Source organism: Ranitomeya variabilis, chromosome 4 (genome assembly GCF_051348905.1).
Source record: "Ranitomeya variabilis isolate aRanVar5 chromosome 4, aRanVar5.hap1, whole genome shotgun sequence".
Classification (NCBI taxonomy): Eukaryota; Metazoa; Chordata; class Amphibia; order Anura; family Dendrobatidae; genus Ranitomeya; species Ranitomeya variabilis.
Genome location: NC_135235.1, coordinates 236,108,213 through 236,252,391, shown reverse-complemented (window position 1 = coordinate 236,252,391; position 144,179 = coordinate 236,108,213). Strand labels below are relative to the sequence as shown.

The following is a 144,179-nucleotide window of genomic DNA, read 5'->3' as shown; positions in this document are numbered from 1 at the left end:
TAATGGTGTATACGATAGCCATTTTTCTGAAAATGCCGAGGGTAATACTGATGATGAAGACATGCATGTTTTACCTGCTAACCATTTATTTCTGAAGAATGATGTGTTCACAGGTGCAGGAGTGCTCAGCTACGTTGCTCTGCGGGGTGGGATGGCTGAGGAACCCCTAACAAGAGCCAGCGATGGTGCTAAGGGAAATGGGGAGATGCATGGGAACCGTGAGGAAGGTGATGCAGTTCAACTGACCAGTGCCGCAGAGGAAGGTAACTGGCCCATAAGTAGCACTGCTCCTGAAATGTTGGGGGTGGATGAGGAGGTAGTACCCATAGCGCCGGCTGATGGGTCTGTGGAAATCCCCGGGGAGACAGCCTACGTAGCTGCTGTCACCCGCAGTCAGAGTGCTCGGAACACAGATAACGTTCTGCCTTCTGGACCCGCCTCAGTCACAGGGGTGACTGAACCAGAGATGGACCCAGAGCAGGTCCCAGAGGGTCTCTGTGGGGAAGGGACCCTGACGTCGCTTCTGGCTGCCCCTAGCCAGGAGTTCCAGGCCGCTCTCCACTCAGATGTGAGCCTGGAGAATTTGAGACACCTCGCCGAGACGCCCACCTCCGTGACTGATAAGGAGAGGGTGTTCTGGGAACGAGGGAGATTGTATCGGGAGACCGTACCACGAACATCCCAAAAGGAGTGGTTGAGGGAAAGACAGCTGGTCGTCCCATACCAATTCAGGGGTGAGTTGTTGCATATTGCCCATGAGATCCCACTCGCTAGACACTTGGGGATCAGCAAAACTAAGGCCCGGCTGTCTCAACACTTCTATTGGCCCAAGATGGGGACAGACATGAAAACCACTGCTGCTCCTGTATCACCTGCCAAAGAGTGGGGAAGGCGGGGCCTGCTCTTAAGGCTCTCCTGATCCCTTTGCCAGTGATAGAGGAGCCTTTCCAGAGGATCGTGGTGGACATTGTTGGCCTGCTGGCCATCCCTAGCAGCTCTGGAAAGCAATATGTCCTTACTGTGGTAGACTACGCTACTCGGTACCCAGAGGTAGTGGCTCTGTCCTCAACTAGTGCGGATAAGGTGGTGGATGCCCTGTTGACCATCTTTTCATGAGTAGGATTTCCCAGGCAGATGCTTACCGATCAAGGGACCCAATTAATGTCTCGCCTAATTAAGGCTCTCTTTAAGAGAATGCAGGTGACGTGTCTGGTATCGAGTGCATATCACCCACAGACCAATGGCTTGTGTGAGCACTTCAACGGTACCCTCAAACAGATGCTACGCATGCTGGTTGAGACCCAAGGACATGACTGGGAGTGGTACCTCCCACACCTGCTATTTGCTTACCGAGAGGTTCCGCAGGCCTCAAGGGGGTTCTCCCCCTTCGAGCTCCTGTACAGCAGGCGAGTCCGGGGACCCCTTGGGTTGGTAAGGGAATCCTGGGAAGAGGAGCCGAACCCTTCTGAAGTGTCCGTATTGGAGTATGTCATGCGCTTCCGTGACAAAATGCAGACCTTGACGCGGTTGGTGCATGACATCATGACGCAGGCTCAGGCTGATCAGAAGCACTGGTACGACCAGAACGCCCGGGAGCCGACCTACCAGGTGGGTCAAAAGGTGTGGGTGCTGGTCCCCGTACCAAAGGATAAGCTTCAGGCAGCCTGGGAAGGCCCGTACATCTTGCACCATCTTCACGCTTCACCACGCTTAAGGTAGGTGAAAGGTCTTTCAAGTCAATATGATGAAGGCTCATCACGAACGTGAAGCCTACCTCCTACCCATCTGCAGCCTGCCCGAAGACGGGGAGGCAGACCCCCTCCTGGACATGCTGGACCAAGCCAAGGCTGGCGGGTTCATCGAGGACGTGGTGCTAAGTGCCCTGTTAACCGAACTCCAGTGGTCGCAGTTGCGGACCACGCTGGAACCCTTCTGGGCTGTGTTCTCCAACCGACCTGGAAGGACAATTAGCGGTCCACGAGGTGGACACCAGGTATGATGACCCACTACGGTGAACACATTATCGGATCTCCGATGAGGTGCGGCAGGTTATGCACCAGGAGATCCATGAGATGTTACAGCTGGGGGCGATTCAACGGTCAAAGAGCACATGGGCCTCACCTGTAGTTCTCGTGCCAAAAAGGATCGGACCACCCTGTCCTGTGTGGACTACAGGGGGCTCAACGCCATCACAGCCTCTGACTCACCCAATGCCACGCATCGAGGAGCTGCTTGAGCAGTTAGCTGGTGCCGAATATCTGACCATAATGGATCAGAGTCAGGGATACTGGCAGATTCCCCTGAGCCCCGAGGCGCAGGAGAAGTCTGCCTTTATCACACCCTTCGGACTGTACGAGTCCACGGTCGAGCCCTTCGGCATGAAGAATGCCCCTGCCACTTTCCAGGGGATGGTCAACCACCTGCTTCAGGGACTGGAGAAGTACGAGGTGGTGCACTTGGATGATATTGCCATCTTCAGTTCCTCCTGGAACAAACACCTGCAGCGTCTTCAGGAGGTGCTCAGGCAAAAACACCAAGCCGGTCTGACCATCAAGCCAGGGAAGTGCCAGATGGCATATGAGAGGTCAACTACCTGGGGCTTCGGGTAGGTGGGAACTCCATAAGGCCAGAGCCTGGGAAAGTGGACGTGATCGAGTCCTGGCCCACCCCCAGGACCAAGAAGCAGGTGATATCCTTCCTGGGCACTGCAGGATACTAAAGGAGCTTCATACAGAACTATAGTAGCCTGGCAAAACCCTTGACGGACCTCACCAGGAAGAAGCTACCCCAAATAGTTGACTGGACCGATGGCGGTGAGGGGGCCTTCCAGGCGTTGAAAACTGCCCTGTGCAACTCTCCCGTGGTAAAAGCAGTCGACCGTCCCTGGTGCAGACCGGCGCCAGCGAGTTTGGCCTCGGTGCTGTTCTCAGCCAGGTCGACTCTGTGAACCAAGAGCACCCCGTGTTGTACCTGAGCCGGAAGCTTCTGGGAAGTGGCCTATTCCACCATTGAGGAGTGCCTGGCCATGGACTGGGCCCTGCAATGTTTGCAGCCCTACCTATACGGTCACACCTTCACTGTGGTAACCGACCGCAATCCTCTGCGCTGGCTACAAGCCATGTGTGGAACCAACGGAAGGTTGCTACGCTGGAGCCTTGCCCTCCAGCAGTACGACTTTACAGTGAAACGCAAAACGGGCAGGGAGCATGGCAATGCAGACGGGTTGACCCGCGGGGGCAAACCTGCCGAGGTGCGCATGGAGGAGTACCGCGAGGTTGCCTCCTTAGCGCAGTCCAAAAGGGGGAGGTGTCAGGAAATAGAAAGTTCTGATTACTTCCATTACACATACAGAACTCTCAGCTGCAGTTTCCTCTGCCTGCCAACACAGGCTGGAATTCTAAGCCACTTTCTCCCTTCCCCCTGCTATATAGCCGTAGTGTGAAGAATTTATATGGCCCTGTGCTGCGAAAGCCGTCTCTCCCTAAATCCATCATTCCCCCTCCCACCTAATACCAGCCAAAACAGGTAAAGCCTGTTCCAGAAGTTAAAAATTATTTTGAAGTTATGTATACTGGCACTGATCCGGGATAGAGATATAAGGATTATATATTCCAGATGTCCATGGAGATATCTATAGCTCACTGAAATCGCTGGGAAATAAACCCAACGAGTTGCAAGGAGCAGATTTCTACGTGAGCGGGTCATGTATCTATGCCGTGTTTATACTTAAAAGAACACCTCTGACTTGGTGAACATCCTGATCGTTGTGTCGTTCTCATACGAGGTTCATCCAGCGAGTTAGGTATAGAAATGGTTTGTCATAACTCTAAGAAAGGGGAGTATTCAGCCTCTGAGTGAGGTCTCCACAGGGGGAGGGTCTGTTTTGGGCACGGAGATAGCAGAGACCTCAGTTTTCACTAGTCTTTGTCCTAAGTCCAGCTGCGAGACAGATGTGTGATATGCATCTACAGTCATGGCCAAAAGTTTTGAGAATTTGAGAATGACACCAAAATTATATTTTCACATGATCTGCTGCCCTCTGGTTTTTATTAGTGTTTGTCTGATGTTTATATCTCATACAGAAATATAATTGCAATCATATTATGAGTACCAATAGGTTATATTGACAGAATGAGTTAATGCAGCAAGTCAATATTTGCAGTGTTGACCCTTCTTCTTCAAGACCTCTGCAATTCTCCCTGGCACGCTCTCAATCAACTTCTGGACCAAATCCTGACTGATAGCAGTCCATTCTTGCATAATCAATGCTTGCATTTTTCCAGAATTTGTTGGTTTTTGTTTGTCCACCCGTCTCTTGATGATTGACCACAAGTTCTCAATGGGATTAAGATCTGGGGAGTTTCCAGGCCATGGACCCAAAATCTCTATGTTTTGTTCCATGAGCCATTTAGTTATTATCACCTTTGCTTTATGGCAGGGTGCTCCATCATGCTGGAAAAGGCATTGTTGGGCGCCAAACTGCTCTTGGACGGTTGGGAGAAGTTGCTCTTGGAGGTCATTCTGGTACCATTCTTTATTCATGGCTGTGTTTTTAGGCAAGACTGAGTGAGCCGATTCCCTTGGCTGAGAAGCAACCCCACCAATGAATGGTTTCAGGATGCTTTACAGTTGGCATGAGACAAGACTGGTGGTAGCGCTCACCTCTTCTTCTCCGAATAAGCTGTTTTCCAGATGTCCCAAACAATCGAAAAGGGGATTCATCAGAGAAAATGACTTTGCCCCAGTCCTCAGCAGTCCACTCCCTGTACCTTTTGCAGAATATCAGTCGGTCCCTGATGTTTTTTCTGGAGAGAAGTGGCTTCTTTGCTGCCCTCCTTGAAACCAGGCCTTGCTCAAAGTGTCTCCGCCTCACAGTGCGTGCAGAAGCACTCACACCAGCCTGCTGCCATTCCTGAGCAAGCTCGGCACTGCTGGGAGTCCGATCCCGCAGCTGAAACAGTTTTAAGATACGGTCCTGACGCTTGCTGGTCTTTCTTGGGCGCCCTGGAGCCTTTTTGACAACAATGGAAGCTCTCTCCTTGAAGTTCTTGATGATGCGATAGATTGTTGACTGAGGTGCAATCTTTGTAGCTGCGATACTCTTCCCTGTTAAGGTATGTGCACACGTCCGGATTTCTTGCAGAAATTTCCTGAAGAAAACTGGAAATTTTCTGCAAGAAATCCGCATTTTTTTTTTTGCGTTTTTTTCCTTTTTTTAGCATTCTGCAAGCGTAATTAGCTTGCAGAATGCTAAAGTTTTCCAAGCGATCTGTAGCATCGCTTGGAAAACTGACTGACAAGTTGGTCACACTTGTCAAACATACTGTTTGACAAGTGTGACCAATTTGTTACTATAGATGCTGCTTATGCAGCATCTATAGTAAAAGATATAATGTTTAAAAATAACAAAAAAAATAAAAAATGGTTATACTCACCCAGACGATCTCCTCAGCGGCGTCCGTTCCTATAGATGCCGGTGTGGTTCAGGACCTGTGATGACATCGCGGCTTGTGATTGGTCACGTGAGTCACATGAGCGGTCACGCAACCAATCACAAGACAGTGACGTCATCACAGGTCCTGAACCACATCATCTATAGGAACCGAAGAGAGAGCATGCACCGGAGAGGCGGGAACACTTCGGGGTCCATCAAAGGGCGAGTATAGGACTATTTTTTATTTTAATTCTTTTTTTTTGACCAATTATATGGTGCCCAGTCCGTGGAGGAGAGTCTCCTCTCCTCCACCCTGGGTACCAACCGCACATAATCTGCTTACTTCCCGCATGGTGTGCACAGCCCCGTGCAGGAAGTAAGCAGATCAATGCACTCCTAGGTGTGCGGAATCCCCGCAATTCTGCATTTTTAATGAACATGTTGCTTTTTTTTCCGCGATGCGATTTTTTCGCGGAAAAAAAAATCGCAACATTTGCACAAAAAATGCGGAATACCCTGTAAATAATAGGAGGCATATGTAAGCGTTTTTATCACGTTTTTATAGCGAAAAAACGCGGAAAAAACGCGAAAAATCCTGAACGTGTGCACATGGCCTTAGGGTACCGTCTCACAGTGGCACTTTGGTCGCTACGATCCATGATGTTCCAGCGATATCCATACGATATCGCTGTGTCTGACACGCAGCAGCAATCAGGGACCCTGCTGAGAATCGTACGTCGTAGCAGATCGTTTGGAACTTTCTTTCGTCGATGGATCTCCCGCTGTCATCGTTGGATCGGTGTGTGTGACACCGATCCAACGATGTGTTTGCTTGTAACCAGGGTAAACATCGGGTTACTAAGCACAGGGCCGCGCTTAGTAACCCGATGTTTACCCTGGTTACCGTCGTAAATGTAAAAAAAAACAAACAGTACATACTCACATTCCGGTGTCCGTCAGGTCCCTTGCCGTCTGCTTCCCGCACTGACTGACTGCCGGCCGGAAAGTGAAAGCAGAGCACAGCGGTGACGTCACCGCTGTAATCTGCTTTCACTTTACGGCCGGCAGTCAGTCAGTGCGGGAAGCAGACGGCAAGGGACCTGACGGACACCGGAATGTGAGTATGTACTGTTTTTTTTTTTTTACATTTACGACGGTAACCAGGGTAAACATCGGGTTACTAAGCGCGGCCCTGCGCTTAGTAACCCGATGTTTACCCTGGTTACCCGGGGACCTCGGCATCGTTGGTCGCTGGAGAGCTGTCTGTGTGACAGCTCCCTTAGGCCATTTTTGTGCAGTGCAATGATGGCTGCACGTGTTTCTTTAGAGATAACCATGGTTAACTGAAGAGAAACAATGATACCAAGCACCAGCCTCCTTTTAAAGTGTCCAGTGATGTCATTCTTACTTAATCATGACTGATTGATCGCCAGCCCTGTCCTCATCAACACCCACGCCTGTGTTAATGGATCAATCACTAAAACGATGTTAGCTGCTCCTTTTAAGGCAGGACTGCAATGATGTTGAAATGTGTTTTGGGGGTTAAAGTTCATTTTCTGGGCAAATATTGACTTTGCAAGTACAGTAATTGCTGTTAAGCTGATCACTCTGACATTCAGGAGTATATGGCACTGGTGGCAGCGGATTTGTCCTGTGCGTTTGGGAGGCTTTGTAGCGACAGTGGCATTGATAATTATTGTTCCCGCCTGAGTGGGAGTAGTTACATCTCCCTTGCTGCAGTGTTCCCATTAGCCAGTACAAAGTAAGGCAGCCTTTCTGGCGACTAATTATCCTATGTGAAGTACCCGGTCTGATCTGAGAGTAAGGGGGCGCCAGAGAGCTGCAAGTTCCAAACCGGAACTGGTAAGTGGTATATAGATAAATGGCCTTCAGAAAGGAAACAGGGGCAACCTAACAACCCCGGTCCATAACAAATTGGTGTGAGTAGTGGGGAAGGGTATCCTCCCCGTGAATCCTGATATGTATGTACACAGTGACTGCACCAGCAGAATAGTGAGTGCAGCTCTGGAGTAGAATACAGGAAATACAGGATATAACTCAGGATCAGTGATGTAATGTATGTACACAGTGACTGCACCAGCAGAATAGTGAGTGCAGCTCTGGAGTATAATACAGGAGGTAACTCAGGATCAGTAATGTAATGTATGTACACAGTGACTGCACCAATATGGTAATATTGGATGTAGTTCAGGATTGAGTCTAATGTTTAGTGAGATTTAGTAGCAAAAAAAAAAAAAAAAAAATACTATATATATATATATATATATATATATATATATATATATATATATATATATATATATATATATATATATATATACATACATATACACACACACACATACACTCACTTATTGTCTGTATATTCCGACACCTTCATTCCTTTTAGTGCAATAAAGGAGTCCACAATGGCTGAAGAATTTTGGCATTTATTTAAAGTTTTTTTTTTTTTTGTTTGCTTCTGTTAACAAGAGATAAAAAGTACCATATCCTATGAATCAGACGCCTGCCCCGGGGGGGTCTACATGGCATCGCTCAGCAATAGCACACAGCCCCCCCGAGAGAACACACATTATATAACATATATGGTTCTGTGACTGTTGTAGTTTAGAATGAAAAAAAAAATATATAATAATGGAGAGAACATAATACAAAAAGGAAGAAACTCTACAATATCAGAACTGTACAAAACCCGACCCCACAAACCTCAAATGAGCCCGGTCATACGGGATACCATTTCCATTTGGCTTCAGGTGTGGTGCCCTCTGGAATGTGCGGAGACGCCCCCATACAGCCCCTTATTTTCTGCCACTCCACACACCTGGCCGGTACCACCAATACAGAGGACAGAAGGACCTCGGACGCCTATTGCTACAACTTATTTTTAATTGTCTCCGCCACTTTGTAGCAGATGCAAACTCAGAAGACAAATGCATCCGATCAAGACATAAGGGGGAAAACGCTCCACAAATATAGATCAAGTCATTGCTTTCTGCTCTTACATTCTCCAGTGTCAGTCTACACAGATTGGCTTTTACACCCAGATTTTTCACATTTTTTTTTTCCAATTCCACCACATACACTAGGTGGCGCTGGTGCACGGTGAATGTGCTTTTCCTTTTATCTAAAAAGGAACATTCAACCATCTGTAATATTAACCCATGGGGGATTCTCAGCAAATGTCACAGGAGCCGATCGCATCTATCCCCAGCTGTGACGGCGACCCCACAATATCGCCAATAAAAATACTAAATCAGAATTTCCTTTAAGCGAATCTGCAAGTAAGAATTTGCCAAGGAAATGAGATTGAGCAGAGTAAGGAACAGGGAACAATTGATTACCATTTTGCTCACTTGTGCTGAAAGTCTTATTTCAGTCATGTGCACCTTGGGCTTGTGAGTGCATGGTGGGCTTGTTCCGTGCTCTTGGGGTCCGCAGCTCGTCCCAATTCTGTGGCGTCCTGAGCGAGGAGAGGACGTCAGACGGCTCAATCCTCAGTCTCCACGGCCATCAAGAAGAGGAGCCGAGGACCACGCGAGCGCCCATCGATACACCCACAAGAGACCAATGTCAGGGCACAGAGTCACTGGGGAGAGGAATCTATGGAAATGGTTTTTACCCTGCGCCACTTCTGGTCTCCTAGTGACATTCCTGCTGATGACTGAATGGGCCGATCTTTCTCGCCTCGTTTTCATGCATCTTATTGAGATACAACTGGGACGAAAACTGAACAGAGAACAATTTATTTTAATATTTTTTTTTTTCTTTTTAAAAAAGTTTTGTTAATAAAAATAGAATATACAGATTTTGAGTTTATAAATAGATACAATGAATCTCCCCGGACTACAGATACCCATCACATACTCTTCTACCCCCTCTATAGTCAAAGCTCTGCTCGTAGCATGCAAAGTAAGACCCTCCGCCACCCGGACCCTATATACACTTCCCCCCACAGGAGGGGGGAGACCCAACATTAACCTCTGGAAATATTGGGGATTTCTTTAATAGGACAAGTAATGCTCGCAGGAGGACTAAATTTAATGATACTTTCAACCTATTTAGAGGGGCGCCCGTCACTTGCAAGTGGCACAACCCCAAGACCCCATTAGGGCTGGTGTCTATTTCCCCACACCTGTGACTCCTAGAACCACTTTTGGACCCCATTATCACCCTTGTCAGCCTTACTAGTGACTGGTTCCCTTTAAATACATTGAAAACAAAGTTCTGAGTGAAAGTGCAGTAACCAGTGTCCAGGAATGGGTTATTTGCCAGTGTCCAGGAATTGGTTATTTGCCAGTAGCATTTTTCTCTACAATAAATATCCATAAATTGGGATCTTTCCCTTAAGAAAAAAAGTTTAGAAGGTAACTTTAGGGCCTATAATTAGTTTATCAGCTTCACATCCATCTAGCATCCCACTATAATTCTTTTACAGTTGTCAGAGAAGAACCTGTCCTGCCCCTATAAAAAGTGTAATAAAACCGTCCTTACAATAGTCTATAAAATGTGTCAATGTGACACGACTATTCCGATAGGAAATACAAAAGAAGTATGTACAGTCTGCTGATACAGAGAAGTCAAAAAATGACTAGTAACCCAGCAGGTATTTGGTACGACGTAGAAAAGACGACGACCCTGGGGTCTATGTACAGAGGCGGCTCGTCGACAAGCTGTGTATATTGGAGCCTCCAGCAGGGGGCAGCGGAGGCACGTGGAGGAGGAGAAGCTTCTGATTAAGCAGAACACCGATGTGGATTCGAAGTCAGAATCCCAGCAAATAATGTAACGGTGGAGAAAGGCGCAATGCAACAACTCACCACCGGATGGCGCCATCTCTACACGCATTACATGTGGATTAATCCTGGAAGATGACAAGTCTACTCTGTAGGACGACATCTACTGTAGAGACAGAGCGTCGCTCACAGGTCAGATCACTGAACTGCGCCATAACAGAAGTAGCCGAGGACGGGCAGAACACAAAGGTCCGAAACACAAAGCTTCATTCTGTAATACTCGGTTATATAAGCCGCTAACTAAGGCAAAACCACTAGAAATCCTAGAAAAACAAGAAGTCAGAAGGCCACCGAGGTCTGAATAAATTAGAAAATACGACTATATACAGAAATGGCTTCCAAGTCTTACAATATATGAGCGCCGCGGTGCTGGATAGAGGGCCACACAGCGCCTGTGCATGATATGGAGGGAAGCTGGGAGGGGGGGGGGGACGGACAGTCATGGGGCCAAACAGCGGCTCCGGGTGCTGGGATCAGTCTGAACGCTGGCTTATCAACTGTTGTGGGACCACAAGTACCAGAGGGACTGGGAGTCCGATACTACAATAAACAGGGGGGGGGGGGGGGGGGTGTAGGGGAAGTCTGATACAGCAATCAACACAGGGGAGTCTGGATATAAGGAAATACTCCGCTACCTTCTATCCAAATAGATATAATTGTAGCAAACCCTCAGATCTCACAAGACAGTTTGCAGTTTCTGCCTGTAAGCAGGAATGTTCTCGCTCACCGACAAAGATCATTTAAATTATAAGAAAGTGATACAAAAAGTATATTACAAGGCTGCAGAGGTTTTCCTTACACTGACTGGTGATCGACCCTCTATGGTCCATAGCCCCCTGCCCAGTGAGTGATCTGCTCCCCAATGCACCGGCCTTGCCCTGTATGGTCTATAAACCCCTGCCCAGTGAGTGATCTGCTCCCCCGATGCACCGGCCAGATCCTCTATGGTCTATAACCCCCTGCCCAGTGAGTGATCTGCTCCCCAATGCATCGGCCAGGCCCTGTATGGTCTATAAACCCCTGCCCAGCAAGCGATCTGCTTCCTCAATTCACCGGCCAGGCCCTGTATGGCCCATAGCCCCTTGCCCATTAAGTAATCTGCTCCCCCGATGCACTGGCCAGGCCCTGTATGATCTATAAGACCCTGTCCAGTGAGTGATCTTCCCCCCCCGATGCACCGGCCAGGCCCTCTACAGGTCCTTCTCAAAAAATTAGCATATAGTGTTAAATTTCATTATTTACCATAATGTAATGATTACAATTAAACTTTCATATATTATAGATTCATTATCCACCAACTGAAATTTGTCAGGTCATTTATTGTTTTAATACTGATGATTTTGGCATACAACTCCTGATAACCCCAAAAAACCTGTCTCAATAAATTAGCATATTTCACCCGTCCAATCAAATAAAAGTGTTTTTTAATAACAAACAAAAAAACCATCAAATAATAATGTTCAGTTATGCACTCAATACTTTGTCGGGAATCCTTTGGCAGAAATGACTGCTTCAATGCGGCGTGGCATGGAGGCAATCAGCCTGTGACACTGCTGAGATGTTATGGAGGCCCAGGATGCTTCAATAGCGGCCTTAAGCTCATCCAGAGTGTTGGGTCTTGCGTCTCTCAACTTTCTCTTCACAATATCCCACAGATTCTCTATGGGGTTCAGGTCAGGAGAGTTGGCTGGCCAATTGAGCACAGTAATACCATGGTCAGTAAACCATTTACCAGTGGTTTTGGCACTGTGAGCAGGTGCCAGGTCGTGCTGAAAAATGAAATCTTCATCTCCATAAAGCATTTCAGCCGATGGAAGCATGAAGTGCTCCAAAATCTCCTGATAGCTAGCTGCATTGACCCTGCCCTTGATGAAACACAGTGGACCAACACCAGCAGCTGACATGGCACCCCACACCATCACTGACTGTGGGTACTTGACACTGGACTTCAGGCATTTTGGCATTTCCTTCTCCCCAGTCTTCCTCCAGACTCTGGCACCTTGATTTCATCAGAAAAAAGTACTTGGGACCACTTAGCAACAGTCCAGTGCTGCTTCTCTGTAGCCCAGGTCAGGCGCTTCTGCCGCTGTTTATGGTTCAAAAGTGGCTTTACCTGGGGAATGCGGCACCTGTAGCCCATTTCCTGCACACGCCTTTCCACACCAGACTCAGTCCACTGCTTCCTCAGGTTCCCCAAGGTCTTGAATCGGTCCTTCTCCACAATCTTCCTCAGGGTCCGGTCACCTCTTCTCGTTGTACAGCGTTTTCTGCCACATTGTTTCCTTCCAACAGACTTACCATTGAGGTGCCTTGATACAGCACTCTGGGAACAGCCTATTTGTTGAGAAATTTCTTTCTGGGTCTTACCCTCTTGCTTGAGGGTGTCAATGATGGCCTTCTTGACATCTGTCAGGTCGCTTGTCTTACCCATGATGGGGGTTTTGAGTAATGAACCAGGCAGGGAGTTTTTAAAAGCCTCAGGTATCTTTTGCATGTGTTTAGAGTTAATTAGTTGATTCAGAAGATTAGGGTAATAGGTCATTTAGAGAACCTTTTCTTGATATGCTAATTTATTGAGACAGGTTTTTTGGGATATCAGGAGTTGTAGGCCAAAATCATCAGTATTAAAACAATAAAAGACCTGACAAATTTCAGTTGGTGGATAATGAATCTATAATATATGAAAGTTTAATTGTAATCATTACATTATGGTAAATAATGAAATTTAACACTATATGCTAATTTTTTGAGAAGGACCTGTATAGTCTATAACCCCCTGTCCAGTGAATGATCTGCTCCCCCGATGCACCGGCCAGGCCCTCTATAGTCTATAACCCCCTGCCCAGTGAGTGATCTGCCCCCCCGATGCACCGGCCAGGCCCTCTATGGTCTATAACCCCCTGTCCAGTGAGTGATCTGCCCCCCCGATGCACCGGCCAGGCCCTCTATGGTCTATAACCCCCTGTCCAGTGAGTGATCTGCCCCCCCCCCCCCCCCCGATGCACCGGCCAGGCCCTGTATGATCTATAACCCCCTGTCCAGTGAGTGATCTGCTCCCCCGATGCACCGGCCAGGCGCAGGACCATTCATACTAAAATAAGGCAAATGTATTGCATAGTCCATCACACGGTGCCGCGTTCTCCTGCCGCTGTCACCCCGGTGACTGTCCAGCTGCCATCTTCACCAGCATCATGACTAACATGATTATTTTGGTTTGTTGCTCAATTTTAACAAGTGCTTTAAAGGAATCCCTAGAGCCAAATGTGGTAAAGTCCGTGACTGCGGCCCGTGGCCCCGGAAACAGAACCGTGGCCCTACTCATTTATCTGCTGCTATAAGTGCTGTGAATTACAGTGCACCCCAATCTCGACACAAGATGGCGGAGCGCCCGATACCGGCCCTCCGTGTGGGCAATGGGTGCACAGCGGCAAAAATGCTTTATCCGTGGCATCATCCAGGCGGCCCGGAGCGGGGAAGGCACGTTTCATACAGCACGGGGTGTTAGTCTTCATGAGTTTTTTTTCCCTCTTCTATTTACAGGGTTTTCTGTAGAAGAATAGACATTTACAGCACCAAATCATGAGGGAGGGGAGATCTGAAGGGGAGATCTGAAGGGGCCTTGGAAACCCTCCGATCAAGGTCTCTGATTTATCCGAATAAAAAAAAGGTCCATCTGCTGTCACTTATCAGCTGATGGCGCTGTCTCCGTCTGCGTCTTTCTCAAACTCATCCTGCATCTCGTCCGAGTTCCCTGAGTCGCTGCTGGCCACGGAGCTGGTGGACGGAGAGTTCCTGCAAGAAACCGGGAGAGGAGCTTGTGAGGATCAGACGAAGCAGTGCACGGTAAGTGACCGGTTTACAGGCCGGACACCCATCCAAGAGGCAAGTCACGGGCGTCTCAGCTCTTTGGGGGACATGGGGGGGCTACAAACAAAGCATGTACGTAGCAGTGTTTGGCTAGTGCGGACCTGCAGGTTATAACTGTCCGGACACTGTGGGTGCAGGACGCCCTGAAATATACCGAGAGGAACCTCCAGTGACCTACCTGCCAGCCGATCCCTTTATGAGCCTTCGACACGTCTCCATCTGCACGTCCAGACCCCTCTTCATGCTGCACATTTCCATGTACTCGTGGAGGTGCCGGTTCATGTCGCTCTTTGCATTCGCCAATTCCAGCTGTAAAGGATGGAGATCAGGAGACATTACTGCTAGAAGCGCAGGTTACACAATGCGAGGAGACATAAGTGACGTACAGGAGCTACAAATGTGTTTATGCCATTCTCATAATGCAGAAAATAGGAGGCAATAAAAGATAAAAAAAACGACAACCCTCAGCCAAAAAAAAAAAAAAAAAGTAAACCCGGAAATGTTGTAATTACCAGCGCCAGAAGGGGGAGCTGTATACCACGGTGAAATCACCCTCTGCAGGCAGAAAGGGAAGCCGCAGTAGGCCGTATAGTGATATTATGGCAGGAGGAATCTCTGAGCTTTGCATTGGATAATTGGTAAATTACTGCCAACTTCAATATCACACAAAGCGATTACTCCATTATAGAACGATAAAAAAAAAAAAATGGACGATGAATATTCGCTCTCTAGAACTAGTTCTCGTCCTCTGATCTCATTGCTGCGATGAAGTGAATCATCTGCTTGCTCTGAGGTTACCATGGCAACAGCAGTAGGCTACCCTGACGCGTATTTACTTAGATGTCTTTATTAGTGGAAGTGAAGGCCACTTCACAGGTCGCCGATGGGGAGGATCCTATTGATGCTGCTGCGGTAACCCAGACACAGAGGAGACCAATGCCAGCGATGAGCGGCCATTATAGGGCCAGGGTTTTATTTTAGGGTTTGTCTCTTAGGCAACATCCAAAAATCGCTCATTCGGATGATGACTGACATGGACGACCTCGTACCTCGATCTGGTCAATGGTTTCCTGATATTCTTTATCTCTCGTCTTCAGAAAAGTTTCCGTCTCCTGGATTAAACTGCCCAAACTTTCCTCCTGCAAAAGTGACAATGGGGGATCAATTGGGGGGAGAATCAATGAGCGGCGGCAGTGACTGTGCAGAAAGTAACTGTACTTGAAAATGTGATCGGACTCAACAGGGGGGGGGGGGCTGGATCTGCAGAGGCCAGACCCGACGAGGGAGCTGGATCCGCAGACACCGGACCCAACGAGGGAGCTGGATCCGCAGACGCCAGACCCGACGAGGGAGCTGGATCCGCAGACGCCAGACCCGACGAGGGAGCTGGATCCGCAGACGCCAGACCCGACGAGGGAGCTGGATCCGCAGACGCCAGACCCGACGAGGGAGCTGGATCCGCAGACGCCAGACCCGACGAGGGAGCTGGATCCGCAGACGCCAGACCCGACGAGGGAGCTGGATCCGCAGACCCAGACCCGGAGCGGGGGCAGGGGCCCTGGAACTGCAGACACCAAACCCGACAGGGAAGGGCCCTGAAACTGCAGACGCGGGACCCGACGGGGGAGCTGGATCCGCAGGCGCCGGACCCGACGAGGGGTGTCTGGGATGGGGACCCCTGGAACCGCAGGCGCCGGACCCGACGGGGGAGCTGGACCCGCTGACGCCAGACCCGCAGATGCCAGACCCAACAAAGGGCTGGATCCGCAGATGCCAGACCCGGAGGGGGGGGCGGGGGCCCTGGAACTGCAGACGCCAGACCCGACAGGGGGGGGGGGGTTTAGGGCTGGATCCGCAGACGTCGGACCCGACGGGGGAGCTGGATCCGCAGACGTCGGACCCGACGGGGGAGCTGGGTCTGCTGACGCCGGACGAGATGAGGGGGGGGGGGGGGGGCCTGGATCCACAGACGCCGGACCAGGCGGGGGGAGCTGGATCCGCAGACGCCGGACCAGGCGGGGGAGCTGGATCCGCAGACGCCGGACCAGGCGGGGGAGCTGGATCCGCAGACGCCGGACCAGGCGGGGGAGCTGGATCCGCAGACGCCGGACCAGGCGGGGGAGCTGGATCCGCAGACGCCGGACCAGGCGGGGGAGCTGGATCCGCAGACGCCGGACCAGGCGGGGGAGCTGGATCCGCAGACGCCGGACCAGGCGGGGGAGCTGGATCCACCGACGCCGGACCAGGCGGGGGAGCTGGATCCACCGACGCCGGACCAGGCGGGGGAGCTGGATCCGCAGACGCCGGACCAGACGGGGAAGCTGGATCCACAGACGCCGGACCAGACGGGGGAGCTGGATTGGTAATACAGACAGTCGTACTGACCTCTCCTCCTGCTTGATGGACCTCGATGGACGGGTTACAGTTGGTGAAATCTTCCCACAGTAACAATGTGTCCTCGTTTTCTTCCCAGGTCAGACTGTCACAGTCGTCGTCAAAGTCGTACGTCTCCCGCCTGTTGGAGACAACGGAGCAGAATGAAGGAAAAGATCAGTACAAGGATCAATGGATGCAAGGTGAAAAATGCCTGACCTCTGCCTGGTCCAGATCTGGCCAGCGGGTGGCGCTATAACACTAAACCTGTGCAAGAATGGAGGGCGATGTGACCCCAGGAATCTGAATGGGAAATATTGGAGGGATTTTTGTGTCTTCTCAGCAAAAATCAATGTGTCCTGGGTGGGATGCACCATGGAGGAGCCGGGAATGTGATGACTCCAGCGAGGAAATATGCATCCCGGTTTATGCTGCTAACATTACAGTAACCTGCACATTCCTCTTCCCGTTCTCACAGCAGATGGGTCGTGGCAATGTTATCAGACGCCCCTGCTGCGAGTTATCCGCACAACTGACCGGTGACTGACACCCAAGTTATAGCAGTGCCATCACCCAGGACCTGCTGCGTGCGCCGTGCGACCTACGCTGGATGCACAGAACTTCACACCTTGCAGAGGTCAATACTCCGCCATCCTGACCATGGTGCAGACCAGTAATCACTCCGGCAGACCCCCGCACCGCCTTGGCCACAGTCGAGTTGGACCATAAATATGACAGATGTAAGCACGGTGGACGGATTGGGGCGGAGGTACATTACATGGTCTTCCAGCTTTGCTCGGCGTCCTTCATATTCGCCCCCTCCAGACTTGGCCCGGACCTCTAGGACATCCGTCAGTCATATCCTTTTCCCAGGAAAACAATCTGACAGTCTGGAATTGTGCTAAAGGCAGGAAGTGGCGCTGCGTAACGTGGGGGATAAAGGATGTTCACATCGCTCCGTGCCATGGCACATTGCCGAGACTGAGGAGCGTCTTGGGATTCGGGTCCATTTCGGACATCCCGGGTTCTTGCACATTTGCTCTTCAGCAGGTCATGTGTATGGTGCACCCCATTAAGGAGGATTCTCACTACGGGGGTGCAGTCAGACAGCATTACCCGGACTGGCCGCCGGCTCTACTGAGTGTGATTGCTGCATAGAAATATAGGACGCCCAGGTCGGGAGAGTCACCAGCCAGTCCGATTCATACGGCCACCTGACTAGAAGCGATACCCAAGAGAGGTCTCACTGTTGGGACCCCAACGATCCCCAGAATGAAGTTTGTGAGTCCCTAGCACCAATGTTGGTCAGACTGGACTGAGGATTGAAGGGGGGGGGCATTATCACATACATAACCCCCCCCCCCCCCCCCCCGTCGGTGACATCGGACTTACAATTGGTTGAACATTCGCTTCATCTCGTCCGTTATATTGAGAGAGCAGCTGACTTCATCGTCTGAGAAGCGCCCGGCGTCCCCGTCCTGCTCAGAGATGTCGTCCTCTAACGTCAGCTTCCGCTCTTTCTTTTTAGACACCGTTCCCACCTTAAGGGAGAGAGAATTTAGCAGCTCACCGTTAATGAGCGTCCTTGATGTGGAGACCCCCACATGTACCAGTGCAGCAGAATAATGCATGAAGCTGCAGGGTGGGCCACACAGCACATTCAATGGCAGCCTGCAGCCAGGCTATGCATGCAGTGTACAGCAGGATGTATGAGACAGCAAGCCCTGCCTGCCGGGACCACCTGCCTGCCGGGACCACCACTGCCAAAGAGACACCAAGACAAGGTGGACAGACACAGAAGAAGCCCTATAACAGAGGCCACAGAGGGGCCGACAGAGCTCACTGAAGAGGAGCAGAGTCTATCCACCACCACTAGATCTGACACTGACTGGGGTCATGTTATACCAGAAGTATATGGGGGCTGCATGAGAAGATCGGAGGGATAGAGAAGGAGAGCCGAGGCTCAGTCACCTGAAACATCTTGGATACGTCTTCAGAATTGCGCTGCTGTGCTACATCACACAGCTTGGCAGTGATATCAATCCGCCGGCAGATATCCATGTCCACCTTCATAGCCTTTTCCTGGATCTTTGAGTCGAGATCAGTCATCGGCTGCGGGGGACATTGTACATTATCTTCTCCAGTAATAACGGCATCACACACACACACACACACATCTCCCCTCTTACGCTACAGACCCCCGGATCAAACACCCCCGGATACTCCTCTAGAGCTCGGACCATTCATTCACGTCATGATGGTGTATAATTCACATTCAGAGCTGCATTCAGAGTTCTGCTGGGTTCCAGTTACCAGTGCATTGCGGGGTCTTAAAATGGGTTGTCCAGTACTTGAAGCGGGGCATAAGTATCACAGTGGGGGTCCAACACCCGGCACCCCAGCTTACCATCGATATCCAAGTACTAGACAAGCCCTTTAAGGAGGTAGTCCAATAGCTGGAAGGTCCTCATAGAAGGGACCCCTGCCCAGAACCAGAGCCTTGTATTACACAGACAGCTACAAAAGTGGAATGGCCACCATGTAAACACACAAAGCCTGATTGACTGCAGCGAGCAGGACCACAGCAATCCGCTAACTGCCCCAGGGGCTTCTATTTGATAGCGATAAAATGAGCCAGAAAACCCCTTTAAGGGAATTTATCCCAAGTTTTGAATACTGGAAGACTGATAAATACAAATGTCGACCCATCCTGCAGTGATGAGGCCACCAACTCCTCATGTGACCAGTGCAGCCAGTGATCGGCTGCAGCAGTCAGGTGGGTAATTGGTACCATATACCACAGGACGGATTGGCAGGAAGCAATGCCCGATGTATCAAGTCATTTTCCTGATTAGAAATCCCTTAGTGACAGTTCATACTGCGGTGAATGGAGCACGAGACTATAACTCACAGCCCCCTGTATCTATAATACTGGAGGAGGGGTCCGTCCAGTCTTATGTTCAGCGTCGGCCTGATGCGAAGTGTTTCACAGCCGGGGATAAAATGTGAAGTGCCCATGAACACTCCAACCTCGATAGCCGCAGACCGCTCCTGGGATCGGCGCTCACAAGATGAACTGGCGTCTATAGAGGCAGATCCTCTGCCCGGCTCCACCAATAAACTACTGTACTTGGACAGATGGAGGGAGCGCACGAGTCCGTCCTGCGGTGACCCCGTCCCACCGACATCATGGCCGTCACCGGAGAGGGGCAGCGTCACATCTCCCTCCATTTACAGCTCTGCACCTTCCTAAAATACGGATCAAGGGCTCCACTCACTGAGAATTAATGATGACAGACCACAGCTGGTTACAATGGATCCGAGCAAGGTCACCATAATGGAGCAGAATGGACGGTGTACGTGGAGTTACCAACAAGATGAGCCAACAATAATCTGGGAGGATTATTTTGCGTCTCCCCCAGGTAATCCCCCCGCCGGCCGGTGTCTGAGCCTCAGCCTTGGATGACTCCACTAACATTACATAGGCAAGAGGGGACGGGAGAGAAAAGGAGGAACCAACAGGGGAATGGCCGGGATGTGGAGACAATCGCACCTTGTTTGGGATAATCCGACGATTAACTCATTCAATGCTGCGGACTGATGGGAAACCCCGCGGGAGCACCAACACCCCCTATACAGGAAGAATCTGATCTGGCCCCGACCATTTCCCATAATCGGCTTGTAGGGAGATAACGCAGCAGACGGACATTTCCTGCACCAGACTCCGATTACGGCTCAGGAGCCGACGCATTATTCATGGTTTTGTTTCTCTTGGCGAGGACCTAATATGGCTGCAGCCATCATCTGGAGAACGGCGCGGCCCCGTGAGAACTGGTTAACTACATCGTGGCCATGAGAGATTCCAGGAATACGCAGTCGTCACAATCCCTGAGGGATCAACGATCCCAACACTGCAATATCTGCAGATGAGGGGGATTAGAACCCCTGTTATAAGCCACAAGACAGGGGGGCCTCTGTAAGGACCCCGACAAGGAAAGCTGTGGAGCACAATGTGAGGTTTTAAGGTACCGTCACACTCAGCAACTTTGCAAAGAGAACGACAACGATCCGTGACGTTGCAGCGTCCTGGTTAGCGATCTCGTTGTGTTTGACACGCAGCAGCGATCTGGATCCCACTGTGCCATCGCTGGTCGGAGCTAGAAGTCCAGAACTGTATTTTGTCGCCAGGTCGGCGTGTATCGTCATGTTTGACATCAAAAGTAACGACGCCAGCAACGAGCATAGGGGGCGTCGCAGCGTCTCCTTCTAGCCAGTCGGTACACTCCGGCTGTTTGACATGGAGCTAACAACCAGCGAGAACGAGAAGTGAGTCGCCGTTACGTCACTGGATCGCTCCTGCATCGTTCTGGAGCTGCTGTGTTTGACGTCTCTACAGCGACCTAAACAGCGAAAATCTAGTTTAGGTCGGCTCGTTGTCTATATCGCCGCAGCGTCGCTCAGTGTGACGGTACCTTTACAAGAAACAAGTGACAGAGGGGTACACCGACCGTTACCCACCAACCATAGCAGACACTAAGAGGAGCCCGAAGATTAGTAACGGCCTCTAATCTCTCATCATAAAGCACATGTATATTGGGGGTCCGCTGGCATGTACGAGGGGGTAAGACCCAGGGAGATGATCTGCAGCCAGAGGCATTGGACTGTCTTATTCCCCTGTCCCCTTAAGCGGCACATGAAGGCGAGACGGACCCCTGTCTACACAGTATGGTGGGCTTTAGATACCGGTCAGCGGTTCCATAGACTCAGGCCTGTCCTAACTACTGGAAGAGAAAAAAAACAAAAAAAAAACAAAAAACAAACAAAAAAAAAACAACACATTTCTACATAAGCTCTGCAACTTTTTAATGACTATTTCAAGTGCAATTCCATCTTTCTGCGTGTGAAAAACTTCTCACAGCTGAGGGTTTGCAACAATATATCCAGTCCACACAATCCTCTGTAAACTAAGTAAAATATCAGCAGCACAATTCTCTGCTGTCACAGAGGACGGTCTACATGGGACCCAATTATAGCAAAGCCTCAATCTTATGCGCTTCCTGTCTGCAGCTCTGAACGACAAATACCCAATTCACTGACTGCAAACAGAGCGATATGCAGGAAAGTTTCTGAACTGCTCAGAAACTGAAGAAATGCCCAGTTGCACTGTAAGCAGAGATTTCACATATTGCACTTCAAAACAACAAAAGCAAATATCTTTGCAGTGGAGCATCGCAGAGCAAAACGGAAAAAAGTGGCAGAATCTGGGGAGCGCAGATGTTTTTATGAGACGCTTCACTCTTTTTGAGCAAATATAAGTCCTCTTTAATTACTGCAGTTTCTCTTAAAGAGTATTGGATTTAGAAAACATTTTTACGGTGAAGTAGCGACTATAACTGATTCATGGTGATTCTGAAGTGGCAGTGCCAAATAATCCAGAAGACGACATTCAGCTCAAATGCTCCAACCTGTAACCAAACTACATGTCAGTTGGACGTGCAGACCCTTCATGCATGTGCCGTGGGTTAGTCACAGCAAACAATGTTACTTCCCAGGATCTCCCACAGCAAACCTGAAACCAAGGTGCAATCAGCCGATCAGTCAGAAATTTCACAAACAGCCCATTCATGTGCCGCACTGGCTGATGGAGAAGCGGGGAGAGTGGTCTTTGCAACCTCTGCCAGGGAGGGGGTGACCAGTACAGCCGCACGCACGGGTCAGTATCTCACACAGAGGAAGCGGTGAGGGTTGAACATTCCGCAGTGGTCGCATTATGGGAAAAGCTTCGTGTTGGCACTTACATCACTCATCAAACCCTTGAAGACCACCAGCTCTGACTTCAGCCTCTCAATCTTCTCGTTGAGTTCATCGTGGACATTATAAGCCTCTTGTGCCTCCTGGAAAACAGAGGAGCCATAAAGAAGGTGCTTGTCTGTGTGCGGGGGGGGGGGGGGGTAGCGCCTCAGCTGGGACCCCAGATCTTACCTCCTGAAGGGTCTCCACCATCGATTCCAGATTTGTCCTCTTCGCCAGCTCTTCCTCCCACCTGCAAAAGGACAATCAAAACATCAGAAGAGGAAGCAATGAAGAAAGAATCTTTGGTCAGAAAGTATTAGGAGCGATTTATCAGCCCAGTGCCGCTATATATAGAGAGGCCGCTGACTTCCTGTTAGCTCTCAGGCTGCGACCCCTGATCGGCCAATATTTGCATTACTCCAAAAGATGGATTCCCATTCTAGGCAGGCAAACCGGACTCAGCCCAGACCAGTCACCCAGCAGTTGTCACTCCACGGCTAAAACTGGAGAATTGTGTGACAAAGTCTAACTGCTGACCAAGCTGGAGCCCAGGACAACTGCTCCCAGCGGAGTTATGGGCTTTATACCCACTTATTACTGTCTGAACAGATCAGAAATAACCGAGCGCCACTCAGGAGTCACCAAGAACTTATATGGGCAAAAACTAGAAGGAAAGTCTATAGAGAAGGGTCCTGACTACTAGGAACGCCAATGTCTGACAACCAAATTCTGCAGGATCTTGTTTGAAGGCCAGTGTAAGAAAAAAGTCAGACATGTTGGATTGCAGCATGCCCAATGCTTTTGTTCTTAAAGGAGACAGGCCAAGGACATCACATACATGGAGAACCAATATGTCTGGGGAAAGAAGACCATAGCCGGCCAACACACCATCGATCGTGTGATGAAGTGCTACCCAGATGGCGGTATAAAATTACACAAGACGCCAGTCCACATATGTGGATCCATGAACGCCCATGGTTAGAAGCGCTCTCGGATGCTAAACTGACAGTCTTCACTGAAGCCCTTTTAACATTCCCATGCACCAGGAGGCTCAGGATGTGCAATACTTAAGGATCAGGCCTGCACCCTGGTCATCTCCAATATTGATGCTGTGATTTATAAGGGAGGGGGCATCAATCAATGGTCGCGGACGACTATACACACCCACGTTTTCCGCTCTCCTATTCTGGTCCAGATTCGGTTTCAGAGAAAATACTAAATTTAGAAAAGTCTTTCACTGACACGAAACAAGATGAAGCGATCTCTCGGCTCAGCTCCTGGATGGCAGCCAATGCCCGGGAGGGCAGCAGTCTTCATATTGCGGCATCTGAAATATGTCTCTATTTTAGCTGCATTCCCGGCACTTTATGAGCAAATGATTTTAGCAGAGGGGAGATTGGTGCATCGCTGCTGTGCGGTCATCACAGCGGGAAGAGAGCGCAGCTCATGCGTGCATCATTGCATCGGCCTCCAGAATCCAAATATACTGGCTCTCCCTACAGATTACTAATAGACTACAGCCAAGCTGCAGTGCAAAGCATGGGGGACATCCTGTGACTAGACTGTGCAGACACAAATGGCCGCCTCAGGTAAGCAGCGGTGACAGGTGCAACAGTCTGCACACAAATCGGATATTAAAAGGTCAGCAGGCTGCATAGCTACCAGATACGATAACGTGCCGAACCCCACAAGGAGTGTCGCAGCCGCACAACGCGTCAGGTTCTGCATTCACTTGACGAGCAGATTTAATTATAGTTGATAAAGGATGATCAGCGGCTCAAGTATGTGATGGGACATTCCTGCCGCTCGTGACTAACCCCCAGCAAGATGCACCTTGTTCACACGATACACAGTGTGCTGGAATGTGAGTCGTCAAGACGAGGCCCCGAGGATGGTGAGCACTTCCCAAACACCGGCGGAGAGACGGAACACAAAGTAACAAAGATCACAACAGAACAGAGCCGGGAACAAGAAACCGAAGGCAGCCCCAATATAGAGACTATGTATCACCTGTACAGAAGCCCCCCCCCCCCCCCGAGGCACCGCAGATACAGCACGCCAGCAATATTACACTGCAGAGCTGCACTCACTGTAATGTATGTACACAGTGACTGCACCAGCAGAATAGTGAGTGGAGTGCAGCTCTGGAGTATAATGCAGGATGTAACTCAGGATCAGTAATGTAATGTATGTACACAGTGACTGCACCAGCAGAATAGTGAGTGCAGCTCTGGAGTATAATACAGGATGTAACTCAGGATCAGTAATGTAATGTATGTACACAGTGACTGCACCAGCAGAATAGTGAGTGGAGTGCAGCTCTGGAGTATAATGCAGGATGTAACTCAGGATCAGTAATGTATGTACACAGTGACTGCACCAGCAGAATAGTGAGTGCAGCTCTGGAGTATAATACAGGATGTAACTCAGGATCAGTAATGTATGTACACCGAGTGCAGCTCTGGGGTATAATACAGTTTTGTTCATTGCTCTCCTATAGGACGGTAAGGCATAAGGTCACATACGGCAGTCTATAAGCGTCTGCCAGTCTTTGTATGGCACTCGGCAGTCTTGTAATTACAGGCCGTCTGAGTGCTGAGCGGCCAGATGCTGAATTTTAATCCAAGCTGCATTTCCTGGCCGTTGTCCAAAGGAAGCATTAAACTGATAAAACCGACCCTCCGCCCTGCTCGCCTGCTGTAAATCACTGCTCAGCAAGTGCACCTGGCCTGACAATGGCGGACTGGGAATATGACCTACCTGTGCAGTCACAGCATAAGAGGGCAGCGTGGCACGGGAGATTAACCACTTCTTTGCCCTCAAACAAGAGATTCCCGGGGAATAGACTAGACTTGAACAGTGCAGAGTTCAGGCTAGGATTATCGGGGGGGGGGGGGCACATATATATTTTTTTTTATTATTTATTTCTGTAGTGTTGGTGAACAACAAGTCTTCTCAAAAACAGAAGGACAATGCCCGGCATCCGGATGAACCAGTCTATATAAGGGCCGGGGCTCTGTTCACATTACTGCCCCGGGATATTTACCAGACAGCTGGTGCCGTCCCAGCCAAGATCCCAAGAGGACGACCACCGTGAAGAGGGAAAACATAACTATAGGGGCGAAAGACGCACAATCCGCCATGGGGTAAAGGGACCGCCATGGGGTCCGAACCCTCCTACCCTCTTACATGTATGGGCCTCCGTGGCAAGAAGGATTGGACATCACTGGATCATTTTGTCCCTCCATCTGAGGAGTAACCACAACAGATTGTACATGCACAGTCTGCTGAATGGAGCATGCAGTACTCTCCAATTCGGTTTCATTACAACACAAAGCTCAGGGATAATGGAGACAAATAATGTAATCCATTAAGGAGGACGGAATGAATAGGGGTTTACACACGACTTCAAAGTTTGTCTGTGCTGAGAGCCGAGGAGATTTACGGGGATTTGCAGCTGACAAGGTGTCGGTCGCACCCAATGTAACACACCCCGGTGATGTCAGAGCGCGGCGGAGGATTCCCGATCAGTCCTGGCTCCAGATCGCACTGTCCATAATTATCACCCTATGTTTCCCAATGGCGGTTTCCTCCGGGCACAGAAATGATTCCCCCCCTTCCCCATGATCTGACCTGTCACTCAGCATTACAATTCCTGCAGCATGACGTCAGCTACAAGCGCCACCGGCAGGTATCACATTTGGCGTCTCCCTATCAGTCACACGACTTGCGTTCTCCACTTGCTTTCAGTGAATAGGAACATTCAATATTTACATTCACAGACTGAGAACATTGTATCAGGGCAGGTAAAACGCAATAGAGCAGACCTGGGCAAAGTGCAGTGGGGGCCACATCCCTCCAGGGACAGACAGCCATCCCGCCATCAGCTGTATCCTGAGGATGCAGACCGCCCTGTATACAAATGAGGAGGACGGTGGACGACTCCTTCAGCAGACTAGAGGACGTCACTACATTGAGTCCAGCATATGAAATCAGACTAAAGCAGAGCACAGGGGGGACAGAAGCGAGGGAAGTGTTTTTTTTCTTTTAAGTGTGTATGGGATGTATGCCTGTATATTGGGGGCCGCGCAGGGGCCAATGCTGCATATAGAGGGCCGCGAGGGGGCTCACGCTGCATACAGAGGGCCATGTGGAGGCTCACACTGCATATTGGGGCCCATGCTGCATTTAGAGGGCAGTGAGGAGGCTCATGCTGCATATAGAGGGCCATGTGGAGGCTCACACTGCATATAGAGGGCCGTGAGGGGGCTTGCACTGCATATTGGGGACCATGTGGGGGCTCACGCAGCACATAGGGGGCTTTCAGCATACTTATTTCTGCTCAATATTAAGTAATTCAATATATTAATATTGAGTAGAACTAATTTCAGCCTATTGGTTCAGCCTCCACAGTAGTCACAGTCTCTTATGGCCCCTCGTGAACATTAACCATCCCTGGTTTAGAGGATTGCCCCACTGGATATAACCAACGCACCATGAGCTGTGAGAAGCCTTCGGTCACCTGTAGGTTCTTTAGCCTCTTGATATAAACAATAAAGGCTCCTGGGCATTAACAGCAAGCAGAGATCTTGCATGAAAGTGTACAACAAGTCGCAGAGTTTTTCTGATGACTAATCTCTAGAAGACAGAACTTTGGTTGGATTCTCTCACTCTGCTTGTCTTGGTTATAAATAAAATGGTGGCGAGGGCACGACACCCCCCCCCCCCCCCCCCGCAGAAACCACTTCCTCCCAGTTCATCGATGCACAGAAGCCAGTAATTTCCTCCACATCTGAAATGCTCAGTTATGAGCTTGATCAGGTGCGCACCGGTCACCAACAGCTCCGGGGATATATACAGACCCCCACTGTGTAGGGAGAGTCGCCCCAAGATCTGGCAGAATTTGGCTGCACACTGGGCCTGCTCACAGCTGACGGTGCGTTACAGTGGGTCAGAAGTAAAAGGCTCTTTAGTTACTATAGAATTTGGATTATGACACCCAATAGAGAGGAGCTCATAGGAGTGCTGATCCCTCCAATGGGCAGCGGAATACGCCAGCGACAAATGATACATTGTGACGAGTTTATCAGCTCTTAAGCAGGACAGCCTGAAAGTTGCAGTAAATGTTAGAATTTCATGACAGCAAGCAGTGATCCTGAAAACAAGGAATTGAATATGCTCAAAAAAAATAAAGGGAACACTAAAATCCCACATCGTAGATATCACTGAATGAAATATTCCAGTTGTAAATCTTTATTCCTTACATAGTGGAATGCATTGAGAACAATAAAACATAAAAATGATCAACGTAAATCACAACTAATATCCCACGGAGGTCTGGATTTGGAGTGATGCTCAAAATCAAAGTGGGAAATGAAGTTACAGGCTGATCCAACTTCAGTGGAAATGCCTCAAGACAAGGAAATGATGCTCAGTAGTGTGTGTGGCCTCCACATGCCTGTACGACCTACCTACAATGCCTGGGCATGCTCCTGATGAGGCGGCGGATGGTCTCCTGAGGGATCTCCTCCCAGACCTGGACTAAAGCATCTGCCAACTCCTGGACAGTCTGTGGTGCAACGTGACATTGGTTGATGGAGCGAGACATGATGTCCCAGATGTGTTCAATCGGATCCAGGTCTGGGGAACGGGCGGGCCAGTCCATAGCTTCAATGCCTTCATCTTGCAGAAACTGCTGACACTCCAGCCACATGAGGTCTGGCATTGTCCTGCATTAGGAGGAACCCAGGGCCAACCGCACCAGCATATGGTCTCACAAGGGGTCTGAGGATCTCATCTCAGTGCCTAATGGCAGTCAGGCTACCTCTGGCGAGCACATGGAGGGCTGTGCGGCCCTCCAAAGAAATGCCACCCCACACCATTACTGACCCACTGCCAAACCGGTCATGCTGAAGGATGTTGCAGGCAGCAGATCGCTCTCCACGGCGTCTCCAGACTCTCACGTCGGTCACATGTGCTCAGTGTGAACCTGCTTTCATCTGTGAAGAGCACAGGGCACCAGTGGTGAATTTGCCAATCCTGGTGTTCTGTGGCAAATGCCAAGCGTCCTGCACGGTGTTGGGCTGTGAGCACAACCCCCATCTGTGGACGTCGGGCACTCAGACCATCCTCATGGAGTCGGTTTCTAACCGTTTGTGCAGACACATGCACATTTGTGGCCTGCTGGAGGTCATTTTGCAGGGCTCTGGCAGTGCTCCTCCTGTTCCTCCTTGCACAAAGGCTGAGGTAGCGGTCCTGCTGCTGGGTTGTTGCCCTCCTACGGTCCCCTCCACGTCTCCTGGCCTGTCTCCTGGTAGCGCCTCCAGCCTCTGGACACTACGCTGACAGACACAGCAAAGCTTCTTGCCACAGCTCACATTTATGTGCCATCCTGGATGAGCTGCACTACCTGAGCCACTTGTGTGGGTTGTAGAGTCTGTTTCTTGCTACCACGAGTGTGAAAGCACAACCAACATTCACAAGTGACCAAAACATCAGCCAGAAAGCATTGGTACTGAGATGTGGTCTGTGGTCCCCACCTGCAGAACCACTCCTTTGAGGGTGTCTTGATAATTGACAAATAATTTCCATCTGTTGTCTATTCCATTTGCACAACAGCATGTGAAATTGATTGTCAATCAGTGTTGCTTCCTAAGTGGAAGTTTGATTTACTTGGAGTTAGATTCTGTTGTTTAAGTGTTTCCTTTTATTTTTTTGAGAAGTGTAAATAAGCAAAAAAAAAAAAAAAAAAACACCTACAAGGATTCATCCTTACTTCCAGGGACGTTTTATAAAACAATTCCATAGCGATTGCAGATGTAAAAAGGTGGGAAATTGGGGAAATCGCAGAACACAGGAAGCCGACCGCAGCCATAATGCATCACGCCGGAGCGACAGATGTGGAAATGTTCGGGAGATTCTTCCACACGATGTTCCATGAGGTGGATCCACAAATATGCAGCCGGCTGGTTTCTATATGTGGGATCCAGGAAAACACATGATGTCAGGAGTTTACATTGACGTACAGTGCCGGTACATTGTCCAGCTCCTCCGCGTGCGGTGTACAGAGCGCTGCCTGGCAACAAGGCCGCCGAAAACACAAGTCTGCGTTCATCAGACAGGGCTGCGAGCTAAAGGACACGAGAGTACCATAAAGAGCCCAGGTGCCATACCAGGCGCAGCCTGCGGAGGCGCTGTTTGAGAGAAATCTGCATGTAATCCTGTACAGCTCCTTTAAATAACATCAGACACTGAATGCTGATACTATCCCTATAAGAAATCAATTTCCCTATATAATCTATAGTCCCATAATCGGCTCCAGGACCTGATGTCAGCGCCGACATGAGTCTCCTGACTTTATAAGCATTGGGGTGTGTGCAGGCACGTCCCGCTGCCTCTCCTCGCCCGCAGGCCGTCTACCAACTTTCTGCTAAATTGAAACGTAAGTAATTGAGCAGCGATTAATCGCTAAGTGTTTGGAGCAGATTGTGTTACTTTATGAAGCAATCAACTTCTGGGATGATCCAAGGGTGATGAGTTCCCCCTCCCCCCCCCCCCCGGCGAGAGCCATGAGAAGCGAGAGCCATGAGGCCCCCCGACATAGTACGAGGTTTGGGATGTGACTGGAGTATGACAATCCCGGCTGCTTCAGCATCTTTCCAGAGTAAGCCCAATTGTGGAAGATTAAAGTCGCAGCTCTGGATGTGACTAGAGCAGACGAGTCCATTGAGGTCTGTACATTATACGCAGGCGCTCGGTGTCTCAGCTGCAGCCCATGAATAATGCAGCACTGATGATGGGGGCTGCAGCTCTCCTGATCAATAATGGTTTGTCTGTGTAAAGCCATTAGTGGAAGGTGCACAGGTCCGATGCTACAGGACCCTCTGATATTCGGCCCCCCGGCTTCATACCTAGCAGCACAATGTGCCAGTGTCCAACTCCTGAAAGTGATCTCTGGGCGACAGCGGAACGAGAGCTAAAACTATCCGGAAATAAACAGATTTAGCGCAAAGCCGAGGAGCTTAACTAAGTCTGAGCCATCACCAAAAGGAGCACCCCCCCCCCCAGGAACGCAAGGACTCACATTCCGCCCTTCTGTCAGGGCGTCAGAAAGTTGGATGACAACCCATGCGGCCATTATCACTTTTAGACGGATTGTCATCCAGACTTTCCATAAGAGAAGAATCAGGATGAACCTGCATCCATGGGGCGGACCCCCTTAGGTATAAGGCCACCATGAATGAGTTGGGTGGGATCCTTCACACGCACCAGAACAAGACTGGGCAGGAGATAAATTCTCTTCAGACCACCAGTGAACAGGTTGGATGATAAAAAACAATCACATTTCCCCCCCAGGTTCTTATTCCCTGTCGGAGGAGCGGCCCCCCAAACATGATATCACATGTACACTACAAAGGGCTGAACGAGGTGCCCCCTGCCCCGCAGCCATATGACAAAAGCTTCATTTACTGACACTAATAAAAAGACTCAAAGAAAAAAGGGGGTATCAAAAAAAATGCAAGCCTCCCCCACCCACCTCATCTGGGGAGACCATTAATTTCCTCCAAATCCAGCAAGCAGCTGCAAACACGATGCTGTCAGCGGGCGTAAAGGGCGAGCGATGGAGGGCAGCGGCACAAAGCGGCTCCAGCTCTGCGGTGAGGTTAGGGTTACTGTATACCGCAGCTTTGTGTTTCTATTCTTCATCATCTCCAAGATCTCTGCCTGCTGTCAGTGAACAGCACCATTTTTATACATTCACACATCCACGTGACACGTCCTGCGGAGTTTCATTTATCTGTATCCAAAAAAACGGATCAGTCTCCGGTCCGTGACACTCAGCGCACATCCTAATATCGGACGGAGACCATTAAAGTCTATGGGAGTCGGCGGAAACCAGATGACACATCCAAGCTTCATACATTTTAACTTATCCATTGTTCGGAATTGATGAATAAAAACATGTCCTGGGTGCAACTAGAACAACACCCGAGAGAAGAGAAGGGCCATGTCTATTTCTGGTAGGCGATTGCTACATTGTATCTAGTCTGGACAATCCTCAGACACCAGCAGACTGATACATTGTTGCTTTTCCCTGCACGTGGTATCAGGACAGAAGGATCCAGACATTCTCACCACACAGGAGATTACTAGATGTCAATCTCATTATTGCCAGATTATTCACAATGTGCAGATAATGCTAAAGGAAAAAAAAAAAACACGCAGAAACCTGGGAACTGTAGTCCCACAACAGGCAGAAAGTTACATTTGCTCATGTAACGTAACATTTACATTTATTCCTTGAAATCAAATCCCACAAAATATCCAGTTGGTGAGGACCCATCGCAGCACGACAAGAACAGTGGCTGCATAAACGGAGGCCACTGATCGCACGGAGATGTGGTTAGGTCATGGTCACTCCTTCAGTATTTGGCCACCACTTCACATTAGTATTAGGAAGACAAACGCGTCGGGTGTTGTGTTTTTAATATGGCTTGACATGCAGCAATAAAGGTTTTCGATCTTATCTTGTGGGTTTGGCCTGCCCGATTGAATCCCCCTATTTTCCACTGTAATAGAAACTAGCCACCACTTCTGTACCATCACCTACTGATGTGAATACTGACCGTGAGAACGAGGCCTTATGGAAAGTGACGAGTCCTGATCGTTCTCCGGGATTCTTACTGCCAGGAGACGTCTGATCACATCGGGAACACACAGAGACCCTGCGATCATCATCCTGGAGTCACCGGACGTCTGGTTACTTCCTGACACTGTGTCCCCCCCCCCCCCTCTGATCAGACCCTTCTTTGTTATCTCTGACTTAAAAGACCACTCACATTACATGGCTCGGCTGCAGCCATCTTGGCCACATACAAGGGGCCGCTCCGGTGTCCTTTATGAGAGCTGCTGACAGACGGACAATGACTTCCCATCTACAGCAATGAACACCACATGATATTGTGACCGTCTGCTAAACTGAATAATTCCTCCTCCACACTAATCCGTAAGGAGTTATAGTTCTGATTCTGCAGGTGCTTATACACAGCAGGCAATCCGAGCTGCAGTGTAAAGCATGGAAGAGCAGCCATTGAGGAGACAGGAGGTGGAGTACAGACCGTCCCGGACTCCCTGGAATCAATGCACATCACAGCCAACTCCTAATGAAACCAAGTAAAAAAAAAAAAAAAAAACAGTGAGAAAAAGATCTAGCAGAGGGGGAACACCGCGGGCCTTACACAGGGATGTCCCCTTTAAGAATCATTGTGTCACATTAACACTAGCAGCATGGTGTGATCACCATGTGACAACATCTGAAGGTGAAGCTGACAACTTTGTATGCCGTGTGACTCAAAACACGAAAACACTGTCCCCCACCCATAGAAATATCTGATAAATAAAAGCCTTCGTGGAAGCGAATCATGGGGACTTGCGGGATCCATTGTGATCAGCCACATAGGAGGCATCTGCAGGTTCTGGCACAAATGTTATCATACACAAATCCATTAGTCGCATACCTGCAGGACAAATAATAAGTGAATGATATGGACAAGATTGTGGCTCAGTGGTTAGCAGCTTAGTGGTTAGCAGCTCAGTGGTTAGGACTCGCTTTGCAGCACTGGAGCCCTGGGCTCAAATCCCACCAAAAAAACACATCTGCGGGGAGTTTGTATGTTCTCCCCGTGTTTGTGTGGGTTTCTTCAGACATCCTGATGGTGACAGTGATAAAGCACAAAGCGCTGTGGAATATGATGGCGCTATGTAAGCCAAGCATAACCGTAACGTTAGCCGAGGGTCTCACCTAGAGACCACATCGATCACGGGAATGGGGTCCGCTAGTAAATGGAGCAGTGGTCGCCATCACTGCACTTCTCCTGATCGGCGGAGTTTGTAATCCGCCGGCCCCAGCGATCACACATCAATAATCCTGTGGACACATGTTAGAATAGCCCTTTAAGGCTGCACATACACAACCTATAGATATTGCAGACATAGACTCATTCAGAGCTTAGATTTTTACAAAAAGAGAAAATCAAGAAAATCTAGTGAAGAAAAACAAACAAACCAACAAGTCGTCAGAATGCGGCAAACACGCAAGTCAGATGTTTTTCAAGGGCAGAATGTGAGTTCAGGTATCCGGCCCCACCACACCCCATAAACAGGTACGCCCGCCCGGGTCACCGCCTCGGTCTCCGATATGGTGGGGGACGCAGCCAGTGAATGTCGGGGCCCCAACACCAGATCTGTCTGGGAATCCGGCGAATTCCACAAGACAAAGGGCCTAAAGTTCAGCCAGAAAAGAAAACACAGAAAAGAGAAAGTCTGCGATCCTCAGCATTCAGAAGACTCAATGGGGCAGCGCAAGATGGGGAACCGTCACCCACCGATGACATCGCCATGGCGATCATAAACATTTGTGTACACGGTGCACACAGTCGTCAACAAATGTAACAAAATGTCACATGTTCGACCAATACCAGGGTGTCTCCTCCCTAGGACCACCCCACCCGCAGGGGCACTGCAGCTTTAAGGCGCTCTGACCTGACTGCTAATTCCTGACAATCGCGCTGACACAGGAAAACCGCTGAGCCCGTGTCACTCTGCAATGCTGCAATCTCACCGCTGCCACCGCCTTAATACACAGAGGGGGCTCCGTGCCAGGGCCGAGAACAATGTCCGAACCCGAGAAGAAAGGAACACAGGCCAATTAGTTATTAATTACCCCGGATCAGCAGTCCCGGCCGTAACGAGGGTCAGGACAGGCCCGGAGGGTCGGACAAGGCGATACATACATCAGAACAGACGCATTAATGGGGGAGACGCTCATGGATGTATTACAGGGAAGATTCACAGTGACGGGGGGGATAGTCCATGGTAGGAGATGCTGGACAACCGCACATACACATGTGAACAAGGGAGAGAAGCCAGAAACGACACCACGCTGCAGACATACATTAGTGGTGGGGGGTTGGGGGGGCCATCTTGTGACCCCTAAGTGACTTTGCTCCGCCCTGTTTACTTACATAAGGATGTTCGGACATTTCAGGGGCAACGGCCTCAAATACAGTCCCCAGAATAAGGGAATGACCCAGAGGCGAAACTGCACGAGGAACTTCCAAAGAAGAAGGAGGAATAGAACAAAGTACAAGGTGTAATCCCGAGCGATCACTGAAGACGGCAGAGGTGACCCCTGGACGGTGGAGGATGCGCAGCCACAATGGGCCGCGACTACGGTTACCACAGGGCCGAGGAAAGCAGCATCAGATCTGACCATTTATTACAACGCAACTGGAGAGGGACGATTGTCCTTCATAAATCTGTAATACACGTGAAAATAAGAAACTTTCTAACACATTCAATCGGAGAATCTGCTCCTTTCTACTTCAGTAATAAAACTTTAAAAATACTCAATTTACAAGTAAATCTGTATTCAGTGAAGGCGGATTGTTACATTACTAAGATGACAGTTCGTGCTGATAAGATTCTATGCGGAAAGAGGGAGGGGCTACAGACAGCTCCTCCCTTCTACATAGAATCTAATCAGCACCAACTGTCATCTCTTAGTAATGTAACAATCCGCCTTCACTGAATACAGATTTTACCGGTAAACTGAGTATTTTGAAAATTAAATATCAGCCCTGAAAAAGAAAGATTTCTCCGATACAAAAAAAAAAAATATATATTTTCAAATGTACAATAGATTTATGAAATCAACATTAAAATGACGTTACTCAGTGATCACAGCTGATCAGTCGCTGCCAAATTGTGGGTGCAGAGACGTGTACAGACACCCCCCAATATCCAGTAATCACGTCGTCATCCACAAGCGAACGCTTGTCAGCACCCACTAGTTCACATCCCGGCATTCCTTCATCGTGCCTCACTGACAGGTGGGGGACGGATGAAGCCATGACCTAACGTAACACTACTGGTCGTGTACTGTCCAATGCTAAACAATAAGTGATACATTTGGGTCAACAAATGGAGGCGAAACAAAAGAGAAGAAGAATCAACGTCTCTGAAATATAGTGCTGGGAAGGATGATATCAATACCATGGATGGCAAGAACAAGTCAAGCCTGACGTCACTGGAAGCAAGGATCATCAATCTAGGACTTGTGGACACATCATACGAAGAGAGCAATCACTGGAGAAGGACATGATGGTTGGAAGAATAGAAGGAGCAAGGCGAAGAGGAAGACAAGCAACCCGATGGCTTTATACTATCAAGTTAATGGCAAAGAAGACCCTGGAGGACCTATCTTCCTACAGTGTCTCTATACATAAAAGTCGCCGTGACTCAAGATCGAGCTGAAAGCCATTAAGAAAAAAAAAAAAAAAAGTGATTCGTTATAACAATCAGACTTGTACAATGTAATCACTGATTGTGTCGCTCTGATTGCGCCATTTACAGGAGCCTCCATAGTATGAAGGAATAACAGCGACATCTGCGCCAATATTCAGAGGGTGACAGTCATCTCCAATGTGATAAATCAGAGGCGACAGGAGATGGCGGCGGCGACAAATGGCGGCGGCATCTAGAGTCGTTCAGCTCGTGTTCCTCCAATACTCAGTGACACTTCTCTACATATGATGCCATGCGCAGCTCCACTAATGGGTGAAAAGCCAAAGGCGGCTCCCACCTTGGACATTTGTCGCCCCTCAGAGGTCTCCGCAGTCTCACATCGCTCCTCCACATCCAGGAGGAGTTTATAAAGAATCGGTGTATCAAGTATCCATTCTCCATTCATTACTATGGGAGTTAGGCCTCTTTCACATTTCCATCGGTATGGGCCCGTCGCAATGCGGCAGGCTGACGTACCGGCGGACGTTGTGAATTCTCTGCACAACGTGGGTAGCGGATGGACGCATCCACTGCCCATTCTGCAGTCCGGGGAGGAGGTGGCGGAGTTTCGGCCGCGCATGCGTGGTCGAAAATGGCGGACCCGTCACACAAAAAAAATGTTACATTGAACGTTTTTTGTGGTGATGGTCCGCCAATTTCATCCTCCGCAGCACGTCGTCCCGTGTGAATATGTGCGGCCCAGAACTATCATTTTCTATGTGCACGGAATAACCTCCGGTGTGCAGAAAAGTGCAGTCATTAAAGCCAGCGGTCTTCTATTAACTGCAGTCAGCCGGACACCAGTAGGGGGCGCTCAGGATCTCACTGCAGACATGGGGTGTTCACAGTCAGGACAAAAATTCGGGCTAGAAAACAAGCTGATGGTTTTATACAAACAAGAGACTTTGGATCCTTTTGAACATGGTGCACGTGGCTTTTCGGTTTGCAGGAGCAGTCACGAGTTGGGGGCCACAATGATCAGAATCACAGGTCACATGTGGCCCCTGGACGGCAGGTTGGATACAGGCCACTCATTAATATCTGTATACAGATGGCTGCTGAGCTCCCTCTAGTGGTGGAAGCAGACAGTGCGAATGTCATCACAGAACAGCTATGAAGACTTCACCAGTAATAGAATGTTGGATCCCTGTAGACAAACCATAAATGGTGGGTGTGGGGGGTACGGACAGTCCCTTTAAGGATATGGATATTTCTATTTAAAAGGAAAATGCCCTTTAACAAGCAGCACCGGATTACGCTCTATCCTGCAATCAGGGAGGTGCGCCCTGCAGTCGCCTCCATTGATAATCTGTCATAACATTTATTCAGGAGGTGGAAGAACAATACAGTGATAATGACCAGCTGAGCGCGATGGGTGGGACCCCGGGGTGACAGGGCCACAAATATCCCAGGAACGGGCGTCACCGCCACCCCAATACTCAGTATATACCTCTGCCTGAGGACAGGGCAGCAGGAGACATCCCCGCAGCACATATGGCCACCAGTCGTGACACTACAACCCCCAGTTGCAGAGTGTTGGGGTATGCTGGGCCCTGTAGTTCCACAGCATCGCAATAGACAGAAGCGAGTTGCAGACAGGCGTACAAGTCCGTTCTCACGGAGCAGCGGGAATGTTATGAATGGGAGTGATCGTCTGACGGCAGCGGCGGCATTTACAGGCGTGGAGCAGCCCCATGTAAGGGCCAGCCCTGGATCAGCAGCTTTACAGCGAGTCCCTGCAGCCAAATTACAGGGAACGGAGATTTACCAGCTGCTGAAAGCCCAATAAACCTCTCACGTCCGCCAGAAAGGAACAACTTCTGAGAAATCATCATCCACACGACCAACACGTGAATAAAAGGGTCTGAAAAATCAGAAGAACTCTGGTGCCAAGAGAAAAGTGGGCAGAGAGTGGGCACAGACAGGACGTCCTCCCAAAAATAAGGGAGACCGTCAGCAATTCTAGCATCACCCTCCTCAGCAACCTACAGAAGTCACATGTACAGAGGAAGCAAAAAAGAGCAGCTGTATAATATATCACTCCAGAGCTGAAATCTCCCAGCACTACCCACTGGATCAAGCACTGCACAGAGCTCTGCATTCTGGGAAGTGATATCTAACGCAGGGACTGTATACTAATCTAACTCAAGAAATAACCTAGGGGCTGTGTCTGCAGTCTATCCACTCCCAATAACAGGCGTCAGAATAGTGAGTGCAGCTCTGGGGTATAATACAGGATGTAACTCAGGATCAGTAATGTAATGTATGTACACAGTGACTGCACCAGCAGAATAGTGAGTGCAGCTCTGGAGAATAATACAGGATGTAACTCAGGATCAGTAATGTAATGTATGTACACAGTGACTGCACTAGCAGAATAGTGAGTGCAGCTCTGGGGTATAATACAGGATGTAACTCAGGATCAGTAATGTAATGTATGTACACAGTGACTGCACCAGCAGAATAGTGAGTGCAGCTCTGGAGTATAATACAGGATGTAACTCAGGATCAGTAATGTAATGTATGTACACAGTGACTGCACCAGCAGAATAGTGAGTGCAGCTCTGGAGAATAATACAGGATGTAACTCAGGATCAGTAATGTATGTACACAGTGACTGCACCAGCAGAATAGTGAGTGCAGCTCTGGGGTATAATACAGGATGTAACTCAGGATCAGTAATGTAATGTATGTACACAGTGACTGCACCAGCAGAATAGTGAGTGCAGCTCTGGAGTATAATACAGGAGGTAACTCAGGATCAGCGCAGTGTAATTTTCCATGTGATAACAGCTGAGTCAATTCTCTTCTGCCACCATACAGAATGTACATGTAATCCGCAGATTAGGACGAGGCAGATATTCTTAGTACTTCATGTATTACAGAAGGAAATGGCTGATACTTCGGACAGGAGAGATTTGTGCTGCTGAGATCAGATCTTAGAGGATGCTCTGCACTTTATACATTGTAACAAACCCTCAGCTGTGTTTCTCAGTTACACCAACAGATAGCTGACATTTTGTACTCGGATTTACCTTTAGGGAAAGAAGCTGAATATTTTTGTAGGGTTCCTGTGTACGTACATCCTCCTCTGTACATGGGTCATTGTCAGCGCAGGAAGCATTGAACGCTAAGCATTTCCCCCTGTGCAGGGCATAAAGTACAGATTCTGTCATAGGCACAGAGCTATTGTTCTCTGCTGTCAGCTGATTGAGTCAGAGCAGCTTTCCCAGGACAACTCAGAGGCTGAGGTCAGGGAGTGACACATGGCTGTGATCACATACTGAGATTGTGCAGCGTCCACCCCACCAGTGCTAAACATCCCCCCAGAGTCTGGCTGTGGGGTCCTTACATGCAGCTCTGGGATGATCGTTTTCCATAGAAACTTTCCATATAACCGTCTGTACCGACCTCATCACAACCGTACGTGAAATTCTGCAGCTAGAAAACAGCAACAGAGCAGCCAGGAAAAGCCGGGGGCAGGGAGCCAGGAATGGGGCGAGAATACACTTCTGGCCCGCTGCTCCGTTTACCTGGGCACCATTGCTTTCTATGGGAAAACTGACTGGCCTGAGTGAACAGGGGACAGATGAGGGTCTGGCTGGCATCACTATTTGGGTTGGCAGCTCTCATGTATGGCCGGATTACAGGACATTGTATTGGGTCTGCCGGATTCTGGTAGGAGAGGTCATCTCCAACTCCTCAGGGCCGATAAACTAAGCTCCTGCGAGATCACACAGAATCCATTTTAGATTAACACTTCGTGGTGTCAAATTGTAGCAAGTTCTGCAGTAACAAGCGCAGCCCGTGGCGATTCAGCAAACTCCTCACCCTGCCTGCAGTTCCCATCGCTCCGTATCCCTGGAGAAGTTCATGGCAGGACTGGTTACAGCGGGTCCTGGATACGGCCTCACCGCAATTCTCAGTTATTAGAGGAGTCTTGGTGGGAAATAGATGCCATATGGGAGGTTCGCTTTTGCTTTCTATTAGACTCACCAAAATATGCCAGGAGGGCAAATCCAAAACCGTCCCCCCACAATCGCAGCACGATGTTCCTACCCTCGGATATTAAGAAGTTCTACGACCGAGGCCCCGATTAATCATTGACTTCTCTCCACTTTTCCAGAGTCATTTTCCCTTTATCAGCAGATTTAGTTTTTGCGTTTTTGTTTTTTTAGGCACCTTGATTTGTCCTCAGCAACTTGACTTCATCTAGATGTTTTTAGACTGATTCGTAGAAATGTTGCAGGTTTTTTGGTGAATCTCGCTCCAGTCCCTGCACGTTTCTGGCAGATATTTCAATTTGGAGTGACTATTAAAAAGATTTTGTGACTTTGTCTTTTTCTGTTTTTTATTTTTTAGTCCAAAGAGCATTTATGATTTTGTGCCAAATCCAGGAACCGTGAGAGCCATTTTATATACAAGGAGGAGAAGAGTAAAAAAAAAAAAAAAATATTAGTAAATACCCCAAGTGCTCCATTCCCAGTTTCAAGACAATTAAGGGAAACATTCTTCCCACTTCCATGTTCTGATTCCGCCGATTCGGGCGACTGCCCCATTAAATGGACTCCACCTTTCTGGAGGCTGCTGCACATCCTAGGCAGATTTCTGCTGCGGACCCTCTATTGCCATGTCTGAAGGTAAACCTCCCCCTATACTTCTCGCTGGCGGTTTGTTACAATGTATCACTGTAGACAATGCTCAGACCTGAACATTCCCAGAATACACTGCACCAGTTTGTTACAATGTATCAGTGTAGACAACGCTCAGACAGGAACATTCCCGCAGCACAACGCTCTTGTTTGTTACAATGTATCAGTCTTGCTTGTTCTGCGCCATCTCTGGAGCTCTTCTATTTAGAAGGGAGGAGATTTATAACATTTATTTCTCCTTACAGAACAGTGGGTCAGGATCCATTAATAACGTGCCCTCCAGACGTCACCGATACGTGCGCCACTTATTCGCAAGTCATATTCGGAAAATTACCAAATCTCCCACATACAGGAGCGCGGCGGTTACGTCACCAGACGGGGGGATTATTACAGCGCACGTCTGCAGACGCCATGTCATCGCCTCCACGCACGGCCGGTCCGAGGACGCACATATATATACCTAGATATTTATATTTCTGCTGATCGCACCGTCCGCGTCTCATCCTATATCATCCACAGTGTGACCTTCCCTTCACTCCAAGGTCACACCGCCGCGGTCAGGCTACCTTTATGGATTATGTAGGACGAGACCCCCGACATTGAGCAGAGGCAGGAAATATTATATTCTGGTTTCTGAGGCCCCAAGTCAGATTTATGAACCAGACAGGACATGAGGAGAGGTGGGCGATGACCCAGATAATGGAGGAGGCAGAACCGTCCTGTTCATGGCAAGCCCCCCAGACCGAAGCCGTCAGTGTGACCGGCCTCATGATGGCGGTAATCCCGGAGCTGTCAGCGACGCTGCTGTTTGCACAAGGCATTAAGTCTCTTTCATGCTGAAGCCACAACATGAGAGGCGGCCATCAGCCCCCCAATCCGGGCCCAAACAGCGGAGTCGCCCCCTGCTAGGACCATGAGGCCTCTGGATGACCCTCTTCTACAACCTCCAATAGGGCCTCCAGTGATAAGGGGGGAGGGCGCGCTGCCAATCGTGACCCCCATTAGTGCCGACAGACTGAGCTTTACCTGGACACCTACTGACTTCAGTGGCCCCTGTGTAACAGCACAATGACACCGGCCTGATGGCCATAGGGGCCGGGACGGGCGACCAATGCCAACAGTGGGTCATGGTACTAGTTACACATCAGCTGAAGGTTTATGGGGGGCACTTACTTATTCCACTGCCTCAGTTCAGGGATTATATAAAGTAGCTGCGTGAACTTTACTGACAACTTCAAAGCCTCTGACCCGCTCTGTCCTCTGGGACAACAACCTCCCCGGGTCAAGTACAGTACAAACCAACTCCGCAGGAGGGGCACCCACTATCCAAATCCAGCCTGGAAACCCCCAATAATCCCACAACGGCAACAGAGACCTCCGAGGACGCAGAATATGAGTCAAGAGAGTGGGAGACATTTCCTGTACATCCCTGGCGTGCAGCGTTGTGCCCAGAACCTGGCGGGGGGGGCGACCGATTTATCTGCACCGTCACCTTAAATATTTACTCTACAATGGACTGTGTCCCTGGCCAATAATATCAGGCCATGAAGGGTTAACAGAAATCCACAGAGAACGTGTGGAAACGGCAGCTGAGCTGTAAACCCAAAACCAGGAGCTGCTGCAGAATCCAAGTATTTCCAGGAGGAGATCCAGGAATAGCCGAGTGCACAGTGCCAGGAGGCTCCCGGGAAAGCCGAGCACAAGCCACACCGCAGCTACAGTGTATGAGGACCAGAGAGGAAGTGACCATTACTCCAGGGGCCGCGGAGGTGGGGTCATCTCGTCAGAGGGGGATCGGGGGCTCAGACTGCGGCCAATGCATAGAGCCGGGGTCCACACCGCACAATCCTCTACCCACCTCCATATGGACGGCAAGGAGAAGACTGCACAGCAGTGGGGCAACCTACAGGGGCCCCAACCAGATCCACAGGGGGCCCCACATATTGTTCATGTACAGGGGCCCCAACCAGATCCACAGGGGGCCCCACATATTGTTCATGTACAGGGGCCCCAACCAGATCCACAGGGGGCCCACATATTGTTCATGTACAGGGGCCAGGAGGTGGGGGCCACAACCAGATCCACAGGGGGCCCCACAACAAGATCCACAGGGGGCCCCACATATTGTTCATGTACAGGGGCCCGGGAGATGAGGGGGCCACAACCAGATCCACAGGGGGCCCACATTGTTCATGTACAGGGTCCCGGTCCTGTGTCCACCCCCACTACGCAAAGGGTACAGGCCAATTCTTGTTGGACCCCCTCACTTCTCATTTTATTCATTTTTTAAGTTTTCGAAGATTCAACCCATTTAATAATCGCCACATAATGCAGAGATAATACCGCCACACGCCCCTATATAACACCAGCATATAGCAAAGTAACAGCATCCAAATACTCTATAGAGCCCGCACACCCTATATAACACCAGCATATAGCACTAGAGAGCCCGCCAGCCCCTTTATACGTACAGGCTATACTGCTACAGCATCCGCAGAATCCTCCGCTATAGAGCTAACACAGCCCTATACAATACCCCAATAACACCGGGCACCGTGCCGCCATACACACAGACCCCACCACCGGGCACATGGGATTGGCTCCTCGGGGTCCGGCCTCTGCGGATCTCCCCTCGCCCCCCACACTGGCCGGCACTGGGGGGCACTTACTTTCTCCGGTACTCGTCCCGCTCCCTCTTCACCTTGGCCAGCACGTTGTAGAGGGCGCGGATCTCGGGGGTGATGGTGTCTATCTGGACCCCCACGCCGTCCGGGTGAGTCCAGGTGACCCCCGGCCCCTGCAGGGTCTCCAGGCCGCCGCCGGTGCGCCGCACGTGGGTGTAGCTCCAGATGGTGCCGGGCAGGCGGCTGTAGCGCCGCTGGTTGGCGTTGGGCAGCAGCTGGTTGGCGTTGGGGGGCTCGGTCTGGACCCCCTGCTCCCGGGAGAAGCTCTTGCGCTGCTGCAGCCGCCGCTCCTGCTGCTGGCAGTACTGTTGGTGCAGCTGCTTCTCCAGCAGCCGGTTCCGCCGCTCCAGCTCGTGCACTTTGGCCAGGAAGCAGCGGAACCGCACGTTCAGGGTCTTCAGGACGTGGATGTTGGAGCCCAGGTCATTGCGCAGCGCCAGGGTGACGGCGGCGCCCGGGGAGGAGGAGGCTGCGGCCGGGGACAGCGGAGGCTCCAGCTCCCGCATCATGTCCCCGAACACGGACGAGTTCATCATCCTGCCGCTCATCGAGGCTCCTATGCGGCATAAGGCACGGCCATGGCGGGCGGCGGATCCTGCGCTTTGTACGGACGCCCCCGGTGCCAGGCACGCCCTATAGCGCAGAGCGGCCGCCCCCTGCCGGGTGACATCAGCACCTGCCGGCCGCCGACAGCCCGACTGATGGGGAGGAAGAGGAGGGTGGGGGGCGGACAGGGGGCTGCACAATACAGTATAGGGGGCTGCAGTATCTACAGGGGCTGTAACAAAGTATAGGAAGATGTAATCTACAGGGGGCTGCAACATACAGTATGAGGGAATCTATAGGGGCTCCAGAATACACAGTAGAGGTGAATATCATCTATGGGGTCGGCAATCTACAGGAGACTACATGATACAGTATATGGGATGTAGTCTATAGTCTCTGCAACATATACAGTATATGGTATCATCTATGGGGGATGCAAGTTACAGTATATAGGATGTAATCTATAGGGAACTGTAATATACCATATAGGGGATGTATCTGTAAGGGACTGCAGTATAAGGGGTATAATCTATAGGGGGCTGCAACAAACAGAATGGAATGTGCATGGGACTCCAAAATGCAATATAGAGGATGTCATGCATAGGGGACAGCAAGATATAGTATAGTGTATGCAATCTATAGGGGACTGCAATATATAGCAGACTGCAAGATACAGTAAAGCCTTCCAACCTACAGGGAACTACAATATGCAGTATAGACTTTGCTATATATAGTATGGGGATGTCATATATGGGTGACTGCATTATTATTATTATTTATTGTTATAGCGCCATTTATTCCATGGCGCTTTACATGTGAGGAGGGGTATACATAATAAAAACAAGTACAATATTCTTAAACAATACAAGTCATAACTTTGTACAGGAGGAGAGAGGACCCTGCCCGCGAGGGCTCACAATCTACAAGGGATGGGTGAGGATACAGTAGGTGAGGGTAGAGCTGGTCATGCAGCGGTTTGGTCGATCGGTGGTTACTGCAGGTTGTAGGCTTGTCGGAAGAGGTGGGTCTTCAGGTTCTTTTTGAAGGTTTCGATGGTAGGCGAGAGTCTGATTTGTTGTGGTAGAGGGTTCCAGAGTAGGGGTGATACGCGAGAGAAATCTTGTATACGATTGTGGGAAGAGAAGATAAGAGGGGAGTAGAGAAGGAGATCTTGTGAGGATCGGGAGACAAGGTCACAGATGTATGGAGGAGACAGGTTGTGGATGGCTTTGTATGTCATGGTTAGGGTTTTGTACTGGAGTCTCTGGGCAATGGGGAGCCAGTGCAGGGATTGACAGAGGGGAGAGGCCGGGGAATAGCGGGGGGACAGGTGGATTAGTCGGGCAGCAGAGTTTAGAATAGATTGGAGGGGTGCGAGAGTGTTAGAGGGGAGGCCACAGAGCAGGAGGTTGCAGTAGTCAAGGCGAGAGATGATGAGGGCATGGACTAGGGTTTTTGCAGATTCTTGGTTGAGGAATGTACGGATTCGTGAAATATTTTTGAGTTGAAGTCGGCAGGAAGTGGAAAGGGCTTGGATATGTGGTTTGAAGGAGAGATCAGCGTCAAGGATTACCCCGAGGCAGCGAGCTTGTGGGACTGGGGAGAGTGGGCAGCCGTTTACTGTATAGGATAGGTTCGTTGGGGGGGTTGCGTGAGATGGGGGAAAGATGATGAATTCTGTTTTGTCCATGTTAAGTTTCAGAAATCTAGCGGAGAAGAAGGATGAAATAGTGGACAGACGTTGAGGGATTCTGGTTAGTAGGGAGGTGATATCTGGTCCAGAGATGTAGATCTGTGTGTCATCAGCATAGACGTGATACTGGAAGCCATGAGATTCTATGAGATGTCCCAGGCCAAAGGTGTAAATGGAGAAGAGCAGGGGCCCAAGGACTGAACCTTGTGGGACAGATAGGGGGCGAGGTGAGGAGGTGGTGTGTGAGTGGGAGACGCTGAATGTCCGGTCTGTTAGGTATGATCAGATCCAGGATAGGGCCAAGTCTGTGATGCCAAGGGATGAGAGGGACTGTAATAATAGGGAATGGTCCACTGTGTCAAAGGCAGCCGACAGGTCGAGGAGGAGGAGGACAGAGTAGTGTCGCTTGCTCTTGGCGGTTAAGAGGTCATTGGTGACCTTAGTTAGGGCAGTTTCAGTGGAGAGGTGTGACCGGAAGCCAGATTGTAAGCGGTCAAAGAGGGAGCAGGAAGATAGATGGGAGGACAGTTCAAGGTAGACGTGTTGTTCCAGTAGTTTGGAGGCATAGGGGAGAAGTGATATAGGGCGATAGCTAGATACACAGGATGGGTCAAGAGAAGGCTTTTTGAGGATAGGTGTGATAGAGGCATGTTAAAAGCTTGAAGGGAAAACACCATTATAAGGGAAAACAGCATTATACAGTATAGTGATGCAATCTATAGGGGGCTGCAATATATAGTAAAGGATGCACCATGAGATGGGGACGGCGACATACAGTATAACAGATTCAATCTATAGGAAGTTGCAAGATACCGTATGTGATGTACAGGGGGATATAATCTACAAGGGACTACTGTATAGGTGATATGATCTATAGGAGACTACAGTATACAGTAAGGTATGTATAATGGATGTAATCTATAGGGGAATACAACATACAGTCTGGGATGTACCAGGAGATGTCATCTACAGGGGGATGCAATAGTATAGGATGTATAGAGGATATAATCATAGGGGATGACAACATACAGCATATGAGAATAGGGAACATATAAAGAAACATTGTGCACAAAATAGACCAGTAAATATTAAATATAAAAATATATTTCTTTTGGGTTTTATATCTTATTACGAAGATGTTTGTTTTTTTATTTGGGTATTTTTTGGAATATTATTTTTTTTACCTTTCAGAGGCTTATTACTATGTGCTCTTTAGAAAAGATGTGTGCCTTTATCTGATTCAGCTGTATTTATTATCTTTTATTATTAATTATTCAATAAAAAATATTTGTATATTTTATATTTACTGGTCTTTTTCGTTAACAATTTTCTGTTTATATGATCCCAATTCAATTTTTTTCTTGACCCTTATTTTTTCGATACAATTTGTTCCATTTCTGATTACTAGTATATGGGAATATAATATAAAGGTAACTGATGTTTATCATATACCATATAGGGGTATATTATATATGGGAATACAATGTACAGAGAAATGCTGTATAGGATGTGCAGGGGAATACCTCCTATAATCTATAGCATAGTGTTATACAGTATAGGATGTACATAGGACTGCAGCATACAGTATGGGATTTATAGGATGATATAATCTATAGGGGACTGCAACATACAGTATAGATAATTTAATCTAGAGGTGACTGATGCATATAATATATAGGCCGCAATATCCTATATAAGGTATTATATAGGGGACTATCATCTGTAGGGGGACTGAAAGATATAGTATAAGATGTACAGGGGTATACCGCATAAAATATATAGCAAACTATTCTAAAGTATAGTATGTACATGGGACTGCAATATACAGTATGGGATATATAGGGTATTATCTATAGGGGAATGTATAATATGAGATTGTATTATACAGTATATGACACAGGGAACTACACTATATAATTTATAAAAAAAATACAGTGTAGGATGTATAGGGGATATAATATATAGTAGACTGCAGCATATAATCTATAGGGAGAATGCATTACATAATATATAGGGGAAAGCATAATATACAATAGACTGCATTATACAGTACATGATGTATAGAGGAATGCAGCATATAATCTGTATTGGGATATGTTACATAAGCTGTAGGAGAATGCAATATACAGTATATCATCTGTAGGGGGCTGCACTATAGAAAGTAGAGTTGACTGCACTGTACAGTGCGTGATCTATAGGAGACGGCACTGTACAGTGTGTGATCTACATGGGGGCTGCACTGTACAATGTGATCTATAGGATACTGGACTGTACAATGTGTGATCTATAGAGGGCTGTGCTGTACAATGTGTGATCTATATGGGGGCTGCGCTGTACAATGTGTGATCTATAGAGGGCTGTGCTGTACAATGTGTGATCTATATGGGGGCTGCGCTGTACAATGTGTGATCTATAGGGGGCTGTGCTGTACAATGTGTGATCTATAGGGGGCTGCGCTGTACAATGTGATCCATAGGGGCTGTGCTGTACAATGTGTGATATATAGGGGGCTGCACTGTACAATGTGTGATCTATATGGGGGTTGTGCTGAACAATGTGTGATCCATAGGGGGCTGCGCTGTACAATGTGTGATCTATATGGGGCTGCACTGTACAATGTGCGATCTATATGGGGCTGCGCTGTACAATGTGTGATCTATAGGATACTGCACTGTACAATGTGTGATCTATAGAGGGGCTGCGCTGTACAATGTGTGATCTATATGGGGGCTGCGCTGTACAATGTGTGATCTATAGGGGGCTGCGCTTTACAATGTGTGATCTATAGGAGACTGCACTGTACAATGTGTGATCTATATGGGGGCTGTGCTGTACAATGTGTGATCTATATGGGGCTGCGCTGTACAATTTGTGATCTATAGGATACTGCACTGTACAATGTGTGATCTATAGAGGAGCTGCGATGTACAATGTGTGATCTATAGGAGACTGCACTTTACGATGTGTGATCTATAGGGGGCTGCGCTGTACAATGTGTGAACTATATGGGGGCTGCGCTGTACAATGTGTGATCAATAGGGGGCTGCGCTGTACAATGTGTGATCTATAGGAGACTGCACTGTACAATGTGTGATCTATAGGAGACTGCACTGTACGATGTGGGATCTATAGGGGGCTGCGATGTACAATGTGTGAACTATATGGGGGCTGCACTATACAATATGCGATCTATAGGAGACTGCACTGTACAAGGTGTGATCTATAGGAGACTGCGCTGTTCAATGTGTGATCTATAGGGGGCTGTGCTGTACAATGCGTGATCTATAGAAGACGGAACTGTACAAAGTGTGATCTATATAGGGGCTGCACTGTGCAATGTGTGATCTATAGAAGACTGCACGGTACAATGTGTGATCTATAGGGGGCTGCGCTGTACAATGTGTGATCTATAGGGGCGCTGTACTGTACAATGTAATACTGGTTTACGTATTATGCACCATATGAGTCAATGTAAACGTTCCACCCTGTGATTGTAAGGCTATGTGCACACGTTGCAGATTTGACTGTGGAATTGTCTGTGCAGATTCTGCATTTCTTGGCAGAAAATGCAAGTCAGAATCTGCGCCTTTAGCGGTTCTGCCACTTTATGATATTATCTAGTTAATTTCTTCACCATTTTCAATATCTCTGCTTGTTTTCTGCGATTGCAAACATTCATTTCCACCCCTAGAGGCTGAAGATCTCCCCTGATCTGTTACTTTTCACAGCAGAGGGTTTGTTAGGCTAGGTTCACATTGCGTTAGAGCAATCCGTTTAGCGCTAGCGGATTGCGCTAACGCAATGTTTATTTAGGGGCCGCGTTCAGGGGTCGCGTTAACGTCCCCGCTCTCGCAGATCCCCGATCTGCGAGAGCGGGGAACGGACCTCGGGCGCGCCGCGGACGCTGCAAGCAGCGTCCGAGGCGCGTCACAGAAGAACGGCACATCACTAGCGCGTGCCGAAAAAGGCACGCGCTAGTGATGCGCTGCAGGCGAAATTTACATTGCTGTCAATGGGTGCGCTAACGGACCCGTTGCACGGCGTTAATTGCGACATTTTCGCCGTGCAACGCTGTCCGTTAGCGATCACCCACTAACGCAATGTGAACCTAGCCTTAGAGTTGCATACAGTCTAGACAATCCTCTATGAGCTAAATACCTAGGACTTCATAGAAAACCTGAACAGACAAATCCTTCCAACAAAACAAGAAAAGTCACAAAACACTCCCAAATCTCAACAAAAAATGCACATGGAGGTGATCACACTCCCAGTAAAGAGACTCCAGACTGATCCAGTTCATCTGTACAGACCACAAAGCACCAAACTGTCAGGACAAGATGGTAACAAACCCTCAGATGTGAGCAGTTTTAGGTCAGGAATGTTTCCATTTACTGACAGCAAGCACTGGTAGGGTACAGCTTCTGCAATGATGATGGCACCAGCCTGGGAGGGGGAAGGGCTGGGGAATATTTGGACAGAATGTACCTTGTGCCAGTCCTAGGTGGGTACAGGGATCCGCTGGCACCCGCCTACATTGCTTTGTGTTAATGAAGCGTCTATATAAACTGTTCGCTGTATAATGTGGGAATCTCATCAATAATTATGTAACGTCTCGTTCATTTATCATAATTATTTCCTGTTGACTTCACACACAAAGGTGCCAGCCCTGGTGCCCGATCAGGAGATACCAGAGCAGAGGCTTAACATGGCGCACACTCCGGCCAAATAAATTATTATTATTTATTATGCTTTCTTATATAGCGCCATCATATTACTTTACAATGTATCTCTACTAACCAGTGGGACGGGACTCAACGATCCCACTGACGAGTCCCGATCTCATGACCATATTCATTAGGTTTTCCACATTTCCTCGGAGCGCCCCTATAATCCTATTCTTCTCACCTCTCTATATAGGGGAACGTCATGAGAATTTCTCTACAAACATCTGAGCCTGGGATTAGGACTGGCGCCATTGACTGCGGGTGGGACAGAGACAATCGGCTCTGGACGAGTCCCGTGTGGTGGGCAGAGATACATTGTAACAAGCTCCCTCGTCACGCAGAGGGTTCCTAGCAGTCTGTCTCAGAAGACTCCGGCCTTCCGCTCAGGGCAGAGGAAGCTTTATGGGACAATTTATTATAGCACCAACATATTCTGCAGCGCTGTACAGAAATGCACACGCGCAGTCTCAGATTAGGATGCCAAGAGCCCACCAGTAACATCAACTCTGGGGGACCACTGTTCAGCTACATGCAAATATTAGATTACCCTCATTCACAAATTTGTTCAATAAATGATGAGATGTCGCCTTTGTACGTAGTGAATCGAGTGTATACAGCCAAGTGCTGCTCACATCGGAGGATGTATGGTTACTCAAGCAGTGGGGCCCACCGGAGGATTCACCTGCACCCCCGAGGGCCAGTTCGAAAAATGCACACGTGTCAGTCTCTCGTCAGCTTTCGCCATCTCATTAATCAGATTTTTCTATTGGAATAGAAGAGACATAATATGAGGATAGGATAGCGGGAGCGGACCCTGGATAAAACAGATCACAGAGGATCCTGTCATGTGCTACTGATCTCTGTATCCGGCTCGGCCCCGGAGGACTGTCACTCATCAGCTGACATTTACCGTCCTCCTCAGGATCAGCAGATACCGTCATGTCATCAAACATCATCTGACCAACGAACGCGAGATTATATAAATCTGCCACTCCGGTCGTAGGAATATTCACAGCAGCACAGAGCATGTCAGTGGAGCAGACTGGAAATGACAAGGCTTTAGTGGTAGATCTTGGCAGAGGGGAACTTATAGGAAAAGTTACATAGTGGTAGAGGCAGGGTCAAAAGCAGCACAGAGTATTTCAGGAGAGGATTGTGCAGATCATGTGGGAGGACGCAGACTGAGAGTTACACAGTGGAAGGAGCAGTGTCCACAGCAGCACAGAGTATTTAAAATATGCAATGTGTTGATCCTGTGGTGGGTTACAGACTTAGAGTTGTATAGTAGAAGGCTGAGGGTCCATAGCAGCACAGAGTATTTCAGGAGAGGAGAGCACTGACCTGGTGGTTGGTTGAAGACTGAAAGGTACATAGGAGAAGGAGCAGAGTCCCCCAGCAGCACAGAGTATGTCAGTAGTGCTGATCTTGTGCGGGATCACCTACAAGGTTACATAGCGGAAGGAGCAGCACAGAGTGTAACAGGAGAGGAGAGTGCTAATCCGATGCAGAACAGAGTATTTCAGGAAAGAGGTGGGCTGATGTTAGCGTGGACAGGGGCATTATAGTCTAAAGAAGAATGTAATGCTTTCTGCAGGGAATACAGGGCAAGAGTTAGAAGAGCTAAAGCCAGTAATGAAGTGAGGCTTGCAAGGGGAGATCAAAAGCAGTAAAAAAGGATTTTGGGGGTATGTCAAAAGCAAAAGAAAAGTCAAAGACAATATAGGATTTTTACAGGATGAAAAGGGTGAAGAGATCAGAAATTATGCTGAGAAGCCGATCTTTTACATTCCTATTTTGCATCTGTGTTCTATAAGAAAGCAAATGTAACATCAACTGATCTTCATGGTGCGATCAAATTAATTAAAGAATCCACACTATCCATAAACAGAGAGATGGTGGGAAACACTTAGCTAATTTACATGAATTTGCATCTCCTTGTCCAGATGAATTACATCCTAGGGTACTGAAAGAGATAGCAGAGGAAATGGCAGAACCACTAGCCAAAATCTCAGAAAAATCCTAGAGAACAGAAGTCCCAGAAGATTGGAGAAGGACAAATGTTGTCCCTATCTTCAAAAAGGAAAGAAGATGGAGCCAGGAAATTACAGGCAAGTGAGCCTTACTTGTATACCAGGTAAGATCCGGGAACAAAAAAAAAAACAGCATGTATGCAAGTACTTGGATAACACTACAGTAATTAACCAGAACCAGCATGGGTCTGTAGCAAACAAGTCACACCAGACTAATCAAATTACCTTCTATGATGGAATCACTGACTGGGTGGATCAGGGAAATGTGGTAGATATAGTAAATCTCAACTTCAGCAAAGCATTTTTTTTAAGTATCTCATACTATCCTTATTGAAAAAATGACCAAGTATGGGATTGATAAGGCTACGGTTAGGTGGATTCATAACTGGAAGATGAATGGCTGCACATCCCTTGTAAGAGTGTTTAAAGTGGAGTGGGGACCACAATGCTCTATCCTGGCCCCAGAGTTCAACATTTTTATAAATGATCTAGATAAGGGGGCTGAAGGTAAACTAATCAAATTTGCAGATGATGTAAAGCTAGGAGGGATAAATAACACTAGAGAAGACAGAGAAAGGATTTAGAAGGATCTAGATAAGCTTGCACAATGGGCGGCGACTAATAGAATGGGATTTACTAGGGAGAAATGCAAAATTCTACATCTGGGCAAGAAAAATGAAAATTACATCTACAAAATGGAAGGAATGTAACTAAGCAACAGCACTTGTGAAAAAGGCTTGGATATATAAATAGATCACAGACTGCACAGAAGTCAACAGTGTGATGCAGCAGCAAAAAAGGCAAACACAGTTCTAGGATGTATAAGAGAAGCATTGAGTCCAGATCACGTGAAGTAATTCTCTCTTTACTCCTCCTTGGTCAGGCCTCATCTGGATACTGGGTCCAGTTCTAGGCTCCACTTTGTAAAAAAGACAATGAAAAACTGGAGCAAGCTCAGAGAAGAGCGACCAGGATGGTGAGTGGACTGCACAGTATGTCCTAGGAGGAACGGGTAAAGGATCTGGGAATGTTTAGCTTGCAAAGAAGACTAAGAGGAGACTTAATAGCTGTCAACAAATATCTGAAGGGCTGTCACAGTGTAGAGGAATCATCATTATTCTCATTTGTACATGGAATCACAAGAATCAATGGGATGAAACTGAAAGGGAGAAGATACAGATTAGATATTAGAATAAAAACATTTTGACAGTGAGGGTGATCAATGAGTGGAACAGGGGGCCAGGAGAGGTGGTGAGTTCTCCTTTAATGGACGTCTTCACACAGAGGTTGGACAGACATCTGTCTGAGATGGTTTAGTGAATCCTTTATTGAGCAGGGGGTTGGACACGATGACCTCAGGAGTCCTTTCCAACTCTGACATTATAGGATTCTACAATATGCGACCAAAAAAGATCCGAACTATATTTCATCAAGAAGAAAAACTTTATTAGGACATTGGGATTACATGGGGAACGTGTGCAAACACTAGCAAAAAGTGCAAAAAAACACCATGACCTGGACTGGTCACTGGTCCAGGTCATGGCGTTTTTTTGCACTTTTTTTTTGCACTTTTTGCTTGTGTTTGCACACGTTCCCCATGTAATCCCAATGTCCTAATAAAGTTTTTCTTCTTGATGAAATATAGTTCGGATCTTTTTTGGTCGCATATTGTGGTTTTCCACACCCTCCCCCCCTCTTTTGGTCTAGCAAATGGCGACTGATCCATTTAGAGTCCATTACAACTAGCACATATGATTAGAAAAAACGTTGAATGTGTTAATGATATAATGTTGCTTAGTACTATTCTTGTTCTGGTATTATAGGATTCTACGAAGAGTCACTTAAAAACCCGACAACTGATAATTCAGGGCCCTTGGCTTTCAATTCTTTGTCATTTTCCGATAAGAACAAACAATTGTGTACAGTGTAGACAACGCGTTCTGATCTAAACCTCCTGCCGAATGTCACAGGTAGTTTGCTACAATGGATCAGACTGGAGTTGACCAGTTATGATAAATTGTAGGATTGCAGCCTATGTACACAAACGAGAGTGATCTTATTCAGTGACTGCTAACAGAGAAAGAAGAAAAAGTGAATTGAAACTTGTCAGAAATCTGTAAAACTTTTTATAGTGTCATGAGAAGAATCGTTTTAGCGTGCCCCCCTGGCACCAGGCAAAGTGTTAGTTAATGTAACTTCTTCCTTCTCCAATCATGCAAATAAAGCTTAATCACCCAGAAGCTTAAAACCTGTCCTGACTTACCGTTACACAAAACGATTTACCAAAGATCACGACCAGCAATACGACCTGGCCGTGATCGTTGGTAAGTCGTGTGGTCGCTGGAGAGCTGTCACACAGACAGCTCTCCAGCGACCAACGATGCCGAAGTCCCTGGGTAACCAGGGTAATCATCGGGTTACTAAGCGCAGGGCCGCGCTTAGTAACCCGATGTTTACCCTGGTTACCAGCGTAAACGTAAAATTAAAAAAACACATACATTCCGGTGCCCGGCGTCCGCTTCCCTGCACTCCTCCTGCATCCTGTGTAAGCGCCGGCCAAAGCAGAGCGGTGACGTCACCGCTGTGCTCTGCTTTCACTTTACGGCCGGCGCTCACAGTCAGTGCAGGGAAGCAGACGGCCAGGGACCTGACGGACACCGGAATGTGAGTATGTACGTTTTTTTTACATTTACGATGGTAACCAGGGTAAACATCGGGTTACTAAGCGCGGCCCTGCACTTAGTAACCCGATGTTTACCCTGGTTACAAGCGAACGCATCGCTGGATCGGTGTCACACACACCGATCCAACGATGACAGCGGGAGATCCAGCGACGAAATAAAGTTCAAAACGATCTTGCTACGACGTACGATTCTCAGCGGGGTTCCTGATCGCCGCTGCGTGTCAGACACAGCGATATCGTATGGATATCGCTGGAACGTCACGGATCGTACCGTCGTAGCGATCAAAGTGCCAATGTGAGACGGTACCCTTAGTCGTCCACACACAGCTGAGGGGTTGTCACAATGTTTCCAGTCAATACAATCCTCTGTGAGCGACATAGCAGCACAAATCTCTCTCTGACAGGAGTGCAGCAGTTTTGCTCACAGAGGATTGTCTAGAGTGGATACATTGTAACAAGCACTCATGTAAACATTTGCTGATATGTCAGATTACACAGGAGTTTGTGGGTCCCCAGGTCTCTTCCCTTCCATCCTGTATATAAATTTTGCCTATGGCAGCTGATACTAAACCCTGCATCGTACAGCATATTCCCCATCTGCCGGGCATGGGGACATGTCCCATTCCTGGGGGCAATCAGGGCAGCTCATGTATTAGTAACTGCGCAAATCCTAGAGAATGGATATAGCCAAGTCAGGACGGTGACATAATATTATGTTACCGCCTCATTTCATCTGTTATCACACTACAGGATATCTGATGTTCAGCGGCAATAAATCTGTCATCTGCAATGTAGGAAGGAATCCTCCCATCATCGTGCACAGAGCAGACTCCGCCAGGTCACCACTGCACCGCCATCATTCATAGGCAGGGTGCAGGGGATGTCCACTGATGCAGGATGGCTCAGTGGTTAGCACTGTTTTGCAGTGCTGGGGTCCTGGGTTCAAATCCCACCATGGACAACATCTGCAAGGAGTTTCCTGTGTTTGCGCAAGTTTCCTCCAACACTCCAAAAACATCTTAATAGGGAATGTAGATTGTGAGCCCCAATGGGGACTGTGGTTATGACTTCCATAAGGTGTGTGGAATATGCTGGCTCTCTGTGAGTAAGCATAATAATATTTACTTCCTCACGCTGCTGTGATTTACACTGCAGCTCTGCTCCATTGAGGGCTTAGCTGTGATCATTAACCAGTTCTGGTCTGAACACCTCCGCATCTCATCAATAGCAGAGGTGGCTGCTGCTTTGCCTCTTTCTTATGCTTTACACTACATCTCTGCTCCATCAGGGCACAGTGACTCCAGTTTGGTTGTCTCTTCTAGGAGGTCTCCAAGTTCATGAGACAAGTAAAGCGAATGCATAACAAACACCCCTAGGGTATGTGCTCAGGAGTCTATTTGCTGAGTTTTGGGAGCTGAAATGGAGAAGACTACAAGTGTTTGGAGTTTTGCATTTCTGAGGATCTGGAGAGTTTGTGCTAAGTTTTTGCTCCAAAAACTCCTCAGTTTGCACATACACATAGGCTGCTTTCACACATCAGTTTTTTGCCATCAGTCGCAATCCGTCAAATGTTGAAAAAAACGGATCCGTCGCAGATTGTGGAAAACGGATGCGACGGATCCGACTAGCTGATCCGGCTAATTGTATCCTAAATAAATTGGAGCATGCTCAGTTTAAAAAAACGGAATCCGTCTCCAGATTCCGTCATTTGACGGATCTGGCGCCATAGGCTTCCATTCTAGTAAACGACAGATGGCGCCGGATCTGTCGCTGTCCGTTTATTTGACGGACACAAAAAATGTTGCTATGTCCGTTTTCTCCAGCCGCCGGACTGACAATTTTCGACGGATCCGGCGAACGACGGATGAAACGTGAGGCCATCTGTCGCTAATACAAGTCTATGAGAAAAAAAACGGATCCGGCAGCAACTTTTGCCGGATCCGGTTTTTTTTCAAAATTTGCCGGATTGTGACTGACAGCAAAAAACTGATGTGTGAAAGGGGCCTTAAGAGAATTGTAGAGGCTACTGACAATACGATAACATCTGGCAGAAACAGCCGTGCTGGTTGGGGCTATTACTGAGGAATAACTTCAGTGCATTTCTGTACTACCATCCACTGCAGGGGGAGTCGTTCCTTAGGCGTCAGTCAGAACTGAGTTTTCATCGCTATTTGTTTCCTAAAACCAGGAATGTCTCCAAAACACTGAACAGGTGTCAATCTTTCAATTATAGTTTTCCTCTGTATGTTCCACTGTTCCACTCCTGGTTTTGGCATCCAAACAATGATGAAAAATCACTGACGTCTGAACGAGCCCTTAATATTCAGCTGCTGGTTATAATCTCACCTCCCATTACCCAATACACAACGCCCAGATGCGCCCAAATCTCAGCATCCATAACAACAGCAACTCTTCCCATCCTCACCTGTCGGAAAGCACTTATCGGGTGTTTTCCAGCAGACGACACAACGACAGATTAACATAAATTACGACGCAAAAAGGCGGAGAGGAGACGAGACGCTCATCAGAAATAAACTCCTTAAGAAACATGAATCATGGAAGGAACACCCAAGAAGGAGCTACCAACAGCGCACCATAGGCTGGATACGTGATGGACCCCCAATAGTCTGCAGGGGAAGACATACCATTGGTGCAGTCATACAGAGGCCTGAGAAGTAATAAGGCCCACTTTCACCTTCAGAGCAGGTGGAGTTATGTATGATGAGGAGCTAGTGGACTGCAGAGGGCCCATATACTGTTTGTGCACAGGGGCCACTTCTGTCTGTGTCCGCCCCTAATGGAGACCACATACTGTAAACCAGACCCAATAATGGCCCTACAAACCTCCTCTTCCATTACAGTTGGATGGGTGAGAGCCCCCTCTATGATGTTTTACATAACCCCTTTCATTATGTGGTCTAAACTTCCCAATATACATCCTATCTTAGCTCATTGCCATTTTTAAGATCTCTGCTTGTTGCTAGTGAATAGAAAATCACATGAGTTTTAACCAACCCAATACTTCTCATGTCTAAGTGATTGTTACAATTGTATCCTGTTGGACAAACATCCTGGACTGCACCAACACAATGTAACAACCCATCAAGTCACCACGGTCTCCGATTCATCATTTGTTATTGTCTTATTTTGATTTTTTTTGCCCTAAATTCATTAAAATGGGAACACAATGTTTCATTATTTTTTACTTAGTTGCCTTCCTGCGACTTTTTACAGTAAAAAGATCCTCGAAGTTTTCAAGAATCTTTAAAATGTCGCGTGTTCATCTTCAGCTGCACAGAAAAGGCACAAGTGATGAATTAGACTAAAACATCTGGATGAGGAAAACTGAGCTTATATTTCAGTGCAAACAACAACAACAAAAAAACATGTAAAGTTACAAAAAAAAAAAAAAAAAAGTGCAAACGAAATAATGAATAAACCCCAAATAAAAGTCACTGTTAGGACCATATTTCCACCAGAAAAGGAGCAAGGCGATGATGGAAAGGCTTCTGTATGTGGGGGCTCCTGCTATTACATGTTTGGAGTTTAGTAACTGAGTCTGGAGAGACTTTGTAGCAATGTAACAAAGAAGAAAGATAGCCGAGCATGTTTACAAAATGTCTGTGGCCAAAATCCAAAGAAAAGTGATTGTCACTGATTGGGTCTTTCAGCCGAGGGTCCGTCTGTTTATCACACACAGAACAGTGTCTGGGAGCACAATGAGACCATTCAGCGCCCCCCGGCCTCTCCCCACAATCCGGGCTTGGTGGGTTCATTATTGAGAGGACATGACTGTACAACCCAATTAATTAAGCCTGAGCATCGAGTTCTCTGGTGCATAATGTTCTTCATTCAGCGTTTACCTAGTACGAACGCAAAAGGGGCGATGAGGCGCCAAAACCTGGGAACGAACGCAAACGTGGTGCCAAAACCTGGGAACGAACGTAAACATGGCCCCAAAACCTGGGAACGACCCCGCAAACATGGCGACGAGACACCAAAACCTGGGAACGAATGCAAATGTGGCCCCAAAACCTGGGAACAAACGCAAACGTGGCACCAAAACCTGGGAACAAACGCAAACGTGGCACCAAAACCTGGGAACGAACACAAACGTAGCGATGAGGCGCCAAAACATGGGAACGTACGCAATCATGGCCCCAAAACCTGGGAACGAATTTAAACATGGCCCTAAAACCTGGGAACGAATGCAAACATGGCGACGAGATGCCAAAACCTAGGAACGAACGCAAATGTGGCCCCAAAACCTGGGAACAAACGCAAACGTGGTTCCAAAACCTGGGAACGAACGCAAATGTGGCGACAAGGCGCCAAAACCTGGGAACAGATGCAAACGTGGCCCCTAAACCTGGGAACGAACACAAACGTAGCGGTGAGGCGCCAAAACCTGGGAACGAATGCAAACGGGGCGACGAGGCCCCAAAAACTGGGAACAAATGCAAATGTGGCCCCAAAACCTGGGAACGAACACAAACATGGCCTCAAAACCTGGGAACGAACGCAAACATGGCCCCAAAACCTGGGAACGAACACAAACGTGGCCCCAAAACCTGGGAACGAACGCAAATGTGGCGATGAGGCGCTAAAACCTGGGAAAAAAACGCAAAAGTGGCGACAAGTCGCCCAAAGCTGGGACACTGTTTTGCGATAAGTTGTATGATTAAAAACACAAAATATAATAGTAATTGTTCCTCACTTTGCAACTACTAAATTGTATCTGAATGGAGACGTTATTCTCAAGAATTTTGATTGCTGTCAGTGAATGAAAACATTAATACTAATATTCAAGGGCCGAAAACATAGGTATAATCCTATGTGTGGTCTGTATGGAGAGAGCGCGGGCAGCCACTCACACTGGCAGGGAACAGTCTACTGAATGGAGGCTGCCGGATAAAAGGAGCATGTTCTTCCCATGCTCAATAAACAAATGACTTCACCAGGGAAAGTTGTAAAAAGAAAAGTGTTTACTGAGGGGGCAAAGATATAACTGGCAGCAAAGATAAGTGGTGTCCAAATATGTGCCTGACACAAAAGTGCAAATCTCTGTATCTCTGTTCAAGTTAATTCATCTGTCCTAACAAACATATGTTAACACTAACATCTATAAGGCTACTTTCACACATAAGGTTTTTTGTTGACAGAGAGAGAGACTATATGTAAGGCCGGTTTCACACGTCAGTGGCTCCGGTACGTGAGGTGACAGTTTCCTCACGTACCGGAGACACTGACACACGTAGACCCATAAAAATCAATGCATCTGTGCAGATGTCATTGATTTTTTGTGGACCGTGTCTCCGTGTGCCAAACACGGAGACATGTCAGTGTTCGTGGGAGCGCACGTATTACACGGACCCATTAAAGTCAATGGGTCCGTGTAAAACACGGACCACACACGGACCTTCTCCGTGTGCAGTCCGTGTGGCGTGCAGGAGACAGCGCTACAGTAAGCGCTGTCCCCCCACATGGTGCTGAAGCCACCATTCATATCTTCTGTGCAGCAGCGTTTGCTGCATAGAAGATACAGTTAGGTCCATATATATTTGGACAGAGACAACATTTTTCTAATTTTGGTTATAGACATTACCACAATGAATTTTAAACAAAACAATTCAGATGCAGTTGAAGTTCAGACTTTCAGCTTTCATTTGAGAGTATCCACATTAAAATTGGATGAAGGGTTTAGGAGTTTCAGCTCCTTTAACATGTGCCACCCTGTTTTTAAAGGGACCAAAAGTAATTGGACAGATTCAATAATTGTAAATAAAATGTTCATTTTTAGTACTTGGTTGAAAACCCTTTGTTGGCAATGACTGCCTGAAGTCTTGAACTCTTGGACATCACCAGACGCTGTGTTTCCTCCTTTTTGATGCTCTGCCAGGCCTTCACTGCGGTGGTTTTTCAGTTGCTGTGTGTTTGTGGGCCTTTCTGTCTGAAGTTTAGTCTTTAACAAGTGAAATGCATGCCCAATTGGGTTGAGATCAGGTGACTGACTTGGCCATTCAAGAATATTCCACTTCTTTGCTTTAATAAACTCCTGGGTTGCTTTGGCTTTATGTTTTGGGTCATTGTCCATCTGTAGTATGAAACGATGACCAATCAGTTTCGCTGCATTTGGCTGGATCTGAGCACACAGTATGGCTCTGAATACCTCAGAATTCATTCGGCTGCTTCTGTCCTGTGTCATATCATCAATAAACACTAGTGACCCAGTGCCACTGGCAGCCATGCATGCCCAAGCCATCACACTGCCTCCGCCGTGTTTACAGATGAGGTGGTATGCTTTGGATCATGAGTTGTACCACGCCTTTGCCATACTTTTCTCTTTCCATCATTCTGGTAGAGGTTGATCTTGGTTTCATCTGTCCAAAGAATGTTCTTCCAGAACTGTGCTGGCTTTTTTAGATGTTTTTTAGCAAAGTCCAGTCTAGCCTTTTTCTTCTTGATGCTTATGAGTGGCTTGCACCGTGCAGTGAACCCTCTGTATTTACTTTCATGCAGTCTTCTCTTTATGGTAGATTTGGATATTGATACGCCGACCTCCTGGAGAGTGTTGGTCACTTGGTTGGCTGTTGTGAAGGGGTTTCTCTTCACCATGGAGATTATTCTGCGATCATCCGCTACTGTTGTCTTCCGTGGGCACCCAGGTCTTTTTGCATTGATGAGTTCACCAGTGCTTTCTTTCTCAGGATGTACCAAACTGTAGATTTTGCCACTCCTAATATTGTAGCAATTTCTCGGATGGTTTTTTTTTCTGTTTTCGCAGCTTAAGGATGGCTTGTTTCACCTGCATGGAGAGCTCCTTTGACCGCATGTTTACTTCACAGCAAAACCTTCCAAATGCAAGCACCACACCTCAAATCAACTCCAGGCCTTTTATCTGCTTAATTGAGAACGACATAACGAAGGGATTGCCCACACCTGTCCATGAAATAGCCTTGGAGTCAATTGTCCAATTACTTTTGGTCCCTTTAAAAACAGGGTGTCACATGTTAATGAGCTGAAACTCCTAAACCCTTCATCCAATTTTAATGTGGATACTCTCTAATGAAAGCTGAAAGTCTGAACTTCAACTGCATCTGAATTGTTTTGTTTAAAATTAATTGTGGTAATGTCTATAAACAAAATTAGAAAAATGTTGTCTCTGTCCAAATATATATGGACCTAACTGTATGAATAATAGTGTTTAAAATAAAGATCTATCTGTCCGCCGCCCTCCCACCCCCTGTGCGCCCCCCCGCTGTTCTGAAAATACTCACCCGCTTCCCTCGTTGGCTGTCGATTCTTCCTGGTCTGGCCGCCCCTTCTACTGTATGCGGTCACGTGGAGCCGCCGATTAGAGTCATGAATAGGTGGCTCCACCTCCCATAGGGGTGGAGCCGCCTATTAATGACTGTAAATGAGCGGCCCCACGTGACCGCATACAGGAGAAGATGGGGCCAGACCAGGAAGCAGCGACAGCCAACGAGGGAAGCGGGTGAGTATTTTCAGAACGGGGGGGGCGCACAGGGGGTGGGAGGGCGGCGGACAGATAGATCTTTATTTTAAACACTATTATTCATATCTTTTATGCAGCAAACGCTGCTGCACAGAAGATATGAATCGCGGCTTCAGCACGATGCAGTGTACCACACGCGTGGGTACCACACGCTCCGTGTGGTACCCACTCGGCACACGGGCGGCACACGTGTGCCGCGCGTATGGCCTACGTGAGCTCACGGGCACACGGACACGGATAACTCCGGTACCGATTTTTTCCGGTACCGGAATTATCTGGACGTGTGGGACAGCCCTAAAGGAATATAACTACTACTCCTATGTACAAGAATATAACTACTATAATACTGCTCCTATGTACAAGAATATAACTACTACAATACTGCCACTATGTACAAGAATACAACTACTATAATACTGCCCCCCTATGTACAAGAATATAACTACTATAATGCTGCTCCTATGTACAAGAATATAACTACTATAATACTGCTCCCTATGTACAAGAATATAACTACTATAATACTGCTCCTATGTACAGGAATATAACTACTATAATACTGCCCCTATGTACAAGAATATAACTACTATAATACTGCCCCTATGTACAAGAATATAACTACTACAATACTGCCCCTATGTACAAGAATACAACTACTATAATACTGCCCCCTATGTACAAGAATATAACTACTATAATGTTGCTCCTATGTACAGGAATATAACTACTATAATACTGCTCCTATGTACAAGAATATATCTACTATAATACTGCCCCTATGTACAAGAATATAACTACTATAATACTGTTCCTATGTACAAGAATATAACTACTATAGTACTGCCCCTATGTACAAGAATATAACTACTATAATGCTGCCCTCTATGTACAAGAATATAACTACTATAATACTGCTCCTATGTACAGGACTATAACTACTATAATACTACCCCTATGTACAAGGATATAACTACTATAATACTGCTCCTATGTACAAGAATATAACTACTATAATACTGCCTCCTATGTACAAGAATATAACTACTATAATACTGCCTCTATGTACAAGAATATAACTACCATAATACTGCTCCTATGTACAAGAATATAACTACTATAATACTGCTCCTATGTACAAGAATATAACTACCATAATACTGCTCCTATGTACAAGAATATAACTACTATAATACTGCTCCTATGTACAAGAATATAACTACTATAATACTGCCTCTATGTGCAAACACATATTTTGTGACTCTGTTCGGTTCTGGTGACAGGAGTTGAGATGCTTTCCTCTGTTCCTTTGACTCCTAATAGGAAATATCTTCACAATGGAGAAGATTGGTTTACAGAAATGATAGTTGATCTGGGGCCCAGCGTCTGTATCATATGATGGTAGACACTAATATTCTGCAGGGGCCCCGTCTGCTTTATTGTTTTCTTTGGTATCTGACATTATTTAACCAGCAATGGAATGCAGACTAGACACCGGATATACTGGACACAGGTATACAGGATATGAGCCTAGACCAGGAGAGCAGTATATGGGGGCACAGCCTTTTACCTTCTGTCCATCTGCATTACTTGGTACCTGCATTAGAGCAGACGACCTTATACACAATTCACTGCACCTGGAAGGTGTATAGACTTATACAACCATTTTTTTATTGCTCCAATGTATCAAAGATGTGAAAAGTAACTTTTGTGAAAAGTCCTACTGTGATGTATGCAGCTCCTTTGCGGAATTATGTGTCATCCCACTCCCACAGTGATGTTACTCATACCTCCCAACTTTGAAAGTTCGGCCAGTGGTGCAAATACAGTGCGGCAATTATTATTTTATACTAAGCAACTTCCCTAACCTCTCCCAGTCCTTTATAGGCACCCATAGAGAAATATTGCTAAATGTAAACATTAGTGGTACCCACTACACCCACATTGCCCCCACACACAGTATAATGCACCCAGAGACCCCACACAGTATGATGCCAAGAACAAATGGTGACCGTAGGTACTAAGCCTCATGACTGCGCTTACAATCATCTGTGAGCTAAACTGCCTGCTACATTGTAGCAAATCATCAGCCACCATAGTTCTCACAGTCCAGGGTTTTGCTACAATGCATCTCCTCTAAGCAATCCTCTACAAATGTCCATTCTGTTCTCGTAGTTTGCTACAATGTATCAGACTAAAGTCCAATTGGAACAACAAGAGATGAGCAAATTAATTTGTATCAAACCAAATTTTTCCAAAATTTCATGAAAAATTCAGATTCACCAGAATTTTTGGCGATTCAGTTCCCACAAATTCTCCAGCCACCATTTTATTGGATTCTAATGAGCACTCAAAAAGGGATGAAAAAAATAGATTAAAAAAATGACACTTAGGGTATGTTTCCACGGTCAGGAAACGCTGCTTGTTTGACGCTGCGCAGAGCTGCAGCGTCAAACAAGCAGCGTCCAGATGTTCCAGCATAGTGGAGGGGATTTTATGAAATCCCGTGTCCACTATGCGTGGAAACCCGCACGCGGCGGCCCTGCGACTACGGACATGCTGCGCGTCTTTTCAGATCGCAGCATGTCCGTACACCTTGCGGGGACGCAGCGTCCCCGCAAGGCATATCACAGGGCGCTATGGGAGAGAGCGATCATCCCGGATGTGAAGAGTTAACACATCCGGCATGATCGCGTCACAGAAAGGGGGCGGGGCTTAGCGCCGAGCGGCTTCGCCGCTGCGGCGATACCGCCGGCCATCCTGACCGTGGAAACATACCCTTACACGTCCTTCCGTTGCTTCTTGTTCAGTGCTCCGGTCTTTGCTTTTTTCGGTGCCTCATAGGATAACTTGGGTTTTCCCTACGGGACCATGTGAGGCCTAGTCAGTGCTGGAGGACTGGTGGCGTGGGCAAGGGTCCATGGTGGCAGGACAGGCGAGAGGAATTTTTTTTATTGTTTTTTTACCTCCTTCCCCTCAGTCCCTTTATGATGATTTGGTGAATAGCGAGACCTCTGTGCATGATAAATATCTTTTCAGGTAATTGTTTATACAGTCCGAATTACATTTTTTGGGGCCAATTAGGACAAATCGAAGCCCAAAACTATTTTCTCTCATCTCAAAGTAACAACTCCTCAGCTGTGAAAAGTATGAGGTCGGGCCAGGTTATCAGCCTCTGGACGTAAGGGTGTGTGTCCACGGTCAGTAAACGCTGCTTGTTTGACGCTGCGCAGAGCTGCAGCGTCAAACACGCAGCGTCCAGGTGTTCCAGCATAGTGGAGGGGATTTTATGAAATCCCGTGTCCACTAAGCGTGGAAACACGCATCCGACTTCCCTGCGACTCCGGACATGCTGCGCGTCTTTTCAGATCGCAGCATGTCCGTGCTACCTGCGGCGATGCTGCGTCGCCGCAAGTAATATCACAGGGCGCTATGCGAGGGTGCGATGATCCCGGATGTGTACAGTTAACACATCCGGCATCATTGCGTCCCAGAAAGGGGGCGGGGCTTAGCGCCGAGCGGCTTTGCCGCTCCGGCGATACCGCCGGCCATCCTGACCATGGACACGTACCCTAAATGTCAATGCGCCGATTTGCTGACAGCAAGCAGAGATCTTACAAATGATTAGGAGATGAAACACAAAGGGTCTGGAGACATTATTCCATTTCTGCAATTTTTTGGTATTTTTCCTGTTTTTCATTTGCGCCTTTTCTTTTAAGTCCATTTTATATATGTTAATTATGTTTTTACGTTTGCTGTTGTGGCTCAGGTTTGGGGTTTCCCGATGTTTTGGGCCGATTCATCAAGTTGCAAATTTTTTTATTTTTTTTTAACACAAAAGTACTGCAGACCTTCCCGGGAGTGATTTTATCTACACTTGTTTTTTTTTTTTTGCAAATTTTAGCAGAATTTATGACTAAATAAAGGCTATTTGGCGCAATATTTAGAAACCATTTTGAAGAATTTGGTGCAAAAAAAAATATCAGTGAAAGCACAAGACAAAGAAATAAAAGTGACTTTGCAGTTTTCGCAGGTGATGATTTGATGATTTGGCCCATGGTGTATTAGGAAGATGGAGATGATGCGTTATTTCTATACATCCGTGCACACTGTAACCCCGGCATGTGCGGCTATGGCGACTCCGGCTGCCATTACTGTCCGGTACGTTCCTTGCACAATGTACACAGGTGCAGGGCGGCATAAGTGGCGGGTGCAGGTGATGTTACAGCTCAGGTATGAGCACCGCCCTGACTGACACATTGTAACGCACGAGGTGTGAGAAGAAAGCCGATTATTCATGCGACTGGTAAATCATTACCTTAAATGGGGCCTGGACACGGTACCGCCGTGGGCTCCAGTCCCAGCAGTTGGCGTCCGTCCCAGCGTCTGCAGTCACTGACAACAGCGAGAAGCCAGGACAACAACGCGCTCTGTTCTTTGTGATAATTGTCAGCTCTTCAGTAGCAGCATGGGCTTCATTCACCGCCTGTACAGCTGTGTATGCGCTGCCAAAACCAAGAGGGCGTCCAAAGCACACCACACCCGCACATCTCCACATTATGTCACTCTCTGTGGGATTTATCTCTAGCTTTGGCTAAAAATGGCTGTCGTGTGAATGAGGAATAAGTAACTGACGCTGAGGAACAGCGCAAAACCTTCTCTTAGTTCTGACGGTAAAAAGTAGTGGAGAGGCCTGAATGGTAGGCCGAACTGATGGAAACTGGCCTTGTTGCCCACAGCAACCAATCACAGCGCATCTCTCATTTCACAAGAGCAGCCTGAGGAATGAAAGGTGAGTTCTGATTGGTTGCTATGGACAACAAGGACAGTTCTGATAATTGAGGCCTAGTAGTGGATTAGGCCTCCATGTTTACATTCATTGCTGTTTTTCTTTTTTAACCCCTTAGTGACGAAGCCAAATTTTTGAAATCTGACCAGTGCCACTTTATGTGGTAATAACTCTGGAACGCTTCAGCAAATCCCAGTGATTTTGAGACTGTTTTTTCGTGACACATTACACTTTATGATAATGGTAAATTTAGGTTGATATGTTTTGTGTTTATTTATAAAAATATCAGAAATTTGAGAAAAATGTTAAAAAATTAGCAATTTTCAAACTTTAAGGGCTTGTTCACACTTTGCAGATTTTGCTGCGGATTTTTCCGCAGCGGATTTGGAAAAACCGCAGTGCAAAACTGCTGCGGTTTTCACTGCGGATTTTCCTGCGGTTTCTTCTGCGGATTCCTCTGCGGGTTTTCAACAGCACTTTCCTATTGGTGCATGTTGAAAACCGCTACGGAATCCGCAGAAAGAAGTGACATGCTCCTTCTTTTTTTCCGCAGCAATTCCGCGCGGTTTTTAAAGGGATTTTCCGCAATGTGGGCACAGCGGTTTTTGTTTTCCATAGGGTAACATTGTACTGTACCCTGCATGGAAAACTGCTGCGGATCCGCAGCGTCAAATCCGCTGCGGATCCGCAGCAAAAACCGCAAAGTGTGAACATAGCCTAAATGATTATCCCTTTAATCCAGATAGTCATACCACAGCAAAACATTAATAAATAACATTTCCCATATGTCTGCTTTACATCAGCACCATTTGTAAAATGTTATTTTATTTTGTTAGCATTTTAGGAGGTATAAAAATGTAGCAGTAATTTTTCATTTTTTCAAGGAAATTTACAAATTTATTTTTTTTAGGGACTTATACATGTTTGAAGTGACTTTAGGGGTCCCATATATTGCAAAACCCCCAAAAGTTATACCATTTTAAAAAGAGCACCCCCTGAGATATTGAAAACTGCTGTCGGGTAGTTTAGTAACCCTTCAGGTGCTTTTCAGGAATTAATGCGAAGTGGCATGACAGAAATGAAAATGTGTATTTTTACCACCTAAATGCCGCTAACTTCTGAACAGGTTATAACAGCCGTCAGACTCTAAGGCCGGCGTCACACTGGCGAGTTTTACAGACGTAAGAGCGCAGAAATTACGTCCGTAAAACTCGCAAAATAAACGGCACAATTATTCTCAATGGGGCTGCTCCTATCAGCCTATATTACGGTTCAGTATTATACGGCTTTCTACGGCCGTACAAAATCGCAGCATGCTGCGTTTGTCAGCGTATTGCGCAAAAAAATCGCCAATTAAAGTCTATGGGGGCGAGAAAAATACGGATTCCACACGGACCAGCAGTGTGACTTGCGAGAAATACGCAGCGGTGTTCTATAGAAAAGCCGGTAATTCAATTGCCGGCTCTTCATTTCTCCTGCACAAACCCGACAGGATATGAGACATGGTTTACATACAGTAAACCATCTCATATCCCCATTTTTTTTGCATATTCCACACTACTAATGTTAGTAGTGTGTATGTGCAAAATTTCAGCGCTGTAGCTGCTAAAATAAAGGGTTAAATGGCGGAAAAAATTGGCGTGAGCTCCCGCGCAATTTTCTCCGCCAGAATGGTAAAGCCAGTGACTGAGGGCAGATATTAATAGCCTAGAGAGGGTCCATGGTTATTGCCCCCCCCCGTGGCTAAAAACATCTGCCCCCAGCCACCCCAGAAAAGGCACATCTGGAAGATGCGCCTATTCTGGCACTTGGCCACTCTCTTCCCACTCCCTGTAGCGGTGGGATATGGGGTAATGAAGGGTTAATGCCACCTTGCTATTGTAAGGTGACATTAAGCCAGATTAATAATGGAGAGGCGTCAATTATGACACCTATCCATTATTAATCCAATTGTTTGAAAGGGTTAAAAAACACACACACACACACACACACACACATGATTTAAAAGTATTTTAATGAAATAAACACAGCGGTTGTAATAATTTATTGCTCTCTCAATCCATTTGCAGGCCCTCGCTTGGCAAAATAATAAACGCACAAGATACATACCTTCTGATGTCAGATCACGTCCCACGAGGTAAACCATCTGAAGGGGTTAACTAATATTACAGGCACGAGCTGCGATAAACCACTCGCTCGTGCCTGTAATCCCCCGGGTGCTGAAAGGAAAGCAGAGTGATCTACACTCACCGGCCACTTTATTAGGTACACCATGCTAGTAACGGGTTGGACCCCCTTTTGCCTTCAGAACTGCCTCAATTCTTCGTGGCATAGATTCAACAAGGTGCTGGAAGCATTCCTCAGAGATTTTGGTCCATATTGACATGATGGCATCACACAGTTGCCGCAGATTTGTCGGCTGCACATCCCAAAGATGCTCCATACAAGGCAGGATGGATCCATGCTTTCATGTTGTTTACGCCAAATTCTGACCCTACCATCCGAATGTCGCAGCAGAAATCGAGACTCATCAGACCAAGCAACGTTTTTCCAATCTTCTACTGTCCAATTTCGATGAGCTTGTACAAATTGTAGCCTCAGTTTCCTGTTCTTAGCTGAAAGGAGTGGTACCCGGTGTGGTCTTCTGCTGCTGTAGCCCATCTGCCTCAAAGTTCGACGCACTGTGCGTTCAGAGATGCTCTTAGGCCTACCTTGGTTGTAACGGGTGGCGATTTGAGTCACTGTTGCCTTTCTATCAGCTCGAACCAGTCTGCCCATTCTCCTCTGACCTCTGGCATCAACAAGGCATTTCCGCCCACAGAACTGCCGCTCACTGGATTTTTTTTCTTTTTCGGACCATTCTCTGTAAACCCTAGAGATGGTTGTGCGTGAAAATCCCAGTAGATCAGCAGTTTCTGAAATACTCAGACCAGCCCTTCTGGCACCAACAACCATGCCACGTTCAAAGGCACTCAAATCACCTTTCTTCCCCATACTGATGCTCGGTTTGAACTGCAGGAGATTGTCTTGACCATGTCTACATGCCTAAATGCACTGAGTTGCCGCCATGTGATTGGCTGATTAGAAATTAAGTGTTAACAAGAAGTTGGACAGGTGTACCTAATAAAGTGGCCAGTGAGTGTATACTTACATTGAGTCGCGGTGATGCGCCCCTGCTGGATGTTCTCATGAACTACAGCCTTGGAACTTTTTCCCACGCTCCAGGTCATATGAGGACATCCACCAGGGGGCGCATCACCGCGACTGAAGGAAATGTAGGTCAATGACCTACATTTCATTCATTCGCCGGGGATTACAGGCACGGAGCACAGCTGCATTTGCAGGGCTCCTGCTTGTAAATTATTTTAACCCCTTCAGATGGATTACATCGTGGGACATGACGGTTCAGCTGAGGGTATGTATCTTGTGCGTTTATTATTTTGCCAAGTGAGGGCCTGCAAATGGATTGAGAGAGCAATAAATTATTAAAACAACCGCTGTGTTTATTTCATTAAAATACTTTTAAATCATGTGTGTGAGTGTTTTTTAACCATTTCATACAATTGGATTAATAATGGATAGGTGTCATAATTGACGCCTCTCCATTATTAATCTGGCTTAATGTCACCTTACAATAGCAAGGTGGCATTAACCCTTCATTACCCCATATCCCACGGCTACACGGTAGTGGGAAGAGAGTGGCCAAGTGCCAGAATAGGCGCATCTTCCAGATGTGCCTTTTCTGGGGTGGCTTGGGGCAGATGTTTGTAGCCAGGGGGGGCCAATAACCATGGACCCTCTCCTGGCTATTAATATCTGCCCTCAGTCACTGGCTTTACCACTCTGGCGGAGAAAATTGCGCGGGAGCCCACGCCAATTTTTTCCGCCATTTAACCCTTTATTTTAGCAGCTACAGCGCTGAAATTTTGCACATACACACTACTAACATTAGTAGTGTGGAATATGCAAAAAAAAAGGGGATATGAGATGGTTTACTGTATGTAAACCATGTCTCATATCCTGTCGGGTTTGTGCAGGAGAAATGAAAAGCCGGCAATTGAATTACCGGCTGTTCACAGATATCGCGCTGAATGAAATCTAAATACAGAATATATATATATGTGTCTCAATGACATATATATATATATATATATATATATATATATATATATATATATATATACTGTATATATGTTTTCCCGAACATTTGAGCACATAAATCCATTAGATGTCGGTTTTGCAAGCCTGCGCGAAAATCTCGCAGTACGGATGCCATACGGATTACATACGGAGGATGCCATGCGCAAAATACGCTGACACACCCTGACTACGGATCAATATTTTGGGAAAATTTCTCCGTATTACGGCCGTAGTACGGACGTATAATACGTGGCGTATTGTCTTACGCCAAGTGTGACGCCGGCCTAAGGGCTGTCCCACACGTCCAGATAATTCCGGTACCGGAATAAATCGGTACCGGAGTTATCCGTGTCCGTGTGCCTGGGAACTCACGTAGGCCATACGTGCGGCACACGTGTGCCGCCCGTATGGCGAGTGGGTACCACACGGAGCGTGTGGTACCCACGCGTGTGGTACCCTGCATCGTGCTGAAGACGCGATTCATATGTTCCCTGCAGCAGCGTTTGCTGCAGAGAAAATATGAATAACAGTGTTTAAAATAAAGATCTATGTGTCCGCCGCCCTCCCACCCCCTGTGCGCCCCCCCCCCCCCCGCTGTTCTGAAAATACTTACCCGCCTCCCTCGCTGCTTCCTGGTCTGGCCGCGGCTTCTAGTGTATGCGGTCACGTGGGGCCGATCATTTACAGTCATGAATATGTGGCTCCACCTCCCATAGGGGCGGAGCCGACTATTCATGATTGTAAATGAGCGGCCCCACGTGACCGCATACAGTAGGAGGCGCGGGGCAGAGAGGAAGGAGTGACAGCCAACGTGGGAGCGGGTGAGTATTTTCAGGACAGCGGGGGGGCGCACAGGGGGTGGGGGGCGGCGGACACATAGATCTTTATTTTAAATACTATTATTCATATTTTCTCTGCAGCAAACGCTGCTGCAGGGAACATATGAATCGCGGCTTCAGCACCATGTGGGGGGGACAGCGCTTACTGTAGCGCTGTCTCCTGCACGCACACGGACCCCAGACGGAGAACGTCCGTGTGAGGTCCGTGTTTTACACGGACCCATTGACTCTATTGGGTCCGTGTAATACGTGCGCTCCCACGAACACTGACATGTCTCCGTGTTTGGCACACGGAGACACGGTCCGCAAAAAATCAATGACATCTGAACAGATGCATTGATTTTTATGGGTCTACGTGTGTCAGTGTCTCCGGTACGTGAGGAAACTGTCACCTCACGTACCGGAGCCACTGACGTGTGAAACCGGCCTAAGGCCGCTATTTGGTCGTGAATTGCCATGGCAAACATCAGGACCACACAGTCATGATCTGAGGACACCAATTGGGATATAGAGAAAGCCCCCACACTCTGTTAACCATTTATATGATGCAGTCACTATTGACAGCAGCATCTAAGGGGTTAAACAGATTTGGACAGAGCAAACACTGATCGTGGCTCATGCAGCAAGATGTCAGCTATAGTGTACAGCTGACATCTGTGGGATTGTTACCTGTATAGGGAGGCTATTCTCAAATATCTCAGATCAGTTAAAAGACGTATTGGCAGTCATTAAGGGGTTAATGTAATTTTTGACTTACTATGTACCATATAAATGTATGTTACCTCACAAAAAAAATGACCCCTACTGTAAATTTCCCTGATAACTGTAGTTGTTTTTATGGCACCTGTTGTCGAATGGCGACAACATTTATAATAACGGTCCAGCACTCTTACTTCAGTTTTGATGATGTAAAACCTTTAAAAAAAAAAAAAAGTGCACAAAACAATAAGGCTTTGTGCACACGTAGCGGATTTTGCTGCGGATCCGCAGCAGTTTTCCATGCGATGTACAGTACCATGTAAACGTATGGAAAACAAAATCCGCAGTGCACATGCTGCATAAAAAAACGCGCGGAAACTGCAGGTTACATTCCGCAGCATGTCAATTCTTTGCGTGGATTCCGCAGCGTTTTACACCTGCTCCATAATAGGAATCCGCAGGGGTAAAACCACTGTTGAAAACAGCACAAAAAACGTGGTAATTCCGCGATAAATCCGCTGTAAAATGCAGGGCGTTTTACCTCTGGATTTTTAGATATCTGCACTGAAAAATACGCGGCAGATTCCGCAACGTGTGCACGTAGCCTTTAAAATCTCTCCAAAATTGGCTTGCAGCAGGGCCGGACTGGCCATTGGGCACTTCTGGCAAATGCCAGAAGGGCCGGTGGCAGTAGTTGGCCACTCGCCAGCGTCGAGTCGCCCCCCCCCGCCAGCGCCGCTGCATTCAACTATACTGGCGTCTATGACGCCGGTACAGTTGAATGCAATGATGGAGAGAGTGTCCGCTGTCGCTCCCTCTCCCATCATTCCCCGCTCTGCCTCTGACACTGCGGGTGCGCATTGACGTCATATCATCGTGTACCTGCTGTGTGTCGGGAGGGCAGACTGCAGCTGCTGAGACAGGAGCCGGGAGCCGCGCGGGGCACGAGGAGAGTGGTTTTTTTAAAAAAATATATCAATGAGTGATAACTGGATTGTGGGGCTATTGGGGGTGCTGTATTACGTTCTATGGGGGCTGTGCTGTATTACATTCAATGGGGGGATTTATTACATTCCATTGGGGCTGGCTGCATTACATTCTATGGGGGCTGGCTGCATTACATTCTATGGGGGCTGGCTGCATTACTGTAATAATTATAGGGGATAGCTCAGGAGACTCTTTGCGTGGAACAAGACAACTACAGGACACAGTTTTATAAGTGGTAAAGTCTATATTATCACACGGTGATTCAAACAGGTGCAGAGAGAAACTCAAGTCCACAACACTTGGTGCAAATATCAAATGCAGCTCAGCAGTCTATAGGAAACTTCAGAGGAAAATGCAATCACGCAGAAAGTCTATGAAGCACAATTATTCTTGAGGATACTTGACACGAATAAGTCCATGCTTAGTCCAAAACACAGATAGATATGTTTATAAGGCAGTTCAAACAATATCTTAGCTCAACCAGGGAGGTCTGGGTAACAGTCTCAGGTTCTTGCAAAGCAGCAACAGCTTACATGTCCAGCAAATGCAGATGGAAGTAAACAGGAGCAACAGATGAAGGAGGATTACTGGAACTGGTGTATGCAGCAGGAACTCAGAGCAGAGTAGCAGGATAACCCCACAGGTTCACAGGAGCAGGTATATAGCCAGGGAGTCACCAGAGATCAAGAGCTGGATGCAAGGCAGAATACTCTAGCACAGACTGAAGGCTGGGGTGGAATTTTATAGCAGGAAGACACAGTGCACATGAGACCAAAGACGCCATCTTGGAAACGGGCTGTAATGCACAAAAAGGTAATAAAAAATGTTCAGAGTCCTGACAATTACATTCTATTGAGGCTGTGTTGTATTACATTCTATGGGGGCTGTGTTGTATTACATTCTATGGGGGCTGGCTGCATTACATTCTATGGGGGCTGTGCTGTATTACATTTTATGGGGGCTGTGCTGCATTACATTCTATGGGGGCTGTGCTGCATTACATTCTATGGGGGCAGTGTTGTATTTCATTCTATGGGGGCTGTGTTGTATTACATTCTATGGGGGCTGGCTGCATTACATTCTATGGGGGCTGGCTGCATTACATTCTATGGGGGGCTGTATTACATTCTATTGGGGAGGGCTGTATTACATTCTATGGCTGAGGGCTGTATTACATTCTATGGGGGGCTGTATTAAATTCTATGGGGGGTCTGTATTACATTCTCTGGGGGCTACATTATATTCTATGGAGGGCTGTATTATATTCTATGGGGAGGTGGGCTGTATTACATTCTATGGGGAGCTGTATTATATTCTATGGGGGGCTGTATTACATTCTCTGGGGGCTACATTTTATTCTATTGGGGCTGTATTATATTCTATGAGGGGTGATTGCATCATACTCTATGAGGGGGCTACATTATATTCTATGGGGAGCTGCATTATACTATATGAGGAGGGCTGCATTGTATTCTATGGAGGGGCTACATTATATTCTATGGGGGGCTGCATTATGCTCTATGAGGGGGCTACCATATATTATATATGCAGGGGCTGCATTATACTATATGAGGGGCTGCATTATATTCTCTGGGGGTTACATTATACTCAGGGGGCTACAATATATTCTGTGGGGTGGCTGCATTATGCTCTGGGGTGGAATCATTATACTATATGTGGGCTGCATTATACTGTATTGAGGACTATAGGGAATACATTATACTATATGAAGAACTATGGGGTGCATTATACTATGGGAAGTGAATTGTACTACATGGATGACAATGGTGGGGCATTATACTATATGGAGCACTATGAGGAATGTATTATACTAGTTTGAGGACTATGAGGAGTGTATTATACTATATAGAGGACTGAGGAGTGTATTATACTATATGGAGGACTGAGTAGTGTATTATACTATATGGAGGACTGAGGAGTGTATTATACTACATGGAGGACTATGAGGAGTGTATTATACTATATGGAGGACTATGATGAGTGTATTATACTATATGGAGGACTGAGGAGTGTATTATACTACATGGAGGACTATGAGGAGTGTATTATACTATATGGAGGACTGAGGAGTGTATTATACTATATGGAGGACTGAGGAGTGTATTATACTATATGGAGGACTATGAGGAGTGTATTATACTATATGGAGGACTGAGGAGTGTATTATACTATATGGAGGACTGAGGAGTGTATTATACTACATGGAGGACTATGATGAGTGTATTATACTATATGGAGGACTGAGGAGTGTATTATACTATATGGAGGACTGAGGAGTGTATTATACTATATGGAGGACTGAGGAGTATATTATACTACAAGAAGGACTATGAGGAGTGTATTATACTATATGGAGGAGGAGGAGTGTATTCTACTATATGGAGGACTGAGGAGTGTATTATACTATATGGAGGATTGAGGTGCACATTATAATATATATGGATAATATATGGAGGACTATGGGGTGTATTATACTAAACAAGCAAAATGCAGAGTGATTGGATTGTTTATGTGCGAACAGAAATCTTTGTTCTCAGCAGCACATCGCTGGTATAAACTGTAGATGTTCTGCTGATAACATGATACTGTATGGGGACAGATTGATCTAATTGTGATTGTTCTGTTCCCTTCATTCTTTCTCAGCTGGTGTAAAGAGGCCGGGAAACAAGCGAGCGACTTCAGTATTGTCGATCACACTCATTTAGTGGCCTGAGATCAGCGCATGTAAATAAAGCAGAAATGCTTCGCAGGGAGATCAGGCAATGATGATGACAGTTGTAGTTAGCACCCGGCGCCTGGGAATAGCGCTAACCCTACTGCTTTTCTCAGCCGCCAGAGCATTTAATTCTGGTATGTGTAATGATTTTTAGGGTTGATTTCAGCTGCGTAATGTCAGCTGCTATCAATCCCTGTTGTAAGTAATGGAGAGGTGTCTATCAGACATCCCTACTACTAGCCCAGACCTGGCGAGACCCAGCGACTCTGAAGAGCAGTGACGGTAGTAACAATACCAGCTCTCCACAGTCGCCGAGCTCAGTGCAAGACCCGGAATATCTGAAGAGCGGTGACGTTACTGCTGTCACCGTTCTTCAGAGTCATCGGGTCTCGTGCTGCGCAGCGGAACCAAAAGTGGCTGTAGGCAAAGTTTATGGAGCATCAGAATGAGGTTCCATAGCCTTTGGTCATCTCAATCCCTTCATTATCTATGAGATCCAGTTATGTAGGTAAAGTAGCAGCTTTTCTTGGTAATACAACTAAAAGCCAAAAATAGGACTGAGCTGTAATGCTGGATACAGCTGTGATTATATGTTATATAGTCGTGTTACACTCCCCTCACTTCTTGTAACCTACAAGTGTACAAAGATATTATACAGTCACCATGTGACAAGTGGGCCTGTGTAACTTCAAATGCCAGGGCTGAATTTTAGTCCCAGTCTGGCCCTGGCTTGCAGTGATAAGTAAATCATGCGCCGTGCATTTTTACCTTAACTTTTTTCAGCTGGTGAATGCAACAACAAATCTTTTTTTTGTTCTACTTTGAAAAAAGCGTAAAAATCAGCGTTCGGCTTTACTGCAAGTTGTAGACTTTTGGCCTTGTGATTTTTATTTTTTAAGTGTCCATAAAACACATTGCAAATCAGAGGTTAATTGCATCCATGAGCCGCGGAGAAAAACCACAAGTGCAATTATAAGAAGAACCTCATCTAATAATTAAGAGAGGTGTCCAATTAATAGCCCCGAGACCACTGACCAAAATACATGATCTTACTATTATATTCTCATCTGATTCCTGGTCCTGACAACCGGCCTGTATGTCCCGTGCTAGCGGTTGTCAGCCCCGCCCCTGTGTGGTGACATCGCCGCTATAATCTGGGCTTGTATAATTAGCTGTGGACTGCACCCTTGTTGCTCCGGTAGCGGCGGTTACTTGCTGTATCTTCCTGGATGAATGGATTTTTTTTTAATTACTTTAATTAAGTTGGGAAATCTTTGATTGTTTTATTACCTAAGTTTATATCCCGGGGCGATATTATTGGCGGCGTCCCCTCTTTATGTAATGCAGGAGTGTCTAATCAAAATATAATTACTTGTACTGTACAGAATCATCGCTACATCTGCAGCAGGAGGCGGCCGCCACGTGACGGGAACATCGCCTTCTAAGGAAGATGGAGAATTCTTAGCCAAAGATAAAAGATCAATAAGGAAAACAAGCAGCGGCCTCACGTTGGATGGTAAGATGCACCCCGGCCATTATGTACAAAAGACCATAGAAATCCTAAGTGTAGTATGAAATGGTGCCATGAATTGCCTAACACTCCCATACAGTTACCTAAATACCAATTCAATTCAGTTCTGAAATAATACCATCACACTTTTGTTTTATCTAATGCCATCAGGAAGTGTTAAAATATTGCCCGACGACGCTAAAATAATACCACCATACAATGACCATTAACAACTCTATATAATGCTCATATAACACCACCGTGCTGCTTTGTAATAATAGCGCTGTACAGTGTTCAAACAAAATCAAACAGAACTTAAATAATACTACCATGCAGTATTAAAATAATACCATATAGTGCTAAAAGACACTAACATACAGTGCACTAAAATCACTATCATACAGAGCTGAAATAAAATCACCTTTATACTGTACTCCAACAATACCAAACCATACCCCCCAAAAAACTACTGTACAGTATTTAGATAACACCAATATACGGTGCCCAAATAACACCACCACATAGGGCTCACATAACACTACTATGCACCACTCAAATAACACCAAACCATACCCCAAAAAACTACTGTTCGGTGTTCAAATAACACCACCGCATAGTGCTCACACAACACTACTATATAGTACTCAAATAACACCTCTGTACAGTGCTCAAATAACTCTACTATATAGTACTCAAATAACACCACTGTACAATGCTCAAATAACACCAAACCATACCCCAAAAAACTACTGTTGTGTTCAAATAACACCACCGCATAGTACTCACACAACACTACTATATAGTACTCAAACACCTCCGTACAGTGTTCAAATAATTCTACTATATAGTACTCAAATACCACCGTACAGTGCTCAAATAACTCTACTATATAGTACTCAAATAACACCAAACCATACCCCAAAAATCTACTGACCAGTGCTCAAACACCATCATAAAGTGCCCAAATAACACTACTATACAGTACTCAAATTACACCACCGTACAGTGCCCAAATAACACCTCCGTACAGTGCTCGAATAACATAACACTACTATATAGTACTCAAATAACACCAAACCATACCCCCAAAAAACTACTATACAGTGCTCAAATAACACTGCATAGTGCTCACACAACACTACTATATAGTACTCAAACAACACCTCCGTACAGTGCTCAAATAACTCTACTATATAGTACTCAAATTACACCACCGTACAATGCCCAAATAACACCTCCGTACAGTGCTCGAATAACAACACTACTATATAGTACTCAAATAACACCAAACCATACCCCCCAAACAACTACTATACAGTGCTCACACAACACTATTATATAGTACTCAAATAACGTACAGTACTCAAACACCACAACACCGTGCCCAAAAAGCACCCTCCATAGAGTGCTCAAACACCACCACCATACTGTGCCCAAATAAATAATCCCACCACCATACAGATGTACTGTGTGTAACGTTACAGATCGCACACCCTAAAGGGCTTGTTCACTTCTGTATTAAAAAAAAAAATCCTGTAAAAATTATATCTTGGTGTGATAATCGGGCCGAGAGATTTCTAAAGCCTCATTTACATAGTGCTTTTTTTTTTCTTGTGTTTTTTAACAAAGTTGCAGTTTGTCAATTTTTTTCAATAAAAAAAAAAAAATCACAGAAAATACATTAAAAAATGCACTTTCTGCTGTGGTTTTTTGGCTATATTTTTTTTCTGCATGAGAAATACACACACACAAAAAAAGAAGCCATGTGAGCACATACCCTTATACAAACCCCATTTCTAATCACAGGAAGAGATTTTTCACCCCGATTATTTATTCAGCCATGTTTTTTTATTTTTTTATTCAGTGTCTGAGAAAATGTTAGCCACCAATTGTATCTCCAGATCTTCACGTGCAGCGCTGTGAGCATTTCATGGACGTAATTATTATTCCTGGGTTTATAGGTCTGGGGCGACTCACTGTCAGTAAGCACAGACTCGGCGGCTGATTATTGTCGGGCCCATCAGACCCAGCCAGGGCGGCCCGAGGCCTCTGTAGAGAACATCATCCCCCCGCGGAGTCCTGCCCCGTATATGTATATGTATGTATATATATATATATATATATATATATATATATATTTATATATATATATATATATATATATTACTGCCAGCTGCGTCCCCAACAGCGAGACAATGAATTAGAGAATGACATTAATAGAAGAGACGGATAATCAGCAGTGACTCAACATGAAATGGACGCGGAAACGTGTTTTACTGACGGGTCAGGTGACTTCATGGAGATTTTATTACTCTGCCCTGAAATAATGGCCCTGTTCACATTACAACCGGGCCGCACACTAGTGACTGCATCAGTAACAGGATATGGATCAACGGAGCCCTTCACTCTAACGATGGAGATGGAGTCCATGCTCCACATCACCTCATACAACAAGATCCCCAGGTTATACCGGCTGTACATATATCACTATATACAGGGGATGCCCAGGTTATACCGGCTGTATATATATCACTATATGAAGGCGATGCCCAGGTTATACCGGCTGTACATATATCACTATAGACAGGCGATGCCCAGGTTATACCGGCTGTACATATATCACTATATACAGGCGATGCCCAGGTTATACCGGCTGTACATATATAACTACCGTATATACAGGAGATGCCAGGTTATACTGGCTGTACATATATCATTATATACAGGAGATGCCCAGGTTATACCGGCTGTACATATATATGTACAGCCGGTATAACCTGGGCATCTCCTGTGTGTATATGTATATATATATATATATATATATATATATATATATATATATATATATATATATATATATATACACACACATACATACACACACACAGGAGATGCCCAGGTTATACTGGCTGTACATATATCATTATATACAGGAGATGCCCAGGTTATACCAGCTGTACAAATACCATTATATACAGAAGATGCCCAGGTTATACTGGATGTACATAATTATATACAGGAGATGCCCAGGTTATACCGGCTGTACATATACCATTATATACAGGAGATGCCCGGGTTATAGCAGCTGTACATATATAATTATATACAGGAGATGCCCAGGTTATACCAGCTGTACATACAGTTATATGAAAAAGTTTGGGCACCCCTATTAATCTTAAGCTTAGTGTTTTATAAAAATTGTTTTTTTTTGCAACAGCTATTTCATTTTCATATACCTAATAACTGTTGGACACAGTAATGTTTCTGCCTTGAAATGAGGTTTATTGTACTAACAGAAAATGTGCAATCTGCATTCAAACAAAATTTGACAGGTGCATAAGTATGGGCACCTCACCAGAAAAGTGACATTAATATTTAGCAGATCCTCCTTTTGCAAAAATAACAACCTCTAGTAGCTTCCTGTGGCTTTTAATGAGATCCTGGATGAAGGTATTTTTGACCATTCCTCTTTACAAAACAATTCAAGTTCAGTTAAGTTTGATGGTCGCCGAGCATGGACAGCCCTCTTCAAATGATCCCACAGATGTTCAATGATATTCAGGTCTGGGGACTGGGATGGCCATTCCAGAACAGTGTAATTGTTCCTCTGCATGAATGCCTGAGTAGATTTGGAGCGGTGTTTTGGATCATTGTCTTGCTGAAAGATCCATCCCCTGCGTAACTTCAACTTTGTCACTGAATCATGAACATTATTGTCAAGAATCTGCTGATACTGAGAGGAATCCATGCGTCCCTCAACTTTAACAAGATTCCCGGTGCCTGCATTGGCCACACAGCCCCAAAGCATGATGGAACCTCCACCAAATTTGACTGTGGGTAGCAAGTGTTTTTCTTGGAATGCTGTGTTTTTTTCCACGCATAACGCCTTTTTGTATGACCAAACAACTCAATTTTGGTTTCATCAGTCGACAAGACCTTCTTCCAGAAAGAAATTGGCTTCTCCAAATGTGCTTTTGCATACCTCAGCCGACTGTTTGTGGCGTGCTTGCAGAAATGGCTTCTTTCCCATCATTCTCAGCTTCTCCTTGTGCAAAGTGCGTTGTATAGTTGACCGATGCACAGTGATACCATCTGCAGCAAGTTGATGCTGCAGCTCTCTGGAGGTGGTCTGAGGATTGTCCTTGACCATTCTTCTTCTCTGCCTTTCTGATGTTTTTCTTGGCCTGCCACTTCTGGCCTTAACAAGAACTGTACCTGTGTTCTTCCATTTCCTTACTATGTTCCTCACAGTGGAAATTGACAGGTTAAATCTCTGAGACAGCTTTTTGTATCCTTCCCCTGAACAACTATGTTGAATAATCTTTGTTTTCAGATCATTTGACAGTTGTTTTGAGGAACCCATGATGCCACTCTTCAGAGGAGATTCAAACAGGAGAACAACTTGCAAGTGGCCACTTTAAGTAGCTTTTCTCATGATTGCATACACCTGGCTATGAAGTTCAAAGCTCAATGAGGTTACAAAACCAAAAAAAGTGCTTTAGTAAGTCAGTAAAAAGTAGGTAGGAGTATTTAAAACAAGAAAATGATAAGGGTGCCCATACTTATGCACCTGTCAAATTTTGTTTGAATGCAGATTGCACATTTTCTGTTAGTACAATAAACCTCATTTCAAGGCAGAAACATTACTGTGTCCAACAGTTATTAGATATATGAAACTGAAATAGCTGTTGCAAAAAAAAAACAACAATTTTTATAAAACATTAAGCTTAAGATTAATAGGGGTGCCCAAACTTTTTCATATAACTGTATATTATTATATACAGGAGATGCCCAGGTTATACCATCTGTACATATATTATTATATACAGGAGATACCCAGGTTATACCGGCTGTACATACGGTATATAATTATATACAGGAGATACCCGGGTTATACTGGCTGTACATAATTATATATAGGATGCGCCCAGGTTATACCAGCTGTACATATACCATTATATACAGGAGATGCCCGGGTTATAGCAGCATGGTGGGATTTGTTGGGCTGCAGCTGTACAGTGGTCCCCACAGCGCCTGCGGTTTGTTTTGTCGGCTGCATCGTGTGCAGGATTTTTAGATCACATTGCGCCACGTTAATACTTTAATGATATTATTAATTATTCACTGTTGATGCCAGGGATTTGCCACGGCTGGGACCAGCTGCGGGGGACACACCTGAGGCACGGCATGCAGAACATGGAGAAACACAAGGAAAAGCTCATGGCTCGCAGCGCAGGCTCGGGACATGTGCAGACTCCGCGCTCCGCTCTTTTCTCAGGACTCGGGTTGTTTTTGTTATTATACATGAACTGATCGGCGTCTTCTATCATCTCACCGGCGATATGCCAGATACCAGCATAATAGAACCAATATGTCAGGTCTGTGGCCGATTATTTACTATTCTTTTTAAAGTCACCTTTCTTTTTGTTTCATGTTCACTTTTTTTCTCTGCACCAAACGCCTCAAAATAGTTCCCACCGTCCATAAAGCTGTGCACAATAAAACAATGCTCTATATTTGTATCTTTCTGTTTTGCAGATTTTTAGAGCAAAGTGTCGCACGTTCAGCTAAAATGTAGAAAAATGGCTGCAAAAAAAATTCAGAAACGTATAAAATCAATTCAGGGGGAGAACAGAGAACATTTGTGAAAAACTTTGAAAACTTTTTCCTTTTGAAAAGTTTCAAACTGTGACTCAGCCGAAATCATCTAGAAACCCTAAAACCCCGTTCACGGTGGTGAACATAAAAACCAAAGCAAAACACCAAAAACTCAATAAAAAATATAAACTTAAATGGAGCTCCAGATTTACCTGAGCACTGTGAACCCCGAGAATCTGCCAGGGGGCTGCAGAAAAATCGTGAGGTTCCCCATCAGTGAAGTACAGATAGGTCAGTGACTGTGATGGACCCACAGTATAGGACAGAAATACAGTACAGGTCATCCATACAGTACCAGACCCACATACAGTACATGACAGCCATACAGTACAGGACCCACGTACAGTACATGACAGCCATACAATACAGGACATCCATACAGTTCAGGACCCACATACAGTACAGGACCCCCACAGTACATGACCCACCTACAATACAGGACATCCATACAGTACAGGACCCCCATACAGTACAGGACATCCATACAGTACATGACCCACCTACAATACAGGACATCCATACAGTACAGGACCCACATAAAGTACATGACCACCATACTGTACAGGACCCCCATACAGCACAACAGCCATACAGTACATCCATACAGTACAGGACCCACATAAAGTACATGACCACCATACTGTACAGGACCCACATAAAGTACATGACCATACTGTACAGGACCCCCATACAGTACAACAGCCATACAGTACAGGACATCCATACAGTACAGGACCCACATAAAGTACATGACCACCATATTGTATAGGACCTCCATACAGTACATGACCACCATTCTGTACAGAACCCCCACAGTACAGGACATCCATACAGTACATGACCCACCTACAATACGGGACATCAATACAGTACAGGACCCACATACAGTACATCCATACAGTACAGGACCCCCATACAGTACAGGACATCCATACAGTACATGACCCACCTACAGTACAGGACAGCCATACAGTACTGAACCCACGTACAGTACAGGACCCCCATACAGTACAGGACTTTCATACTGTACAGGACCCCCATACAGTACGACAGCCAAACAGTACAGGACATCTATACAGTACATGACCCACCTACAAAACAGGACATCCATACAGTACAGGAGCCACATAAAGTACATGACCACCATACTGTACAGGACCCCCATACAGTACATAATGTAACCAGAGTTGGCATCTCTATCCCCGGTAGTCTGGGACGACCCTGTACCATCAGTCGCCTGCAGTGCCCATGGTGTCAGAGGTAGCAGGTATTACTGTCGCTCCATTATCACACAGGATCCTCCAGCATTTATAAGTGTAAATATATGATGAGCAGAGACACAATGTAGCGGATGACACATCCCATAAAGCAGTAACACACGTGATAATTAGCGCTCGGACCTGTCAGTTGGGTCACTGACTCACCGATGTCCAGTTGAGGACGCTCAGCTCCCTCAGTGACAGAGGGTGATTTCATCAGGTGGCGTTGCCTGCAGGTCGCAGATTTTGCCGCCGTCATCAGCATTTATTTCGAGACATTGATTGAGAAACGCCGGGTGGAGCGTCTGTTGCTCTTGGACGTTTTGGGCTGAGAGCGAATCTATTTAGACATGTGTCACATTGTTCTATCATTCACATCTCCTAACATGAGGTCAGCAGCCGGAGTGGCCGCCCGATACCGCAGCTGCTGCTTCTCTTCTTCTCTGCCATAAGCCCAAGTCCTGTCTGACAATCTGGTTACATTGTAACAACTAAATTATCTCAGACAACTCAAGCTGAGACAATTGGGTTATTCAGGACTTGACAGCGCCACCCCCATCTACAGGTTGTGTCTGGTATTGCAGCTCATTAAAGCAACAGGCCGTCGTAAGGAGGGAGCAGACATTTTTCACGCTAGATACGAGATGTTTTCTTGGGTGTTTTTGCAGAAAGTCTGAACCCTCCAGGGGTGCACTTAGATGTGGCACTTTCATTACAGAACAAGCAGCCAGTGTCTGGATTATCTGTGGGCTTTGGCCACCCCGAGGCGGTCTGCAGGGTCCTCGCTGTCTGCACACGTCTCTTGGCCGCAGATCATAAGACACAGCGAGGAGGTTTAGGTTTTCAAGATGTCAGTGTGGGTAATAGCGTACGGGAAAGCTGGGTGACGACTGCTGGTACGGTCATGCTGGTAGTCACCCAGCTTTCCCAGGAACAGATGGGATGCGTCATTCACAGATTTGGCATATAGGCGGCATCAGGTCTGACTAATGAGGGTTTATCCTGGCAGAGGACGTGCCCGATGCCGCCCACAGCGGTGAAGCAGATTCAGGAACACTCCTGCCCGTCGGCTCCGCTGCCATCCACTAATTACTTTGTTTCAATGGTAATCACTTCCAAATCCGAACCAATAAGAAGTTTTGCAAATTTCCTACCCACTTTGTATCCCAACTCCTCAGCGTTACCAAGATCTCTGCTTGCAGTCAGTAGGAACAATGGTTTATACCCAGGACCCGTCATCTCTTTCTGAGCAGATTCTCCACTTTGTTACAATGTATCCAAGTCTGGACAATCATCTGTCAGCAGCGCGGATCCCTCTCTGCTCAGTTTGCTACAGTGTATCAGTGCAGGAAAAACATTTAAGGATTTATGATGAGATTTTATTATTTTATCAAGCAGACAACGACTAGTTACATATAATATTGTTGGCCGAGGAGGTGATCTGCCCCGACCGAAGTGCCGAGCCTGCTCTCCAGCACGACACTGGACGGTCTCCGCCTCATTCAGATTGTCACAAGTGGAAATGATTGGGGTCTCCGCTGACACACTTGGAGCTACACACGAGGCCGCCTCGTGGTTGTCACGTGATGGGAGACGCTGGGCGTTTTTCCGCATGCAGTTTTGTCTTTGGTGGGCTGTAAATTTCATGCATTCAGGGGGGAAGGTAAGAGACAGTCCAGTTCCTCCTGAGATTTTCGTCGGCATTAGAGTCCCAAATCCACAAAAACGCACCCAAAACAAAAGAAAAAAAACCCCCACACAAATAGCGGCCGATTCTAAAACTCAAGATATAAAAGTGTATATATATGACCGGAGAAATGTGCGGCAGCGGCCGATGGTGACGGGATAAACGCGCTTCAAGCCTTTCCCCTCCCAGAAACACAAGATGGAGGAAAACCACACATTACTGCAAGAGCCGGGGAGGAACGTGGAGCGCCCCCACACCAAGAGCTGAGGGGTCAGGGAACAGAGTTCAGGAGATCCTTCAGGAACTGCTCAGGGTCGTCGACTTCTGATAAAAGCCCTGAAAAGAAGGAAAAAACAAAAAAACAAATTCAGAAGTAAAATAAAAAGTTCCACAACTTTCTACTGTACTTTGTGGTTCAGCTCCTTAATATCCAGATCTCTAAAACTTATTATCTAATGCCCTCACAGCTGAGGGTTTATTACAGTGTATCCAGTCTAGACGATCCTCTGCTACACGAGCAGGACTGCGGACTGACACAGTGTAACAAAGCATCAGGACAAGTGAGGTCTGCGCTGTGTATAGGTTTAGGATTAGCACTGCCGTACACTTCACTCTCAGGTAATTACAGCAAGCAGAGATCTTGGAAGTGGCGAGGTCCACCATTAGGATTGGACACGGAGAGCAGTTACTCACCAGCGACGTCCATGAACTCGGAGAAGGACTCTACGGGCATGAACTCGTCCTGGAAGGTCTTCAGGGCCCGGTCTGCCGCCTCGTAGATGGGCATGTCATTGAGCCGGATGTAATCTGCCAGGGAGTAGGACCAGCCGCCCTCCGTGTTACTGTTTGGTACCTTCTGCGAGACAAAAACGCAGGAGATGATGCAGCGAACCACAGGACAATCCCTTTAAGAGTCGAAGATCCTCCCTGGAAGTTACTCGGAGACGAAGTTTGTGACTTGTAATAGTGATGGCTTATCCACTAATCAGTAAGTGCCCGATTCTGGACACCACGGCCATTCAGATGAATGGAGGGGCCCTTTAATTGTCTACCCAAGGACAGAGCCCTACGGCTGCTTGTGGCTGTGCCAGGTACTGCAGATCCCTCCTATTCACTACGGACACCTTTTGAAAATATTTCTCAAGATCTCCTGGGGCAAATGCTGTGGTGTGTGGAAATTACAGGGCAGCACTAAGACGAGCCCTCGGGGAGATGCTTTAAAGTCCTGAGATGTCTGGTAAGCTCAATGTCAGCAGGCAGCGTGCGAGCCGACCATAGTGTTTACAGTGGAGCTGATCCAAAACCATACGTACAGCACCAACGTAAAGGGACACTACGTTCTGCTGGTCAGCAGCGAGGAGTCAGAGCCCTATAAAGTCTTCACCCCCTTTAAAGAAGCCATCTGGAACAGGTGTCACTTAAAGGGGCTCTATACATATGTGTCTGCGTCTTGTAGTGTTACCTTGAACATGTTGTAGATTAGGTCCACCAAGGCCCAGAAGAGGAGGCTGGAGCGATACATGGGGTATTCCTTCACCGATTTGTCTGTTAATCTATGGAGGGACAACAGAGAAAGTGACGCTGATCCTCCGGCTCTGATCAGCGGCGGCCATACATCTGCAAACTAATATGTTGCTCTACATGGCCTTTAACAAGCAGCATCCCGGCCCCCCAAACTGATATGTCCCAAATACATAATGGACGGGACCAATGTACAACTCCCTGAATCGTGCACTGCAGCCTAAGCATCTAGCTACTTTATTAATTGTAGAGAGTCATTAACAAAGTCACCTTCCCTGTCTGATGTGTGACTACAGAGCGAGACGTCGGCCCGGCACGGACTCGCCCAGTGCTGGAATCTCAGCCATGTCGCTGCTCCTGGGCCGGCCCGCGCTCCAGTATAACCACATTTTTCATGGGTGCCTGCTGCGGCCTCTGTGCAGCACTAACCCGGCCCTCGGGGACATGCCTCAGTCCTGAGACGTCCTGTAAGCTCAATGTCAACAGGCAGCGTGCGAGCCGATCATAGGCAGGCGCCTCTTGTACACATACTACGACATGCCCGGCTCCGGGGGTGAAGAGCCGTGGACAGTGGATGCACCGACAGTAACGTGCTCCGGGCATGGCCCCGATAATTGGCAGCTTACAGAGCCGGGCCCTACAGTCCAGAGCTATAAGGTGCTGCTCTTCCATCAGCCCCGAGATCGGTGCAGTATCCGTGGTACACGCTGATGACCCCGCTCCCGTACCTGTTTGCTCCGCTGGGTGGCACCGCCCGCACGTGGCTGATGACCAGCAGCCTGCGCAGCACTTCTATGCGGATGGTTTTCCACTTCTCTGTAGGAAGCAGGTGCAGCGCGAGCACCGTGAAGTAATGGGGCCCGTCCACCTCCAAGGCACTTTCCACCCACTTCTCTTTCGGCTGTTCTAGGAAATTCTGGACATTTTTCTCTTCGCGGGATATGGCCCGGGTTCTGAAACACCCAAGTAAACGACATGAAGTGGTTAATGAGAGGTATCTGCAACTTCAGGGAATGGAAGATCCCGTTTTACACATAGATACTGGAAATTCTGCCTGCGGACACAGCTGAGGGTTTGCTACAAGGTGTTAGTCCAGGATATAACACAATCTCTATCAACTCGCTGCATGCTCACATTAGTCCCCAGCTAGCCCCGGCATGGCACCTCACTGCACGCTCACACTATCCCCCAACCAGCCCCAGTATGGCACCTCACAGCACGCACTATCCTCCCACCAACTCCAGTATGGCGCCTCGCTGCACGCTCACAATATCCCCCTGCCAGCCTCATTATGGCGTCTTGCTGCACGCTCACACTTTCCTCCTGCCAGCCTCAGTATGGCTCCTCACTGAATTGCTTTTATTACCTCCCTAACAGCCCCAGTATGGCGCCTCACTGTATGCTTTTACTACTTCCCCACCAGCCCCAGTATGGCACCTCACTGCATGCTTTTACCACCTCCCTACCAGCCCCAGTATAGTGCCTCGCTACTTCATTGTACCATTTCTCCACCAACCCCACATGGCGCTGCGTGTGCAGCTGGGATACGTACGTGTTCAGCACATACAGCACGGTGTGGATGATGTAGGGGATGAGATGGATGTTGCTCTCCCTTCCCCCTCCCCCTGTATCAGAACTGAATGATTGCTCGTTAGCAAATCTCAGGAACAGCAGCTTCAGGTCGTGGATGTTGAGTTGGTAGGTGGGCTCCCGCTGCCCCGTACACTCCTGGAGGTAAGTATTGTGCCTGCGGGGGAGATGGAGGTGCCGTTGTGCACAGTTAGATTGTGTGGGGTCATCACTTGTTATCAGTGGCTGCAGACATGTGGATATCTCACCTCGCCAAACACGTGGCAAATGCAGACTCCGGCACGTGGGGGCCCCAGACAGGCAGCAGGCCGTTACACTTCGTATTGGCGTTCTGCAGAGCAGCGCTCTCCCATTCCTCCCGACCACGAGCTAATCTGCAGAGCGAGAACCCCAATATACTTACAGTCAGGACGACGTTCACCCCCATAGCCCCCCATGACGGAAGGATGACGCTACCTCACTGCTGCCAGGTGACAGTCGTAGTGAACGATGTTGAAGTGGGAGACGGTGCTGTACCCCTGTTGCTTGCGGGGCTTATTCTCCGCTTCCTCCAGCGACACCCTCTTGGTAAACGTGTAGATTCCCAGCACTTTGGTTGGCTAAAAAAAAATAAAATAAAAGGTTTTCTGAACCTCAGATCTTAAAGGGTTTTCTAGTCAAGTCTTAAAGGGGCAGGGACAACCTCAGATCATGGGGCCCCACTAGGGCATGGACGGAGATGGTGTACCTGGAACTTGTACCCCTCTCTGCAGATGCAGCAGGTCAGTCCGGGCTCCTCAATCAGTTCTTCCATCTGCTTCAGAAGAGCAGTCTTCGTCACCACCTGACCCTTCTCATTGGTCTGGAGGAGAAAGGAATAATCTTATGTACAAGCATCGGAGCAGCATTCACTTCCCTGCAGAAAGGACATCCCCCAGCATTCCCTGCACTGGAGATTCACATTCTAAAAGTAATTTAATGGGGCTGTTCACACAAAGCAAAATTTGGTGAAGAGCCTGCCGACTCAATGTAGGCCGCAGCGCCAGGAAACTTCCACTGATGTCCTGCTTAAAGTCACCTGACCGCTGCTGCCAATCAAAGTTCGCAGCGATCCAGCAGCTGAAAAAATGGTGATGTCTCCACTTTCGGACCCTGTGCAGACCAAGGTTTTTGTTTTGCCTAGACAACCCCTTTAAGAAATACCTCCTCTGGCCACCCACTCCTCCATTACAGGAGCTCCGTTACGCTGTCAGGGGAGAGGCCTGTCCACAACCTTGCTGACTATTTCCAATAAGGACCAGCAGGATTGTGAATCAGCTATATGAAGGACGGACTGTGGGAATGGCACCCCCATCACCCGCTTACAGTCATGCCCAGGGTCCCCAGCGCCTTCTGTCTCATGGCCATGGCCATACGCTTCTTCTCGGCCCGAGTCTCCTTCCTGGCTGCGTCGATCTTCATGTTGACGTCAGGGTGCTCTCGCAGGGCTTCTAGCAGGTTTTCTGCGAGGGTCCCGATCCCCTCGTCGCTGGACACCTGCTCCAGCTTGTGAAGGTTCGTGATGGAGTCTGTGCCGATGAGCGCCTGCTGGATAAAGGAGAGGATGAGGAGTGAAGGGCGGACAGAACACAGAACCATCCGCTCCTGACATACTCTGTGCTGCTGAATACTTAACCCTCTGTGACCCCCCACAAGATCAGCATATTCTAATCCTGAGATACTCTGTGTTCATCATCAGTACACTTATGGATGGATAATCCGGCAGTGGTGAGGATGGCCGGGCAGGACCCTGCGTGCAGTTGTGGAGGGTCAGAGCTCTCACCTGTGTGGGTAGATGCTGTGTGGCCAATCCTCTTAGTAACCGCAAAATAAAGGGAAGAGCGGGCCGCGAGAGGAACTTCTTCCAGATATCCGCGTCCAAGCTGCGGGGAAGCACAGGTGTGAAGAGACTTCAGCAAGAACCCAACAGTGCACACAGACCAAAACCCTCTCTCCTTTACCCCATCCTGGATGTCTCACAGCTGAGGGATCGTTACAATGTATTCACCGGTAAGATGAATCAAATCAATGGATGATTAACTGGACACATTGCAGCAGACCTTCAGCTGCGGGAAGTTTTCGGTCTCTCCCTAAAACAAGACTGTGGAGTCCCGTCTGAACGCAGCAGTTGGACCCCCATGTTTATGAGAGGGGGCCGTGATGTCTGTTACTGATCGGAGGGAGGATGGGGGGGGTCTTACTTCTTGGCACTAGGGATGTGTATCTTCATGTAGTCCAGGGCGTTTTGAGTGATCCCTTTCTGCAGGATGAGGTCCTTCAGCTGGTGGCCGTTGCTGTTATTCTTAATGCCGGCGGCGATTTTACAGAAACAGTCCAGGAACACCTTGTCATCGGTGCAATGCTCGTCGTCATACCTGGGAGAGAGGACGGGATTACTTCCAGCACTGGGGGTCGCATCTAATGTGGCAAAAGACTGATAACAGAGAACACTAGACTGTATATTCAGATGTAAGAGAAAGTAAAACTTTAGATTTTTTATTAGAGGACAGGACAATTTTGCAGGATGAGCCCCCCCGCCCCATAAGTGAGGACGGGGTCCAGTCATTGAGGCTTACTTGTCAAAGGTGCAGTACGGCTTGAAGCGATCCACCAGGATCTGCATCTTCTCCATCTCTCCGAACGACAGGTACGGGATTATGCGCAGCAGGCCCTGCAGCACGCTGGGGTTGGAGCGGACAAACGTGCTGTTGATCTGATCGAGGAGCATGACCAGCTGGTCCTTATCCCCGGTCAGTAGAAGGTTCCCCTGCGGAGAAGATGGAGGACATAACATTACACCTGCTACAGAATAGGGCAAGTGCTCCCATCACTGCCGTCATACACCCCCTACACCACAAGAGGGCGACAAGGCTGCTGCAGACCTCCACAGTGTCAGTCATGGCAGTGCCCCCTAGTGGCTCCGCACCAGCACTACAAGGAGATCAACCTCATCTTTATCTTGGATTTTAGCAGTTCCTTCCCACAATGGATCAGACCGATGGTATATCCCAACAATGGCAAGAAACGGGGGTAGGAATTAATTGGGGGGGGGGGGGCTAAATTGTGCGGCGTCACCTTGTCCTCGCTTAACGGCTCAGCATTGGACTCGTCCAGGATGATCTCCATGATACTCAGGACCTGCTCGGCTACAGCGGCCCCGCCGCTATCTTTGCTCTCCTGTTCTGCCACCAGCGCCTGAAGAAGAGACCAGATATAAGACCCTACAAACAAGGCGGCGGTGGGCCGAGCAATGGTTCAGCTGCTCATTCAGCTCTCTCCATACACAGGAGTTCACGATCCTTCTCCCCCGACAGGAGAGGTCCGCGGCCCCCCATACACAGAGAGGTCTGCCAAGCCCCTCAATATCAGGATTGGCAGACAGTCTCGTGTATGGGGGGGCTATACACTGGACTTACCAGGTTCAGGGTCCCCAGCATCACATTCAGAGTGTTCATTTCGGGCTTCACCAGCTGCTGACGATTCACCTTAACCTTGACGCAGTAGCTGAAAAGCTTTAGAAGAACCTGCAGAGGACGACAACACGTGTAACTGGCAGCCCAATGTAAGTAACGACAAGCGCCAGATCAAAACCAATGGCTCCGACTTACCGTAAGAAGATGGCGACCCTGCTTGAAGTCCTTGATACCGGCCAGACGATTCAGCATGCACTCCAGTCCTCCGCACTGCGCCATCACCCCCGCCATCTTGTACACTTCCTCCTCATCCTCTTCCTCATCTAATAAATGCACAAGAAAGGACAGTGGCAAAACGCTAACTGGTGGATAAACCCTTCCCTAACTGTCCCTCTATAAGGGTCACCTGTGGTGGAGTCCAAAGACTCAATGAATTCTTCTGTTGCATCCCCCAGAAGACCCCTCATTCTGTAAATTATTCTCATTGGTTCCCCCTGAAATAAGAGCACACAATACATAAGTCTGTCAGGGCATGCTGGGAGTTGTAGTTTTGCTATAGATGGAAAGCGGCAGGCCAAGGAGGGATTTAAAAAAAAAAAAAAAAAACTGCACAGAAACTTGCTCCAGGATGAAAGGTGTCCTTCAGGATTACGAGGACATGGAGACCCCCTTTTAAACAGGCTGTGCGCTATTACAGTTCCACCCCATGTTCTGCAATGGAGCCCAGCTGCAATTCCAGACAAAGATCCCAGCAAATATGGACGACTAATAAGACGCAAAACAAAAAAATCGTAGGGTGTAAGGACTGTAACAAAACCTAACAACATCCTGCTATAATGGACGAAAAGAACGAGCCGCACCTCATTAGTCGGGCACCACACCTTCTTGTACACCTCGGCCACCGGCAGGTCCAGGCTGATGATCTTGTTATTAACCAGAAGCTGGAAAGAGACGCATTCATTAATAACGATACTGCTGAACACTCCTACTCCCGCCACTCCGGATCTCAGACAATCTACATATAATACCGCCGACGTCTCACCTCCATGCCGCTGTCGTCCTCCAGCAAGGCCACGAGGTCGCAGTCCTGGCAGATCTTGTTCTTGATGTCTCTCATGAGAGGGCCGATTCCCGGCTCGTTGCTGCTGTACGGGTTTCCAGGCATTCGGCCCTGGAGGAAGTCTTCTTGCTGGGGGTCTTTTTCGAGAGTCACAAAGAACTCAGTGACTTCATTCTCCTCCTGATGAAAGGACATTGTATGATAACTACACGTACGATGAGATGCTGTTATAACACTCAGGAGCAAAAGAATAACGGCAGGGCCGGGACTTCACTTATTATACTCCTGACCCATGAGCGCTGCTCCAGCACCACTGACAATTACATAGTATTACATAGTTATTGAGGTTGAAGGAAGACTTTAAGTCCATCTAGTTTAACCCATAGCCTAACCTAACATGCCCTAACATGTTGATCCAGAGGAAGGCAAAAAAAACCCATGTGGCAAAGAGTAACTCCACCATGGGGAAAAAAATTCCTTCCCGACTCCACATACGGCAATCAGACTAGTTCCCTGGATCAACGCCTTATCAAGGAATCTAGTGTATATACCCTGTAATATTATACTTTTCCAGAAAGGTATCCAGTCCCCTCTTAAATTTAATTAATGAATCACTCATTATAACATCATACGGCAGAGAGTTCCATAGTCTCACTGCTCTTACAGTAAAGAATCCGCGTCTGTTATTATGCTTAAACCTTCTTTCCTCCAGACGTAGAGGATGCCCCCTTGTCCCTGTCTCAGGTCTATGATTAAAAAGATCATCAGAAAGGTCTTTGTACTGTCCACTCATATATTTATACATTAAAATAAGATCACCCCTTAGTCTTCGTTTTTCCAAACTAAATAGCCCCAAGTGTAATAACCTATCTTGGTATTGCAGACCCCCCAGTCCTCTAATAACCTTGGTCGCTCTTCTCTGCACCCGCTCTAGTTCAGCTATGTCTTTCTTATACACCGGAGACCAGAACTGTGCACAGTATTCTAAGTGTGGTCGAACTAGTGACTTGTATAGAGGTAAAATTATGTTCTCCTCATGAGCATCTATGCCTCTTTTAATACATCCCATTATTTTATTTGCCTTTGTAGCAGCTGCCTGACACTGGCCACTGAATATGAGTCTGTCATCCACCCATACACCCAGGTCTTTTTCATTGATGGTTTTGTCCAGAGTTTTAGAATTAAGCACATAGTTATACATCTTATTACTTCTACCCAAGTGCATGACCTTACATTTATCCCCATTAAAGCTCATTTGCCATTTATCAGCCCAAGCTTCTAGTTTACATAAATCATCCTGTAATATAAAATTGTCCTCCCCTGTATTGATTACCCTACAGAGTTTAGTGTCATCTGCAAATATTGAAATTCTACTCTGAATGCCCCCTACAAGGTCATTAATAAATATGTTAAAAAGAAGAGGGCCCAATACTGACCCCTGTGGTACCCCACTGCTAACCGCGACCCAGTCCGAGTGTGCTCCATTAATAACCACCCTTTGTTTCCTATCCCTGAGCCAGCTCTCAACCCACTTACACATATTTTCCCCTATCCCCATTACTCTCATTTTATGTATCAACCTTTTGTGTGGCACCGTATCAAAAGCTTTGGAAAAGTCCATATACACTACGTCCACTGGGTTCCCTTGGTCCAGTCCGGAACTTACCTCTTCATAGAAGCTGATCAAATTAGTCTGACATGAGCGGTCCCTAGTAAACCCGTGCTGATACTGGGTCATGAGGTTATTCCTCTTCAGATACTCCAGTATAGCATCCCTTAGAATGCCCTCCAGGATTTTACCCACAGTAGAGGTTAAACTTACTGGCCTATAATTACTGAGTTCAGTTTTTGCCCCTTTTTTGAATATTGGCACCACATTTGCTATACGCCAGTCCTGTGGTACAGACCCTGTTATTATGGACTCTTTAAAGATTAAAAATAATGGTCTATCAATGACTGTACTTAGTTCCTGCAGTACTCGGGGGTGTATCCCATCCGGGCCCGGAGATTTGTCAATTTTAGTGATTTTTAGACGCCGCTGTACTTCCTGCTGGGTTAAGCAGGTGACATTTAATGGGAAATTTTTATCACTAGTCATATTGGCTGCCATGGGATTTTCTTTTGTAAATACTGATGAAAAAAAGTCATTTAGCAGATTGGCTTTTTCCTCATCCTCATCCACCATTTCACCCAGACTATTTTTAAGGGGGCCAACACTGTCATTTTTTAGTTTCTTACTATTTATATAGTTAAAGAATATTTTGGGATTATTTTTACTCTCTCTGGCAATGAGTCTCTCTGTCTCAATCTTTGCTGCCTTGATTTGCTTTTTACAGAATTTATTTAATTTTCTGTATTTATTTAATGCCTCCTCACTACCTACTTCCTTTAATTCTCTAAATGCTTTCTTTTTGTCATTTATTGCGCCCCTTACAGCTCTATTTAGCCATATTGGTTTCCTCCTATTTCTAGTATGTTTATTCCCATACGGTATATACTGTGCACAGGTCCTATCCAGGATGCTAATAAACGTCTCCCATTTTCTTTGTGTATTTTTGTGTCTCAGGATATCGTCCCAGTTAATTGCACCAAGATCCTCTCTCATCCGTTGGAAATTTGCCCTCCTGAAGTTTAGTGTCCTTGTCACCCCCCTACTACCCATCTTATTAAAGGTTACATGAAAACTTATTATTTTGTGATCACTATTCCCCAAGTGACCCCCAACCCTTATATTTGATATGCGGTCTGGCCTGTTGGTTAATATTAGGTCTAGCAGTGCCCCCCTCCTTGTTGGGTCCTGAACCAGCTGTGAAAGGTAATTGTCTCTCATAGTTGTCAAAAACCGATTACCTTTGCTGGAACTGCAGGATTCTGTTCCCCAATCTATTTCAGGGTAGTTGAAGTCCCCCATAATAATGACTTCTCCTTGAGTCGCAGCTTCATCTATTTGCTTTACGAGGATATTCTCCATTGCTTCCATTATTTTTGGAGATTTATAACAAACCCCTATCAGTAATTTATTATTTTTTCCCCCTCCCCTTATCTCCACCCACAGGGACTCCACATTTTCATTAAATTCACCTATATTATCACGCAGGATGGGTTTTAAGGAAGATTTTACATATAGACACACCCCTCCCCCTCGCTTATCTGTACGGTCATTTCTGAACAGGCTATAGCCCTGCAAGTTAACAGCCCAGTCATAGCTCTCATCCAGCCACGTCTCAGATATCCCCACCATGTCATAATTATGCTCCAACAACATTAGTTCTAATTCGTCCATTTTGTTGGCGAGACTTCTGGCATTAGTATACATGCACTTGATGTTACTCTCTGTACCTCTATTCTTTCTTAAATTATTAACTGTTCTAACCCCACCCCCCATGCCACCGCCACCCCCAACTTCCTTATTTGTGCCCAGCTCTCTATCTGCACTATCTTCCCCTCCTATAAAATGAATACCCTCCCCCCCAATCCCTAGTTTAAACACTCCTCCAACCTTCTAACCATTTTCTCCCCCAGCACAGCTGCCCCTTCCCCATTGAGGTGCAGCCCGTCCCTAGCGTAGAGCCTGTAGCCAACTGAGAAGTCGGCCCAGTTCTGCAGGAACCCAAACCCCTCCTTCCTACACCAATTCTTGAGCCACTTATTAACCTCCCTAATCTCCCATTGCCTCTCTGGCGTGGCACGTGGTACAGGCAGTATTTCGGAAAATACCACGTTGGAGGTCCTTGCTTTCAGCTTGCAGCCTAATTCCAATACAATACATGAACAGCCCACCTTAATCTGTGGGACACAGAATTCTGAGAAAATCATAGACCTGGACTGAATTATAAACCTGTATCTAAGTAACTCTTACTGGAAGGGAACGCACGGGCGACCATGTAACTGCTGCCACATTGGTAATCTGTCGCTACGCCCCAGGATCTGGGAGAACAGCCTCTTACGTGCCGGCATCACTGGTCCCCCTTTGATTAGCCGGCCTGGCATGACATCTTAGCCACACGACGTTGTGCCAATCCGGCTAATCATAAGAAAAGCTGCGAATGCTGGGAACTAGGAGGCTCTCTGGGAACCAGGAGACCCTCAGGATACTATTCCAGCGGACATATTACTGACTAGCTACCCCCACTGACCGGGTATATGATGCTGCAGAGCCGCTCAAATATAAACACGGGTGTCCGGTAATCGTCCAGACTGTACCGCTTGGCCGTCTCGATGCACACCGCCATGAAGGCCTTGGTTTCTGACTCCGTTCCTGTGGAAAGAACAAGTTGCTTTAGGTAAATGTGGACAATGTACCCTAACATCCACAGAAGCTTCACACTGGGAAAATGGCGACAATCTTCAGGCGTCAAATAATGAACCTGCAAATCCATCAGTCACAGCGGTGTCCAAGCGGACACAGGATAAGATGAGCGGTTACCAGTGGTCATGTCCTCCAGCATCTCCAGTAACATGTCCTGGGTCTCATCTATCAGCTTGGTTCTCTGCACCACCAGCTTTCGGAGGCAGAGGTAACCATTGAGGACGGTGCCCACCAGGCGACTCTTGAAGTGACGCTTGATCGATTCCACCTCCACGAAGGAAGAGAGGAGACCTGAGGATTGGGAGATGGGAGGGGTCACATATCAGATGATATCATTACATACAAGGGCACTGGTTGTCCTGGGATGAAGCTGGATGGCTGCAGAGATCAGCGACGAACAGATCCCAGCCCTGTAATCAGCCAGTCACTCTGTAAAGATCCTGTATGCCGCCGCTCGCAGGACATGAGCAGTATAAAACCAGGGCGCCGTCCTCCAAACAGAGATGGCGGCCGGATGAGACGGGGTCGTACCTGTCAGGCTCTTCAGAGCGTAGCCCTGCTGCAGATCTGTGCTGAGAGTCGCCTCTTCTAACGCCAGCAGACGGGCGATTTCCTAAAGGAGATTCAACACAATCGTAAGAATTATCGGCATCTCCACGTCAAGGGAGAACTTCTAAAATGGCTGAAAGTGAAGGACAAGGTGTCGTTTCTGTCTCAGGGAGTCATCCACTACCTGCACAAGTCTGCAGCAACGCCCCATAGAAAACAAGATGCTCACACTCCCCTCCCCATCAGTGATTTCATTTCATGCTTGTCGCTCACATTATCCTGTAAAAGCGGTTAAGGCGCTCGCACTTCCCTTGGTCAAAACTCTGACATCCGGTGGAAGTAAGAGCACTGCAGCCTATCAGCTGCCATTGACTGGCTGCAGCACTCACTAGCAGAGTCATGCGAGCACCGGCAGATCCAGCGCAGACATAGCTGGGATGGAAGGCATGTGTAGGGATTATTTTATTCTATGGGGCACTACTGCATATAACTAGCGGCTGTCCAGATAACAGGGACGTCTCCCGTAACATTGCACTTCGGCCGGACTGGACCTGTTACCTTTGTGATGAGATTTCCAACATACGGTAGCACGCCCCGCGCTGCCAGGTAGATCTTCCAGTGAGAGGGCTTGATGAGCTTCTGATACAAGGCGAGGTACTCCGCCGCACATTCCCCAGCAACACTCAGCTCATCCAAATAGCTGCGAGAAGGAAACAGCACGTCAGGTCAGACACCCCTCAGATAGGACACCCCGAGGGTAAAGCCCATGACACCCACCTGGTGAGAAGATCCAGGACCTGCTGCTTGCGGCTGGGAATGGTGGCCAACGCCTCAACGATGGTGCATGCTGCCTGGCGAGCGGCTTGTGTGGCCGGGGTGAACAACACCTGCGAGTGCAAAGCCAGAGGCTGAAGACCAAATACTGAAAGGTGCAATGCAAAGGTGATGGCAAGGGTGTGAGAGCGCGCCCTCGCCTCCCGTGGTGTGGCCCCTCGCCTGCCGTGGTGTGGCCCCTCGCCTGCCGTGGTGTGGCCCCTCGCCTGCCGTGGTGTGGCCCCTCACCTGTCGCAGCCAGTTGTTATGTCCCAGTTTCAGATCCAGTGGCGTCGTCCTCTTGCCTTTCTTGCTCATGAATTGCTTCCACTTCCATACGTACTTCTCTTGCAGGTACATCTGCCGGAGCTCGGCTTTGCTTGGCGAGTTCCCTCTGTTGTCTATACCTAATGTTAAAAGATCGGGAAAGAGGAGGAGAAAAAAAAAAAAGTGAAAAATTAAAATCAACTGTCAGTAAACTGCTCCACACTTTAACCCCTTCATGACATTGTGAGTTTCTGTTTTTGCGCCGGAGCCCGCAACAAACGCTGGGAAACAACCTTGGATATACCTGCAAGTCCAAGGTCGTGAAGGGGTTAACCGCTGCAGGAATTCTGAATTTTAAAAGCAGGAGTCTTACAGACGCTCAGTGCAGTGACCTATATATCTGTGCGCCATCTTAAATACAGCGTGCAGCCAAGGTTTGCAATTTGCAGGTATACTTCTGTGCAATTTCCAAACTCATGACATATTCGGAAAACCCCTGTGCTGGACACAGCATAAAAAACTGCACCTAAATCCTCCTGTGGTACATGTGCACACAGGCGTGAAGTAAAAAGCTGCAATTTCATGATTTTGTAAAACCAAATCCATTGTAGATTTTACACTGTGCATACTGCAACGGACGCGCGCTGCGTGTGAATCCGGCCGCACAGCGTCTCACCTCGGGCCGGCAGACACTTCTTCCAGGCCTCGTACGATGCCTTGTGATCCCTCTTTAGCCAGAGCTGGGCCTGAGCATGAATTTCGTTGCTGTACGGTTTCACTGTGGTTAATCCCTCCATGGGAACATCCTGGAGCAAAGACACAAAAGACGCGGAGATCATTGTATGTGTCTGCAGAGCCTCAGCTAGGAGGAGCGGAGACGAGCGCAGGAGTCGGACTCGCCTTGTTCTTCTTGCTGGTCGGCGTTGGGGGCTTAATGAGCTTCTGCAGGATTCTCAGGCACATTAGCGTGATGTTCTCCACCACCACCGGGGTCTTAATGTTCACAGCCATCAGGAAGAGACTGAGCGCTGCAAGAAATACAGCCAGGTGACAATATGTAGAAGATTGCATGACGCAGAGTGGGACTTCACTGCATCTTTCCAAAACTTCAGCATGAATGTGGCGGCAACCAAACACCCGGTGTAGTTACGTACCGCAGCGCAGGCGCAGCTCCCAGCAGTTGTCCTCCTTGGATATAGAGTCGGTGAGAAGCAGCATCTCGTACTGCAGACTGCTGGCCTGGAAGAGATTTATATAATTGGAAACCATCACAAGAAGGTTAGAGACGCCTGACAACTCAACTAACATGTCAGATTACAACAGCAAAATTTAGTAGATTAAATAATCTGGAGGATGAAATATCTCAATGTGAATCTACAAAGTCATTACCAGGTGAGATGTAATAATGCAGATTAAATTTATCTTTAATTGATAAAACACGTCCTCTGTATTGGAGCAGAAACTCGGGACATTCATTATTCTCTGCATGGTGCCGGGAAGTGGCGCACCCACCCGGACCACGGGGAGTGATGCATCCACCCGGCCCACGAAGAGTGGAGCACCCACCAGGCCCACGGTTCAGATACATCAGACTTACCAAGTCAGGATTTGCCCAGTGCCCTTTAAGGGCCGTAGACACTTTACCAATAATTAGATCGTTCATTTGCTGAGTGGCTTCTGGATTGTCCCTGGAAGATAAATCAAAATAAGATGCAATGCAAAAAAAAAAAAAAAAAAGGAAAGCCGCACATGGCCTAGTCCTACCTGGTGAGCAGGCACATGACCTGTCGCACCTCGTCACGCATGGATGCAGGACCACGGCGCAGGTTGTAATCGAACAGTTCCCGGATGAGCCCCTGTGTCACCAGGATGTGCCGTATGGTGCTGTTGGTAGCCAGGGCACGTAGTAGAGTGATGCAGTGCTCGGTCACGGCGGAGGCACACCCGTAGCACTTGGTGGAGGATGTATGGCCACATCCGAGCACTGATAAGGCTCTGTACTGACTAGCGGTGAACGTGGGCTGCACCGTGGTGCGGGAGGACCTGGTGGCGGCTTCCCTCTGCTGCAGATCGTACTCCAAAAGCTCCTTACGAGAGGCAAATACTTTCTGAGAAAATAGATTTCAGCCATCAGAAAAGTGCCCAGGAGTAATATTCTGGCGGCGTCTCCTAACACATCACTGGTGGTCTTTAGATCAGCGATATTACCTGGATGATCTTGGAAAGTTCATCAAAAGAGTTCTTGCAGTCCCCGCAGTATTCCTGCGCCAGCTGCAGGATGTACCGATTCACGCTGGCCGAGGTGGAGGCGATCCCTCCGGCGTTGGCAGAATCATCCTATACGTGGGAGACATCAGGACCGGAGCAATGTGACAGCAGACGAGCTACAAGGGGGATTACTCAGGGATGTCAGACATAGCGCTTACCTGTGGTTTCTCGGGGGCGGCTTCGTTCACTTTGCACAGAAGGTTTTCTAGTTGTGGTCGGTGGCCCATGAGCTGGTGATAGACTCTGTCCGCCTTGTCCAGCAGCGTGTTGATGTTGGTGACAGCCTGTAAATGAAATGTATGGACAGAAAATGCCATAATTGTCGGATAGAGGAGGCATCAAACATACATGTTGGGCAATTTACACAACTCCCAGAGAATAAAAGAACCAGAGAGAAAGTTGCACGTGTCGCCACTGCTCCAACTCCAGGGCCCCTGTTCTCAAGAGAGCTGCGGTTCCACAGGTGGGACCTGCATTTGTCAGACCAATGGGGTACAGCCAGTGGATACGCCATGAACACACAAGATGGCAGTATGTACCAGATGTGTGAACAGGACTGGTGTAGAGGTGTTCTGTTCACTGACATCAAGGAGAGGAGAGTATAACGGTAGTGAATTAAAACTAGCGATGAGTAAAATCGATTCACAGGATCCTCGTCTAGAATCTACAATGGCTGCCGGACGGGAGCTCTGCAGTTTCCTCCTCTGACTTCTAGGTCCAGTGACGTCACACCGGGCCCAATAACCAGAAACCGTGCCGAGGATATGGCAGGTAGGAGACGTTTTACAGGACTCCCATTTGGCGGCCATGGAATTGATTTGCTCATCTCTTAATTAAAACACAAACGTGCACCAGAAGTCGGGAACTTTTGATAAAGCGACAAATAAGCCTCAGACTACATAAAACTAGATATACCCCGTTGGCCACCTCACCTTTTTTCGATCCTCCTCATTCTCAATGGGATCGACGGCGCAGCAAGGTCTTGCGTACAGCATGAAATCAAAGCGGGCATATTTGCAAAATCCACAAGCATTGCACAGGAACGGGTCCTTTTCATCATAGTTAATGGATCTAAGGAAAAAAAAGGCATAATATAAACAGCAAATAAAAAACACAACACCTGCAGGGCTGGTGTAACCCCGACGGTGGGCTGACCTGCACTTGTGACACTGGTAGACATTTTCACCGCAGTTTCCGCATACACCGGGGTTGGCAGGAACGGAGGCGCTACAGCGAGGACACTGCAGAGTTTCAGAGGAAGCCTGGTAGTTTTCATAGAAGTCGGCGAACTCGATCATTAGGTTGGAGGCAACGATGGGAAGCGGGAGGTCAATCTTCACCTCAGTTTGCCCTGGAGTCAGCTGCACCTTTTTGGCTTTGTGCCAGCGGGCAGGTCTAGAGAGGAACGCGAGAGGGAAGGCTTAATATAATAAAATCTTCCCTTTCAGTAATGGGAGACCTATGGAAAGCAGACCTGCCTTAATGTACGGTCATAAGGAAGAAAAAACGCAAGTAATGTTGAGCGCTAATGGCGGCATAGATTGGGATTTCTGATAATCTGGCACCTCAATGTTCCATTATTCCAGATTACCAGGATATCTGCCCTCGGTCAGCGGCACTCACTTGTTCTTCAGCTCCACGATGGCTTGCACGGTGCGATTGTTGTAGTACAGGTTAATGGTTCGGACCATCTTGGTGCGTTTCAGGTCTCCGATCTTCACGGTCACTTTGCTGATGGTGTGGCTTCCGATAAGTTTCACCACCTGTTGGGTAGTGGTGTAACGAGTGTCCACTTTAATGGAGGAAAGTTTGATGTTCTGTCCAAAAAGAAGAGAAAAAAAATCAATGAATCATAGAAGAGATGTCACCACGGGAAGAGACCGTTCAGCCCGGGACGTACACACAATGGGACTTCAGGGTTGTTGCAGACGAGACACGGGTCACTCTCCAGATAATATCCATCAAACTCCACCAGACCGGAAAGCGTGCTGGAAAAATTGGAGAAAAATGGAGGTAACTATGCAGCCGAGGTGGGTTATCAGCAGGATCGGAGGGGTCCGACCTCTTGTCAGGTCTTACTTGTAGATATTGGAGTTCGGGTGATTGGTCAGGATGTGATTTTGGGTTCTCAGGATCTCAACAGCCTTTTGGGAATATTCCTTGAACTAAGGAGCAAGCGACAACATATTTAATCACTACGTTAATAGCAAAATCGTTTTTGAACCAGGGTCTGAGTGCGCTCACCTTCTTCTCCGTCTGAGGAGTCTTCAGGGAGAAGTATCCGAGGAGATCGACAAACTGAGCAGCTTTGCGTCCGTAGGCCGGGAGTTCTGGCCAAATGGACCACATGAGGTCGAGGAGAAGCTCCTGCTGGGCCTTGTTGGAGTTCCTGAGAAGAAAAGAAATCAATACTTTATATAAATGGGAATTAAATCGATTCAATGGACGCGGTCAGGTATCACGATAACTGGCAGGGACTTCATAAAGTGTAAACTGCACATGATCTGGGATTTCCGGCATCACAATATGTCCGATGGGTCCAACCCACAGGTTTATGCGCATCATTAGCCATTACATATATAAAGAGGATGTCTTGGCGGTGGATCACCAACCTCTGGTCGCCATTCTCACCTGTAGATGTGCAGCGCTAAGCAATGAGCCTGCCAGCGGACAGACGACGCGTTGGACTCCAGCAAGAAGCAGCGAAGGAACTGGATCAGCGTCTCCTTGTCTGCAAACTTATTCAGCTGGTTGACGAGTGCGGTGCAGAGCTGTTCTTCTTGACTATTGGACCCATCACCTGGAACAGATCAGCAGATTACACCGACGGCTGCAGCGATTACCGGAGGATACTGCCGCAGCGGTACGGTTACAAGACTCATACCTTCCTTATCCTTGTCTTTCTCTTCCTTTTTGCTCTTCTTGGTGGAGGATTTACTCTGAGATCCTGACTGCCCAGAGCTGGACGATGGTGCAGCGGAGGAGCCTGATGCCGTGGAAAGGACTTTGCTGCCGCAGAGAGCACAGGAGAGGAGCTGCAGCAGCACGGGAGACACTCCTTCATCCACCAAGAAGCTGACCTGGAGCAGGAAGTACAGGACCGCTGGGGAAAGGGAGGATAAAAGGGGCGACAAAGGGTTGTTAAGGCGAAGCACATCAAGTGCCCAGTGGTTGTGAAAAAAGGATAAGTCACCAATATCAGATCATATAACATCCAGCATCCCCACCGAACTGCTAAATACATGGACCCGACAGATCTAGAGGCCTCTGCCAGGATAAATAATAGCCGACCGGTGGTGGCTCCAGGCTTTTGACCTCTCTGATCATTAATATCCCATAACTGGACAACCCCTTTAAAGGGCCAATATTGAACGGCCATTCCCATAAATGACATTTAGACGCCCCAATACATCTCCCACTCACTGGGGTAATGCAGTGAAGATTAAGGGGGGCTCAGGAGCCTTAAACTGCAGACATGAATCTTTGGGCACGCCATCATGAGGATGCATTAATTTTACTGCCATTTTTCACTCGATGCATTACGCCTACCACATGTCGCCCATAAAGCAAAAACTCGAGCAGCAGCTTACAGTCATCCTTGATGCAGAACTTCTGCCAGTTCACGGTTCTCTGGGATGCGATTTCAGCGCAGGCTTTTAGATGCTCCATCTGAAACACAGGGCAGCGTTAAGACCTTGCCGTATCAGTTTTTGCATTACAGACCTAGAGGGACTTTTCGCTTCTTACCAGATTGATCAGCGTGTCGTACTGTAGTGCAGATCCGGAGCTCGCCGTCACTACGCTTGCACGCAAGAAAATCCCGTGCTCCTCCAGCAACTTCTTAATACCCCGGACATGGGAATCGAGCGTGTGAAGGTCACGGAGCTGGCGGTATTTTTCCTTTGAGCCACAGATGAACAGAAGAAGTTTCCGCACTTGGCGGCGGACAAATGGCGTCTGCTGAATCATCAGGTACTGAGCAAAAATTTTTAAAAAAAGAGCGTAAATCAAACATATGTAAGAGACTGAAGCACTGAATGTTTTTATCGGGGTGCTGCGCCTCGATATACAAACCTCAGACAGGAAGTAAAACCAAGAATGATCAAACACAGGCGGAGGGATGCGAGAATTGGTGTCGGCAATCTTTTTAATCTGGTAAGGTAGTCGGAGAACCATTTCGGTCAGCAGCTGAGTGTAGGCCTGGAAGACGTCTGCAGCGTGACCCTGAGGGAACAAGCCGGAGTCGCATCAAATGCCCCAGTAAAGTCTGCAGGCAGAAAGTAAAGTCAATCTCCTTACCTTCACATACTGGCGGAGGAAGAAGGGGCTCATATCAGGTGGAGACGAGGTGGTGTGAGGCTTCAGGAGCTGGCTGGTAGCCACCGGCTCCTCATCGCTCTGCTGGCTCTTCCAGTAGTCCAGGAGAGATTTCAGGACGTGGAGACAGTAATCCACGGCCCCCGAGCTGAGAAGAGCGGTCGCTGTTGCACTGGAAATCAGGGAGGACGACTGGGAAGGAAGAAGAAAAAAAAAAAAAGCAGTGAGGGATTAACACAAGTGATGACCATACCCCTCACCTGCTGGCGCCTCTTTATTAGTAAGCCCGATGCAATGTCATGAGTGTCACATCACAGCGATGACGCCCGACCAGGTCTGGAAATCAGAAGAGGAGCTGGGGGCAGGGATCAAGTCTCTACACTCCACATACCTCACAGATGGAGGATTTGGACCCAGACTTTGTCCTTGACATGAAGACGCTCAGCAGCCTCATGACCACCAGATGGACCTCGTTCAGGTGGGTGCGCTCGTTCTTCTTAGAGACATCCTGGACAGGATGAGAGGAACGTTACAAATACCAGTCCAGAATCACATCGTATCCATCCACCTGCGCATTCATCCGTTACCTTTTTATCTAACCCCAGTTCTGCAATGAGCTGGGCCAAGAGGTTATCCAAGGCTCCTTTATCCTTCTCGTCTTCTCCATCCAGGTCGGCAGTCAGCATCAGCACCACCTGGAGGAGAAAAGCCATGCTGATTGTTAAGATGCACCAAGACGAGCCACCAGAGAGGAGGCCACTAGATGGTCAGTGATTTGTACCTGCATGTAGGGGATGGCCCGGACTCCTCCAACATTACGGAGGCTTGGCATGGACTGAAGGAGGCGCTCCAGAAGCATTAAACGCACCATGTGGAGTCTAGTGGAGGAACACATGCATGCATTCAGCATAGGGCGTGTTTACAGAACGCCGGCTATTCGTGGTATTGCACTATAAAGCCGTACAGACCTGTTGCTGGTATGTGTGTCGCCCTCCGTCTCTCCTTCACCCTCAGAACCTTCACCTTCATGCTGTCCGGTTGCAGTGCTGATGGCTCCGGTGCTAGAACTTATACTGCCCGGTCCTGTGGGGTGACCCTCGACTGCCGTATCCCCGTAGGCACTGCTCCGACCAGATACTGGAAGAGAAGAGACACGTATGATTATTGGAAAGATCGTGATCTAACGACGACTGGGTGAAACGGACACGAAAACCACAGATTTCACCACGACAGTGGAAACCTGAATGACCTAAGAACTTCCCCAGGTAAATGCCAGGGATACAGGCGAACATTGCCTCCATCACTTCGGAGTGGGGGGCTGAACGGCATTACCCTTGTATCATGCCGCGCTATAACCTCCTCGTCAGTCCAACTCCTCATACTAAATGGGGACAGACGTACCACTATGCTCTCCAGCCACCGAATCCACGGCACTGCCACCACTCTCTGAGCCCACGCTCCCTCCGTGGTCTGCTGGGGAGGTGCGCAGTGTGGAACCATCGGTTGCGGCCGTGCTGCCTTCATCATCCGATGCTGGAGCTATAAGCATGAGGAGAGCTGTTACAGGTAAAAACACAGTCTCTAACTACCGAGCCAGCGAGACACCGACCCCCCACACCACAAGCGACAGGGCAACTCTATTAGGGCAAAGCAGTGCCATTACCCCAAGCGTCTGCTGGAATCTCTGGAAGCAGAGTTATTTTTTTTGCATGCAGAGTCATGTTTTGGTGCATTTTACATGCGGCGTCTTGTTTCGGTGCAGCTTGCATGCACTACCGTTACCTGATGCAGTGGTGTCTGACAAGGTCCCAGCATCCAGCGACGAGGAGCTCGGTGCTTGTCCAGATAATCCCAGACTCTGCAGACCCAGCGCGCTGCTGCTGCTTCCTGATGTGTCAGAGAGGACAGTCAGCGTGTGGTCGGTAGACCCGGGGTTATCCCGGCATGACAGATGGCAGTAATCGCTAACCTACCCTGCTGATCTTGCTGCAGACTCAGAGCGATGGCCAACTCCACCATGGTCTCATCATCCGCATCCGGTGGGATGTCCAGCATTGGGGGGAATCCTTCGGCTCCAGCCAGGAGAGCCTCTAAAGGTGATGGGTTGCCATTGTTGACGCTGTCGGCGCTCTCCAGGACCATGGACTCGGACTAATAAAATATAAGGCAGTGGTGTTTAGATTTTCCTATCAAACTACGCAAAGTGGTGAAAAGTAAATTTACAAGAGACGCTCAGTCAGTACACACAATTCTCACCACCATCTCAAAGTCTCCGTGGTCGACCTCGTTCTGCTCTTGGCTCTGCTGTCGGATGTGTTCTCCATTTGCCATCCCTGAAGTCTGAATTTTGTCTTCTGCTTCGTCATCATCGTCATCGTCCTTGTCCCCTGGGCCAGAAACACAGAGATGATCAAAAAAAACCTAATTCGCTCGCACCCAACTAAACAACATGGCTGCCTGCATGTGACACCACTATAACCACCACAATGAAAGGAGACCCTTCCTAGCCAAGGGTGATAGAAACCCAAGTGCTCACGGTTAAAGAGGTCCTTGTATGGCGGAGGCATCCTAATGACAGCCACACCTGAAGGAAACCAAGCTCTCCAACCTAGAGGGAATTGAAATGATGATGTACGGGTGTCCGGCGAGAAGCTCCAGTCTTTGTGGGTAAAAAGGAGGAGGTGGGTATCTCAGCCGGAATAACACGGATGCCATTTCAGAGGAAAAACTCGCTGCTGTGACACCGAGAGGGTTCAATCATCTAGTCACACATCACAAGAGGGAAACCTGGCTCAGGACTCGACGGCTCCTGTCGATATAAGGCCGCTCTTACCCATGGGCGTGTTGCTGCGCGGCGAGGACGGAAGAGTCACATGGCGGCGTTTATTCCGAGGACGGAGCACCCGAATTAGAGCCTGTTTGCAGGAGAAGCTTACAGATGGATCCTGGAAATAGAGCAAGAAAATGAGGACCTGATGCAGCCCCAGACACCCTGCACCTAGGAGAGGTCAGATCGGGGGCCAAACAGGAGAGACAGGGGGGCAGCAACACCGGAGAGAGAGAGAGACTGGGTGGAGGCGCATTTTTTTCTAAAGATAACACGTTCCTAACCCCCCCATTCATTAGTCCTCTGGAGCGGGCTCTCACCAGGCACAGCAACATCTGCATGTAGATTTTAGAGGCCAAGTTAATGCAGTCCAGTTCACATGTGCAGTATCCGTGTATGATGTCCACTAAGGCATTGACTGTAGCCTCCACATGGGTAAGACCTGCAGAAAACAGAACAGGATTGATATATGGACCCTTGTTGGAGACTAATGTCCCAAGGAGGGAGACCCGTGAGCCACACACCTGGCAGACACGCCGGGGCCAGGAAGGCATTCTTGGGTTTGGATGCATGTAGTTTCCAGAACTGGTTGACCAGTTGTGTAATGAAGGCGTACCCGTCTTCTCCTTCGCCGGTCTTCACGACATCTTTACTTTCATCAATATCTAAAAGAAAAAAAAAAGAGAAGATTTTTTTACGTATTTTCCAAAGTAAGTCAGTTTGTCTGTGACCTACAGGCATTGGCCGTGCACTCACCGGTCTCTGCAGAAAGTAACTTGGAATCGGTGTAGTGAACGAGGTTGTTTGGGCGCATGATGGCGATGGAGCGGGCGGTAATCACCAGTCTCTGGAACACTTCTGGGTCCAAGTCCTTTCCATCGTGCGTGCAGGAGTTCAGACACTGTACAGCATGGCTCAGCAGAGCCTGATCCTGCACAGGAGGGACCAGACCGTCATGACCCCAGTGCCGTGAGTGGAGCGCTGCAGGACTCCCCCCCCCCCCCCCCAATACAATCAGGTCCTTACCTTGTGGTTGTGGTACGCAGAGCGGCTCGTGTGCAGACTGGCCAGCAGACTCTTGGTCTGGAGCTGGACGCTGGATGGCGTAGGCATGGAGAGCAGGACGGTCGCCAACTCCAGAGCCGACACTTTGTTCTTCTCCTAAGCCAAATAATCAGAATAATTAGTGTGCGACTGATGGAAGGCAGATATAAGCCAAGAAAAAGCACCTACCTTCTCCGGCAGCGGTCCGAAGGCAAAACAGCTTTCCAAAGCTTCAAGGGAACTTCCCACCAACCTGTACAGAGAACAAGTCACAGCATGTCAGAGACTTCTCTAGAACAGCAGCTCTGCCATATATTAAGCTTCTACGCTTACAGCCTACAACAAGGACTAAGGCTTCATTGTGTTAAGGCTTATCAGGTAAAAAGGTCGGAAGTCACAAAGGTGAAGGGTTAATGCAAGAAAAGGTGCCTGGGTGCAAGCCAAGCCGCTCAAAGCCACAGGCCTGTGCCAACATCAGACTACGTTTTGTGGTGTCCCATGTCGTTCCGGTGGTTTCACAGGAGCTTTTACTTAATGATGGACCTTTTTGATCCTAAACTAGTCATGCCCAAAGCTCCGCGGCCATTATCCGCCATACACCATCATCAACAATGGCTGGCGGGACTCGCCGACAACCACCGAGTTACCCAGACACCGCCATGCACTCGGGGCCAAAAACTCAAACAAGCGTAGGAGGTAGTACACCAGCGGGGACGGTGCGCACACTCACTCGTGCAGAGTAAGGAAGACGTACTAACCGGTCCAAGATCGTTAAAGGTTCGGGGTCAGAACTTTTGAGGAGCAAAGAAAAAAAATAAATAAAAACAAAACAAAAAAAAACAAAAAAAACATGTGAAGCCGAGAGAGAAAATGGGGCCCAAACTCAGGAGGAACCCCAGAATGTGAACACATGATTAGCCGGTGCCGACCCTGCTCAGGGAAAACATCGGATGTGCCAGCCGAACCGCTGCTCACCTTTCAATGACTGTGCCATTACAGGAGGGCGGTGCAGCGGTCTCGCCATCTGTGGATCCATTGCTTTGATTCAGGTTTGGGGGGCAAACGCTGCTTACTGAGGCAGAGGGGAACTCCTCGGGGGGCTCATCCGGCCAGCCAAACTGTTCCTTTGTTTTTCCATATATTTTAATGGCGTCAATCATTGTGACCCCGGCTGGGTCCACGGAGGCCCCGACTAAAAGAAGCAAAACCAAGGAGATAAAGGCCACAATATTAGACTACGAGCAAATGAGGAAACAAGTCTTTCAACCAGTCCCTAAGGATTGCAGCGTCAAGCCCCCAATATTTAATAAGCACTACAAAGCAAATGTAAGAGGGGCTTCTCATCACACGTTAACTTTTGATTTTTTTTAAAGGGGTTTTAAGCCACTGCTTCCAGCTTTTTTATATGCTTTTCTTACCCTCCCAGGGTGCAGTCTCCGCCGCTGCTCCCGATGTCTTATCTACAGCACTGCTGCCAATCAGTGAGCTCACCGGCTGTGAATGGCTCCAGTTGGGCAGAGCTCACAGTTCGGCTGCAGCTCTGTAAATGTGATGACAATGGCTGACACAGGGACCCCCAAAAAGAACACATCTATTACAGGGGCAGAAAGCACCTACTGAATATGGCGAGTTTCTTATCAGCTTGTAACGCTTCCTCTCGGGTAAACGGAAAGTCGAACCATCGCGCTCGGCTGAGATTGAGCTGCATTGTGCGGCCAAACATCTCGATGTAGGAAGGTGCCCGCTCGATGGCCTGGGTGCCGATCTGAAGCCGTATCCCCGTCATCACCATGGTGCTGTTGTTGTTGGTGACTTCCACAGTAAATCCTCCGGGCTGTTAGAGGGGACAATCAATAAATAGCCGTGCGGCTGTAGACGTGACCCCGACGCAGTGTTTCGCTCTGCGTACCTTCGTGTTGGCCACGTACATCCCGGTAGAGTTCAGGCGATGCTTTATCTGCTGGGCGTTGTATAACTGGAGCAGGTCGTTCCCACCAAACTCCACGTCTGTGAGCTGCTGGTTGTGCTCAAAGAAATCGATGGGAAAGGTGACCTGACTCGACGCCCGTGCCACTTCAGAAAGAGAAATCACTGCATTACCCTTAAAGACCTGCCGCACCCGACACGCTGCCATCCGGAGGCGGCATTAATTGCTACTCACTGACGGCGGCCGGCTTGCGTTTCCGCACAGGTTTCATGATGCTGATGCTGCTGCTGGGCTGCAAGGATGGCTGGAGCCAGTATGACGTGTTCTCCACATTGGCCATGTAAATGCGCAAGCTGCCATCCTCACACAGAAGAATCATGGTCGTCCTCTGCTGGTCGTTGCTGGCCGTGTGCCGGATGGCTACCATGTCCTGAATCTACAAGGAGAACGCAGGTAAGACTCAACAGCACGGACGATACGTTGTGCACGGCGGCCGACCTGCTCCATACTTACCTTGGCTTTTGCTGGCAGCGTCTTTATCTCCTGGATGAGGAAACTGTCGGGTTTTACCATGACCACCAATGGGACCCCTGTGGTCTGCTGAACACAACACACTAGACCAGGGTGGTTCATGACTTCGGACCACTGGCAGAGAGCGGGGGAGGTCTTGCTTCCTCCATTGGAACTGTATAATGAAATGATGTGGAAAGAAAAAAATTAAAAGCTTTTGAGTTATCAGTAGCACCAAATTCTGCACAAATGACTGACAACGGGTCATGCACATATCTCTGACAACTGATGACAGAGGCTATGCACGGCCAAAGAATAAGGGGCAGAGAGTCATCTCACCTCTTTATATTGATGGGGAAGAGCAAGACTATCTCCAGCGAAGATCGGTTTATGGTGGCAGCAAAGGATTTCCCTTGGCAATAACTGAAGAAAAGCATCTGCAGAACGTGTGAATAATACACAGACACGCCGCCACCTGCGACCTGACCGTTACTGTCCTGTAACAGACAGAAAAGCAGAAGAGTCAAAAACGGAAGCTTTGTAAGAGACGCTTAGGATTGAATGCTGAACACCGCGATTCACAAACCTTCAGATCTTCGTGAGAAACTTCCAGAACGTTGGTGACATAAAACGGGCCGTGCACAGCACTACTGGACTCCTCCATCAGCTGAGTGTACACGTAGCCGGCAGAAGACATGATCACGATGATGTTCTTCCCTTCTTCATTGAACAGGAAGGTGACGTCTCGGATCTTGGAGCTCGGCAGCAAGAAGTAGAAGGTCGGGCTTAGAGCGTCGGACGACAGATCGTAGACCTGGAGGATAAATGGCCGCACCGTCACAACTTTCATTACTAGATCCTCAGCACGGACACATTTTATACGCTCTCTGAATGGTTTTACCAACCTTAACAAAGTCGGCAGTGACGATGGCCAGCTCGGTCTGGGAGCCGGGCAGCCAGACTGCTTTAATGATGAAGTTGCCGGTGGCAAGTTGGGGATGAAGGACCAAGTGATCAGAAACTGACCCTGAGCCGCTGAACGTCAGCACGTGACAGTCCTAGGAGGTCGGGAGAAACAAAACGATAGATCAGGACCAAAAGCTAGTGTGGAATTACTGTGAAAAAAATAATCAGCTTAAGAAAACGGACCTTCAGCCCGCACACAGCCAGGTAATCCTCTTTGCATGGGTTGCCAGTGAGGCTGAGGACGGTGAACGGGACCGGAGCAGAGGCCAGACGCGTCAGGGTGAGCTTCCTCTTGCTGGAATCGGCCTGTTTCAGCAGCGCTGAAAGCTGCAATACTGTAATCTGAGGAAAGAATCAGTAATAAGTCTATGAAAGTCTCTGAAGAAGGAGGAACCAATCACAAGGCAATGAACGGCTTCACATTTATAGCAAATACGCACAATAACCACACATGAGAGTCACTCTCCCCAGCCTCAGAGACAGGAGGAGGCCACAAAATCAACGATGGCTTCTTATAAGTGACTGCCAGAATGTGTCAGTTACATAACATCACGCTCACCTTTCCCTTCTCGTGACTGACGGCTAGGTGTTGCCTCCTGCCGTGGGGAGAGGACAGGACGCACATGGCGACTCTGCGCAATACATGAGCGCTGATCAGCTGTCGGATGGTCTGGCCCTGATCGCCACTGTAATTCATCCTCACGTTCTCGAACGCTCCTTCCTGTGAGCCCAAAGTCGGGACCTGAAAGTCACAAATATTACATGTCTGTCCACCTCTCTATGGGGCGCTGGTCATCCAATTCTGTGTTCCTCACCATCAGCTGATCCGTCATTTCCACGCTTTTCTCCAGAGTGTGCAGCTGGTCCAGAGCTTGCTGAGCACGACTACTACTCCCAACCGCAGAAGCCTGTTGGAAGTTACTCCGTACGGGGCTCATCAGGAAGTTCAACATATCCAAAATCAACGGTGCAAAAGAAACATTGGTCTGCAAGAAAATTTCATGGAAGACCAAGACGTGAATATGAATGAGGGATCTGAACAGCACCATCGCACCAGACAGCAACCGTCACGCCATGCGGCACACACCTGGCACAGCAGCTCCTCGCGGCAGCCCTCGATGTTACGGCACAAGCTGCTCCTCTTCGGCTTCTCGTCGTCTCCTTTGCCGTCACTGATGGTCACTTTTCCCTTGTCTGTGAGGGCAGAGCCGGGGTGTCGGATGGCGCTTTCTGGAAGACGAGGTTCGCTCTGGAAGGCAGATTCTTTCATAGTGGATCCCATACCGCTGCTCGGGGTTCTTTTAACTAAAGCCTAAGGGAAGAAGTAGTGCTTAGTTTTATGTGAACTGCACCTTGATCGAGCGGTGGATGGTAGAGACGACGACCCACCATGCAGCTGCCATCTTCCTTGGCTCCACAGTCACAGAAAAACGAACCGTACTTTGCGTAAGAAATTTCGTGGTCTTTGTGGCAGACCTTGGCGCAGACTGTGCACACCCCGACCCCATCCACCATCTTACAGGTGTGACAGTGATACCTGTGAAGTGTGTAATGTGCATTAATACAGTGGCTGACGACAGACGTAATGTGCGTGCGTCTCACGGTCACCGTACATTTCACGGATAAAAGCGCGTCGGTACCGTCAGACTCACCAGTGCTGATTCATGAATTCTTTCTGGGTGATTGTGAATGTACAGAGCTTGTTACAGAGCGAATCTTCATCCTAGAATGAAGATATACATCCATGTGTCAGAGGCACCGCACAGAACCATGGACCTCACTACAGGGCTTCTCCCATCAATAGGCGCATATTTCTGGGTGCAGCTATAAAGTGGACACCGTAAAATATGGCACACTCGCCTCTGCTCCACCGCTGCCACGCCGATTGTCTCTGCAGAGATGGGAGGGGTGACAACAGACCACTGACCAGACTGCTGATTAGAATCATCACTATGAACCCTGCAGCGGTCACGTCACTGGCGTTATTGTACGCACCTCGGCAGCACTGGAGCGGAGTGCAGGACTGTGCTGCAGAGTCTTATTGTTTGAACCCCATGGCTTCCTCCAGGAACATTTTGAACCATTTTTATTTTTACAGCAATTATTTAAGTTTCTTGATGTATAAAATATTGGACTAAGTTGCAAAAATAACACAGCTCCATTCATTCTCTAAGGGCTGCCAGAAAGGGCCAATAAAGAATGGTCGGGACGTGTACGGCCACTTCATTTTAAGGGGATAATGTCCCCTCTTCTATGGATCAGTCAGATCTCCAGCCATCACCTATTCACCGGGGTCTTACCGAGTCTTCGGCCTGGGAATCGTCCTCTTCCACAGCCAGCTCTTCCACCCAGTCCGAGTCCACCTCTATGGCTCGCTCTTCTCCGTCCATGGGAAGGTGGCAGTGACCTTGCCCTACGCCGAGACTCAATGCGTTGGTGACATCCGCCAGGTACGACACTATATGGCACGTGCACTCCAGGATAGTCACATGCTTAGGAACCAGAAAGGATGAAGAGTAACGGTGCATTCTGCATAATAAAGACACTAACGGTGCACGTCGACAGACGCCGCAGTGGCGCTCACCTTCCCTTGCATCACATTGTTGTTCAGCTTTTCAACAACATTTTTCTGGGATAGATATTTCTTACTGGAAGAGACGGACGGTTCATTACTTGCTCGGCATTTGTGGCAGTCTTACAGAACATAGAATTTTACTCACCATCTTGCCAGCCAGTCCATTGCCGCGCGGTGCAGCTGGAGATGACCAGCGCCCTGTCCGGAGCTGGCCAGAGTGGCCATCACCACCATGAGTTCAGGAAACCCAGAGCCGTCCCCGTTAGCCAAGAGATCAGTAGCCATTGGGATGAGGGTGCTGAGCAGCACGGTGCACACACCTTCCCCAACTTGGCTGCAAGACACAAGAAAAACTCAATGATCGGAAAAAACACCGGTCGGACGCTGCGAGGAATGAGGGACGCACCTGTTCTCCCGGACAATGTACGCCGTGAGCAGCTGCAGCAGCTGACGGTTTTCCTGGACTATCTCTGTCTGGTCCGAGTCCTTAGGAGGCGGCGTTGTCATACGGACAAGCCAAGATTGCAGCTGCGATGGCTCCACGCAGGCGAGTTGTGCCAAGGTGCCGCAGAGGCGCAGCAGACTGGGGCTGGGATTCTTCTCGGCTGTGAAGTGAAAGCAATAAATTAGCGACAAGCTGATCAGGATCGACAAATGTTTGCTCGTCTACTAGGTCTCACACTTCTTGATCCATGGAGCAGGCAGGGTGTAATAATTCTGGGGGATAAAGTCGTACTGATGAAAATTAAAGCTTTTACAGTTGTTTTGCGTATATTGATCCATGGTCCTGAGACCAATTTAAATGTCCCAGACTGCATGTATAGGGCTACAAAAGGGCGTCTTATGACCTGCACAGCACCGGTGGATTGCAGACACTGCCGTAACTTTTTTTTTTTCAAAACTGTATGGAGAGCTACTGACCGTAAACTCCTGCCCAGAGATCACCTGCAATACTATGGCTTACAAAAATAGTCCGATGGAGGACGTACATCCCCGTGTCTACCCAATGGCATAGATCAGGGCAGGTTTGAAGGTGCACACCAATAAATCCTTTTGGAGAAGCCCTGAAAGGCTCTTTGACGTGCCCGGAGGCTTATAGATCCCGCAGTAATGTCTACCCCACACTAGCCATCACCAGAGATGAATAATATTTGCCTATACCCCCCCGGCCATCACCATAGACCATCGATATTTGCCTCTGCCGACCCCTGCCATCACCAGAAATGAATAATATTTGCCTCTCCCCACCCATCGCCGGAGACCATCAATATTTGCCTCCCACCAACCCGGCCACCACCGGAGACCATCAATATTTCCCTTTCCCCGCTCCAGCCATCACCGGAGACCACCAATATCTGCATCTGCCCACCCCTTACCAGAGAGGACATTACTTACTGAGCTGGAATAGTTTTGTGAACAACTTCAGGACTCTGTTGCAGAACTTGGCAGAGAGCGCCTCGTTTGCAGTCGCCATCATTATCTGCACCAGCTCTCCTCTGTAAGAGAAGCACAGTCAGCTGTATACACCCCCGGCTCCACTCTCCGTATACATCGGCGATATCTCGGCACTTACTTCTCAGTAAAGAACTCCTCCATGGCTTTCCGAGCCAGGCTACTCTCCAGCTGTTTCTCCAGGAACTGCAGACACTCCTCAAGGATGGACTCGTCCAGGCCACTAGGGAAGACGGCATGTTGAATGAAGACCAGGCTTATTACAAGACCTCGTTCTCTTATAAGGACACTTACCTGGTGGGATCGGAGTGGTGAGCGAGGATGTTGTAACAACCGGTGATTAGCTTCTCATACATCCGGGACAAGAACTCGTCAGACTCGGCCGGTCCGAGCACTCGTTCCAGCGACGTGCTGCACAGCTCGGCCACGCTCTCCGTGCTGCTCTCCAGCAGAAGAGGAAGCAGCGACTGGATTAGCTGCTGAGAATTCAGATCTTCCGGGCACCATCTAAATGGTAACGATCCAGGGTAAAAATGCAGCAACGGGATGAAACAAATGCACCTTGAGAACTGTAGAAGAACTTACACGATGAGGTCGCCCGTCAGCCGGACCAGAGACAGGAGAACGTGCTTCAGAGAAGCGGCCAGTGACAGGCTGGGGCTGCACAAGGTGCCCAGGTGGGCGGCCTGCACGGCCCCGATGTAGCTTTCTGAAGGAATGGTATCATTGGCGAAGGCATTGCGCTACAACATAAGCCAGGACAGGGTTAACGCATCACACCGCAAAACGTGCACCAATCACACACACAGTATACAAGTCACTTACCCAGGAACCGATACTGGGGAACTCATTGGTGTGAATGTTGTTCCATGACTCACATAGGGTCTGCACAGAAGTAGGGAGGTTCTGGATCAAGACGGGGCCTGGGGAGAGATTAATCAGTAAATTAAGTGTCTAAAGGGATAGTCCCATCTTCATAAACGGACGGTGCTGGTAAATACAAGCAACTGTGCAATTTACTGCTCATCACAATGCTCAGCCTTTCTTTACAAACTGACATTTGTTTGCAGCTCATGGAGACCAACCACTGCTGCAAGAAGATAGACCACGTGCAAGAACGGTGGTCGAACTCCATGGCAACAAATGTGTTAATATCGCAAGAATGGCTGCAGATTTTAAGAAATGGGAAAATGCTAAATTGTATTCATCTATGGAGGGGTTAACCGTTTAAGCTTTTTTTAGAAAGCTACTTACCAAGGGTGTTGGCTTTGCATCGAGAAGACCCAATTGCAAGTACGGCTGCATAACCCTGCAGCTTCTTCTCCTCTATCCCCTCCTCTGGAAGGCTCCGCAGCAAGTAACAGCGGGTGAGAGAGGCGTACATGTCTAGGAGCTGTAAGGCAGCTGGCAGGAGGTTCTTCGCCACTTGCGAGGACTTGTGAGGGTCGGTTTCAGCTGATAATTTAGAGAAATGTTCATCCAGAGACACTTGCACCTTGCAGATCATCGCATCCAGCGTGTAGATACACTGCAGGTTAGGCCCTTTACGGAGCTGTTCGAACGTGTATCCATTAGAGCTGCAATATGTCGAGATCTAGGATATAAAAAAAAAAATAAAAAAATGGAAAAGCCAATAATTTGGCACCAATATCAAGGCACAAAGCAGTAAATGAAAAGACGCAGCAATTGAGCGCACCTGCCGGGTGATATACTCTTCGGCGACTTCTACGTCATATTTAATCAAGTTGCACTTGGCTGAAGTTTGCTCGGTCATTGACGCGGCTTGTTCTGGTTTCAATCCTTGCGTCACCAGGTGATCCTAAACACAAGACGATGATCCTATAAACGTCCATCCTCATGTCTACTTCCAATAATTAAGATTTGCAGGGCATCTTTGCTCAGTACCTTTATCCAGAGCTGATATGATGGCACTCGGAGTCGAGACGCCCAGCGCAAGGTGTGAAGAATCTCACATTCACTCGGTCCAGAGACGCTCTGCGACAGCTGCTTCATGTAGTGCACGGAGGGTGGTAAAATTCCCAGGATCTTCCACAGGATCAGGAAATGATACTGCAGGGCACAAGCCTCCTGATGAGGACACAAACACGTCACGAGACAGAAAATGACGAGCGTGCTGCTCTGCGCCCCCCACGGCAGACGACGCGCTCACCAGGGCGCTGATGCTTTTGTTCTCATTCCTCCGGACGGTGTCAAGCTGGGATCCAGCGGCCAGTAAAGAAATCAGGGAGGTATACAAGTCGTCATATTTCAGCACTCGAGAGAAGAGGACTTCACACACCTGCAGAAAGATAAAAAAATGGGTCACACTAGGTAGATCACAGGCGCTTCCGTTGACACCGGAGATCAGCGCCTACCTCAGCATCCAGACGGTGCAGGTCGTCCTCGGAGGCTTCCTGGGTGAGGATGCTGTAGAATCGGGGCTGAGGAGCGGCATCTGTGACCCAACATTACATGTCAAAAAGCATGTCCTCCGAATTATGAGGCTACCCCTATCGTTACCACCAGGATGGGCGATTTAGTATTAAGGACACAGGTACAGGACAGTAGTCAGCACTCTGTGTCTGTACTGCTACATTCTTAGGCAGTTAACTGGTTCATGCAGCTTTACATGAACACCTGAGCCTTACACTATGGCTGGTCCAAATAACTAAAGCAATTGTTACCATCCACCTCTCGTGTCTCCTCTTTTCCTCAGTTTGTAAGCTTGCGAGCAGGGCCCTCATTCCTCCTGGTATCTGTTTTGAACTGTGATTTCTGTTATGCTGTAATGTCTATTGTCTGTACAAGTCCCCTCTATAAGTTGTAAAGCGCTGCGGAATATGTTGGCGCTATATAAATAAAATTATTATTATTACCCATAGTCTCACCTGTTGCGCAGTGTTTTGTCCAATTTTCTTCCACTTCTTTAAATCCGTAATACAAAGCAGAAGAGCGGCCGGACCCCTCATTTGACGCCCCAGAACCAAGCGGAGGGGTTAGCAGATTGTACTGCACCTACGGCACAGAAAGAAACATTGCAAAACAATCCACATAAAGAGCAAAAGCAAAGAACCCACGACACACACCAGCCATAAGAAATCATCCCAAACCTCACCTGCTCAAAGAGGTAGAGCGGCGGCTTGGAGTACTGGTGTAAGAGATAGTCAAATACTAGAAGCAATCTCGCAAGGAGGAGGGGAACCGCCGGCAACTGGGAATCCAGGTTACTGGCCAAGTCCTGCAGCGTCTGTATACAGAGCAACAGGATACCCTGCCGTCCCCCGTCTGATAAATTGTGAAAGATGAGAAGCAGCAGCTGGAGATGATCCACGTTGACATCTTCTATGTCGCCCGGGACCACTCCCTGGAGGGCGCTTTGCTTCAGGGTCCCAACAAACCTGAAATAAAAAAAGATTAATTAAGATGGCGAGCATATTCGTGTCTGGCCCGACCGCCAGTCTCCCGAGACATATAAGAGCCGGGGTCCAGTAGTGACCAGCCCCTCTAACACTACAGAAGCAAGTCTGGTATAGTTTATGGACCTGAGCTTATAAACTGAAGCATATCCTGAGCTCACCTCTCCCACACACGGAGGCATTCAGGTACGTCTGGTTCTCCCTGCACGCTCGCCTTGTGCTGCCACAGCAGCAGGAGACGCGACAGGACAGACAGACTCTGGGGATGGATGTACAGGGGCCAAGGGCCCTCACTGAGCGGAGCAATGCCAAGGTGCTGGAGAAGAGCGCTCTGACAATAAAAGGGTTAAAAGAAAAAGGAGGAAAAAAAATTAAATTACAAAAATATAACAAACTCAAAGAAATTTAGACTAACCGGACCAATATTTAACCCCTTCACCCCCAAGGGTGGTTTGCACGTTAATGACCGGGCCAATTTTTACAATTCTGACCACTGTCCCTTTATGAGGTTATAACTCTGGAACGCTTCAACGGATCCTGGCGATTCTGACACTGTTTTCTCGTGACATATTGTACTTCATGATAGTGGTAACATTTCTTCGATATAACTTGCGTTTGTGAAAAAAACGGAAATTTGGCGAAAATTTTGAAAATTTCGCAATTTTCCAACTTTGAATTTTTATGCCCTTAAATCACAGAGATATGTCACACAAAATACTTAATAAGTAACATTTCCCACATGTCTACTTTACATCAGCACAATTTAGGAACCAAAATTTTTTTTTGTTAGGGAGTTATAAGGGTTAAAAGTTGACCAGCAATTTCTCATTTTTACAACACCATTTTTTTTTAGGGACCACATCTCATTTGAAGTCATTTTGAGGGGTCTATATGACAGAAAATACCCAAGTGTGACACCATTCTAAAAACTGCACCCCTCAAGGTGCTCAAAACCACATTCAAGAAGTTTAACCCTTCAGGTGTTTCACAGGAATTTTTGGAATGTTTAAATAAAAATGAACTTTTTTGTGTAAAAAAAAAAAAAAAAAATTTTTTTATTTCAGCTCCAATTTGTTTTATTTTACCAAGGGTAACAGGAGAAAATGGACCCCAAAAGTTGTTGTACAATTTGTGCTGAGTACGCTGATACCCCATATGTGGGGGTAAACCACTGTTTGGGCGCATGGCAGAGCTCGGAAGGGAAGGAGCGCCATTTGACTTTTCAATGCAAAATTGACTGGAATTGAGATGGGACGCCATGTTGCGTTTGGAGAGCCCCTGATGTGCCTAAACATTGAAACCCCCCACAAGTGACACCATTTTGGAAAGTAGACCCCCTAAGGAACTCATCTAGATGTGTGGTGAGCACTTTGACCCACCAAGTGCTTCACAGAAGTTTATAATGCAGGGACGTAAAAATAAAAAATCATATTTTTTCACAAAAATTATCTTTTTGCCCTTAATTTTTTTATTTTACCAAGGGTAAGACAAGAAATTAGACCACAAAAGTTGTTGTGTAATTTGTCCTGAGTACGCCGATACCCCATATGTGGGGGTAAACGACTGTTTGGGCGCATGGCAGAGCTCGGAAGGGAAGGAGCGCCATTTGACTTTTCAATGCAAAATTGACTGGAATTAAGATGGGACACCATGTCGCTTTTGGAGAGCCCCTGATGTGCCTAAACATTAAACCCCCCCACAAGTGACACCATTTTGGAAAGTAGACCCCCTAAGGAACTTATCTAGATGTATTTTGAGAGCTTTGATCCCCCAAGTGTTTCACTACAGTTTATAACGCAGAGCCGTGAAAATAATTTTTTTTTTTTTTTCGCAAAAATGATTTTTTAGCCCCCAGTTTTGTATTTTCACAAGGGTAACAGGATAAATTGGACCCCAAAAGTTGTTGTCCAATTTGTCCTGAGTACGCTGATACCCCATATGTGGGGGGGAACCACTGTTTGGGCGCATGGCAGAGCTCGGAAGGGAAGGAGCACCATTTGGAATGCAGACTTAGATGGATTGGTTTGCAGGCGTCACGTTGCATTTGCAGAGCCCCTGATGTACCCAAACAGTAGAAATCCCCCACAAGTGACCCCATATTGGAAACTAGACCCCCCAAGGAACTTATCTAGATGTATTGTGAGAACTTTGAACCCCCAAGTGTTTCACTACAGTTTACAACGCAGAGCCGAGAAAATAAAAAATCCTTTTTTTTCCCACAAAAATGATTTTTAGCTCCCCAAATTTATATTTTCCCAAGGGTAACAAGAGAACTTGGACGCCAAAAGTTGTTGTCCAATTTGTCCCGAGTACGCTGATGCCCCATATGTTGGAGTAAACCCCTGTTTGGGCGCACAGGAAAGCTCGGAAGGGAAGGAGCACTGCTTTACTTTTTCAATGCAGAATTGGCTGGAATTGAGATCGGACGCCATGTCGCGTTTGGAGAGCCCCTGATGTGTCTAAACAGTGGAAACTCCCCAATTCTAACTGAAACCCTAATCCAAACACACCCCTAGCCCTAATCCCAATGGTAACCCTAACCACACCCCTAACCCTGACACAACCCTAACTCTAATCCCAACCCTAATCCCAACTGTAAATGTAATCCAAACCCTAACCCCAACCCTAACCCTAACTTTAGCTCCAACCCTAGCCCCAACACTAACCCTAGCCCTAACCCTAGCCCTAACCCTAGCCCTAACCCTAGCGGGAAAATGGAAATAAATACATTTTTTTAATTTTATTATTTTGCCCTAACTAAGGGGGTGATGAAGGGGGGGTTTGACTTACCTTTATAGCCGGTTTTTTATAGCAGATTTTCATGATTGGCAGCCGTCACACACTAAAAGACGCTTTTTATAGCAAAAAAGTTTTTGCGTCTCCACATTTTGAGACCTATAATTTTTCCATATTTTGGCCCACAGAGTCATGTGAGGTCTTGTTTTTTGCGGGACGAGTTGACGTTTTTATTGGTAACATTTTCGGACACGTGACAGTTTTTGATCGCTTTTTATTCCGATTTTTGTGAGGCAGAATGACAAAAAAAAACAGCTATTCATGAATTTCTTTTGGGGGAGGCGTTTATACCGTTCCACGTTTGGTAAAATTGATAAAGCAGTTTTATTCTTCGGGTCAGTACGATTACAGCGATACCTCATTTATATCATTTTTTTATGTTTTGGCGCTTTTATACGATAAAAACTATTTTATAGAATAAATAATTATTTTGGCATCGCTTTATTCTGAGGACTATAACTTTTTTAATTTTTTCTTTGATGATGCTGTATGGCGGCTCATTATTTGCGGGACAAGATGACGTTTTCAGCGGTACCATGGTTATTTATATCCGTCTTTTTGATCGCGTGCTATTCCACTTTTTGTTCTGCGGTATGATAATAAAGCGTTGTTTTTTGCCTCGTGTTTTTTTTTTCCCTACGGTGTTCACTGAAGGGGTTAACTAGCGATAGTTTTATAGGTGGGGTCGTTGCGGATGCGGCGATACTAAATATGTGTACTTTTATTGTTTTTTTTTCTTTTATTTAGATAAAGAAATGTATTTATGGGAATAATATATTTTTTTCCTTTATTCAGGATTTTTTTTTTATTTTGTTTTACACATGTGGAAATTTTCTTTTTTACTTTGTCCCAGGGGGGGACATCACAGATCGCTGATCTGACAGTTTGCACAGCACTCTGTCAGATCACCGATCTGACTTACAGCACTGCAGGCTTACCAGCGCCTGCTCTGAGCAGGCACTCGGTAAGCCACCTCCCTCCCTGCAGGACCCAGATGCCGCGGCCATCTTGGATCCGGGACATGCAGCGAGGAGGTGGTAAGAGACCCTCGCAGCAACGCGATCACATCGCGTTGCTCCGGGGGGCTCAGGGAAGCACGCAGGGAGCCCCCTCCCTGCGCGATGCTTCCCTGTACCGCCGGAACACTGCGATCATGTTTGATCGCGGTGTGCCGGGGGTTAATATGCCGGGGGCAGTCCGTGACCGCTCCTGGCACATAGTGCCGGATGCCAGCTGCGATAGTCAGCTGACACCCGGCCGCGATCGGCTGCGCTCCCCCCGTGAGCGCCGCCGATCGCGCTGGACGTACTATCCCGTCGGTGGTCATACGGGCCCACCCCACCTCGACGGGATAGTACGTCCAATGTCAGAAAGGGGTTAAAGGGAACCTGTCAGGTCCCCCAGGCCCTCCAACCCAGCAGCATTCACTAAAGAGTAAATTCCCTGCATAACTTCTTTGTTTAAAAGAAAAAAAAAACTTATATTGTCCCTGTTTTCTACACCAATTACGGCTTTGACTAGTTAATGGGGCGTTAGTTGCCCCAGACTAGTCAGCCTTCTTTCCATGTTATCACACTCCTGTGGGCGTGCTAATTTGCATGAGCAGCGGTCGTTCTCACCAGATCCTGCAGATCTCACCTACATTTGGGCATCATCACTGCAGCCAGGAATACGCCTCACGGCTTCAGAGGCACTGGCCATGACCAGAAGCCATCTTCTGAACATCCGGTCATGCGCAGTTGTCTTCTGAAGCTGGGAAGCGTACACCCAGCGGCAGAAGTGCAGGGACGCTGCCCAAATGTGCGGCGTGCGAGATTTGCAGGGGCTAGTGATGACAACCGCAAATGTTATCACACCCACAGGGGTGTGATAACATCAAAAGAGGGCTGACTAGTCTGGGGCAACTATCACCCCATTGACTAGTCAAAGCCCTAACTAGCATACGAAAAGGGGACAATATAAACAATTTTTACACAAAAATGTTATACAGAGCTGGTTAGGCAGGGAATTTAGAAATAAGTGAGAGTTGCTGGTTGGAGGGCATGGGGGACCTGACAGGTTCCCTTTAAAAAAATTAAAAAAAGTGCAACTACCTGCAGTGTTGGAGACTGGAGGTCAGACGTCACCAGGCAATGATTAAACTGGTACAAAGCCACAGCAAAATCCTCATCAGATGAGCCTAGAAAATGGGGGGGGGGGGGGGGGAAGAAAAAAAAAAAAAAAAAAGAGTGAGGAACTAATTCTTCCCAGCAAAGTTGCAGCATCCTTATCCAAAGACTTAGCACCTTTCAGTCCATCCTTGTCCACGTCCTTGATGATACAAGCCAGGGTGGACATATGCTGCTCAGTCAGCGACACGCTCAGGTAGTTGCGGATGAAGTTGCTGCGGGAGTTCAGCATACAGCTGGTGATGAAGTTCAGGGTGTTGGAGGCGAGGCTGAGGAACTGGAGGAAGATAGAGGTCACGTTATCATCGAATAAGAGGCTCCATGGGAAGGATATAACACTGCCAGGTCGCGATTTATACCAGCTCTGGATCCTTGCGGCTGGCCAGGATGTTGCCATTTCCTGCAGGGTTCTGTTTGCTTGGACTTTTGGCTCTGGGAGAGCTCTCGAGAGGCGGTGGCGGCGGAGGTGGCGGTGGCACCTTTTCTTTACTTGGAGAGATTGTCTCTTCAAACCACTGGCCCAGGATGGGCTCGCTGTCGTCATCTGTATGAACGCATCAAGTATCAGAATAAGTCAAGTGACTGACAACAGACTGGCGATAAATTAATGTCTGCTTCCAAACTTGATGGGAGAACTTTTGCAAGCAGCTCAGGGTGTGAACCGAAATAAATATGTATTTTAGTAGAGCTGAGCAAATAAATTGGTATAACCATGGGGCAGAAGCCTGGTCACAATCCCGTAACCGGAGGACAGGAACCCTGAGAACCACCGTCTACCAGCCAGCATCCCTGGCTCCTCTTATGATTAACCTGTGTCCTCTTAACAGCCGGAAATGCCACCTGGCAGGAGGTGGTTCTCATGGCTGCCATCCAGGCCGGACCAGGTCCTACAACTATATGCACTTGCCTCTATTGCCTAAAAATCTCACTGATGAGTTTGCACCAAGACTTGGAGTCTTCTCCTATCCTATGCCGGTAATAAGCAGCACAGTTGTGCACGCTACCTTGGCTGCTGTCTTCCTCAGTGCTGCTGAAGTCGTCTTCATAGTAAGTGTTAGAATCTGTGGACGCACTGGCGTCGCTGCTCATGGAGCCTTTCCTCTGTCGTTGTAACACACAGGCCTGTGAGAACAAGAGGAAAAAAATGTTAATATGTAATTACAGAGTCAGTGCCAATAACAAACCTCACGGTCTACAACTTTGTAACACCAAAATGTGACTTCATAGAAATAAAACAAAACTCAATGAACTCAGAAACCCCCTCACCTTTCGGTAAGATGTAGATAAAACTGTGAAGAGCAGATTTGTCAGAGGAACAGAATCGATGAGTCTTTGTATTCTCTGGATGGACGTGCTCTGGGCCGCGATGCTGAGCTCAGCCAGGGGGCCGTCTGTGTCCCAGGTTTGCTGTATAGAAAGAAAATTAAAAAGCAAAATTAAAGAAATGCAAAGTTTAGTTGTAAATGAGATTTAGGGTTTTTGCAGGTTCTTCAGTTACTATCACTGAAGTATGCAAGTCAGAAGAAAGCTTTACTGATCCAGAGGTCACAAATCTGTCTTGAGTCCTTGGCTGCAAAACTTACAGGCTTTTACACCTTTGTGCAACATTTATTTTTAATTGATTATTTACTTCATTGAAGTTATTGAGACCAGGTGACACCTGATTAAAGTATGGAGAAAAGGCAGTATGGAGAGAGGGCAGTATGCATCTGTGTTGTCAGGGAGGGAGAGATTACCCACTGTAGATAGGGAGGAAAGAATAGGAAGGGAAAAACAATACAAAAAAGAACGAATATATAAAACGGCCATGACTGCGCCGGGCTCCAGTATAATTAAGTGGTAGACATTCATCACCTTGTGCAAAGTCTCAACTTGCAGATCTTGGAAGAGGGACGTGAGCAGCTTGATTGCGTGGTTAGCGAGGACAACAGACAGGACCCCAAACCCTTGGTGCCTGTAGGAGAAACAGATTATTGCAGTCTTACGAGAGATAGAGCTTTATCACATGATCGATCCAGAGGCCCGGAGTATATGTGGAAATAGAACCTTAACGTTTCCTTTGATGAGCGAGCATCTCTGCCATGTGCCAACGTACCCTTTGCCCGGGCCCAGTTTTGGGGAGCCCACTCCTTCCTTTGTCCGGGCAATGTCTTTGACTCGGAGCGCTGCCAGTGGATCTTTCTCCTTGCCCTTGTCTGCCAGGGCAGTGGGGCTGAGATTGAGGATCAGATACAGACTGTTCACCAGACACCAGGCCCCAAGGAGCTGGAAGTTCTGGTAATGCTACAAAACAAAACCCACAGACCCTGAACATGCCAGAAGTGACGACGCCATGATACAGAGGGCTGGCATCCAGCACAGATGACAAGCAATGAAGAATCCAGTCCTCCTACCTCTCCGCCCGCTCTCCTGGAGCTGCTTATCGCTTGTCCAATCATCTCGTAGATTTCCAGCTATCAAAAACACAAGTTAATTAGTGCGATTTAATCATGTGAAAGGCGCAGATGTCGGCAGCAGAAAAACAAACGTACACATTTCTGCACGATGGTGGCTGCGTCGTTTTCATAGTCCTCCTCTTTGCAGCTTGTAGACCCAGTCCGCACCTGCTGGGTGCCCCCGACGTGGAGGATAGCCATGCATGTAGCCACGCTTACACCTTCACATAGGGCAAGAGAAGTGGTCATGGTCTTGTAAGGGACACGGAGAAAGAGGAAATAAGGGAACAGAAGCGACATTTACCTGCATACAAACAGCTCAGGGCCAGGAGGGTGACGTCCTTCAGTCGAGGAGGGGTCAATGGCTCCATGACGGGCAGAGAGAGCGTGTCCAGGGCCATGGTCACATCAATGACAAGCGAGTGAAACCTGTAAAGTGTCAGGACAAAGGGTTGAACCTTCCTGAATGCAGAACCTGGTGCCCTAAGGGGCGAGCTGTGCAGTACACACTGCGATGGATGGATCACCACCAATATGTAGAGCAGCTGAGAAAAGGGATTGTGTGTGAAACTTAAGGGGATGTCTTGCATCGCTTCCGGGTGAGTGGCGGTGACAACATCACGTTTGTTAGGATGCGAGCGCGATCGCGGCAGGTAGGCGCAAAGTCATTAACGCCACTTACTGCTGATGTGGAAGTGAGCGGCACCAGATGACCCCAATAACAGCAGCTTTCTTACCCATTGCGAACAGCGGTGGCATCTCCAACCGTCGCCGGCATAATGAAGAAGGAATTGGCGGAAACTGCGTCCTGGAAGCGGTTAATGTATCTCAAAAAGTATGGCAGGTTCAAGCAAACTCTGAGCAGCTTCTCCGACCCACCTGCACAGAACAAAAAGCAAAGCTAAGATACGAGGAGCGGTTACAAGAAGGTGAAGGCTTGTGTTACACGTCCAAAGATATCAGGGGTCGGTGAATTAAGGAGGCGGTGACCCCTCTGCATGTGGAGAACGAAAGGAGGAATCACTGGGCAGGAGATGCGGGGGGCACAGACGAGGGCGCACAGACAATGCGGGGGCACAGACGAGGGCTTAACTACGACGCGGGGGCACAGGCGACGCGGGCTTACCCAGCTCCTGGAGACTGGCCACGTTCTGCGCTATGAAGATGCTCTTGGTTTTCGCTGCTGATGCCGGATCTGATGTTGTGTCGTTCACTTCTGTTTCCACCTAGTAACAAAAAAAAAAATTTAACAAAAAAAAAATAATTAATTTTAGGAGAAGGAAATATGGGAATAGAGGAATGAAAACTGGACAGCGATTTTATCCACTGGAGGAAATAGGCAACATATTCAGCTGTACAGGAGATATACTAGTCACCGATGAACCGCTCTTGGCCCCCCACCCCATAATATCTGATTTAGTGGTTTCATTTTTTTTTTTCCAGAATAGTTGCAGAGTCAGAAAGACATAAAAGAAAAAAAGAAAGCCAATGTGGAGGCTTCTAAAACATTACTGACCTGCATGTGTGATGAGGATGTTGCAGAACCTCTGGGGTTAAACACTGACGTCAGTTGGTTAAGAAAGTTCATTTTGACCTCTTTCTGGCGCAATTCAGGACTGAGGAGAATGGTGGTCTCCTTCTGATCCTCCACTGTGGGCAGAAGAAAAAAGATAATGTAAAAAAAATTCCACCAGCAGAATAGTGAGTGCAGCTCTGGAGTATAATACAGGATGTAACTCAGGATCAGTAATGTAATGTATGTACTCAGTGACTGCACCAGCAGAATAGTGAGTGCAGCTCTGGGGTATAATACAGGAGGTAACTCAGGATCAGTAATGTAATGTATGTACACAGTGACTGCACCAGCAGAATAGTGAGTGCAGCTCTGGAGTAAAATACAGGGTGTAATTCAGGGTCAGTAATGTAATGTATGTACACAGTGACTGCACCAGCAGAATAGTGAGTGCAGCTCTGGGGTATAATACAGGATGTAACTCAGGATCAGTAATGTATGTACACAGTGCCTGCACCAGCAGAATAGTTAGTGCAGCTCTGGAGTATAATACAGGATGTAACTCAGGATCAGTAATGTAATGTTTGTACACTGACTGCACCAGCAGAATAGTGACTGCAGCTCTGGGGTATAATACAGAATGTAACCCAGGATCAGTAATGTAATGTATGTACACAGTGACTGCACCAGAATAGTGAGTGCAGCTCTGGTGTATTATGCAGAATGTAACTCAGGATCAGTAATGTAATGTATGTACACAGTGACTGCACCAGCAGAATAGTGAGTGTAGCTCTGGGATTTAATACAGGATGTAATTCAGGATCAGTAATGTATGTACACAGTGACTGCACCAGCAGAACAGTGAGTGCAGCTCTGGAGTATAATACAGGAGGTAACTCAGGATCAGTAATATATGTACACAGTGACTGCACCAGAATAGTGAGTGCAGCTCTGGGGTATAATACAGGATGTAACTCAGGATCAGTAATGTAATGTATGTACACAGTGACGGCACCAGCAGAATAGTGAGTGCAGCTCTGGGGTATAATACAGGATGTAACTCAGGATCAGTAATGTATTGTATGTACACAGTGACTGCACCAGCAGAATAGTTAGTGCAGCTCTGGAGTATAATACAGGATGTAATTCAGGATCAGTAATGTAATGTATGTACACAGTGACTGCACCAGCAGAATAGTGAGTGCAGCTCTGGGATATAATACAGGATGTAATTCAGGATCAGTAATGTAATGTATGTACACAGTGACTGCACCAGCAGAATAATGAGTGCAGCTCTGGGATATAATACAGGATGTAATTCAGGATCAGTAATGTAATGTATGTACACAGTGACTGCACCAGCAGAATAGTGAGTGCAGTTCTGGAGTACAGAAGACGAAGTCTCCAAGCTCCTCTCCTCTTCTCGTCCGACTACATGCACCACCGACCCCATTACCTCACACCTCCTCCAGTCTCTCTCTCTCCAGTCGTCACAACTCACCTAACTACAATTTTTAATCTCTCCCTTTCCTCTGGCATTTTTCCCTCCTCCTTCAAACACTCTATCATTACTCCATTACTAAAAAAACCCACCCTTTACCCATCATGCACAAACAACTACAGACCGGTCTCCAATCTCCCCTTCATCTCAAAACTCCTGGAGCGCCTAGTCTACTCCCGCCTTACCCGTTACCTCTCCACTCATTCCCTCCTAGACCCTTCACAGTCCGGGTTCCGCCCCCTACTTTCGACAGAAACTGCACTCATCAAGGTGACCAATGACCTTCTGACAGCAAAATGTAACGGTGACCACTCTCTGCTCATTCTCCTCGATCTTTCTGCAGCTTTCGACACTGTTGACCACCCTCTCCTACTCTCTAGGCTCCAGTCACTAGGCATTAAGGACACTGCTCTCTCCTGGTTCTCTTCCTATCTTTCTGACCGCTCCTTCAGTGTTCTGTTCTCCGGCTCCACTTCATCTCCTCTTCCTCTCACTGTTGGGGTACCACAGGGCTCAGTCCTTGGCCCCCTTCTCTTCTCCCTCTACACGGCCCCAATTGGACAGACCATCAGCAGATTTGGCTTTCAGTACCATCTTTATGCTGATGACACACAACTATACACATCATCCCGACCTTACCCCCGCTGTACTACAGAACGCCACTGACTGTCTGTCCGCAGTCTCTGACATCATGTCCGCTCTCTATCTGAAACTCAACCTCTCCAAAACTGAACTTCTTCTGCTCCCGCCTTCTACTAACCTCCCTAAATATGACATTACCCTCTCAGTGGGTGGCACCATAATAACACCCCGGCAGCAGGCACGCTGTCTGGGTGTTATGTTTGACTCTGATCTCTCCTTCACCTCCCACATACAATCTCTTGCCCGCTCGTGCCGCTTACACATAAAGAACATCTCTAGAATCCGCCCTTTTCTCACCATGGAGACAACAAACTCACTGTCGCCCTAATCCACTCCCGTCTGGACTACTGCAACTCTCTATTAATTGGCCTCCCCCTCACGCGACTTTCCCCTCTCCAGTCTATCCTTAATGCGGCAGCCAGGGTTGTCCATCTGGCTAATCGTTACTCGGACGTGTCCGCTCTTCGCCAGTCATTACACTGGCTGCCCATTCATTACAGGATACAATTCAAAGTACTTGTTCTCCCCCACAAAGCTCTCCACAGTGCGGCACCCCCTTACATCTCTTCCCTCATTTCGGTCTATCGGCCTAACCGACCGCTGCGCTCTGCAAACGAATTTCGACTAACCTCTGCACTAATCCGTACCTCCCACTCCCGACTCCAAGACTTCTCCCGTGCTGCGCCAATCCTCTAGAATGCTCTGCCGCAAGATATTAGGACCATCCACAACTTGCATAGTTTTAGGCGCTCGCTCAAAACTCATTTGTTCAGAGCGGCCTATCACGTTCCCTAATCAAACTCATTTTATGTTTGTGTGTGTAGCCCATTCACTATCTCCATCTATCCCCCACTCCCTGAAGATGGCTGGACCATCATTGTAAATACATCATTGTAAATACACACCTGTACTTTGTATCCCCCACCTCATTGTAGATTGCAAGCTCTCACGAGCAGGGTCGTCTTATTTTGTCTTATTTTGCTTTATTACTGTATTGTTAACATTGTTACCCATGACTGTTGTGTTTGAAACTGTTAAACTGTAAAGCGCTGCGGAATATGTTGGCGCTATATAAATAAAGATTATTATTATTATTATAATACAGGATATAACTCAGAATCAGTAATGTATGTACACAGTGACTGCACCAGCAGAATAGGGAGTGCAGCTCTGGAGTATAATACAGGATGTAACTCAGGATCAGTAATGTAATGTGTGTACACAGTGACTGCACCAGCAGAATAATGAGTGCAGCTCTGGGGTATAATACAGGATGTAACTCCGGATCAGTAATGTAATGTATGTACACAGTGACTGCACCAGCAGAATAGTGAGTGCAGCTCTGGAGTATAATACAGGATCAGTAATGTAATGTATGTACACAGTGACTGCACCAGCAGAATAGTGAGTGCAGCTCTGGAGTATAATACAGGATGTAATTCAGGATCAGTAATGTAATGTATGTACACAGTGACTGCACCAGCAGAATAGTGAGTGCAGCTCTGGGGTATAATACAGGATGTAACTCAGGATCAGTAATGTAATGTATGTACACAGTGACTGCACCAGCAGAATAATGAGTGCAGCTCTGGGATATAATACAGGATGTAACTCAGGATCAGTAATGTAATGTATGTACTCAGTGACTGCACCAGCAGAATAGTGAGTGCAGCTCTGGGGTATAATACAGGAGGTAACTCAGGATCAGTAATGTAATGTATGTACACAGTGACTGCACCAGCAGAATAGTGAGTGCAGCTCTGGGATATAATACAGGATGTAGTTCAGGATCAGTAGGTAAATTGCATGCTCTTCATACATAGGAGGCTCGGACAGTACATTATCTCGCTCACCATCAGAGAGAGTCTGCACAGTTTGTGGCAATTTAGAAGATTTCATCATTGCAGTAAAGGTGATTATCTCGGTGCGATCCAGGCGGCTGGTGCCGGTGCACAGACCCTTGATCAGCAGGATCAGATGCTTCTGCAGGATATACAGGAGACAATCAGAATTACAGCCCACACATCGCACGGTCCGTGCTCCGCTGTAGGGATCCTGCACCCACCTGGGACACAGCGCACGCCTCATCCGGACTCTCCAGCCGCAGCAGCGAGAACTCCAGCAGAACTTTACAAGCAGCAGCCACAGATTGTAACTGGTTCCTGGGAACTGCGGGCAAAGACAATCAAGAGTCCAGGTCAAGTCACATGACAAGGGCAGAACTACAAGCAGCAGCATGCCCTCCTTTGTGCGGAGATACTTACTCTGGTTGCACACGGTGGTGATGTAATGTGTGGACAGCGCCACAAAGGACGAGTAGAAAGGTTCGTACTGTTTGTCGTGGAGAATAATCTCGGATTCACTGCAAAGACAAAAAGACTCATCCTGACCTGGTCCTGCTCACAGAACCGACTAGACCCCACGGGTAACGGCCACGAGGACAGATGGTCTGAGCCCGGACATGGACCAGAAGATATGGACGCTGCCCGGTGGTGTGAACGCACCCTAAAACTGTTCAGCTATTGACAAAGTGGGATCCTGACATAATACCAGGATTTAAGGGGCATCAGGGGCTTCAGAAAATCCATCGCTCAGCTGCAATTTGTTTTATGAAGACAGCCTGTTCTTTACTCCCCTCCCCAGGTCCAACGCAGAGTCTCCACCTCTGACAACATGGAGAGAGCACTGCAGGCAATCACTGAACATGATCACTGTCTCTAACAGATTTTGCGACTTTTTAGCGTAAAAGGTCAAACATCCACTAAAGTGTTTCATGTTAAGTCTAATGGTGACAAACAATTAGACAGAAACAAGAATGAATTGGGGCCAACGCGTTTCATTCCCTCCTCATATTAAGACCTCTGCTTGCTGTCAGTAGAAGGAAACCGGATTTACTTAAGAGTGAAATGATCTGGAGAACCCTGGTCCAGCCGTCAGGTCAGGGGTCTGTGGCCGCACCATGGGGGCAGCGCCAATCTCGCACTAACAGTTTTCGGCACAGTCTGATCTGTATGCCAGCTGTGACGTCACCATCTCACTGCTGAGGGTTTGCTACAATTATACTCAGTCTAGACCGGTGATGGAGAACCTGGGGCACGCAGGTTACAGGGGGCACGCAAGCTACAGGGGGCACGCACACCAGGCCTGCCGCCGCACACACTCCGCTCCCATCTGATGTTCCAATGTATATATACTGTGCAGAGGGGCTGTGTGTCTGTATAAGGGGGAGTATTTTGTAAGTCTTCTGTGATGTTAAGTTGCCGTTTTGGCACTTTCTGATAAATAAGTGGGTTTTGAGTTGCCGTTTCGGCACTCGGTCTCAAGAAGGTCCTCCATCACTGTTCTAGACAATCATCTGAGCCCAGCAACAAGTATCGAATAGACTGGTACAATATATCTACAGCGCTGACTGTGGCTCCTTACAGTCCCCTCCATGGTGCAGCACAAGTCAGACCGGCGCTGATATATCGGCATCTTCACTGCTCGGTTCTGCGCCAGGAACCGGTTTGCCCAACACAGTAGTTATCATCAGGCAGAGCGGAGCCTGGATGGCCGAAGGGTTAAAAATAAATATAGGCAAGCGGCTGCTCACCCGCCAGGTGATATGGGGACACAGGCAAGACTGCACATAATTCAGTGGATTACTGAGGAGGGCCCGCGGCGCCAGGCCCCCCCCAGCCAAGAGGGCCCGCGGCGCCAGGCCCCCCCCAGCCAAGAGGGTCCGCGGCGCCAGGCCCCCCCCCAGACAAGAGGGTCTGTGGCGCCATGCCCCCCCCAGACAAGAGGGTCCGCGGCGCCAGGCCCCACAGCCAAAAGGGTCCGTGGCGCCAGGCCCCCCCCCAGCCAAGAGGGCCCGCGACACCAGCCCCCCCCCCCCAGCCAAGTGGGTCCGCGGCACCAGGCGAAAGGTGACAACAGTTTACCGTTAATAAGAGAATACCCCCCTACAGAGGTTACAAAGATGAATATTCACACCTCACATGTAAAAAAAACACGGCATATTTGACGGCAGAGTGTGAATGAACCGCATCCAGCCGGCCCGACTACTGCAGAGGAGCCCGCAGCGCTACAGGTACATAACTGGGGTGTCAGGGTGTAGAACGAAATCTATAAGGGCCGGGATGTCCAGACTCGGAGTCACAGTGCAGAGGTCAGGATAGAGGGGGTCTCCATGGATCTTGTGGGGGGTACAGCAGCCTTCAGGGGAGCAGGAGTAAGTGTAGGTGGGGGAGATGTTAACATTTGGGAAGTCTGAGAAGGTGGGAACGGGGGGGGGGATCGTGGACACAATCTGATCTGTCAAAGGTGATGTCACGATAATTGGAATATGCCATGTTTGAGCATCTACCTAAAAGTTCCATGGCTTTCAGACACTCTGCCTGTGTAATCCAAAACCCCTCAATTCCCTCCTCCCTCGAGAATTTTTATGGCTTGAGCTGCAAGCAGGTGTCCCTACCCTACTCATTTCCCCCCTCCCACCTGGTACTGGTTAAAACTGGTATAGAAAGCCTGAGCTTCTCTTGTTCTTTCAAGGTTATATATATATTGGCACCGATCCGGGCTAGAGATATAAGGATTATATATTCCGGATGTCCATCGAGGGGTCTATAACTCCCTGAAATCGCTAGAAGCCAAATCGACCAAGTGCAAAGTGTGGGTTTCTCTGTAAGCGGGTCATGTAAGTACGCTGTGTTTACACTTAACCCTCCGTCAGGGGCAACTGATCTGACAGGCGCAGCTCACTTAGTTTCATTTCTCTATTTTCAGTGGTTTGTCTGGGAAACACGATCCTCCCAGTACCTTCCTAACTTTAAAGGCTGTGTGAAACCTGAGAAGCCTCTTGTGCTGCAGAGCTGCAGGAGATCAGGTATCAGTGTTTTGGCTTCTCAGGCTCATTGCCCCTGAACGCGTCACACATTTGACGATTAGAATTTGCTGTTTTTATTCATCCCAATTGTTTTTTTAGCTTGTTTTATGAATAGCTAGTGCTAAATTTGTGGATTTGTCATAGAAGGTTTTGTTAGAAATAAGAGTGTGCTTCTCAGGCACAATGCGCCCTAACACATATTCTCTCTCTTGCTTCAGCTTTTCTTCTGAAATGGCGAAGAGAATATTTGACTTGTCCAATGCCCTTCATGTTGAGCAAGTGCAAAATATACTGCTTGATGATGAGACAGACCCCTTACAGCTAGAAGATTTAGGGGGAAGAAAGTGACATTGCTTCAGAAGATGATGTGGAAGAATGTCCAGATGTGTCTGATACAGGTCAAGATGGAGAGAGTGAGGAGGATGCTCAAGACATAGAAACATATTACTTTTCTGGTTATTAACCCCTTTCTGTCATTAGACGTACTATTCCGTCCATGTGGGGTGGGCCCTACTTCCCAAGGACGGAATAGTACGTCCAGCACGATCGGCCGCGCCCACGGGGGGAGCGCGGCCGATCGCGGCCGGGTGTCAGCTGACTATCGCAGCTGACATCCGGCACTATGTGCCAGGAGCGGTCACGGACCGCCCCCGGCACACCGCGTTCAAACATGATCGCGGTGTACCGGCGGTATAGGGAAGCATCGCGCAGGGAGGGGGCTCCCTGCGTGCTTCCCTGAGACCCCCGGAGCAACGCGATGTGATTGCGTTGCTCTGAGGGTCTCCTACCTCCCTCCTCGCCGCAGGTCCCGGATCCAAGATGGCCGCGGCATCCGGGTCCTGCAGGGAGGGAGGTGGCTTACCGAGTGCCTGCTCAGTGCAAGCGCTAGGTAAGCTTGCTGCACTCTAAGTGAGATCGCCGATTTGACAGAGTGCTGTGCACACAGTCAAATCACCGATCTGTAATGTCCCCCCCTGGGACAAAGTAAAAAAGTAAAAAAAAAAATGTCCACATGTGTAAAAAAAAAAATAAAAAAAAAAATCCTAAATAAATAAAATAAAAAAATTATTCCCATAAATACATTTCTTTATCTAAATAAAAAAAAAATCAAACAATAAAAGTACACATTTAGTATCGCCGCGTCCGTAACGACCCCACCTATAAAACTATATCACTAGTTAACCCCTTCAGTGAACACCGTAAAAAAAAAACCGAAGCAAAAAACAACGCTTTATTCTCATACCGCCAAACAAAAAGTGGAATAACACGCGATCAAAAAGACGGATATAAATAACCATGGTACCGCTGAAAACGTCATCTTGTCCCGCAAAAAACGAGCCGCCATACACCATCATCAGCGAAAAAATAAAAAAGTTATAGTCCTCAGAATAAAGCGATGCCAAAATAATCATTTTTTCTATAAATTAGCTTTTATCGTATAAAAGCGCCAAAACATAAAAAAAATGATATAAATGAGATATCGCTGTAATCGTACTGACCCGAAGAAAAAAACTGCTTTATCAATTTTACCAAACGCGGAACGGTATAAACGCCTCCCCCAAAAGAAATTCATGAATAGCTGGTTTTTGGTCATTCTGCCTCACAAAAATCGGAATAAAAAGCGATCAAAAAAATCTCCCTTGCCCGAACATGTTACCAATAAAAACGTCAACTCGTCCCACAAAAAACAAGACCTCACATGACTCTGTGGACTCAAATATGGAAAAATTATAGCTCTCAAAATGTGGTAACGCAAAAAATATTTTTTGCAATAAAAAGCGTCTTTCAGTGTGTGACGGCTGCCAATCATAAAAATCCGCTAAATAACCCGCTGTAAAAGTAAATCAAACCCCCCTTCATCACCCCCTTAGTTATGGAAAAATTAAAAAAATTTAAAAAATGTATTTATTTCCATTTTCCCATTAGGGTTAGGGCTAGGGTTGGGGCTAAAGTTAGGGTTAGGGTTTGGATTACATTTACGGTTGGGAATAGGGTTGGGATTAGTGTTGGGTGTGTGTCCAGTTAGAGATGTGGTTAGGGTTACCGTTGGGATTAGGGTTAGGGGTGTGTTTGGATTAGGGTTTCAGTTATAATTGGGTGGTTTCCACTGTTTAGGCACATCAGGGGCTCTCCAAAGGTGACATGGCGTCCGATTTCAATTCCAGCCAATTCTGCGTTGAAAAAGTAAAACAGTGCTTCTTCCCTTCCAAGCTCTCCCGTGCGCCCAAACAGGGGTTTACCCAACATATGGGGTATCAGCGTACTCGGAACACATTGGAGAACAACTTTTGGGGTCCAATTTCTCCTGTTACCCTTGGGAAAATACAAAACTGGGGGCTAAAAAATAATTTTTGTGGAAAAAAAATATTTTTTATTTGCACGGCTCTCCGTTATAAACTGTAGTGAAACACTTGGGGGTTCAAAGCTCTCACAACACATCTAGATGAGTTCCTTAGGGGGTCTACTTTCCAAAATGGTGTCACTTGTGGGGGGTTTCTACTGTTTAGGTACATTAGGGGCTCTGCAAACGCAATGTGACGCCTGCAGACCATTCCATCTAAGTCTGCATTCCAAATGGCGCTCCTTCCCTTCCGAGCCCTCCCATGCGCCCAAACGGTGGTTCCCCCCAACATATGGGGTATCAGCGTACTCAAGACAAATTGGACAACAACTTTTGGGGTCCAATTTCTCCTGTTACCATTGGGAAAATACAAAACTGGGGGCTAAAAAATAATTTTTGTGGGAAAAAATTTTTGTTTTATTTTTACGGCTCTGCATTATAAACTTCTGTGAAGCACTTGGTGGGTCAAAGTGCTCACCACACCTCTAGATAAGTTCTTTAGGGGGTCTATTTTCCAAAATGTTGTCATTTGTGGGGAGTTTCAATGTTTAGGCACATCAGTGGCTCTCCAAACGCAACATGGCGTCCCATCTCAATTCCTGTCAATTTTGCAGTGAAAAGTCAAACGGCGCTCCTTCCCTTCCGAACTCTCCCATGCGCCCAAACAGTGGTTTACCCCCACATATGGGGTATCAGCGTACTCAGGACAAATTGTACAACAACTTTTGGGGTCCAATTTCTTCTCTTACCCTTTGGAAAATAAAAAATTGGGGGCAAAAAGATCATTTTTGTGAAAAAATATGATTTTTTATTTTTACGGTTCTGCATTATAAACTTCTGTGAAGCACTTGGTGGGTCAAAGTGCTCACCACACATCTAGATAAGTTCCTTAGGGGGTCTACTTTCCAAAATGGTGTCACTTGTGGGGGGTTTCAATGTTTAGGCACATCAGGGGCTCTCCAAACGCAACATGGCGTCCTATGTCAATTCCTGTCAATTTTGCAGTGAAAAGTCAAACGGCGCTCCTTCCCTTCCGAGCTCTCCCATGCGCCCAAACAGTGGTTTACCCCCACATATGGGGTATCAGCGTACTCAGGACAAATTGTATAACATCTTTTGGGGTCCATTTTCTCCTGTTACCCTTGGTAAAATAAAACAAATTGGAGCTGAAGTAAATTTTGTGTGAAAAAAAGTTAAATGTTCATTTTTATTTAAACATTCCAAAAATTCCAGTGAAACACCTGAAGGGTTAATAAACTTTTTGAATGTGGTTTTGAGCACCTTGAGGGTTGCAGTTTTTAGAATGGTGTCACACTTGGGTATTTTCTATCATATAGACCCCTCAAAATGACTTCAAATGAGATGTGGTCCCTAAAAAAAATGGTGTTGTAAAAATGAGAAATTGCTGGTCAACTTTTAACCCTTATAACTCCCTAACAAAAAAAAATTTTGGTTCCAAAATGGTGCTGATGTAAAGTAGACATGTGGGAAATGTTACTTATTAAGTATTTTGTGTGACATATCACTGTGATTTAATTGCATAAATATTCAAATTTGGAAAATTGCGAAATTTTCAAAATTTTCGCCAAATTTCCATTTTTTTCACAAATAAACGCAGGTAATATCAAAGAAATTTTACCACTATCATGAAGTACAATATGTCACGAGAAAACAATGTCAGAATCACCAGGATCCGTTGTAGCGTTCCAGAGTTATAACCTCATAAAGGGACAGTGGTCAGAATTGTAAAAATTGGCCCGGTCCATAACGTGCAAACCACCCTTGGGGGTGAAGGGGTTAAACATTTTTTTTTTTTTTACACCTGATTATATGTATTCTCATTTATTACATTCCTATTAAGGTAACTGATCACTTTTAGAGCATTGAAATTTTTAAAAAAGGAAAATATAGCCAATTTTCTAGCCTGTGCCGGACAGGCGCAATGCCCCTAAACTCGTTATGAAACATATTGCCCCTGACGGAGGGTTAAAAGAATCGCCCCGACTTGGTGCACCTCTTGATCCTGGTGTCTTTCATATACGAGATTCATACAGTGAGCTAGGTAGAAAAATGGTTGTCATAACACTAAGTAAAAGGGGAGGTTTCAGCCTCTAAGTGAGGTCACCACAGGGGGAGTGCCTGGGTTTAGGCGAGGAAAAAAGTGAGTGAAGCAGCAGTCTTCACATGTCTTTGTCTGGGGTCTAGCTGCTATACAGGGGTGGTGCATCTGGATATATGCTCGACCATCCCCCACAGCACAAGGTCAGCCATGAGATAAGATTACAATGAAATGTAAGTGTTCTTTTCAACTTTAATCTTTCATGTGTAATTGTATTGTACATACGATAATTGTCTTCTTTATAATATCTTTTATACCTGTGTAAACACTGCCTACCATTTTTTGGGGAGTAAAATATTAAATTACTAGCTTGGTCTCTCCTTGCTCTATAACGTACGGTCACGTCCTTTCAGGTGAATTACACTACTAATCTGGGTTGGCTCCGGACCCGTTAATTCAGAAATCGGAGCTGGTGGCAGCAGAATTTGTCCTGTGCGTTTGAGACACTTTGTAGCGACTGGCGGCATTGATAATTATTGTTCCTGCCTGAGTGGGAGTTGTTATATCGCCCTCGCTGCAGCGTGCCCAATAGCCAGTACATAGCAGGCAGTATTTCTGGCGACTAATTATCCTAGGTGCAGTACTCGGTCTGACCTGAGGGTAAGGGGGCGCCAGAGAGCTGCAAGTTCCAAACCGGTACTGGGAAGTGGGATATAGATAAATCCCCTTCAGAAAGATCCAGGGGCAACCAAACAACCCCGGTTCATGACAAATTGGTGTGTGGGATTAATGACAGGTGATGCCACAGCCGGGGAGGGATTGTAGTCGGGGATCCTGCGGGATGTGGTCTGTCACATGGATCGGGGGGCACGGCAGTGTTAGGCAGCACTAGGAGCAGGACACACAGTACTCGGGTTGTCAGCTATACCTGTTGTCAGGGAGTAATACCTGGGCTTGGCCATAGATGCGGTGGGGGCGCCGTGTACTCCGGGCAGCACTGGGGTGAGACTGTCAGTTATGAGGAGCGGGTTGTCAGCCCCGGTTTGTCTATGAGGAGGGGGTCAGGGGTGACATCAGTGGTTGTCGGAGTCCCTCAGTGGCGGTTGTCAGGGCCGTCTCCCCCCAGCTGTCATGGCCGCAGTGACACAGCTCTCTTAGTCCCGGCCCCGCCGCCCCGGTCCCGGCCGCCTCACCTCTCTATCACGGAGGCCAGCAGCTGCGGCAGCTCCTTCATGTCAAAAGCCGAGTAAGAAGCGGAGAGCAGCGGCCGCACCGCCACCTCCCAGCCGGAGCCCGAGCAGCCGCCGACAGACGCCATCTTCCCCCGGACAGAGCCTGAGCACCAACCGGAAGTGACGTATATTTTACTCACAGTCACAAGGCGAGGTCATGTGACTTCCGGCTCCGACCGCCAGCGTGTGTGGGGCAGACGTTGGTGCAACACATTGGTGGGGACCCTGGGATTAGGAAATTTCACACCCAACAAGACCGCTGCAGACCATCACTATAAACCCAGATCGCTGCGGACCATCACTGCACACCCAGACTGCTGCAGACCATCACAACACACCCAGACCGCTGATCATCACTGTACACCCAGACCGCTGCAGACCATCACTGTACACCCAGACCGCTCCGGACCATCACTACACCCAGATCGCTGCACACCATCACTATACACCCAGATCGCTGCAGACCATCACTATACACCCAGATCGATGTGGAACATCACAGCACACCCAGACCGCTGCAGACCATCACTGTACACCCAGATCGCAGCGGACCATCACTGCACACCCAGACCGCTGCAGAGCATCACTGCACACCCAGACCACACCGGACCATCACTGCACACCCAGACCGCTGCGGACGAACACAGCACACCCAGTTTGCTGCGGACCATCACTGCACACCCAGACCGCTGCAGCCAATCGCTGCACACCCAGACCACTGCAGATCATCACTGCGCACCCAGACCATCACTGCACACCCAGACCGCTGCAGCCCATTACTGCACACCCAGATTGCTGCGGACCATCACAGCACAGACCGCTGCGGACCATCACAGCACAGACCGCTGCTGACCATCAATGCACACCCAGACTGCTGCAGGCCATCACAGCACACCGCAGACCATCACTGCACACCCAGACCACCGCAGACCATCACTGCACACCCAGACCGCTGCAGCCCATTACTGCACACCCAGATTGCTGCGAACCATCACAGCACAGACCGCTGCGGAACATCACAGCACACCCAGACCGCTGCAGACCATCACAACACACCCAGACCGCTGCGGACCATCACTGTACACCCAGATCGCTGCACACCATCACTATACACCCAGATCGCTGCAGACCATCACTATACACCCAGATCGATGTGGAACATCACAGCACACCCAGACCGCTGCAGACCATCACTGTACACCCAGATCGCAGCGGACCATCACTGCACACCCAGACCGCTGCAGACCATCACTGCACACCCAGACCACACCGGACCATCACTGCACACCCAGACCGCTGCGGACGAACACAGCACACCCAGTTTGCTG

At 47.7% G+C, this 144,179-nt stretch overlaps 3 protein-coding genes across 17 annotated transcripts; 1 reads left to right on the top strand and 2 right to left on the bottom strand.

Annotated features, from left to right (window-relative positions):
* Positions 1-13,236: 13,236 nt before the first annotated feature.
* Positions 13,237-43,579, bottom strand: IFFO2 (intermediate filament family orphan 2). The gene is made up of 9 exons (XM_077260336.1): positions 42,947-43,579; positions 22,471-22,531; positions 22,287-22,382; positions 18,460-18,600; positions 17,881-18,029; positions 16,501-16,630; positions 15,165-15,254; positions 14,294-14,424; positions 13,237-14,040 (listed from the first exon to the last, which is right to left on the bottom strand). Exons 1-9 carry the CDS (start codon positions 43,507-43,509, stop codon positions 13,935-13,937), a joined length of 1,467 nt encoding a protein of 488 aa, XP_077116451.1. The 5' UTR covers positions 43,510-43,579; the 3' UTR covers positions 13,237-13,934.
* Positions 43,580-66,189: 22,610 nt separating this feature from the next.
* On the top strand, positions 66,190-83,402 carry LOC143770579 (uncharacterized). Of its 3 annotated transcripts, none has more exons than XM_077260337.1 (3): positions 66,190-66,311; positions 77,727-77,857; positions 82,989-83,402. In XM_077260337.1, exons 1-3 carry the CDS (start codon positions 66,223-66,225, stop codon positions 83,162-83,164), a joined length of 396 nt encoding a protein of 131 aa, XP_077116452.1. In that variant the 5' UTR covers positions 66,190-66,222; the 3' UTR covers positions 83,165-83,402. The 3 variants fall into 3 exon arrangements, 1 of the variants encoding a protein (XP_077116452.1); XR_013214666.1 differs by lacking the exon at positions 66,190-66,311 and adding an exon at positions 66,350-66,456; XR_013214667.1 differs by lacking the exon at positions 66,190-66,311 and adding an exon at positions 66,475-66,823.
* A 2,731-nt stretch (positions 83,403-86,133) lies between these two features.
* On the bottom strand, positions 86,134-142,962 carry UBR4 (ubiquitin protein ligase E3 component n-recognin 4). 13 transcript variants are annotated; one of them, XM_077260322.1, is made up of 107 exons: positions 142,813-142,962; positions 134,617-134,714; positions 134,418-134,521; positions 134,206-134,335; positions 130,213-130,346; positions 129,823-129,922; positions 129,434-129,575; positions 129,001-129,125; positions 128,793-128,917; positions 128,655-128,714; positions 128,357-128,544; positions 128,116-128,215; positions 127,528-127,668; positions 127,266-127,383; positions 126,621-126,805; positions 126,379-126,538; positions 126,187-126,272; positions 121,459-121,628; positions 120,997-121,279; positions 120,770-120,896; positions 120,257-120,336; positions 120,052-120,180; positions 119,787-119,969; positions 119,578-119,700; positions 119,136-119,475; positions 118,707-118,804; positions 118,467-118,624; positions 118,176-118,388; positions 118,003-118,104; positions 117,825-117,925; positions 116,836-117,034; positions 116,575-116,763; positions 116,439-116,502; positions 116,155-116,346; positions 115,507-115,577; positions 115,244-115,391; positions 114,942-115,166; positions 114,670-114,840; positions 114,414-114,596; positions 114,038-114,196; positions 113,794-113,946; positions 113,475-113,702; positions 113,228-113,385; positions 112,892-113,063; positions 112,613-112,814; positions 112,361-112,542; positions 112,069-112,285; positions 111,427-111,643; positions 111,210-111,242; positions 110,641-110,704; positions 110,434-110,568; positions 110,164-110,338; positions 109,932-110,072; positions 109,728-109,849; positions 109,414-109,525; positions 109,117-109,188; positions 108,828-108,967; positions 108,554-108,731; positions 108,363-108,467; positions 107,982-108,137; positions 107,549-107,717; positions 107,362-107,458; positions 107,168-107,275; positions 106,972-107,088; positions 106,563-106,772; positions 106,338-106,487; positions 106,011-106,238; positions 105,854-105,932; positions 105,148-105,366; positions 104,895-105,063; positions 104,508-104,652; positions 104,343-104,428; positions 104,164-104,251; positions 103,887-104,080; positions 103,419-103,658; positions 103,196-103,334; positions 102,422-102,547; positions 102,204-102,332; positions 101,760-102,103; positions 101,593-101,683; positions 101,150-101,234; positions 100,896-101,023; positions 100,672-100,801; positions 99,978-100,135; positions 99,693-99,802; positions 99,474-99,615; positions 98,898-98,979; positions 98,484-98,657; positions 98,194-98,315; positions 94,040-94,237; positions 93,858-93,938; positions 93,404-93,491; positions 93,193-93,320; positions 93,001-93,108; positions 92,660-92,779; positions 92,161-92,351; positions 91,786-91,959; positions 91,368-91,467; positions 90,911-91,132; positions 90,294-90,407; positions 90,023-90,165; positions 89,815-89,940; positions 89,529-89,723; positions 88,705-88,929; positions 87,918-88,008; positions 87,149-87,311; positions 86,134-86,791 (listed from the first exon to the last, which is right to left on the bottom strand). In XM_077260322.1, exons 1-107 carry the CDS (start codon positions 142,935-142,937, stop codon positions 86,727-86,729), a joined length of 15,582 nt encoding a protein of 5,193 aa, XP_077116437.1. In that variant the 5' UTR covers positions 142,938-142,962; the 3' UTR covers positions 86,134-86,726. The 13 variants fall into 13 exon arrangements, with proteins under 13 accessions (XP_077116437.1, XP_077116438.1, XP_077116440.1 ...); XM_077260323.1 differs by having other exon boundaries at positions 90,911-91,129; XM_077260325.1 differs by having other exon boundaries at positions 107,982-108,119.
* Between the last annotated feature and the right edge of the window lie 1,217 nt (positions 142,963-144,179).

Coding starts and splice junctions, on each gene's coding strand:
- IFFO2 (XM_077260336.1), bottom strand. CDS start 43,509: ATGAGCGGCAGGATGATGAACTCGTCCGTGTTCGGGGACATGATGCGG. Junction 16,631..17,880: donor AAGCGAATGTTCAACCAATT/GTAAGTCCGATG, acceptor TGTCTCCAACAG/GCGGGAGACGTACGACTTTG. Junction 14,425..15,164: donor AAACCATTGACCAGATCGAG/GTACGAGGTCGT, acceptor CATCCTTTACAG/CTGGAATTGGCGAATGCAAA.
- LOC143770579 (XM_077260337.1), top strand. CDS start 66,223: ATGGAGATGATGCGTTATTTCTATACATCCGTGCACACTGTAACCCCG. Junction 66,312..77,726: donor CCGGCTGCCATTACTGTCCG/GTACGTTCCTTG, acceptor TGTACTGTACAG/AATCATCGCTACATCTGCAG. Junction 77,858..82,988: donor CAGCGGCCTCACGTTGGATG/GTAAGATGCACC, acceptor TGTTGATGCCAG/GGATTTGCCACGGCTGGGAC.
- UBR4 (XM_077260322.1), bottom strand. CDS start 142,937: ATGGCGTCTGTCGGCGGCTGCTCGGGCTCCGGCTGGGAGGTGGCGGTG. Junction 121,629..126,186: donor TCCAGTCTCCAACACTGCAG/GTAGTTGCACTT, acceptor TTTTATTGTCAG/AGCGCTCTTCTCCAGCACCT. Junction 93,492..93,857: donor TGTGGTGCCCGACTAATGAG/GTGCGGCTCGTT, acceptor CTCTTATTTCAG/GGGGAACCAATGAGAATAAT.